Below are 144,179 nucleotides of genomic sequence, written 5' to 3'. Positions count from 1 at the left end.
TAAGATTTACTCTTTATTTTATCGAAAACTCGAAAATCACTGCCAAAACCTTGCCAATTTTATCAGGGGGTGAGTTTTCTCCTTCTATTTACCATTTTCCTTCTCTCCCACTATGACGTCTACCTTCCATACTGAACTGCCATTCAGTATCATCTCCGGCATCCTGTGGAAGCCCATCCAGTTTAACCGAACTGTCTACAATGCATGCCTACTGATTTTGTTTACTGTCATTTATCACTAGAGAGATTTTCCTGAAAGAATTTTTGAATTACGTGTGTGTGTGTGTGTGTGTGTGTGTGTGTGTTCATTTATTCCTTTTAACAACTTTAGACACAAAAGAGCTGTCGGTGTTTAGTGTTGAAATTGCCAAATAAAATAAGAAAAATTGAATGAAGACGATTACCTTGAAACGTTAAGGAGAGTCTCAGACTTACAGAAAATGCAGTTTGGCAAGGAAGGTGACTTAGGTCACCCTCTGCATGTCTAAATTCAGTTTTGAAACACAACCCAAAATTTCACTCAACGCAGCAACATCACTGGAAGAGATGGTTTAGAAGAACAAATTATTGCCTTTAGTAAGGGCTACAAATTATTTTTTAACACATTTGTTTCAAAGGATTCAGTCACAGTATAATCCATCTCTCTTCAGAGAAACACACAGTGGCCTTCTCAATGTACTTCTCTTTTTGCTGATTTTGTCATTTATGATCCATATGCTTGGAATAATCACCAAGTATTGCTAGGTGATTAAGTTCCACAGTCAGAAATAAGAATTGCTATTGAAAAATTTCTGATTATACTGGGGTTAAATTTATCCCCAATGTATTTATCCCCAATGTAAATATATCCCCAATGTACTATAGCATATAATATACCTTGCGGATAAATAGACACATAGGGATGGTCCTACAATTGCTCACTTTGTAAAACTCAAATTGTTCTGACAATGAAGCCAAATAATGCTACAGGAAGCATTAGTCACAAGCCTATATGGTCAATGGTTAAGGAAACAAAAGTAGGGGAGCCTGGGTGACTCAGTCGGTTAAGCAGCTGACTTTTGATTTTGGTTCAGGTCATGATCTCGCTGTTTGTGAGTTTGAGCCCCATGTTGGGCTCTGTGCTGACAGCATGGAGCCTGCTTGGGATTCTCTGTCTCCCTCTCTGCCCCTCCCCTCCTCATTCTCTCTCTCTCTCTCTCTCTCAAAATAAATAAATAAACATTAAAAAAAAAAGATATTAAGGTTTCACTTGTCAGTTATTCAACTCCTCATTTTGCTTCCACATTAGCTCTGAAGACCTCCAAGGATGCTGTGCAGTGAATGGAGTATGCCAGATCAGATGCTGTGCTCCTGTCCTATTTGTGTTGGAGACTGCCTTCTACTTTTCATCACCTTCAGTTCTTTATGTTAACCTAGAAGAATAACTGTCCATGTGGCATACCCTAGTTGGAATAGGCTTTGTTTGGTTTCTATGAAAAAAAAAATCCAAATTCTCGTCAGAACGTTTCTTCCCTTAATGTACTTCTTGAAGTCTACATCCTGTATATAGCTACACAGCAACATTGGCATTTATTATTGATCTAACCATCACCAGATTCTCCAATCTTGACCAGGTATGTTTAACAGGACTGTCTTGATCTTGGTTCTGCTCAGAGATCTCATTTCTTTTTTTCTCTGGTATCTACCAATTCTCTTTTTGTCTCAGGAATCCCTTGCTGAATCACTCAGAGCTGTTTGCTTCCTTGTATAAATGCCAACAAACGCTATTAGAAATTTCTAGTCTCTCCATCAGTAGTTGCTCAGCTTTCAATCTTGCAGATACAGAGATGAAAACAGTCACACTTTGATTCATATTGCTATTTCCTCCTGACCCACTGAACGCAGCCCGCAGGTTGAGTTGAGGCAGTTCCTTTCAGAATGCATACTCTCCAAGGTTGTCCAATTCAGGTACCAAGGGATGAATCCTTTCCCGATGACAGAAGCCAGAGGAAGGAGAAGAAAAAATCCTTAGCTTGTGATTTCAAAAAGTTTAAAAAAGTAAACATCTTACTCAGAAAACCTCATTTTGTGATGACTTCTTCAGCCACACCATCTAATTTCACACTCAACTTGTGTGGTCTGAAATCTTGCTCTCTGACACGGGGCCCACAATAATACGTGTCAACGGTAGCATTGAATACAGGCCTAGGCAGCTAATAATCCTTTATATTACTTAGAGCCAAATTACTTTCGCAAATTAATTTGCAAATTTTAGATTTTACATGTCATATTGGGACAAAAAAGTCCTTCAACTGAACACATAACAAAGGAAAAACTAAAGCTTTTCTTCTATATTTTAATAATAACTGAATATCCAAGCAACTTCTCTATTAGAGTTAGAATTGGCTTCTCCTTATTCATTCATTAAATAAATACAAGCTACAATGCATTTTATACGATGTCATGCTGGATTTTAGGGATACAAACTAGGAGAACAAGGTCTTTTTCTTCAGAGACCTAACTGGTGGGGAAGAAAGACTTAAAAAGCAACAGCTATTATTTATAAATATTATAATAGAGCTTTTTAATTCTTACCCAGGGATGTACAACAAAAACATATGGGAGTTTCTTTTAACTTTTTTTTTTAAGTTTAGCAAATCATTTAATTTTCATGTTATTTTTCTTAATTTACAGCCAAATTAGCATATAGTGCAACAATGATTTCAGGAGTAGATTCCTTAATTCCCCTTACCCATTTAGCCCATCCCCCCTCCCACAACCCCTCCGGTAACCCTCTGTTTGTTCTCCATATTTATGATTCTCTTTCGTTTTGTCCCCCTCCTTGTTTTTCTATTATTTTTGTTTCCCTTCCCTTATGTTTATCTGTTTTGTGTCTTAAAGTCCTCATAGGAGTGAAGTCATATGATTTTTGTCTTTCTCTGACTGACTAATTTCAAGTAGCAAAATACCCTCCAGTTCCATCCATGTAGATGCAAATGGCAAGATTTCATTCTTTTTGGTTGCCAAGTAATACTCCATTTTATATATATACCACATCTTCTTTATCCATTCATCCATCGATGGACATTTGGGCTCTTTCCATACTTTGGCTATTGTTGATAGTGTTGCTATAAACATGGGGGTGCATGTGTCCCTTCAAAACAGCACACTTTATCCCTTGGATAAATGCCTAGTAATGCAATATGCTAGGTCATACGGTAGTTCTATTTTTAGTTTTTTGAGGAACCTCCATACTGTTTTCCAGAGTGGCTGCACCAGCTTGCATTCCCACCAACAATGCAAAAGAGGTCCTCTTTCTCCTCATGCTTGCCAACATCTGTTGTTGCCTGAGTTGTTAATGTTAGCCATTCTGACAGGTGTAAGGTGGTATCTCATTGTGGTTTTGATTTGTATTTCCCTGATGATGAGTGATGTTGAGCATTTTTTCATGTGTCAGTTGGCCATCTGGAGGTCTTCTTTGGAGAAGTGTCAATTCATGTCTTTTGCCCATTTCTTCTCTAGATTATTTGGTTTTTGGGTGTTGAGTTTGATAAGTTCTTTATAGATTTTGGATACTAACCCTTTATCCGATATATCATTTTCAAGTATCTTCTCCCCTTCTGTCGGTTGCCTTTTAGTTTTGCTGATTGTTTCCTTCACTGTTCAGAAGCTTTTATTTTGATGAGGTCCCAGTAGTTCATTTTTGCTTTTGTTTCCCTTGCCTCTGGAGATGTGCTGAGTAAGAAGCTGCTGCGACCAAGATAAAAGAGGTTTTTGCCTGCTTTCTCCTTGAGGATTTTGATGGCTTCTTGTCTTACATTGAGGTCTTTCATCCATTTTGAGTTTATTTTTGTGTATGGTGGAAGAAAGTGGTCCAGGTTCATTCTTCTGCTTGTTGCTGTCCAGTTTTCCCAGCACCACTTGCTGAAGAGACTGTCCTTATTCCATTGCATATTCTTTCCTGCTTTGTCAAAGATCAGCTGGCCATATGTTTGTGGGTCCACTTCTGGGTTCTGTATTGTGTTCCATTGATCTGTCTGTTCTTGTGCCAGTACCATACTGTCTTGGTTATTACAGCTTTGTAGTATAGCTTGAAGTCTGGGATTGTGATGCCTCGTGCTTTGGTTTTCTTTTTCAAGATTGCTTTGGCTATTTGGGGTCTTTTCTGGTTCCATACAAATTTTAGGATTAGTTGTTTCTGGCTCTGTGAAGAATGCTGGTGTTATTTTGATAGGGATTGCATTGAATATGTAGATTGCTTTGGGTGGTATCAATATTTTAACAATATTTGTTCTTCCTATCCAGGAGCATGGAAACTTTTTCCATTTTTTTGTGTCTTCTTCAATTTCTTTTATCGGCTTTCTATAGTTTTCAGTGTATAGATTTTTCACCTCTTTGGTTAGATTTATTCCTGGCATTTTATGGTTTTTGGTGCAATTGTAAACAGGATCAATTCCTTGATTTCTCTTTTTGTTGCTTCATTGTTGGTGTATAGGAATGCAGCAGATTTCTGTGCATTGATTTTATATCCTGCAACTTTGCTGAATTCATGAATCAGTTCTAGCAGTTTTTGGTGAAATATTTTGAGTTTTCCATATAGAGTATCATGTCATCTGTGAAGAGTGAAAATTTGACCTCTTCCTGGCCGATTTGGATGCCTTTTATTTCTTTGTGTTTTCTGATTGCGGAGGCTAAGACTTCCAATACTATGTTTAATAACAGTGGTGAGAGTGATATCCATGTCTTGTTCTTGACCTTAGGGGGAAAGCTCTCAGTTTTTTCCCATTGAGGATGATATCGGCATTGGGTCATTCATATATGGCTTTTATGATCTCGAGGTATTATCTTTCTATCCCTACTTTCTTGAGGGCTTTTATCAAGAAAGGATGCTGTATTTTGTCAAATGCTTTCTCTGCATCTATTAAAAAGATCATATGGCTCTTGTCCTTTCTTTTATTGATGTGATGAATCATGTTAATTGTTTTGAGGATATTGAACCAGTCCTGCATCCCAGGTATAAGTCCCACTTGGTAGTGGTGAATAATTTTTTTAATGTATTGTTGGATTCGGTTGGCTAATATCTTATTGAGGAATTTTGCATCCATGATCATCAGGGAGATTGGTCTACAGTTCTCCTTTGTAGTGGGGTCTCTGTCTGGTTTTGGAATCAAGGTGATTCTGGCTTTATAGAAAGATTTTGGAAGTTTTCCTTCCATTTTTATTTTTTGGAACACCTTGAAGAGAATAGGTGTTCACTCTTCCTTAAATGTTTGGTAGAATTCCCCTGGAAAGCCATCTGGCCCTGGACTCTTGTTTTTTGGCAGATTTTTGATTACTAATTTGATTTCCTTACTGGTTATGGGTCTGTTCAAATTTTCTATTTCTTCCTGTTTCAGTTTTGGTTTCCAGATTGCCCATTTTATTGGCATATAATTGCTCATAAGATTCTCTTACTATTGTTTTTATCTCTGCTGTGTTGATTGTGATCTCTCCTCTTTCATTCTTGATTTTATTTATTTGGGTCCTTTCCTTTTTCTTTTTGATCCAACTGGCTAGTGGTTTATCAATTTTATTAATTCTTTCAAAGAACCAGCTTCTGGTTTTATTGATCTGTTCTACTATTTTTTGTTTTTGTTTTTGTTTTTGTTTTTTGGTTTCAATAACATTAATTTCTGCCCTAATCTTTATTATTTCCTATATTCTGCTGGTTTGGGGTTTTATTTGCCGTTCTTTTTCCAGCTCTTTAAGGCATAAGTTTAGGTTGTGTATCTGAGATCTTTCTTCCTTCTTTAGGAAGGCCTGAATTGGTCTGTACTTCCCTCTTATGATCGTCTTTGCTGCATCCCAGAGGTTTTAGGTTGTGGTGTTATCATTTTCATTGGCTTCCATATACTTTTTAATTTCCTCTTCAACTTCTTGGTTGGTGCATTCATTCTTTAGTAGGATGTTCTTTAGTCTCCAAGTATTTGTTACCTTTCCAAATTTTTTCTTGTGGTTGATTTTGAGTTTCATAGCATTGTGGTCTGAAAATATGCACGGTATGATCTCGATCTTTTTGTACTTGCTGAGGGCTGATTTGTGTCCCACTATGTGGTCTATTCTGGAGAATGTTCCATGTGCACTGGAGAAGAATGTATATTCTGCTGCTTTAGGATAAAATGTTCTGAATGTATCTGTGAAGTCCATCTGGTCCAGTGTGTCATTCAAAGCCATTGTTTCCTTGTTGATTTTTTGATTAGATGATTTGTCCATTGCTGTAAGTGGGGTGTTGAAGTCTCCTATTATTATGGTATTACTATCGATGAGTTTCTTGATGTTTGTGATTAATTGATTTATATATTTGGATGCTCTCACATTTGGCGCATAAATGTTTACAATTGTTAGGTCTTCTTGGTCTATAGACCCCTTGATTATGATATAATGCCCTTCTGCATCTCTTGATACAGTCTTTATTTTAAATCTAGATTGTCTGATATAAGTATGTCTACTCAGCTTTCCTTTGTTGACCATTAGCATGATAGATGGTTCTCCATCCCCTTACTTTCAATCTGAAGGTGTCTTTCAGTCTACAGTGGGTCTCTTGTAAACAGCATACAGATGGATCTTGTTTTCTTATCCATTCTGTTACCCTATGTCTTTTTATTGCAGGATTGGTCCCATTGACATTTAGAGTGAGTAGTGAAAGATATGAATTTATTGCCATTATGATGCTTGTACAGTTGGAGTTTCTGGTGGTGTTCTCTGGTCCTTTCTAATCTTTGTTGCTTTGTTGCATATATATATACATATATATACACACACACACATATATGTGTGTGTATATATATGTATATATATATATACACACACATATATATATATTTTTTTTCCATCTTTTCTCCCCTCAGAGAGTCCCCTTTAAAATTTCTTGCAGGGCTGGTTTAGTGGTCACAAACTCCTTTAATTTTTGTTTGTCTGGGAAACTTTTTATCTCTCCTTCTATTTTGAATGACAGCCTTGCTGGATAAAAAATTCTTGGCTGCATATTTTTCTGATTCAGGACACTGAATATATCCTGCCACTCCTTTCTTGCCTGCCAAGTTTTGATGGATAGGTCTGCTGCAAACCTGATCTGTCTTCCCTTGCAGGTTAGGGACTTTTTTTTTTCCTTGCTGCTTTCATGATTCTCCCCTTGCCTGAGTATTTTGTGAATTTGACTATGATATGCCTTGTTGATGGTCGGTTTTTGTTTAATCTAATGGGATTCCTCTGCTTCCTGGATTTTGATGTCTGTCTTTTGCCAGGTTAGGAAAGTTTTCCACTATGATTTTCTCACATAGTCCTTCCACCCTTATTTTTCTCTCTTCCTTTTCTGGGACTCCTATGATTCTGATATTGTTCCTTTTTAACGAGTTACTGATTTCTCTAATTCCTAAATCCTGCTTTTTACCTTAATCTCCCTCTGTTTTTCTGCTTCCATAAATTTGTCCTCTACATCACTGATTCTCTGTTCTGCCTCATCCATCCTTGCTGCCTCAGCATGCATTCGAGGTTGCAGCTCAGTTATAGCATCTTTTGTTTCATCCTGACTAGTTTTTACTTCTTTTATTTCTGCAGAAAGGGATTCTAATCTATTCTCGACTCCAGCTAGTATTCTTATTATCGTGATTCTAAATTCTGGCTCAGACATCTTGCTTGTATCTGTGTTGGTTAAGTCCCTGGCTGTCGTTTCTTCCTGCTGTTTCTTTTGGGGTGAATTCCTTCATTTCATCATTTTGAAGGGAGAAAAGGAATAATAATATAGAAAAAATTAAAATTTAAAAAATAAAATTAAAAAATATTAAAATTAAAAACTTAAAAACAAACACACACAAAATGGAATAAATGATGGTAGATCCTAGGTGTGTTTTGGTCTGGGTGTTGAAAGTGGCTTGATAGATTAGAGAAAAAAGTGGAAAAGAAAAAAAAAACAAACAAAAACCAAAAAAAAAGCAAAAACAAAAACAAAAAAAGGAAATCGTTTGAAAATTTGAAAAATGAATACACTGAAGTAGACTAAAATGAAATGATGGAAGTAAAATAGAATTTGAAAAAATTTACACAAAAGTAAAAAATATAGTAGAAAAAAATTAAAGAAAAATATTTTTAATAAAAATTGAAAATAAAAAATTAATTTTTACTCTTTCTGTTTTCAAAAAAAAGAAAGGAAACAAAAAAGAGAAAAAAGAAAAAGAAAGAAAGAAAATTGAATAGAATAGACTGGCTAACAGACTGAAATACAACTGAAATTACTTTGTTTTCCCCTAGAAGTCAAACTATGAAGCACTTTATAGTCCATAAACTAAGCAGGCAGTGAAACTTGTGTTCTTAAAGGGTGAGGTTGGCTCATTGGGTGGGACTTAGTGTAATGGCTCTGTTCTCCGCTAGATGGCGCTGCTAGCCTACTGGGGTGGATTGTTGTGGCTCTTGTAGGTGCACATGCACATGAGTGGGAGCGGTGAAAATGGCATCACCCAACTACCCAGTCTTTAGTATCGGAACTGTATTCTCCCTAATCAGCAATCACACACCCGTCCTTCCTCTTTGGCTTCCGTCTACTCCCTGCTTCCACACTGTCCGTGACCAAGCCCCAGGCAGCACCTCCCTCCCGAGTTTTGTCTCAGGTGCAGCTGCATTCCCTGGCCCCCCACTCTTGAGGGACTGTGGCTTTGACCCACTCTGCGCCTCTGTGGAAGGTCTCACAGAGCAATGGTCAGGTGCCAGCCACACCCAGGAATGCTTGTGGGACTGTGCTGCAGAGACTGCAGCCGGGTGCCAGCCTGGCCCAGAAAAAGTTTGCGAGACAGTGTAGCATCAGTTCCTCAGGGGTTATGGAAAATCACAACACACATTTGACACCAGGCTTCACCCCCAATGACCTTGTTCCAGCAACAGTGAATGTGGCCATACTCTGGGGTCTGCTGGGCCCAGGTGGCTTCACAGCCTCTACCAAATGTCTATCCAGCAGTGGAACCACTTCTCCCCGTGTGGCCTGAGAAACTCCCGGACCCTGCTGTGCTCCTGGGGATTCACTCTTCCCATCAGAGCACTGTCAGGTATCGAGCTGTGGAGTTTCAGACTCTGTGCTCCCCCTGTTTACAGTCTTTAATGGAATTTAAACCCTCTCCTTTCTCCTTTCTTCTTTCTCCTTTCTCCCTTTTTGCTCAGTCCCTGCAGCTGTTTCCAATTTTCCAATTTCTCTAGCTGCTTTTAGGGAGGGGTGCTCTTCCCCTATCACCCCCCTCCCCCATCTCCATCCTCTCTCTGCCCTCAAAAGCAGCTCCCTGCCCTCCACAGCTTCTCTCTCCCCAAGTTCACGTTTCCATGCTGCGTACCTGCTGAATTCCGTGGTTCAGGTTGTGCAGATTGTTGGGTTAATCCTCCAATCAGTTTTCTAAGTGTGAAGGATGGTTTAGTGTTGGTCTGGCTGTATTTCATGGACATGAGACACACAGAAAACTTCCATGCTGTTCCGCCATCTTGGCTCCTCCTAAAGTTTTGTTTGTTTTTTGAACATACATGTTTGACAGTGTCCTTCAGGTATACGAGTTTTAAAAAGTTTTAATTTAATTCTGATGTGCATGACTGTTAGAGTCATATACAGATGATACTAGCATTCAGCAGTGGGAATGATTAACTCAGGATGAGAGGCAACTTTTGTTTGGTCTAGGGCACTCTTAATCTGGATGTTGCACATTATGTGGGAATTCACTATGTAGGGAAAATGGAAAAAGACTTGAAGTCATAAAAACAGTAGATTAAAAGGTATATTGGAGTGTCTATGAGTAGAAGAAAGATTATCATGTTTAAGGATAGCAAGTCACAGAAATGACTTCTAGAAACTCATGGTAAGGAAAAGCCTAGACCTATGTTGACCAATCACAAAATAAAATGCCCTTAGAGGTCAACATAGCAACAAGAATTTGACTCAAAGCTAACAACTGTGTCTGTGTAAGAGAAAATTTTATTTTCTAGCAAGGAAGAAACCAGTGTATATGATTATGGGCAAGGATGACAGTGTACAAACTATTTCTACCCTTTAAAAAAATTTTGTTTCAAAACATTTGTTCTCTAGGGAATATCCTCTTGAATGCATGTCTTAGATGAAACTCTGCCTTCTCTTGATTAGCATTCTTTCTAGTTTTGAATAAATCAGAAATCAGGTAGAAATAGGTATGTTAAGTCTAGTCTATAAGGTAGCTATATTTATGTGCCACACATTTTACTAAACATTTTTAAAACATTGCTTTATTTAAACCTCACTACTGTATGGTTTATTAACCCTATTTTACTGATGAGAAAGTCAGAGACTTTGATTAGTTGAATAAGTTGTCTAAGATAACTTGGTATTCAAAACCCTCACAGTCTGGCTTCTAATGATTCTGCTATACAACCTTCTTTTATTATTTAGAAACACTTTTTTTTTTAATAAATACTCAACTTATAAGGAGGAGAAAACACTTAATTCCAGAGAACAAAGTAAAGTGTACTGTATGTAGGACAGAGAAAAAGCTGCCAAAGAATGTCTTCACCTACACGCATATATTTCTTTCAAGTGTTATCTTGAGAATGTAAAGGAGAATTGGTAACTTCCATGACTCATTATTCAACTTTTTTTTCCTGCAAATTAAACTTTAAGATGGAAAGTTATACAGACGAATACCAGGAAGAAATTCTGAAATGGAGCTTAAGAGGAGGGGTAAGATAGCTGTTAAGTGTTTACTCCTCCTTTTTCCCAGCTTGGGAAACTGGACTGATGTCCTCTTTCCTCCAATTTACCGAGTCAGACCATTTTCTTTCATGGATACATAAATCTTCCAGTTCTACATTGCCTCAAACATCAGCTATATTATTCTAATCTTTTTGGGATCTATGATTTATTGATCCCTTGTCAGTCTTCCCATTCACTGAGGGATTTGACACGATTTTTTTCTTTACCCCAAATCTCTGACATTATCAAGGTGGCTTTAATGGTTATTGAATCAAGCAGTATTCTAGTATTCTTTTCATTTTCTGTATTTTGGGATAATAATCTTCTACTATAATCTTGAAATCTGGACTCACATCTTTAAATTCCCAACCTCACCTCTGCAACTCTCCAATCTTCTCATTCCATTGCAAATGGAGTGGCTCCTTAAAGCCAGTAGGCATTGTTCTATTTTTAATTGCCTTGTTTGGCAACATCCCTATATTTGAAATGTTCTTTCCCAAAGCTTCAGTGATACCATACTATCCTGGCTTTTTATTCTTTAACTTTTCTGACTGCTCCTTTCTAATTCCTCTTCATGAGTTGATTTTCCTCTCATTCTTTCAATGTCAGTGTTCTTTAGATTTTCACCCACAATCTCTTTTTACTGTAAATACATTATATGAGTGATCTAATTTGTATTTATGATTTTAAGTCTACTCTCTATTTGGATAATGGTAGCTTAGTTTTGTCTCCCAGAAACTTTAGAGATACACATATCCAACATCCACCAGACTATATTTTGGCAAAGTATTTTCAGGCAAAGAGAATCTGTGCAGAGCCTAGAGTAGTAGTGAATTTAGGGGATCTTAGAATGTCTCATTTTGAGTTAAGTGGATAATGGCAAGTAAGACTGGAGAAAAATGACAGATATTGTTAAACGGACGTTTTTATAAAACATACTAAGAAGTGTGCATTTTAAGAGCAATATAGAGCAACTGAAATTTTCTAATCATGGAATTTTCTAATCACTGTGATTAGAAAGATTACTGTGAAAATAGGATAGAAAATTGATGATTTTAGAAAAGCCAATGGAAAGGGAACATTTGGGAGACTTTTACAGTAATCTTTGCGAGAAGTTTTGGGAGTCTGAAATGAAAGAGCATAAATGAAGAGAAATGGTCAATAAATGTTGACTAAAATAAATTAGCTTACAGTCAGTAAGTACTAGATCTTAAGTTGATGTGGAATGAATTCCTTTCACACTGAGATAAATTTAGTGAATACCTGAAAATCATATATGTGGGAATATGACCAGGAAAATATTTTAAGTATATATATATATATATATATATATATATATACACACACACACACATATATACATATATGTATATATATATATACATATACACTTATATACATATATATATATAGTTGAAATTTATCAAAAATAAAATGAAATATGTCAAACTGATTATTTTGGAGGCTTTACATTTGATTGTTACATAAAGAAATTTGAAAAGCAAGCAAGTAAAATAAAAAGAGCAAAACCAACAACAAAAACACGGATTAACTGTCTGTACTCTGCAAAAAGAAAAAAGAAAGATTGTTTCTACTGAATGAATCAATTGAAGTTAAATTTAAATCTGTTGGCTTAATTTTTAAAAATGAGTTTATATAGTATTTTTAATTATCTCAGTGTTAACTAGTTGTTCACTAGGAAACATTTTCATTTATTTAACAAGATATGGAAAATTAATCAGTCAACTTTGCTATATTTTAATTTTGTACACACAACTCATATGTGCTACTAGGCAAAGTGTTTCAGAGGGCTTTTTGACCATATACATTATCATATTTTATTTGCAGTTTTACATTTTATTTACATTAAATTTTTGTTGTTGTTGTTTGTTTAGGTTACTAGGCAGGAGAATATATTTTTTAATGTTTACTGGCTTTTGAGAGAGAAAGAGAGACAGAGAGAGAAAGGGGGACAGAGGATCTGGAGCAGGCTCTGTGCTGAACCGTGGGATCATGACCTGAACCAAAGTCAGATGCTTAACCGAATGAGCCACCCAGGGGCCCCAAAAAAGATTTTTTTTTAAAAAACATTTTGACATATAATGTTATTATCATTTTTTAGATTAAGATATTATTATGTTTACAATATCATAATAATAATTTACATTAAATAGCTGTAATATAAATTTTCTTATTCTTAAATATTCTATGATATGAACAGGGACAATACTTCTCAGATTACAATGGTGAAAATCAGACTGCTTGAGTGATTTATGGAACTGTCAGGATGCTTATTCTAGTGTTCTTTAGATCACAGGTACATATAGCATATTAGTTTCCTATGATTGCTGTAACAAATTACTACAACCAGAGTAGCTTAAACCTGAGCAGAATAAGCACAAATTTATTCTCTTATGGTCTGGAAGTCAGAAGTCCTAAATGGTTTCAGTGAGCTGAGGTCAAGGTGTCAGAGGAGTCAGGCTAACTCCAGGGGCTCTGGGAGAAAAGCCATTTACTTGCTTTTTCCAGCTTCTCCAGGGCTCTGTATTCCTTGGATTGTGGCCTCTTCTTCGATCTTCAAAGCCAGTGGCATAGGTTTCCTCTCTCTGACTCAGCTGACCTTGGCTTCCAACATATAGCCTTCTCTTCTGTCTGCAGTCAAATTGCCCTCTGTCCTCTTCTCACAAGAATACTTAAAATTACAAAATACAAGGGAAGAATACTTAATTCAGAAAGCCTCCCCATTAGGGGCACCTGGGTGGCTCAGTCGGTTAAGCATCCGACTTCAGCTCAGGTCATGATCTAGCAGTTTGTGGGTTCGAGCCCTGCCTCCGGCTCTGTGCTGACAGCTCAGAGCCTGGAGCCTGCTTCGGATTCTGTGTCTCCTTCTCTCTCTGTTCCTCCCCTACTCATGCTTTGTCTCTCTCTCTTTCTCAAAAATAAAGATTAAAAAAAAAAAAAAAAAGAAAGCCTCCCCATTTCAAGATCCTTAACTCAATCATCTGCAAAGTGTCATTAACCATATAAACTAACATTTACAGTTTCCAGGGATCAAGATCTGGTTATCTTGATGGGCCATTATTAAGCCTACAACATATAGTAATACCACCATATGGGTATTAATTTTTTCCCCTGGATATTTCACTACCAGCTTTCTCAGTGCTAGAGGCAGAGTAAGAGATGAGTTCTGTTTCAATTCCTATTGTTTTTGTTTGATTGCACTGTCTAGATCCCTTGCAGTCTATGTATTTTTGGAGTTGTGGCCCTGGAGAGAAGAAGCAGGCAATAAAGTTGCATTAGGAAAATGGTTCTCCAGCAGGAGTCTTTTCTGTGTTGTTATTCTGACTTCTCTATATCTTTCCCCTACCAATATGTACAACATGGTGGGTTCATTTCTCTCAGCTAAGCAGACGAGGTAGAAAAATGGCAACTATGGTAGCTGGATTATATGTCCCCTAATGGTGAACAAAGAGGATTCTCTTCTCTCTTTTCCTAAGAAGACATGTTCTCCTCTCTTTTATGGCTTTAACTAAGAGAATGGAGCTCTGTAAGGCACAGAGAATCAATATTTATGGTGGAGACGCCTGGAGGGAGGATGCTCTGATCATCCTATTATCCGTGCCAATGTTTGTGATCTTTGAAAAATCTAAGGCACTTTGCTCAGGAGGCATATTTTTAACCCTGGTGGCCTAAACCACAAATTCCAACTACTTAATTATATTCCGCCTAGAGTGTCCTTCCATGTGTTCCAGAACTCATGGTGGTTTTCATTTCCTATCCTAAGCTGCTCGGTTGTTGTGCTATTGTTATTATTTAACATTCCTGAGAGCAGACAGATGCACTGTTTGAAACAAAAATATATATTTCCTATTGAATGAGCTAATAATCTAAAATCTGGTTGCCACATTCCGTCTCCAAAGTTGAATAAAAGAAATGCATTAAAGGAAACATAATAAAAGGAAACAGTGAAAGAAAATACAAGACAAGGCATCAGTCCTGGTTAAAACCCAAACCAGCTGATGTGGAGAATAGACCACTTTGTGACTTTGGGTCTGGCTAATGTTCTCATCTGAGCAAAAACAATAAGACACTTGTGCTAGTGTTGTAAATGGACAGGGTTATTATTTTTCTAATAAAATGACTTAAATTTGCTTGAAGGGAGGATCACAGGACGATTGGAAATTTTCTCACAGTGACAGCATTCCATTTAAAATAACTATTGTACATTATAGACTCAGCAGAGAAGCAGTATAACAGTGATTGATTATTACACGCTTCTAGCCCTTCTCTTCTATTTCAGTGGAAGGGCTCCTTTTAAGACAAATCCCTTTAATTGTGCTTTGATACCCTACCTTTGCCTTGGGCAATTTAACCTACCAATTGGCTCTCTCTCTCTGGTCTGACTTTGCTTCCTCCTATCTACCCGCCTTTTACTCTTGGTATATAAACATGCAAATGCCTTTCATGCAGAATGGTAGTAATATCTTTAAAAGAGTGGACTATTCTTTTCTCTTTTGCATTTCCCGAGTAGAACTTTCCCCCGATTTTGCTGGAGTCATCTGTTTGCCTTGGGGAGAATTGGAATTGTGAAAGCTGGGCTGCATTGAGTCAGAGGCAGTTGTGTGCAGCTTTTGAAATCCGGAATAAAATATTTGACTTGACTGCAAGACCAAAGATTTGAAAGCCAGGTTTGGTTGGAAGAAAAAAAAAATTTTTTTTAAGCCCTCTAGCTTCCACTAATGTATCGAGTATTTGGCTGGTCACTGTGGATCATAGCTTCCATTTACAAAGGTAAAGAAATCAGAATATATCATGAAGAGAGTCTGCCATAAAGACAAGTGGGGAAGCCTTCCCATCCATACTGCTAAGTCAGAGGTGGGTGAAATGTATGATGAAACCCATATATCCTGATTGTTCTTTTTAGGCTATGGTTTCAAGTGTGACACATGTTACTAAGTCCGAAGAAAAGCCAAAAATGGAGCAAAATGGATATCACAAAGTTCCTGTTTAGAACCTTGGGAGGAAGCACTCATGCAGATTCCTTCCAAATCAAACACCATCCCAGGATCCTTCCATCGGAAATCAATAAGGAGCTGGGCAGGAGTCTTGCACATTGGTCCAAATCCATGAAGAATATGTTTTGTTCCAGCCCAAATACCATCTTGGAAAGGGATAAGGGAATGTGAAGAATAGTTCTGATATCAAACTGTACTTTTAATTGGTTCTTTAGCCACAAGATTGTTTCATATAAAAAGAAACTATTTAAAACCACATAAAGGTGAAGTGCATTTTTCTAGCAAGTTTAAGTAAATTTTTGCCTCCAGGAACCAGAGGGGTGAAGTAGTAGATATTTATCAGAAATCTTTAAGTGCCAAATATTTGGGAAACACCCTTCTTGTGTTTGGACTTTGCTTGAGTATGCCTTTCCCATGGAGAAGCCAGGATTTATTCCCTCACTTGTCCTTGTTACTGATGTGCAAAATCTTACAAGATGTGCTCGGATAAGACATTGATTCAAAAGTGAGCAAAATACCACAACCAGAAACAACAAAAGTATCTGGCTTCTGACATCAGGCCCTGCTTTTATTAGCATGAGCTGAGTCTCCAACAAAGTCAGTGCTAATTGCATTATCATCATCAATGCTTAGTAAAAATGGCAGTGTTTTCACTGGAGTAACCTCCTTTTGTAGCTGGCTATTATTCTTGGGTGCATGGTTTACATGCTTTACCTCAGAGACTCTAGGAGCTACCTAGCATAGCATCATTTATTAAATTCATTTTCTGCTCAAACTCGTCTCTGATCACGAGGAACCATAACCAATAAGAGTTAAATTTATTCAGTGTTTACTATGAGCTATACACTAATTTAAGCACTTTGCATGTTTTATTTACCTCATGTAATTCCTCTCAGTAATATTATTATTAATAAAATGGATACTATTTTCTACATTTTATAGATAAGACAACTTGGGGAAGGGAGATGCCCAAGGTTGGTTAACGAGTAAGTGGTATATCTAGGATTCAAACTCAGAATATTTAGTCTCATAGCCCATATTTTTACCACTATGCTTTAGACTCTCTCTCTCTATGTATATTATATATATTACATTTGTATAATGTATATTATATATTTTTATTTTAACTTATATATATTTTATATTATAAATATTTATATGTATCTGTCTCTTTCTCTTTCCCTCCCCCCACACCCTTTTTTCTGGCATATTTATATACAGCATGAATAAATCACTAACTATGCACATATCTTGAGAAACCTGCCACCTATGTCATTTCTGCTTCTGAACACTGCTCTATTTGCTATCTTTGTCATTACCAGGTGTGTTGACACAAGGATTACTCTTGCTTTTCCTCCCTCATCTCCTATTTTCTGCTCTTCAATCCACTGAAATACAGTTCGCCCTCCTATTGCTTCCTGAAACTGCTCTTGTCAAGGGCACCAAGGCAGTTATCAATCATCTCTATTTTTATCTTTCTCCTTACTCTAGGTCTCCGTAGCATTTGGTACGCGATTGCTTACTTCTTTTTCAATTCTCTGACCACTCAATTTCTGTGATACTTTTGTGGCCTGGTTTTTATTCTAGAGCTTAGGCCAATGTTTCTCAGTGCACTTCATGGGCTCTATCTGCTCTGACACACTTTATTATTTTTTTTTAATTTTTTTTTAACGTTTATTTATTTTTGAGACAGAGAGAGACAGAGCATGAACGGGGGAGGGGCAGAGAGAGAGGGAGACACAGAATCGGAAACAGGCTCCAGGCTCTGAGCCATCAGCCCAGAGCCTGACGCGGGGCTCGAACTCACGGACTGCGAGATCATGACCTGAGCCGAAGTCGGACGCCTAACCGACTGAGCCACCCAGGCGCCCCTGACACACTTTAAATATAATTTTAAATTTTCAATCTTATTTCATTTTTTTCTGGATGAACTTATATTCTACGTATAGAAACACTGATGAATCTCTAATGTACATGTTAGCAAATATATTTATCCTAAGATCTGTAATTACATATTATATTGTCTGCTGGAAATCTCCTCTAGCATGTTCCAAAGACATCTTAAGTTCAAACTTACTATTCCCCAACTAAACTCATCTTCTTTATCCTCCCCACATTTCTCCTCCCTCTCCATTCTCTTTATCAGATGAGAGAACCACCATCAAGTCTATCAAAAAGCCCACAAGTCATCTACTCCTTTTTAATCCTCAGACCGGGATCTCTAATTAGCCCTGGTGTACTGGGTTCACTGTCTTCTTAATAGCTCACATCCCTCCCATCCTTATCCTCTCTCCCAGCCCTGTTTTTATCTTTTTGTCTTACTGCATGGCCCCTTAAATCCATCTGATGGGATTTCCTTTTTGTACTTTCCACCTCCAGCAGAATAAGCTTTAAAAAGCAGAAAGGTAATTTTTTTAACTTCTCATTTAACATCTTTCAGTTGCTCCCCATTACTCAGGATACAGTCTGAGCTTCTAAGCCAGTACTTATTTGATCTGGCCTGTGCTTATCCAGAACTTTATTATCACACAACTCTCTGTCTACATACCACATTCCATCTAACTGATTTATTTGCAGTTCCCCCAATACACATGCTCTCTCATGCACCTGTTTGCATTTGCTATTAAATTCATCTGACACAGTTGGCTTACTCCCACTCATCCATCAAAACTCTGTTCAGCTTTTACACCTCACATGTCTTCCTCTGTGCTCCTCTTAATGATAACAGTGTTAACCCTGTGATGTTTGACTCATTAGACTGAACTTTCAGGAAGCATTCACTATGCCTTTTGTCTCAGAATATTGAGGCCTTCCTTAAAGACTGGATTCTTGTAGAACTAAATATTATTTTGTTAATAAATAGGAACAAAATTATACATATTTATTTTAAAGTTGAGTAAGCTAAGGCTCAAAGAGTTTAAATGATTTGTCCAATGTCATTTACTGCTAGTAATTGACAAAGGTGTAACTCATTGTTGTTTAACTTACATTCTTAAAACATAACAAAAAGCTTGTAGTACAGAAGAGACTCAATATGTATTTGTTGAATGAATGAGTAAACATGAAAGGAAAAGGAAAAATTCTTATTTTCTATAGCAAAGATATTCAAAAGAAGTGAATTTCAAAACAGTGCAGAGGAGGGAAACTAAAATATATCACTCTTGTATTAAAAATGTTCTATGTGGTAATCTTTGAAACAAATATTTTCAGTGTGGTTTCTTGATTCTATAGGGACCCAAATTATATCTGTAACTTGTATTCTCTAACTATGCAATGCATGTAGTTGGTTACATTGAATATTATCAAATTAAAATTGGGGATAGTAATAAATTTCATGTGAAAGAGCAAGTAAACATCGCTAGGATTTTTTTAGTAATATTTTGAATGCCTAAAATAGTTTCTAATAGGAGTGTCCTTCTAAATTAGTAAAACAATGCAAATTAATGCACATGGGAGACAGAATTTAAAGACTGCACAGAGGATCTCCAGCCTCCTGTGTTAAACCCTATATAATCCTCTCCCCTTAAGTGTGGGTGGGATCTGTTTGCTTACAGTCAATAGGATATGGAAAAAGTGATGGATGTCACTCTCTTGATTGCACTATGTTTACGTTGCATAAGACTTACTTTTAACACACTAGAGTGGATTTCCTTTGCTATTGGCTTTGAAGAAAAAGAATACCACATTGTGAGAGGGTCACGTGACAGGGATCATGGTGACTTCTGGGAGCTGAGAGCAACCCCAGTTGATAACCACCAAGAAACCATGGAACTCAGTTCTACAACCACAGGGATTTGAATATGAGCTGGGATAGGCCCCGATCTTCAAAAAGGAACATAGCCCAGCCACCACACGCTGACTTTTTTAATCTTTGTGAGAGGTCCCAGTTAAGGTATGTCTGAACTCCTGACCCAAGATAACTATGAGATAATAAATGTGCTGTTTTAGGTGGCTAAGTTTGTGGTAATTTGTTACATATCAGTTTAAAACTAATCGACTCCAGGTTACTCAACATATTTTGTATAACAAAATTTGCTACATCACCTTCAAAATTTCAAGAACAAATAAATGTGTTAATGAAAAGCAAAGTTTCAAAGCATTGAGGGAAAAGAAAAAGTAATGATGCCTTAATTAAATAGTTCAGGTTTCAAAACATGGCAGACAAGCTGTTATGAGAAAAGTACATGATAAATCAATTGGGAATGAACAGTAATGTCACACACCCATTTTATGGAAATAGAAGAGAAAGGGAAACCCAATCATGTGCTTCTCTTGGGTTTAAATCAATATTTATCTACCACTTTCTGTTCCAAAGTATTCTGTGGCTATTATTATTTTGCAAACTATGGCAGTTCAATCTGTTGTATTTAGGAAAGCAAAACTATGTCACAAATACATAAAAATTATACAAAATAAGTAGTAGTTTTCAGTGAAAATGATGCAAATTGCAAGAAGTTCTAAGGTTATTTCTCAGTAAATATTAGCAATCTACTTCTCTGAAATAATTGTGCCTCATAAGCTGGACTTTCCCAAACTCATTCCCTTCCTTCACAGGGTATAAAAACATGTGATTTGGTCACTATCAAAAATAACTCTCTAAGTATTTTCATCTTACATTTTAAGAATATAGAAGATAAAGTTTACAGAAAATAAATTTTAAACAACCAAACATTTAGTAATTTTAATTCCTGGTCTCCAAAACTAATGTGGAGCAAAATTACAAATGACCTATACATATTTTAGACAGTTATATTTATTTAAAAATACAGTAAGTGAAGGAAACTTAATTTGGAAATTTGATAGCTAGCATCTGCCAGGTTTTTTACGACCTGGACGGGAGACCCAGACATTGTTAATAGGCTTTCGACTTTGAGTGTTCTATTTATTTAAAAAAAAAAAAAAAAAAGTGAAGAATTTAAATGCTTAAAATTTGCTATTTTAAAATACGTGATACTCAGACACTGACTTTTATGGTCTCCTAGCCACCTCATTTTTAATTTAAAATATTAAAATTAAGAATCTAAGAAATAATTAAATGATACTCTAAGCATTTCCTTCCAACCATGTGAAAAATATAATAGTTTTATGTTATTGCAACTTGTCCTATTTTAAGTCTTAGCATAGGCTCTCTTACTTTCAAATTTTCAAATTTTCTGAGTTTTAATGGCATTATCACTGTGTATTTGCGATAGGATGGCTAGCCTTAGGTAGCTCGTAGAAATTGTTATTGGTTTCTTGCTTCATAACGTCCTGGGTACAATATGTACCAACAATTTTTTTTTTCTCTATGTTCCTTCCTGCAGCTGATCTGATATTAAAGTGCTGGCTCTAATAAGTTTCCACTTCAGTCTAAAATAGATAATTTAAGAAATCCAGAAAGTAGAGGCTGCCAAAGCTCACTGTTGCCTAAAATCAGATTGCTATTTTACTCCGTCCATTGTGAGAAAGCCCAGACTTCCAGAGCCTACCCCACCTCTTCCTCAGAGTAAATGGCTCTGTCTGTGATCCAGTAACTTTACTGAGGAAGTGCTCTGTGTTAAAGGCTATCATCCAATTTCACTTCTTGTTTTATTGTTTGTTTCTTTGTTTAAATGTTATTTCTTTTACATCTGGATGGTGCAGCTTTCATGTGGTATTAAAACTATGTGTCCAAAAATGTGTCCCAGATGAACATCCTGTTTGCCTTTTGATTTAAATTTCTGTTTAGTAAACCTTTGTGGTTTGGATATAGTGAGGAGTATTTTCAGCAGAACTCCCTAACCACTTCCTCAAAAATAATAACTCCCTATCCGTCTCTCCCTTTCTCACCTCTCCTTTGCTAAATTAAAATTGTCCATCAGACACAGTCTTAGAGACATTTAAGAACGCTACCTCCTTTCTCACAACGATGCAATCTGTGTCTTTAGCGTGTTGTTCTGGAAGCTCTTTCCACAAAAAGGCTGGTCTGCATGCCATGCCATTAACAAATATGAAAATGCTTCCATCAGGCCCTGGTAGAAAAATAACCAATTTTTGAATTATGAGATACTTGCTTTGGAGAAACATAAATAACTCCTTTTTCAAAAATAGTTTAGCAACTGTATTTTTTTGGTCAAAACCAGAAAAAAAAATACGGTTAAAATATTTTTAAGGTCTTCCCTTCAAATTGGCCATAGAAATCCAATCACTGATGAATAGACTTACTTGACATATTACATAAAATTATTTTTTAAAATAACTATTGTTTAAGCCAATTTTTTTGAAGCAAAGAAATTTGGTTGTTCTTGGCATTTCTTAATTTGCTTACTTGGGGGTATGTTCTCCCCAAATCCACACATATAATTTCCATTGCCTTTAAAAGGGGTTATGAACACACATCTGAAGGAGAATTGACCACTTGGTTTTTGATGTTCTAAAGCCAACTAAAGCATGAACCTCTTGCTTCCTTTCTGATCCCAGCCCTTTTCAATGAGAACAATGCTTATGCAAGATTTCCTAGGGGGATTTTGCGGCTTGAGGTTTTAATAATCTAGGCTAAAATTCAAATAGGAACCACAGCTGCTTGGATAAGACTCTTAGACCTCTTTATTTGAACTGCAGTGAACTTACCAGAATTTTAAAATATTCTGAGCAATATTTGATATGTCAGAGTGACATGTGGTATCTTTATTTTAGGTATAAGAATATCTATATACCTGCAAATTGTATGAACATAAAATGACATGTATTTTCCTTCAACATTTGCAAGTATACTTAAAAACAGATTTGACTTCTTTAAAAAGTAATGCACGTTGTTGTTCTGATTCAATAAGGGAAATTTATTGAAAGTACTTTATATCTTCTCTTCGTTGGAATTCTCACTTAGTCCTGTATTGCTCTTCAGACCTCAGCATCTGTATGATTATTAGTTTGAACTCTCTATCAGGTTAATCACTATCTCCATTTCATTAAGATCTATATCTGGAGATTTATCTCATTCTTTTGTTTGGAACATATTCCTTTGTTTCTTCATTTGCCTTGACTCACTGTGTCGGTTGCTGCACATTAGACAAAACAGCCACCTCTCCCAGTTTTGACAGTGGTCTCCTATAGGAGATGTATCTTATCAATCAGGCTGGCCTGAGCTCCTAGTTGTCTAAGTCTCATGATTGCCCAAGCCTCCTTCTTTGTTCTTAGTGACTTGAGGGAGCGCCAATAGCCAGCAGTATCCTATTGCAGTCAGCACCTAGTTGCAGGCTGGTTAGAAGCTGGACCCTGAGTTAGCAGCTGGGAAAGTATGTAGTTAAACCCCTTCCAAGAGGACACTGGGAGATGGGTGTTTTTACCTGCTTACTCCATGCTGGCTCTGGGTATTTAGCTATTGCAAAGGCTGCTCTTGTGCTCATTAAGAACTATTTTTGTGTGTGTGAACTAAGGAAAAAAAAAACATGAAATAAACCAAAAAACAGACTTTTAACTATGGAGAACAACCTGATGATTACCAGAGGGGAGCGGGGTGGAAATGCGTGAAATAGATGAAGGTAATTAAGAGTATACTTATCACAATAAGTACTGAATAATGTATAGAATTGTTGCATCACTATATTGTACACCTGAAACTACTATAACACAGTTTGTTAATTATACTGGATTTAATTTTTAATTAATTTTTTTTATTTTTCAAAAGAACTATAGTACTTGGGAATGTTTCCTATAGTACTTGGGAATGTTTCCTATAGTACTTGGGAATGTAAGTGCCTTTGTCTATTAAAGCACCATAATCTGGGGACTTGTTCCTCATGTGGCTACTGCAAAAGCTGGGGGCCAGATTTATATACCAGCTCCTTCCAGGGAGGTACTGGCAACTTGCAGTGGGCTGAAAGGGGAAGCCCGGAATGTTGTGCTCGGCTTCGCTCGTCTGAGGCAAATGCAGCCAACCCCTAGTGCTTGCTAAATGAGCAGTTCAGCCTTTAGGCAGCTGCTTTCAAAGTATACATATAGACCTCTTTTAGAGAAAAACTGGGAGATAGGCAACTTTGCCTGCTTCCACTGCACTCAGCCCTGGGGAATGGCTGTGGCAAGCGCTCTTATCATATTAGGAATCACTTCTTCCTCTTCCTTTTCTTCCTCTACTTCCTCTTTTGCTTCTCCTTCTTCTTCCTCCTCCCTCTCCCTCTCCTTCTCCTCCTCCTCCTCTTCTCTTTCCTCTTCTTTTTCTTCTTCTTCTTCTTCTTCTTCTTCTTTTCTTCTTCTTCCCCTTCCCCTTCCCCATCTCCTTCTTCTCTACCTCCTACTCCTCCTTTTTCTTTTTCTTTTTCTTTTTCTTTAATTGAAGTATAGTTGGCATACAATATCCTATTCATTTCAGGTGTACAACACAGTGATCCAATATTTTTGCACATTATAAAATAATTTTCATGATAAGTATAGCTATCACCTGTCACCATACAAAGTTGTTATAATATTACTGTCTCTATTCCTTATGCCATATATTACATCCCCATGACTTACAGGTAAAGGGTATTAAGAGGTACAAACTTCCAGTTAGAAAAAAGAATCACTTCTTTGTTTACTATAGTTTTGTAGCTTAGTGGTCACAAGCCCCATTGGCTTTCACAGCTAAGTGTTTGGGGAGCCTTTCCCTTCAGTAGAAGTCTTAAAAGTTGGGGCACTGGATGTAGAGGTCTAAACTCATTGACCCTCAGGGCAGACCTCTCTCTGGGTCTTGGCTGGTAATGGGGTTTATGGTGAGAGTGTATCTATCTTAAACCTGTTCCAATGTGGATATCGTTTCATCAATCTAGTGTATAGGTGTCACTCAGATGGTTTCAGAACCTCTCTCAGTGAGAATCACTCTGTGTGTAGCTGTACTTTCAGCGCATCTGTGGGAGGAGGGGAACTCAGGAACCTTTATGTCATCATCTTTGTTTCATCCACCGTTCAACTTCTTTCCTCTGTTTGTGCTCTTCCAGGATGGGAAGTAAGTTTCAGTCTCCTGAAACTACTTTAAAAATTAGATGTTGGGGACCAGTGAAGCAGAATCTGTTTATTTTCTGAAATAATAAGCTATGTCTTCACTATATAACCCTTTGCTGATACTTCAAAAAAATAATTTTTATATATTTCTAAAATAGGATTGTGTTTAAAATGCAAACTCTATTGAAGGGTCTGTTCATAAAGTTCCTGAAGCCTGAAATATGTTAAATAGCAAGGCTTTAGGTATATTAAAATGAGGCCTCAATATTCATATAAAAGGCAGAAATTCAGAGTCTGTCACAAGGTTATATTGTTATTTAAATGTTCATTTAACATTTCTGTTAAATGATCACATATTCAAGGATATGCAAGGACAGAATATAATGGAACAGAACATCTGTAAATGATCCAGCACTAAATTTAGGCATAGTACCTATTCCAGGGAAAGGAAACTTTTCAACCTAAAAGATGTTAGATAGCTTCGAGACTTGCCCGGGAAGGATACCTGCCTGGAAGACCTCCACTCTTGTTAGGTATCAGGCCGTGGGCCCTCGTGTGCAATCACACTTGGTGGCTCTCATCTAATCACATTGTTTCCAAAGTTGTCTATAGAATCCTGTGAATTTGCAGAGTTGAATAATAGACTTCCAGAGGGAGAAGGGTGCTTCCTGTTGAGGGCTAGTGGACTCTGAACACTCATCGAATTCTACCAGATCTATTCCACATTTTATCTGCTTTCTATTACTATTCTAATTAATATTTAGTTTAAACCAATCTGTGAAAGGAAGGGGGAAAAAAAGAAAACAATTAATCTTTTCCATTGTGTAGGATATTGTGTAGGGGTCTCAGTATATGACACTTCTCCTGTGACCTCTAACTCTTTTGAATGAACAGATAAAGGATTGCCTATGCCGTATATGCCAAGGTAAAATCCATGATGCTGACATGACAACATATTCTAATATTTCAGACTTGGGTATTCATGCTAAGCTGATGGCAAGTAGACGCTAAAGGAAAATTTGGTTGATAGCAGCTACAAATGATAAATGGCTTCTCAAAAATAAATTCACCGAGACATTAGGAGATTTATGATCCTGGTGACTACAGATAAAATCAAAGCATAACTTTTGTGCATTTGGTCATATATAGAGACGCTGTCCGCTTCCTTCTCTCTGCTATTTGGTTTACTAGGCTTACTCACCATTTAAAGCCTTGGTAGAACACTTAGAATTCAGTATGACACTTTTTATAAAAGGATGTGAAATCAGTCGTTTCATAATCTGGGCATAATTTCTGAAGATGTGCGGAAGTCTCTGTTGCCCCTGAAATGTACTTCTTAGAATGATATAAATTGATGATATCATTCTCACCTTTCTCCAGTTTGTGAATCTAGAGACAAATGAAGAATAGCACCTTCCAGAAACTGATCATCTCTGAGGGATAGTTTTGAGAACTGGAAAAAATCTCAGCGAGAACATTCCATTCCAACTCCTCTATTAAGGGACTTGACCAAACTTTAATAAGGCTAAGGCCCAGCTCCTAAGGCCCAGCTCCTAAGAAGACTCGGCCTCCTTGAGTTCCTATCTAGCTCCTGAGAAAGGTATGAAGAACAGTCTATGAGGAAACTGGAGCTTAGCTTTGAGGGGACCTTGTTCTTAGCATCTTGCTAGCAGAACTGGGGAGTAGTTCAGCAAGTAGCAGTGGGGGCGATGGGGCCATATATGATAATGGATACATGAAGTATGAGTAATATTTCTTTGATGGATAAGGACTGCCAATGGGATTTTACTGGACTGGTACTGAACGTATCTAATTTTATAGTTACTATAATGGTTTAGGAAAGGAGGATGGGATACAGCCACAAATTTTGTAGCAAAAGCTAAACTTTTCAGAGAAGCAAACTTTTGTGGCTAAATATCAGAATAACTTAATAAGACTCTATAAGTAGGTAAAATAATACGATAACCAGATACTTAAAGTAAAAGATTACATTTCATATACATATATATTATTCAAATTATATTGTTATATTGTATATTCCATCTTAATATATATATTACAAATATATAAGATATATTTTTAAGTAATTCACATGTGTGTATATATATATATATGTGAGTGTGTGTGTGTGTGTGTGTGTGTGTGTGTGGTAATTGTAATTGAATTTGCAAAGTGGAAAGAATTAGTCTTATTTTGCCAAATCTATGATGTGAAAAGGGACATTATTAAGTACAAATAAACATCTTGAGCCCAAGTAGGGAAAAGAGTTCACATCCAGGACTCCAAAACTTAGAGGGATGCTCAAGACAGAGGGTGGAGATGACCAGCACTGTAATTTGGGAAAGTCCAAGATTAAGTCATTAATGATCTTTGTTGCATTTTCCTCAATTTTCTTGCAGCTTTCAATATTTCCTCTTTCCTGAAACTCTCCTTTTTCTTGTTTACTATGGATGGTGTTTGTGTGGTTGTCTTTTCCTTTCTAATCCTTAGCCCTCATTGTTTTGTGGACTCTCCCTTTTTCCCACTCCTCAAAGTGGTTGTTCCCTTTTTTAGCTCTCTTCTTCCACTACAGGCTTTCTTTTGAGAATTTTGTATATTTGTTACTTTCAATTCATTAAATTCATCCAAAGCTCTTGCACTGTCCCCTGCAAGTAGTGTTATTAATTGGATGGTAGCTGTATTCTCCTGCTGACATTTCTTCTACTAGTATCACAACCACAACAGCTGCTGCCCCTATCCACTACCACCCTGTCTCGGTACCTGTGGAAGTGAGCAGGTATAACACCTACTTCACAGGATTGGCGTGAAAATTAGATGAGTTAATGCATAAGAAGTGGCATACCAGTTTGCTTAGAATAGAGCAGGTTTCCAAAAAATTGATTCCCTCTTTACATTTGTTTCTTTCTTTAACCTATAACATTAAGATAATTCTTAGGTTTTTCCCCCATTCTAAATTTTTCTCTTTCCCTTCCTTCCTTTCTTTCTTTCTTCATTCCTTTCTCTCTTTTCCTCCCTCCCTCTTTCCTTCTTTCTTTCTTTCTTTCTTTCTTTCTTTCTTCCTTTCTGAAGAAACCATTAAGGTCTAAATTACTGTTGGAATTATCTATTTTTTAAAAACTAAGACTTTCTCACAGGTAGTCATTTGACGAAATTATTTCTATATGTTAAAAATATTCCACAAGAGAAAGGGAAATAGAAAGCAAAAATAAGAATGCATTAGCTTTCCACTTACATCAGTATCTTCTCTTAACTCCTCTTTTTCTTTTGGGAGTCCTACCATCTTCTGTGCTGGCAAGGATTGATATCTCAGATTCATAGTTTTTAAATGACATTAATTTTTCTTGTTCTAAAACAACATATATTTTAAGATTTTCAATGTCAAATTCTTGTGGCTACCAACCTATTTGGCTGAGGCATGGACACTGAGTGGGTGAACATTGCCTTCAACACCACACAACTGAGGATTCCGATACCTATGAGCATCAGGTGACCCTAGCGGGCCTGTTTGGCCTCAAGGGTGTGGCCATCACATTTGTGTCAGATGAAAATGGTGCCAAGATATTCGCTGATGTGCAAGATCGCTTTGAGGTGCACAGACATAGTGGAGGACTCACCCATTCATTTTGGAATGTAACACTGTTCAGGAGAGGATGGAAAGCATAGGGTAAAGGCATACTACTGCCACCTACCCCTGGCAGTCCTCAACCCCCACCCCACGGCTTCCCCCTTTTGCATCACCATCACTCCTAAACCCCCATTTCCTGATTTGTCAGAATTTTTTAAACAACATTAAAATGAAATGTGCATGCAAAAAACCACACCAATATGCATTTCATTATAGAACCTAAAATTTATAAAATATGGCTAATGGAAAAGTCTATAAAAAATCTCCTAAAAGTTCACTAGCTTGAGATATTTTCATGTAAATCCTATAGATTCATGTAGTGTATCTATATATTGAATATATTGTTTTAGAAATGTCTTTATTTCACTTAAAACACATAGAAATATTGCCTGTATCATTTTTTTTTTTTTACCTATGTCATGGAGTTGGCTTGTAAAATGGTTTGTGTAATTAATTATAATTCTATTTTAACTTCTCCTATATTACAATGAACTATCATAGCAAAGTTTATCAGTGTCTTTCTGACCTTTATAAACCTTTATCCACCATATCTTAGTTTTTTAATTCTTTTTGCAATATTTCTCACACCTATGTTTTCTTTCCTATTCCCACTACTATCTTCTAATTCATCCCTTTTACTTATTATGTCAGGCTACTAAAATACAGTAGTGAAACTGAGTTCATTTATTGATAACTTACTCTAGGCTGCATATTATAAAAAGAAAAATGTAAAGAAAAAAGAAAATGAAAAGAATATTTTTTTATGTGCTGGTAAAAAAGACAAAAATGGCACTTTTAATGAAGTGTGATGCATGCACTATGAAGGTCTTTCACAAAGCAATTATTATGGGAAGATGAATAGGAATTCTAATCAGAAAAATCATTTTATAAATTATATATGTTATAAGACATATATAAAATTATAAGAATTGTGATTTGCTATTAGTTGGCTTATTTTGAGCCACCATAATTAGATAGTAAATATTATTAAAATTTTTCACTGTTAAAGATCTTAGTAAATTAAATTTGAATACTTATTGTTAATATTAATGAAGCACATCTACAGTCATAAAAGGAAGTGCTCCAGAGGCACCTGTGTGGCTCAGGCACTTGAGCCTCTGATTCTTGATTTTGGCTCAGGTCATTATCCTAGGGCTGTGGGTTTGAGCCCCAACATCAGGCTCTGCACTGACAGTGCGGAGCCTGCTTGGGATTTTCTCTCTCCCTCTCTCTCTCTCTATCCCTACCACACACGTGTGTGTGCGCTCTCTCTCTCTTTCAAAAATAAACTTTAAAAAAAGACACATTATCTAATGTGCTTCTCAACACAACCCTACGAAGTATTTTAATTACTTTTTTTGTAAATAAGAAAACGAAGGCCCAGAAAGATAAGTAATCTGTAGAAGATCTCATAGTTTTTAATTTTTGAACCCAGGATTACAGCTCATGCTTCTCAAAAATCCATATAAAAACCATATTCTTTCTACTATACTGTATTTTAGGGGCCAACCCTTATCTGCCCCCAAATTTGGTATAAAGGGACTTTAGTGAGGATGGGAAAGGACATATTATCTCTTCATATTCATTTCCAAATCAATGATAAACCCGATGTCCCAGATGTTAAAGTTGGGGCAAACATCTTTTAGGAAAATATATATCTTTAAAGAGGATATTTAACTAGTACCATTACTAGAAAATTAATTTTTTAAAGAGTCTATTAAGTTTTAGAATAAATTCTCATTGCTTTAGATGTTATTTTATTTTATGCGGGATTTCAGGTCTGCCTGAAGGTCTGAATGGCAAGAGTGAGGGAGTATGGAAAATAATGTGGTTGATTCTCAGAAACCCCTTTCTACCTTCCCTCTAGTGGGTCTGTGATTCCCATTCCTTGCTCTTCCAATGATATTGTGAATATCCAGTTTCCTCTAGTAAGTCCTTTGTTTTTTGAAATGCCTATAATATTTTCTCTTTCATGCAACTCGGTTTGACTAATAAGTAAAGGAAGGCATCATACTTTATCAGTAAAAAGTAAGTAAAGATGAAACCAAATCACTAACTCTAACCTTTGGTAAATAGTGAGACTGACCTGTGATAAATATGCCGTCATAACTTTTAATCTGTTTTCCCTAAAATTTCTCAGCCTAGGTAGACTTGCTCATTTGATTTATAGGTTCTAGGTATTAGATATCCAAGAGCAAAGAATATTCTTGAAATACAGAATAAATGGGTACTATCCTCAAATACTGATGTTTTTGAGAAAATGAGGAGGGAAAATGGAAGGAGTAGAAGATCCTTTATACACACAGGCCATAACTTTCTCAATCCAAAATTTCCAATTTGTAGTATTTGTGAATAAATTTCATTGATGACAAACATAAATTAGAAGAGAACTAACCAAAACAGTTTATGACCTCTGCTTCTCAATTTCCTGAAGATGCTGGCTTATATTTTGTGACAGTCAACAAAACTATCAGAAACTTAATACGATGTTTTTTGTTTGTATAAAATTCAAGTCTCATTTTACTTGGAATATTTGGGGTATAATTTTAACCATTGCATATCAAGAGAACCATGATAATGATATAAATTTCTATAAGGGTAAATAGATTGATGGATGAAGTTTTATGCAAACAGGTTAAAACACTAAAACTTCTGGAAAAAATTAAGAGTGAACCAGATACAATTGAACACCACAAATTAACATGGTGCCTGCACTCAATAAATGTAGCTGCTATTATTTTTTAAAAAGTAATAAGGAGCTAATATTAAATTTTCCTCATGAATGAATCACTGGAGAATAACGTGAAGGTTTAACTGTGAAAAAAAATAAACATTACATAACTTAGTAAGTTAATAATCTCAATCAATACATATTTATCTATAGATCTATATACATAGACATATATATGTATATGTTGCCAGTGTTTCTCCAGATGAACCTTATATTTTTATACAAGTTTGTGAACAAAAAAATAATCTCTACTAAAAGTAAATGTGCATGCGATTTTTAGAAGAATAGATATTGATATGTCCCACATAATTGAAGCAATTTTCAACATTCCGATTTAAAAAAAATTTTTTTAAGTTTATTTATTTGGGAGAGGCAGAGATCGTGTGAGTAGGGGAGGGGCAGAGAGAGTAGGAGAGAGAGAATCCCAAGCAGGCTCCACACTGTCAGCACAGAGCTTGACGCGGGGCTTGAACTCACCAAATCGTGAGTTCGTGACCTGAACTGAAACTGAGAGTCAGAGGCTTAAGTGACCGAGCCACCCAGGTGCCCCTAAAGTTCCAACTTTTTAAGTGCTTTTGGAGTAGAACACATCCTGAGGATACCCTGTTAGTCCAGTTTCTTACTGCATCTCTACTAATGGCATTCACACATGGCAACAACTCACCTTCTTAAAAGTAGCTGGCTTTAAGATCGAAAAAATGACCTTGAGTGGTCAAAATACAACCTGGTGAATGATTCAATTATTATCCAATTTTCAATCTTTCAAAGTCAAGTGCTAGGAAATAGTTGAAGAACCAAGGAGGATGGCTGAGATTTTACAGTTTGCTCAACTTCAAATTTTCTATTGAGTGGAAAATAGAGACACATACTTTTATTGCTTTAAAAAAAAAGGCTAAAAAGTGACACTTAATGACATTCTTTAGTAAGATTTGTAAGTACACAGAATGCGTTGGAAAATAAACTTTAATTGCTTTCATTGCAATGTCCTTTTTGCAATTCAGTGTTAATTCAAACTTTTAAAATCCAGATGGGCAGCACATGACAAGTACGGGTAACCTCAGCCTATGAAACAAAGAATTTGTTTCCACTCTATTTAATGTGTTACTTCCTCCAAGTAACAATAGAAAGCTAATAGTTTCTTTAAAAGAAATAAAATACAGAAAAAAATGATTATGTTCATCAGTATTATAGAACCATCGTATTAAATGGCATTCCGAAACTGGATAGATTTAAATGTTCTAACGGAAATTATTGTCAAGTATTAATTAATCTTTCGGATTCCAGAAAAACATGAATAGATATATCTCACAGAAAATTCTTAAGTTTATTTAACTTTATTTTTGTCACTCTGCTTCCAAGATTTAACAAGAGCTGGTGAATATATCACTGATGTGGAAGAGGTGAATTCAGATGCCAGCAGGAATACAGAAGATAATGGATTCAGAGAATCTATGAGTTTAAAAAAATAATTTTAAAAAATACAAATAAAAAGAAGATATATAACCAAATCCATTTGATATTATGGTTTTGCTTTAGTGCCATAATGTAGTCACCTCTCTGCACTTCTTTATTTTTTCTTGCATACATGGTATTTTATTATGGACAAAAATCTAATTTACAAATCTTTATACATTTTAAGGCAAATATTCAAGCATCATAAATATAAAAATTTAAATATGCAAAATTCATATTTACAGCAAGAAAATAAAGTCAAAAATTTATTTTTAGTCAATGTGGTTATTGCTATACTATCTTTGTAATTCCTTATCCAGAGTTCAAAAATGTAGGCAAGCCCTAAAGATGCAGCAGAAATATTTTTGGCACACTGGTATCCATAATCTAGTTTGTGCAGAAATGTTTCTGCAAGATTCATAGAGTATTCTTTGGAAGAAAGAGGCAAGGGCTGGTTATTTGGTCACCCTTAGGAAATAAGCTTTTTAGGAGTCCAGAAATAGCCACAATACAAGCAGAGCATAATGAGACACAGCTCTGGCTGGGAAAAATGTGCCTTTCATCAGAAATGGATCTCAAATTCCTGGGGAATATCCAACTTCCATCTTCTAAGAGTATGTCATTTCCAGCAATCACACTTTTGATTTCCAAGAGTTCTTTGTTGAACTCTTGAGTGTTTTCTATTCAACTCACCTGTCATAGACAAAATAGCTTTCCTTGTGTAGCTTTAGATAGCTATGATGATATTAATCATAAATTTTTACGTATTTTTCCTACTTTAATTTTCTCTTTTTCTCTCTTGTCCATTTGGTTATTTTTGTCTCTCTTTTATATTACAGGCTTTTCTCAAATGGTATTTTGTTAGTCATTGATATTAAACAGGGAATTTTAGAAATAGATGGAAGTATCTAGGTGGGCTTCTAAATGGGGATCTTTTTTTAAAAATAGAATGATCAGACAGTAAACCGACTTTTTCTTAGGAGATTTTCAAATGTCAATATCTAGACATCATTTTTCTGAAACCGTGATATTTCTCCAGAGAAGGATCAACTCTTCTTCTTCATAAGGTGGTTTTCTTTAACTGTTCACATCTGAGAGAAGGGTTGAGGAAGATGGCTGGAGCTCCTGGTGTTAATTTAAAATTTACTTTCTCATAATTTCCCATTTGTCATGGTACAAGACCACCATTTTTCTCTATGTCTTTTACTTCTAAGTTTGGAAATTCCTGTTGCAATTTTTCCACATAACAGACCTATGATCTCCTGAGGTCATGGCCAGAGGGAGGTGAAGTGTGTGTGTGTGTGTGTGTGTGTGTGTGTGTGCATGTGCCTCAAGGAAAATGGGTGCTAAGAGAGGATGGCCATGTAGCTCCATACATTGGGAAAGGTGATGGATGTGTGCAGGGAAGGGTGGCAGATTTTTCAAAGCAGTCTCCATTTTCAAGTTTTCCCCTTATTTTGTGTTCATTGACAATTTATTAAGTCTAAGCCATAATTCCTTAGGTTAAAATAATCTCCTTTCTTTGTGATATTCCTCTCTGCAAGCACTTAGTTTGTAACTTCTCCTTTAAGATAAATGCCCTTGCACATGCTTTCCATCTTTCAAAAAGTACTTAAGTAGTTGATATTGCTGGCCTATGTTTGACTCTACTGCTGCTTTCTCCTCTCTCTCTCTCTCACTCCTTTTCCATTCTCTCTTCCTCATTCTTTCCTCTTCCTGTCACCCCTTTCTTTTCATTCTCCTTCTCTGTCTCTGCAAAGTTCATAGGATTTGAGAAGGGAATAGTGACAAAAGCACATGGCTACTTTGATATTTAACCAGACAGGCAGACTGAGGATCCCAAAACCCTCCCTGTTCTGTGCAAAAGAATTGGCTTCAGACTAGGAAGCCTTGAAGCTGGAGGTTAAAGGCCTGAATGATTACAGCTGAGCAGCATGAGTGCAGTAGGGGCTGACATTTCCACTCAATTGCTTGATTAAATACTGCCCTTTTATTAAAAAAATCATAATTTTTTTGTTTGTTTGAGTCATGCCGTTGATGTAACTGTGGGTTTTCCATTTCTTTGGCAGTACATTTTCTGGTCTCTATGAATTAGTTGATTTCAGCTTCTATTTTAAATCTATTGGTATTTATCATGTTAAAGAAACATAGAGGTGGACATATCCTTCCTGCAAATCCTTTCCAGACTTTTCTCTGGTTTACATCGTAGACTTAGTCTGCTGTGTCCTGTTTCAAGTACAAATACCTCTACGTTTCTTCTATAGGCTTTTTAAGACTTCATTTTGCAGTGCCAACTAATCAACATCATTTTCTGTCAGTCCCTAGACCTCTTGGTCTGGCCAGGTGAATCTTCTGTATGCCCACCAAAATCAAAGTTCTTCTATCCTACACCATGGAATTCTGACCCATCTCCTCCAGACCTTAAGTTCCAAGATTCAACTGGTGCCCCTACCTGGCATCACACTCCTGACTACCTTTGCCTTACCTGAAATGTTTGCTTTACTATTGTCCATCTTCTAAAAGGCTGTCTTATCCTCAACCTTCAACTCAAATTCCTACTTTCTTGCACAACTCAAGCATTTCCTGTTTTTTGGTTTGTTTAATTCATTGTTTCCTCCAAGATCACTTTGTCTCCCAGAAACAGATTTTAAACTCAGGACAGGGGTCATATTTAATTTCACTTCAAGCTTTACAGTACAAATCTTCTTTCTGAGCCCCTATCAGTTGATTGGCCAATCTCAAAAGGTTGTCCTTTTTAGTCTATTATTTTTCAGTTAGTGATTTTACAGGCCAGTTTTATTTCCTGATGATCCATTGGGAAGATCCATCTGAGAACTGGGAAATTTAAGTCTTCTTTAGTCAGATCAACTGGATGGGGGAGGATAGCTTATGGTGTATTGCAGTGGTACATATCGGAGTATAAAAACCAAGTGGACTTACTATTGCTTATTTCCATTTTTTAAGTTTGTTTATAGGAGGATAAATCATCTACCCCATTTGTGAATCCTCATTTACATAACATTTCTCAATTTCTCCTTTCATTTCTTTCCCCAGTGTTCCCAAGTTTTAAAAATTATTTTTGGTATCTCTGTAGAACTTTTATTTTTTATTTTTGTTTTGTGTTGTTTTATATTTCCATCTGCTGAATTTCATAAAAGATCATAAAGTAATTTTCTTAAAGTTTGTTCTTAATTTAGCCCATGTTTAGTTAGACTAAGTGCCAAGCTGTGTTTGGCAAACTTGAGAAGGTAACTGCTAATTAAGCAAAGTTTATTTAATGATAAAAAGAAAGCAAGAGCACTCCTTTAAACTAGGTGTGAGAAACTGATTTGAGCATGTTGAGTACTGCCAAAGTGTTGCAGAATCTCAGTTAATGATTTAATTAGCAGCAAACTGTCATCAGCCTAAGTAAATGTCTTAACACCTGTTTCTTCTAGTCAGTCCCTAGTGACTTAGACCTATAACTTCTAAGTCATTAATGTTTTGCTGTTATTAGAGTATGTTAACATAAGACTTCATTTGGTTGGTTTTAGAGTATCTATAAAAGTAAACTCTTTTCCCCTCTTCACTTCTCATTACCTAAACATCACATTTTTATACGAGTTTCCTTGCCACTGGTGGGAAACTATACTGCTTCACTTATAAAGATAAATATTACTATAATGTATTTTAATATTTTGGCCACCCAATACCACAATTTAATTTGCAGATGTGCCTCTCTTCACTGAAAGTCATCTTAGTGGAACATGAAATTCACGTGCCTTCCCTCATATTCAAAAGCTGCCTTCAGATCACTGGAAATTCCTTCTACATCACCCAACACTGGCAAGACCAGACTTTGAGGTTTGCTCATAATGGAAGCAAGGTTGAAAGAGTGAGTTGGACTTCATACGCTCCCCAGGAAGATTGTCAAGTAAGCCTTGCTACCAAGACTAGTTCAACTAGGAAAGTTCAGACGCTGTTCATCTTCAGCCTTCTCTCTAATCTTGTGAACACACTCACGTCCTTCAAATGGAATCATTCTTTGTAAAGTCAACCTAGAGTCATTTTGGTGTTGCTTGCAAACCAAATAACTGCTGTAGATGCCTGATTGGCTCAGTCGGTGGAGCATCTGACTCTTAATGTCAGCTAAGTTCATGATCCCAGGGTCAGTGGGATCAAGCCCCATGTAGAACCCTGCATTGGGCTCTGTGCTGAGTGTGGAGCTGGCTTGGGACTCTCTCTCTCTCTCTCCCTCTGCCCTTCTCCTCTGCTCATGTGCTCTTTCTCTCTCTCTCTTTCTCTCAAAAAAACTAAAATATAAATCAAAATAACTGCTCTAATACATTCACCATTATTGTTATTGTCTCTTTTGTGCCTAATATATAGCTCCAGAAAAAAAAAAAAGCTACATAATGGCTTTTATTATTAATTAGTTTTTTTGTGTTATTATTTAACATTAATTAAGTACTAAAAAAAACCCACCAAAAAATTCTCTAATATTATGCCATGTATCCTGGTATCTGGAAAGCCTGACTCAGATAAATGCTAACTGCTCAGAATGATGGAATATCTAGGAGCAAAAAAAAAAAAAAAGGATGAGTGATCATGAAAATAGTCTCCCACACACTGAGCATGACAAAGTTATGAAACAGTGAAAAAGAGAAAGAATATGCAGTACTTTACTTTTGAATTAAGTGCATACTGCTTTGATAGGAATAAATTCTGATTATCGATTCTATATTTGGAGTAGTGAATAGAAATGTAAACAAAAATGCCATTTAACTAACCCACTTTAAAAATGTACAGAAGAAAAAACTAAAATTTTGTTTATGTCTTCAGAAAAAAAATGGTATATGGGGCACCTGGGTGGACATCTGCTCAGGGATGATCTCACAGTCTGTGAGTTCAAGCCCCATGTCAGGCTCTGTGCTGACAGCATGGAGCCTGGAACCTGCTTCAGATTCTGTGTCTCCCTTTCTCTCTCTGGACCCTCCTGCCCCACCCCCCCACTTGCACTCTGTCTCTCTTTCAAAAAATAAATATTAAAAAAAATTTTTAAATGGTGTATACTTGATGGAGTTATAAAATGTCTTTGATGAATAAAATATAGTCTGAGACAAGTCATATGATGCAAAGGGGTCTTAGAGGTCATTTAGTAGATGGTCCCCACATCACTAATCATGTTTAACAGTACAGTACTTTAAGTCTAATAGAGTTGATGGCCAGGTAAAAAAACCAGTGTCACTACCAATCCCAGTGGTTTGGATTATCTGTTTCTTCTAAGCCTAACCCTAAGTCTTGACCGCTCCCTACCTCCTCAGTGACCAAAAAAAATGTCATCACTTATTACCCAGATAATGTCTACTTCCACAACTCTTCAACTCTACTCCCACAAAACACTAAAGATTTTGAGAAGTTTAACATAGCTCCTCTTCTGGAGGAAGTGGGAGAATCCTCATCTAATTTGATCTCATGTCACAGGTGAAATTCAGGATTTAAAGGAAATGACATTAGTATCTATACAATATTAAAATGACATTAAAAATAATCTATACATTATGCCTTAGAAACCAGGTTATTTGTGTACAGCATAATTTCATTGAAATTGAACTATATGAGATGTCTAAGTCCTAGAACTAATTTAGAAATGTTAATACATTTTTGAGACAATTATAGTGGCTTAAATGGAGAAGTTCAGTTGAATTTATCTCATAATTAAACTTTTCTACTCAATGACTTCTTTCCACTCCTACCCTCGTCTCTGGGAGAAACATAATACATACTACAAGTTTGATTAAATTGCTATTCATTGTGTTAAGTGAACTTGGGGTGTTTTAGTTTCAAATTTTGGTTTGTTTTCATCAGCATTTTGGAAAGGAAATTTCCCTCAGAAAAGTATGTAACCCATGTACTCATAAAATTGTTTCTATACTTGGTACTTCATTGTTTTCCCTGTTTTATAGCCAAACCAAGTGAAAAAATTCCTAATACATTTCACTTAGTTTTCAATGAAAACAGGATATTATTAATTTCTTTAGATTTTATTTCTTGGAAATATATTTTCCATGTGCAGTCTGTCATTAGGAAAAATAAAACACCATCTAAATGTATTAGGACTGAAAAGTAAAGGATGACAGATTGATCTTCAACATAAAGTAAATTAGTCAAGTTATTGCAGAAGCTCTCTGTTTCAATCATTACTATTCACAGGACTATTGCAAACATGTTGCTTCTTTTAAAACAACACACAAGAGATATAAAAGGCACATCAGCTAAGGTGAAATAAAAAGTGAGAAATTCAGCTCACATTGTGTTAGATTTTCATACTGATCTTTGTGGTTATGGCAATTATAGATTTATGAGTAGGCATTCCATTGGGAAAATGTATTTGTAAAGTTAAATATCCTGCTATTTCAACAAGAAATTATGCATCATAGAGCTACTTCCTTGCCAAAGATGTTACAAACACACATAGCCACACACACACAAAATGCACTAATTTAGAACATCTAAATACAGGGTGTCGGGTATAACTCAGATGAGCTGGAAGATAGCAGTTAACACAGAATGGAAACCCTCAAACCCAAATGAGTGTTTTTAGAAGGAAGCAAAATCAAAAGAGTGAAGTGAACATCAGAGGAAAAAAAAAACCCAAAAAACAAAACAAAAAAAAAACTATCAGCTAGTGAGAAAATCTTTCCTACACAGTCAATTCTCATTTTTTCCTCTGTCTTTTATTTGCTGTCTAATAAGTCCAAGAGACAAAAGTTGTAGGCCATTATTTGATTCAATAAAGGGTCAAATTCAGAACAAAATTTTAGATAATTATAATATCTTAATTTACTTCAAAGTTCTTCATGAAATGGATTCTAGAGGCTGCTCTCGTGTAATAAACACACCCATATGGATATTAGTTGTTGCTTTCAAATGACCTGGGTTTTGGATGATTCTTAGTTATATATTTGGGGACCTGCGTGGCTCAGTCAGTCAAGTGTCTGACTCTTGATTTTGGCTCAGATCATGATCCCAGGGTCATGGGATCGAGCACTGTGTTGGGTTCTGCGTTGAGCACGGAGTCTGCTTAAAATTCCTTATCTCTCTCCCTCTGCCCCTTTCCCCTGCTTACATGCTCTCTAAAATCAAATTAAATAAATAAATAAATAAATAAATAAATAAATAAAATTATTTTAAAAAACTAATAGTTTTCCCTTTCCAACTGTTTGAAAGGATGCTTTACATTTTCAGTCAAGATAGATATTTTTCTTATGATATTTGGGTGAAAACTAAGAAATACTTTGGATAGTTCAAATGTAATGCATAGCATAACATATAGAGATGTTGAATCACTATGTTGTACACTTAAAAACTCAGGTAACATTGTGTATTAACTATATTCACATTTTTAAAAAAATTAATGCAATGCAAAGATTGAGAGCAAAGAAAAAGTTTGAATCTTGTTACCAGGTAGAGAGTTGACTTCGGAAATAAGGAAGTAGAACACAGAGATAGACTTCTGCGTCTGTGGTTGGATTTTTTTTTTTTTTTAATTTATTCGTTGCTTTAAAAAAAAATGAAGGAAAAAAAACGTAGCTGAATAACTTCTGGTTGGCTGGATGCCGGTATTATTTTTATTGGCAAGAGCCTCTGAGTGGCTGAAAGGTGGCCATTAACACTCTGACAGAAAGTGCTGACAGGGTGATTATAAGATTAACACCCTATGTTATATTAAGAGTGTCAAAACCTCACTCTTACCTGTCAGTGGAAAATAACAGCATGAGCAGAAACATTACAGAAACAGAACTATTTCTAATGTTAAAGTACCATGCTTTGGTGTCTCTATACTTTTTTAAATGCCCATGTTAGCTACTGAATTTAGCTGATGGTTGAAAGCATTCTTTTTTACTCAACAAGTTGATTTCAGGAGCAAAAGATTTATAAGAACCGTACATTATAGTCATCCTCCTTTGGAATGAAAAGTCTCACATATGATTTAGTCAGAACAAATTAATTATGAATATGATTTGTTTTATAAAACCAAATTGTTTTTTTAAGCAATTCTTTAATTATGAAGAAACATTTAACTAAGAAGGTATTTTATAAAGTGCCTCTATAATGCTTGGTAGTCCAAAGCTGATAAATCCCCAATATTCTAGCCCAGCAATCACATAACGAGGATGTTTTTCTTCAACAAGATACTTATTTGTTTGTTTGTTCATTCTTAATCAGAAGGGATCAGGGAATTCCTCCTCTGCATCACTGCAAGACTCCGCTAAATATACGTAAATGTAAAATATCGGCATCAATTAAACCATAAAATCTGCTACTATTATCTTGTCGAGGAATGGCCGTTCAACATATCAAATTGATTATTCTCCAGACAAGGTTCTGCTTGGGAAAAATGTAAAAGTTAAGAATTGTAGAACAAGGGGCAGTTTGCGGAGATGCTTAACTTGGAGGGGCTGTATCAGAGAAGTAACAGGTTGAGGAGAGAAAATCACCTTTCCGAGATGTCTGGGGAACCTAATCAGCTCAGTCTCATTTGGGGTTCTGTTAGATCTAGACACCATCCAGTAGTCATGGGTTGAGCCTCAGTTTCCACCTACCTTGTCTCAGAAGATCCATCCATAGAATCAAGTTACATCCAGGACAGAGCCCAGGACTCCTGAAGCCTCAGGGAGGTAAGAGCAATCGATCCTTGGGGTTGAGATAGGAGGGCAGTGAGAGCGGTGGGGGATGGGGGTGGGATGGGGAGGCGGAGGCGGGAAGACAGGAACTAGGCTATGGGCCTAGTTTGACTTAAAACCTTAAAATATTTAGATATATGACATATCAACCTCCATATATAGTCTCGACCTGTGATTGTGTCCCACAAAGTTAGACATGTGCCTGGCAGGAGACTATTGCTATCCAAATATTTCTTTTCTTCTTTTTTTTAATGTTTATTTACTTTTGAGAGAGAGAGAGAGAGAGAGACAGCACACGAGCAGGGGAGAAGCAGCGAGAGAGGGAGATATAGAATCTGGAGCAGGTTCCAGGCTCTGAGCTGTCAGCACAGAGCCTGACGTGGGGCTTGAACTCACTGCCAGATCATGACCTGAGCCGAAGTCGCATGCTTAACCAACTGAGCCACCCAGGCACCCCCAAATATTTCTATTTTTATCACCCATGTAAATAATTCTCAAGAAGCTTTATAGTATAAATTCAATCTATTAGTCACGTATTTAGTAGGTAAGATATTTATTCCTGATATTTTTTCCCATAAATGCTAGTAACTTCTATTTCTATTATTGGGTTAGCTAAAACTATTACTAGGCCCAAGAAAGCTCCTGAATTTGTCACTGGCTTGGTAATCAAGGAAAGTCTAAGCCGTTTTGTATAAACATCATAGAACTCCACTGGAAGCAACGGAGTTATTCGCATGATTTATTCTAAAACTCATCACGGAATCATTCAGTGTGGATGGATGGTTTCCCAAAGAAACAATAAAAAAGTGGTTTTGAAGACAATTATGGAAGAAGCCCTAAACTCAGAATCAGGACACTGAATTCTAGTGGCAGCAACGCCTTCAACTGTACTTGTGAAAAACTTATACTCTCTGAGCTTCAGTTTTCACAGCTGTAAATTGAGAAAAGTAGAATATTCTAGTGCAGTACTGATGGCTCCGAGCAACCTCTCAGGACCTGTATATATATTGTGTATGAAATATATAGTATAGTGTATGAATATAGATTAAATATATATAATACACACACATATACATGTATATATATATAGTGTAAGATATGTCTTTAATAGTAATTCTGCTGTGAAAACAGCAACAGTTTTAAAACTAGACTAGGTAATACCGAAAGTTCGTTCCAGCTAAAACTAAACCAAACCAAAAATCTCTATGGTTTTATTTATAAGAAAAACCAAAAGAAAGCTTTAGGTAATCAATCAAACCTAGGTGAAACTTGTCTTCTCTGACATTAAAATAAAAAGAATGGAAAAAATCTAATGTTTTGCTATTTACTTATTTTCCCACTTGGTAGAATCCCAATCTGGTGGAGACACTTGTTTTTTAGCCCTTGCAGTTCAGAAGGGCTGACTTTCCTCCATGCATACTCTCCTTGGATTTATAAGTATTCCCACTTGAAGAGACAATTTTGGTGAGGATGAGCAAACAGCAGATTTTGGTCATTGAGGAACGAAAGGCCAAAAATGAGCGAGTGACTTTAATAGAAATAAGGATGAGAAGCTGCTGGGAGATTTTTAAAAAGAAGTACAACATGGGCTGAAATGATAAGGAATGAAGATAATATGAGCAGGGAAGTATTAGGTAGAGTGGAGAGGAGAAATGCAGCAGGCAGGGATTGTAGGAAGGAAAGGTAACAGTAGTCCAGCTGTGAATTGACCAGGGCCCCCATTTGGCTCAGGGGAGAGGGGGGAGGGAGGACCTGCATAGAACTTGCCAAAGAAGACAAGTCAAGTAAGTGTCAGAATGGGAAAGGAGCCAGTATCCCTAGGCATCCCATCTACAATCTCCGTTCACTCAAACACAATTTCTCTTTTGGGAAAGTAACCTTTGTCCTCTATCCTAAGTACTTTCTAATCATCCACATCCTACTATAAGGTTACATTTTAATGGAAGTCAACTTGGAGACTTCTCCAGTGACATGAAACTGTTTTCTTTCACTCTGTGGTTTAACAGTTTCTCCACAGTAACAGGGCAGTCTTTTTATTACCAGAAACATGGACCTTATTTGTGGTCTTTAGCCATGGCAAAACTCCCGTTAAAGCCAATGGGAGTTGTGGCTGAGTAAACCTTAGTGAATAATATTCATTTTTTACAAGGTTTGGAATATGAAGCAATGAGAATTGGTATTTGCTTATTATGTGTTGCCTTTGGTTCCCATGAAAGCATTACCACAAATAGGATGTAGGAGTATGTCTTTCTTAAGGTACACAATACAAATCTTGAAATCTTGAACAGAAACCATACATTCTTCTGGAAGGAAATACATGTAAGTTTAATTAGTTCTTGATTATTGATTTATAAATTCTCTTTGTCCAGTTCAATTTAACAGTTGAAAGTATTTTTATAGTCTATTGCTTCTAGAAAAGGAATCGTTTTTCATTCTCTTACTATGCCTAACAAGTCTCTGAGTTCTATTTCACCAAAAAATAAGTGAGGCGTGCTTGGGTGGCTCAGTCAGTTAAGCATCTGACTCTTGATTTTGGCTTAGGTCATGACCTCATGGTTCATGGGATTGAGCCTTGTGTTGGGCTCTGTACTGGTAGTGCAGTGCCTGTTGGGATTCTCTCTTCTCTCTCTCTGTCCCTCCCCCAGCTCATGTGTGCGCTCTCTCTCTCTCTCCTCTCTCTCAAAATAAATAAATAAACATTTAAAAATACTAAGTGAGGAGATCATAGTTTCAGGAAAAAAAAGCGGTATCATTTAGGAAATGTTTCAGAAAAGTATATTTCCTAAATAATTTTCTAAGAGTTTATGTAAAATAATCAATAGTGCTCTTTGTATTGGAAATTTTCTTATTGCAAATATTTATATTTTCTTATTTCTGTGATCTGATGTGGAAAAGAACACAAAATTGGCACAAGCCCAGTGACACTCACTGTATCGATATTTGATGACTCTATAGTGACCTCCACAGCAGCATCCCGTCAGGCGAAGCATTTTCATGCTACCCCTTCACTTCATCCCCCAATTTTGTTATTGTGTGATAAGCACTGGAGGGAAATCACTATTGTAATCCATTAATTGAACACAACCAGGAATACTACTTTAAATTTTTTTCTATTTTGGATTTTGTTGGAAAATATGACGTCAGTTTGACTGGACTGACTGAATCATTCACTCCCTGATGGAGCTTCTTTGGCTGTCTTAAAACACACCGTACTAGTGACCACTTCTTTCTCTTGCAGATGCTATCTTTTCCTTTTCTAGGACCCCGCTCTTGGCTAGTTAATTTCCTACATGTCTGACTGCTCTTTCCCAATGCCTTTAATTATCACCTCTTTCACAGCCTTCTATAAAAAAACAAAACAAAACAAAACAAAAAACAAAACAACTCATGTTTCCCTCCTCAGTTGTGGTTGTTTTCTAGTCAAACTTTGCCTCATCCACATCTTCCAAGTATCACCTCAACTACAGGTCCCTGAGCTGGCCCCATTTTTGGCGAATAAAGTTTTATTGGAATACAGCCACACTCACTCATTGTTATGGCTGCTTGCTCACTGTAATGGCAGATCTGAGCAGTCATAACAGAGTGTGTGGCCCACCAAACCTAAAACATTTAGCATGTGGTCCTTTAACAAACCGTTTGCCCACACCTCATGTGGCTGGCTCTCCATAAAGTTACAGCAGGAGGTTGAAAATTCAACACACTCAAAACAAAATTTATTTAATGCGATTGTTACCTACTTATTTTGTTTCATTGAATAAAAGTGCCTGTATCTATCTTTCTCCACCTTCCTTCTTATGGTTTCCGTGGTCACAATGGTCCACTGATCTCTCTCAAGGCTGAGGTTTTATCACCTGTTTTACTCATAGATCTTATCCATCTCTTACCTGAATATTTGAGTATGTAATCTCACTTTTAGCATCTGTTACTCTAAATATATCATACACTATTGCTGGTCATCTTAAATGCCATCTGTTCATGCATTTATTGTTTAAATTCCTTCGGTATCTCCCATTACATCATGATAAAGTCCAAATCTTTAGTATGTCACTCAATTCTGTTTACTGTACATTCTCATCTCCTACTGCTACCAGTGCTATTTTCAAGATACTATTTTGCAAGCACTTGATATCCTTTCTGTCTCATGCATGTCTTTGTTTATTATTGTCTCTCTGCTTGAAATGCTTTCCTAATTTTTCTTCTCTGATTCTACTCATTTTTTTTTTCAGGCTCAACTCAAATATCAAATTCTCAGTAAAGACTTTCTCAGCAGGCAAAATTAAATGTTACTTCATTCTGCTCTTATTTGGCTTAGGATGTATTCAACCTCCTTCTATCTTTAGCAAACTCTCAAGATAAGCATGATAATTTTTCCTGTTGAATCTACATATGATCTTAGAGTCCTTTTCAGGGCAGGTACTATGAGACATTTAAAGGTGTTCTGAGATATAAGATCTATGTCATAGCATGTGGCAAACTGTATCTTTTATAAGCAGGGACAGTAACTTCTTCATATACTTATTTCAAGAATTCAGAACAGGAATAGGACTTTAAAATAATTTAATCTGCTGAGCTGATGTGAAATGATTTAAACTGAGATGGAAATGCTATTGTAGTGTTCCAAATTAGCTGTTGAGGAACCAATATAATTTCAGCTATGACTTAAGATTACTTAGGGACAAATACCTAATTTCTTTTTTTTTTTTAATGTGCAAATACTTCACCTTGTAATTTTAATGTTTATTTATTTTTGAGAGAGAGAGAGAGACAGAATATGAACATGGGAGGGGTAGAGACAGAGGGAGACACAGAATTTGAAGCAGGCTCTAGGCTCTGAGCTGTCAGTACAGAGCCTGCTGCGGGACTTGAACTCAAGAACTGTACAATCATGACCTGAGCCTAAGTCAGGTGCTTAACCAACTGAGTCACCCAGGTGCCCCACAAATACCTAATTTCTGATTTGAATAGTTAATGTATGTCTGTCCACTGACAAGAAGAACTTTTTGTCAGCATAATAACAAAATGAAGAGTGATAATAATTATCATTTATGGAATATTTTCTAGTTATCAGTACCTTTATATTTTCTCTCATTTAATTCTAAACAATCTTCTCTTTCTCCACCTTCTTCTCCTTCTTCTTCTGTTGTTGTTATTATTATTATTATTATTATTATTATCACCATCCTTCTTATCATCTTTTTGTCCATATCCCACATTATAGATAAAAGAAACCAAATGTAGAGAATTTAATTCATTTCCATTACGTTAAATGAGGATTAAGTGGCAAAGTTAGTTCTGCCTAACTCTGAAGATTTTGTTTTAAACAAAGAGAAGAGATTGGTCCTTTACTTTGATCTAGTCCTACTATTTTTATGAGGGAATAAATGAGTGAATCATTCTTTCAAATAATACACAGAGTACGATTACAAGGTGGAAACCTTCCAGAAGTATTTTAGAGGTGGGTAGATTTAGAATGTCTTCTAGTCACTGTTGGATGGGCATTTCAGCTGAGTCTTTGTCCGTCTTCTGACACAAGATGATGTGCTAAGTGGCATCAGGCGCCCAAATGACTATCTTTAATGGGTTTTATTGGAAACATCCACCGAAACTTGAGAATTAGGACAATGGTGACACATTTCAAAAAGATACTTTCTTTGCCTTCTCTTTCAACTTGCTTCATGCAGAAACCATTTCTTCATGTTGTCAATTATATTCATTGTCTTAAGTCCCTGTTTGAGGCTATACCATCTAGCTCTAAGACATTGTCCTCTTTTTATTCCCTGCTGTTTATCTGCTTTACGTCCTATACATATAAATGCATTATGTGTGATACATTAGTATACATTATAGCTTATTCTTTTTGAAGACTAACTCCTATTTTCCTTTCAACTCAAACCTTTTCCATCATCCGAGGAAATTTCAATATTCTAAGGAGCAACATATCCAACTGTTGCTTTATTTACATGCTTAGCCACGAACTCTCAAAACCAAAGCCAGGAAATTGCTATCACCTGAAATTATTTCTCTCACAAACACAAAACCCACAAAGCAGAAGTATATGATCAGAAAACAAGCCTCTGTTGTTGTCTCACATTTTTGCTTCATAGATAGAAATAGAGTTTCTCTTTAAGGGGCATGTTTGCTTACAGCCTTGAGGGATAGATGGCATCTCCTAGAGCAAAGGATGGTTATGTTTATGTAATATCCCATGTAATAAATACAATATCTTCTACAGAGCAAAAGGCAGGCATGGTCACTGACCATTATACAACATTTGGCTTCCCTAAACTCAAGTTTCCTTTCCTGGAATCAATCCTTTGCATGTTTAAGGCATCTGGCCCTTCGTGTTTCCCTGTGGAAATTGGGGCCTGGAGAACTGGTACAAAACTGATTCTATTCTGGCTAATTATTATTATTTCTGTGAGTAATCAGCCATCATTCGCCTATGAATTAAGGGTCTGTGTGTTCTACCTGCATCCATAAAATGTGGCAAGCCAATTGATTACCTTGCATGTAGGGTAAAACCTCAAGCCTTCACAGTTCTTGACATCCATGCACTACATACAATCTCTTGAATATTCTTCCATTTTGCCTGTTTGCTTACCTGCCTCCTTATACTTTTCTTGGCTATTCAAATCGCCTCAACTGCAAAAGCCCTTTCTTTATTAATTTCTGGTCAATACTCTGAACAAACATTGCCAGTATATCCTTTCATTAACTTCACCTGGAAAAATCCTAATTTTGGTGATTCCAACAATCTACTTTCTCTCTTCCTAAATGCAGCCTGCTGAGCACCTCTGGGGGAACACATAACAGACAAAAGTTTAGTATCAGTGTAATTTAATGATCATCAATGTCATCTAGTTTCTCACTGTTTTTCTAGTCATGTCTCTCTTAATTTTGGAGAGTACCTTTTAAACTTATCCCATTCTCTTCAACTTTAGCACTATGTGTCAAATTATTTTGATTAATTTTCTTAGCAAATTATCTTGCTTCCCACTTCAGAAGGAAAAGAATAACCATAGTGGTATCCACCTAGCCTTCCCATCACCAAACGTATAAATCTACACTCTTTTTACATAAAATATCATTTATGAATATTTCTGCTTGGTAAGAACATATAAGTCACATGTTTGATTTAAAATATACTAAAATTAATAAATGAATCCTAAACATATCTAACACAATGGCTTATTAATGCTGTATATTAAGCTTTGTCTCCTTAAGCAAGATAAACCTGTTGATCCAATAATGGCGTTCCTCTGTTTCCTTGAGTGGGAAATGAGTCAATAACCGAGGTTTTGCTTCTGATCTAACACTCTTGGGTGAGATGGAGCTTGTGGAAAGCATAACCTGCCTGAGCTGGCAGGAGAAAGGCAGGACAGGAACTTTACAAAAGTACCACACTAGTCCATCCATATCCATGCTTTCACTTTTCATGGTTTCAGTTACCTGCGGTTAACACGATCTGGAGGCAGAAGATCTTCCTTCTGACATAAATTAGAAGGTCAGTAATAGCCTAACGCTATATCACAATGCCTACATTATTCACCTCACTTTGTCTCATCAAATAGGCATTTTATCATCTCACATCATCACAAGAAATGTGAGACAGTACAATAAAATATTTAGAGAGACTACATTCACATAACTTTTATTACCATATATTGCTCTAAGTGTTCTTTTTTATTATTAGTTATTGTTGTTAATCTCTTACAGTGTTAATTTATACATTAAATTTAATCATAGGTATGGATGTATAGAAGAAAACCCTGTAGTGTATATAAAGTTCGATACTATGTACAGTTTCAGGCACCCACTGGGGGTCTTGGAACATATCCTTCATGGATAAAAGGAACTATTGTACAATGGCATGAGACTATTGTAGTTAGCACTTTCTTCTTGTTTGAACAATACCCTCCGATCCAACCTGACCCTTGTGAATTTCTCTGAACAGAAGCGTGGCCGAAAAAAAAAAAAAAAAAAAAAAAACTAATAACAAAAAAACAAAAACAGAGTGGTGAAGTAAAGGTTCAAGCTAATTACTAACATAGCATCTCACTTTAGGCAAAATAACCAGAGAAAGGATTCCTGAACTATTAAAACATCCTGCACTGGAACTAGGGTGGGAAAATAGGAGGCACGGAGAGTGGTACCACCTCATTTTTGTCTCAAAAATTAGTTGGTTCCTCCTTTGTTGAAAAATATGTTTCAATGTTAAGAGTGCTCTTGATTATATCAATACATGTGAGTGGACTAGAGAGTGGTTAAAAAAAGCTGTTTTTAATCCTTCTAGAAGCAATTTTGCCAAAACTCTCCTATCTAAGGCTGATCTTGTTTTGTGTGCTTTGGATCACATCCTGTTGTGACATTAAGCAATCTTGCACATGGCAGTATCCTTTCTGAATCTCCACACTTCCCTCTGAAAACTTAGCATCACAATGTAAATATACTTAAGATGATTGCACACTATTAGATCCAGCAGCCTCCTTCTGGTCTGTCTTACTTAATCTCATTGCATTTTTAACATAGTGGACCACTCATCTTTTTCAAGTAACTTTTCCCTGGCTTTTATAAATTACATTTTCATATTTTTTCTCCTAACTTCTTTCTCCTTACTTCTTGTCTTTTCTCTGTTTTTTCCTCCTCAAATAATAATTAAATACTGGAGCTCCTCAGGACTAGTTTCTAAGTAGTTTTCTTCTTCCTTAATAGACTGTGTCTAATTAGGTGATTTCATCTACTTTGAGAACTCCAAAATGAGAATGTATGCCAACAACTCCAAAATATCTATTTCTAGCATGGGACTTCTCTTCCAGGTTTTAGGACCTCATAGCCTAGAGCCTACTGATTTTATCTATAAGCATCACAAATACAAATGTACCAATGAATCTCATAATCCTCCCCTTAATCTCTGCAACCCACTCAAACACTTGTACATTAAGTTTGTATCTGAAATGTTTCATCAGAAATTAAATATTTGCAAAGGATGTAGTTTTTAGAATGTTATAAAGAGTGACATGTAAAAACATAACTCTTAATTTGTTTGCAGCCAGAAGGGAGTGACACATATCAGCTTACCCTTGAGCAAATAACTATAAATTTGGACAAAATATATGAAGCAACTGTTTTTAAGCACTGGACCCCAAATAACACAGGGCTATGATCCTTGAAAGAAAAGAAACATATGAAGTGACCTCCAAGTTCACTCTGGCTTTCTGCCTGGGGCACTTTCCAAGTCACAGCAGAGGTAATTGGAGCATAGACAGTGATGGTCCCTTTGGGCAAAGAAAAGAGTGAATGGCATTTGTGCTTACTGAAGTGGTTGGAGTTATCATTTGACTTATTATTATAAATATAGTAACATATAAGCATATGAAACAACACTAATATATTATAAGATTTGGTATATATTAAACATAAGCAAAATTTTATTAGAAATGTATTTCTAAATGAAATGAAAATTTTTTTCAATGATTTATAAGTAGAATCATTCCTCTGCCTACTTTTAAGTTTTATGAGCAGTAAGTTAAAAAAATAAAAATCTAATTTAAACAATAAAAATCTGGAATTCGAAGACTTTTTAAAAATTTCAATGCCATTCATTTTAACCTACATTCTAGACATTACATAGTGATCCATCACAAAAATATTTATTAATGATCTCAGCTGATGAGTGGTATGTGGAAGACAAGTGATTTTTTTATATTAATCTTATATCCATCCACTTTCTAAACTTTATTATGTCTAATAATTTATCCATAGTTTATTTGGATTTTCTATGTAAAGTGTTATATCATCAGCCAATTATGACAATTTTATTTTCTCCTTTTCAATCCTTAAATATTAATGCTCTTGTCTTCTCCATTTTGAGTTCAAATACAATATTGAACAAAATTGATAATAGGAGTACCTTGTTTGTTCTAACTTTAAATGGAGTGCTTCTTAAATTTCCCTATTTGGAATCATATTTGCTGTAAGTTTTTCATAACTTATTTTTATTAAGTTGAAGAAGTTGCCTCTTATTCCTAATTTATAAAAAAAATTATTTTAAATTTTAAGTGTACTTTTACGTATCAAATGCCTTTTGTATTTGTTGTTATGATTTAAACTATTAATGTTAATATGGAGCAATGTTTACATACCTGAGACAAACTGAACTTACCCATAATGTATTTTTTTACTATGCTGCTACATAAATAGAAAAAAAACTTACTAGATTAGCGAATATTTTCTTTAGGAGTTCTGCATCTATAATCACTAGAAAAATAGATCTGTGAAGTTCCTTTATTGTATTATCTCCTGATTGTTTTAAAGATTATACTGACCTCTTAGAATAAGGTGAGTAGTGTTCCTTCTTTCACCATTAATGAAAGAGTTTACATATATGTTAGAACATCAGACCATCACTCAATGCCTCTAACAAAAAAGCTTACTTTACGCCTTATTGAAGTAACAGAGAAATATGTGACTACTACAGTGGTCAGGTATCACATTAAAAAAAACAAATGGCTGATTACATATGGCCTTTGGAGGAAGATCTGCTTTGGGTTATGATGGATATAGGGACAGGACAGGGGTGATATCAACATTACAGAAGCATGTTTTGTGTTGGTTGCAGATGTGAGAGTGGGATAATAATGGTCTTAAAAGCATAGTTTGGAGTGCACTGAAAATTAGCTGACTTTCACAAGGTGAGGCTGTCATTGGTTAGCTTTCAAAGGTATGGTCACAGAAATTGTCATTGATTAATTAAGCAGGTTTAAAAACCACTTCTTGTATCAATTCTCTGACACCAACTGGGTGGCCTACAATTCAATTCAATTCTAACACTAACTACTCAGAGGTGGCACAGATCACGCAGGTGAAAGGGTTCAATCCCATAAGACTGCTTCCACTTCAGACACCAGTTCAAAGCCCTAGTTCCTTAAGCTACCTGCACTCCTGTCTGACTTGCTACAAATATGGGAGATTCCACGACCCTCCTACCTTCAGATTTGATAATTTGCTAGAAAAACTCACAGAACTCAGGAAAGCTCTATACTTAAGATTGCAGTTTTGTTATAAAGGATACAGTTCAGGAGTTTCCAAATGGAAGTGAATCATAAGACAAGGTTGGGTAGGGGAAGGAAGATGAAGAATTTTCATGCTCTCTGTTCCTGGAATACAGACACCACTCTCCCCAAATATCAATGTGTTCACCAACCTAGAAGCCCCATGAACGTCTTTATTCAAGAGTTTTTATTGAGGCCTCATTACATGGGTATGGATTAAATTATTGGCCATGTCATTACATTCAATCTCCAGTTCCTCTTCTCTCCTCGGAGGTTGGGAGGTGGGACTGAAAGTTCCAACCCTCTTATTATATGTTTGGCCAGACCCCCTGTTGAACCTTTCTATGTGCCCAACATGAGTCACCTTGCTGGGATAAACTCATTGTCAAGATGGGCTTGCTAAGAGTTAGAAAAGATACTTCCATCACTCAGGAAATTCCAAAGGTTTTTGAAGCTCTGTACCAGCTCTGTACAGGGCAAAACCCAAATATACATATTTTATTCCACACATGGCTATAGAACAATCATCCATTTCTTAGTAGAGTGGGAGCTTATAAAATTCTCAGAGTCCCTCCCCCGCTTTTTTTTCATCAACCAAAGCTGCCTATGAGACTATCGAAGACTCCAGCTTTCTACCACTTTTGTTGATTTCTCTTGAAAAATGCTCTCTTGTTTGGAGAAGTCTGATTTTCCATTGAGTTTCAGTCAGCATGATTTTGTTCTGTTTTTGGCTTTGAGTCATTTGCTGTATCATCTATTGGGACAAAGGTTATGTAGAATCATTTAATATGCTGGACGATAGTTATCAGATAACATTAGACGACTATGAGGAAACAGGTATGTATAATTAAAATAATATTAAGAGGGATAGGGAGGCTCTCTGGAATATTTCCCAGGCCTGGTCATGGAAATAAAGTTACAGATGAGACATTAATCGGTCATATCCTTTGCTATCCTAGAAAAGACGTCTTTTTAGTGCTTGTTTACTAAAAAGGCCAATGTGTCCTGAATATGATGGGTTGCTTCATGGAAGAGTTTGTCAAGTGCCAATTTGGAACTATCTAGTGTTATCTTAATCTCATGCATTTTACAACTTGGTTGTTTCCACAGTCTTTTCAGAATTTGGGGCCAAATCCTGAATATCTCCATGGATTTTTTTTTTTTTTTTTCCTCTATGAGGAGACCTTGCTTGAAGACTTCAGTCACTCTGGCCTATTAAGATTAATGATCTGCTAGCATGTTTTTCCTAGCTCCCCTATGAAGCACTCTCTTATATGTTCAACACAAGACAATCCAGGGCAAAATAAAAACACATGAGACTAGACTTTGTACAAAGAGTCAAACAAAAGGGAAGAAAAGGACAATCAGATTAACTGAAAAAAAAAATTATCGGATGTTACAACAGAAAAATCTAATGACTTTGTACAAAGGCTTATATCTAATTTTCTTTACTATATGATGTACCTCCAAACCAAAAAGCCTGTCATATACTGTGACTTGGACCTTTGCCTGACATAAAAATCCATTGCTTATAAATGCTACTTTAAAAAAAAAAATGTTAGGAACAACAATGCTACAAAAAAAGGGAATGTTCATTTTTCATCAGGCTCACCTGGCAGCAAATTTGAAGGACAAATGGTATTTGCTCACAGTGTATCTGGTCAATATGCTTATTGGTTTGAGGGTCCCACAGAATGTTGCAAACTGAAGGGCTGTGGGAGTCACACATTGTCTAGTTGAGAAGAGTAAACTGCTGCCTACATAAGGTTCTGGCAAAGAGTTTGTTTTGTATTGTGTTGGGCGTAGGGGCAGAAGTGGATTGTTGTTCTTAGAGCATGGTTTGTATTGGTTACAGAGACAGGAATGTGTTGCTATCAATCGTAGAAGTGTGCTTTCTATTAGTTACCTAAGTGTGCATTTTGTTGTTGCTGATCATTCAGGTAGAAGCAGATTAATGTGAGTTTTGGACGCATGACTTGTAGTGAGTTTGTTGCCAACTGACTGATATTCAAAGTGTAAGGCAGTCACTTACTGGTTAGCTTTCTGACAGATTGACTGGAGCTGTCATTGATCAACTAAATCCGGTTAAAGCCACTTTTGATGTTTACTTGTTATCATGGCTATACAACAGGCACTTTTATTCTAGGAGTATGGTCTTATAATTTTTACAAATTAGTGATTATCCAGGTTTTGAAAGTTTAATAAAATAGCCAATGAGATTAGTTATGCCTGAAGTTTTACTGGGGAGATATTTTTGTTTAACTACTACTTTTATTCTTTAGTAGTTCCAAGGTGATTCAAATTTTTAATTTCTTCTTGAATTTGATTTGATAAGACATAGTTTGCAAAGTATTTGTACACTTTAAATAAATTTTCAAAATTGATATCCCTTATTTGTTGAGGAATTGGTCTATGTATGGTGAAACTGCTTTCTCTGTGGGATGAAGGAAGGTCTGGGGCTTCCTACTCTGCCGTCTTGCTCACATGACCCCTACCCAATTGTAGTTTTTATCCTTTGTTGTATCTTTGCTTTAGATTTTATAATTTATGCTGTTTTCACTTTCTTTGTCTTTATACTATACTTATGCATATTTTGTTACTCATTTTCTAAGTTCATAAGTGAGATACTTAGCTCATTCATTTACAGCCTTTCTTATTTTTGAATATATACATTTGAAAGAATAATGTTCCCTTAAATCATGGCTTATGCAGCCCTTTACATTTTGGGATGTGGTGTTTTATTATCATATACTTCCAGCTCTTTTAAATTTTCCATTTTTATTTCTTTCTAACTTCTGAGTTATTTGGCAATTTAAAAAAATTTCCAAGTACAAGTTAATTTTATTTATATTTTTTTATTATTAACTTCTAAATTTATTGCTTTGTGGTCAGAGCATATGTTCTCTATCATATCTGGAAAATAGAATAGAAAAAAGTAGAAAAGAGGTTTCAGTTCCAATTTCTACCAAAATGCTGAGCCAGCAGGGACTCCAGGATCCACTTCCCTTCCCCCTTATGCATTTCCAGATAGATTATCCAATAACCCCAGGGGAATATGATCTCACAGGCACACACAAAGAAGGAGAGAAGGATAAAAAGATTTGCAGATCACAACCATTTCAAAACTACAAGTATATTGGGATTCATATTCCAGTGGAAGCAGAGAAAATAGAATAAATGACCAAATAAAGTAGCTTAGCATAATAACTAGAAGAGATAAGGAAAGTTATTTAAAATATGCAACATGGATAAGAAATCATAAGGAGAACCAAGAAGAAATGTGTGTGAAAGGTGTAATACATTAAATTAAGAATGTAATAATTGGTATAAATAAATAATGCATAAAGTACAGAAGTGGTAGTTTAGTTTTAGGAACATTCCAGAAGGAGTCAGAAAAGGATAAATAAATAGAAACTAAAAGAAGCGTTAAGTGATATGTAGGAGAAAAACATCAACGAAGCATTCTAAATAATATTTTTGGAAAGAAAGACAAAAATTGAGAAGAGAAAATACTTGAAGAAATAATGAAGAAACATTTCTTAGAATTAATACAAGAATAAAATCCAGGGTGCCTGGGTGGCTCAGTTGGTTGAGCGTCCGACTCTCAGTTTCAGCTTAGGTTGTGATCTCACATTTTTGTGAGTTTGAGCCTCACGTGAGGCTCTAAACTGGAAGCATGGAGCCTGCTTGGGTTTCTTTCTCCCTCTCTCTCTGGCCCTCCCCTGCTTGTACTGTCTCTGTCTCTCTCAAAATAAGTAAATAAACTTAACAAAATTTAAAAAAAAAATAAAAGAATAAAAACCTTAGATTGGAAGTGTCTATAATAAGCCAAAGAGGAAAGATAAGGAAGAAAACCCATTTCTGGAAATTTAAGAATATCAAAGTAAAAAAGAAAATTCTAAAAGCTTAGAAGAGAATATAGCACTTACGAAGGAGTTAGAATATAGTTCACACTAACTCCAGGAACTCCACAGAGCTAGCAGAAGCCCTCCAGGTGAGTCTTCAAAATATTTAGAACTTCATTAAGAGTAGAAGTAAGAAGGGATAATAACTTTTCAGGGAGCTCGGAAAAGAGAGGTTTGTATCTGTATCTGTAACTAAACAACTTAGATAAAGTTAAACCCTTGAAATTGTTTTCATTTTAATAAATATATTTCAACTACTGATAGGATTTGCTTGTGATTTGGCCCTAACCTTTCCAATTTGCCAGAGATTCTCACAACACCCTACCTTAGACCTCAGACTTTGTCAGGCCGACTTACACTCCTGTTATTAGCTGCCTAACCCCTCTAGGCCTTTCCATTTAAACCCCTACAATGATTACGATCACGGATGCTGAAGTCAGGTGCCTCGATTCTAACCCATGTTCTGTCACTCACTGATTTTGTAATTTAAGACAAATAACTCAACTCCCCTTATGTTTTGGTCTTCATATCCATAAAATGAGACAACTACAGTACCTGCCCCCTGGTGTTGTTAGAAGGTGATGTTGAGTGTATGTGAAGCACATTGAACAGTGTCTGGCATAGAGTAAGCCACAGATATTGGCTACTATTACTATTATTATTGATATCAGACAATCCAAGGAAGACTAAATTGCAGTGTTCTACTACTGAAAGAAGACACCCGCAAGAACCAAAGAGTCAAAGCATTCTGCCTGAGGTCAGAGACACATCAGATCTTGAATGGCATTCGAAACAGGCAGAAGTGATATCCTGATGAAATCTCCTCAGAAGTTGTGCCACACTCCCTCACGCGGTGCTGCGCTTGCCCCATAGCACAGCTTTCTGAGGTTCCATCAGAGACTGATGTGTGATTCTTGTTCCGCTTGGCTCCCTCTCCTCTCATCTTGTCCCAGAGTAAAGAGCTTCCGCAGACTACTGCTTCGAGTTCTTTCTCTGATGTGCTCTCCCATGAGTTTTATTCATCTCAGCCTCCCTGTACTGCTGAAAACCAAGCACAGCAGACATCTGAGCAACCTCTTTGAACATAATAAATTCACTTCCAAGTGAGTGGTAAAAGATTTAGCATGGTAAAAACAATATGGCACAAATTGAAATGTCTGTTTGAAATGTTTGAAACTTTGGCTTCTTACCATCTTCTCTTGTTTTTCATTATAGGACTATCAAGAGAGGGCCTGAGGGAAAAACAAATTCTGCTGAATTGCTGAATCCTTAAGTCTGGATTGTTACTTCAAAAAATTTCCTATTGATAAATAGATAAGCAAGGTAGTGAATATGGGAGGTGTTCTTAAGGATATCCAGAAATGGATTAAATGTGTGTGTGTGAGAGAGAAAAGAATCATGACTACTAGATATTTTTTTTAATGTTTATTTATTTATTTTGAGAGAGAGAGAGAGAGAGAGAAAAAGAGAGATGTGGGGGAGGGGCAGAGAGAGAGAGGGAGAGAGAGAATCCCAAGCAGGCTCTGCACTGTCACACTGTCAGCACAAAGCATGACGCCGGGTTCGAACTCAGGAACTATGAGATCATGACCTGAGTGGAAATCAAGAGTCTGATGCTTAACTGACTGAGTCACCCAAGCACCCTGACTACTACATTTTTAATTTAGCAACCAGAAGAAATGAATGATAGTGTTACTTAATAAGATGGTATAAACTTGTGAGGGGAACTAGCCAGGCCCGTATAATGATTATTCTAAACTAGTAGACAAATGCTTGAGTTTTTAATTTACTGAATAATAATAAAATTAAAAAGTACTCATTCTGTGTACTAGTATCAATGAAATTCATATCAAGAAATATTGCTGTTTACTACAGCATTATTTACAATAACCAAGATATGGAAGCAACCCAAGTGTCCCAAGATGAATGGATAAAGAGGATGTGTGTGAATTTAAGAAACAAATCACATGAACAAAGAAAAAAAGAAAGAAATGAAAAAAAAAAAAAACAGCCTCTTAAATACAGAAAATAAACTAGTGGTTACCAGAGGGGAGGTGGGTGGGGGATGGGTGAAATATGGGAAGGGGATTAAGAGTGCATTTATCTTGATGAGCACTGAGTCATGTATAGAATTGTTGAATCATTATATTGTACACCTGAAACTAATAAAACACTGTATACTAATTGTACTTCAATTAAAAAAATTAAAAGCACAAAAAATATTGGAAATCGAACTGGACCTGCATCTGTAGTTGTCTACACTTGGGGCACCTGGGTGGCTCAGTCGGTTAAGCATCCGACTTCAGCTCAGGTCATGATCTCACGGTTCATGAGTTCGAGCCCCGCATTGGGCTCTGGGCTGACAGCTCAGAGCCTGGAGCCTGCTTCGGATTCTGTGTCTCCCTCTCTCTGCCCCTCCCCCCATAACTGCAAATTAATTTATGTAAAACATCTCACTTGTCAAGTTAAATTAATGATGTCCATTTATATAATGATGGTTTTATAGTTATATAGCACTAGAGTTCTTTTCACTTTTAGTTTTATAAAAGTGAAGTATATAAAAAGAAATATCTATTTTAATTTGCAATTTGTAAGTAATTTTTTTTAGAGTTAACATTTTTAGTATCCTATTAAACAAATAGTAGCCTACAAGTTGACTTATAAGGTCACTAAGATGTTATCCTATGTTTCATCTAAAAGAGCACTATGCAATAGAACTTTCTGTGATGATTAAAATGTCCTATTTCTGCACTGACCAATATAGTAGTTACTACCCACATATACTTATGCCGAACTCTTGAACTGTTACTTGTGTGACTAAGGAATTGATTTTGCAAATTGCTTTTCAAAAATTGATGGCTAGTAGTTATTATGGGACAGCAACACTCTAAAAACTAAGTAAGTTTTCCTTTTCACATTTACATCTTTTGTCCACCTGGCATTGACTTTTTTGTGTGTGACATGAAGTAAATGTCAAGATCCTTTTTCTGTTTGTAAATATTCAATTGGTGAAGCACATATTTTATAAGATCTTATGTTTCCCTACCCACTTGCTACAGAGTTGTTGTTATAAAGCAGAGGATTTTCATACGTGGGCTTTTATAGATCCTCTATTTTGTTTCTGCTAACACTCAGCTCTTTTTATAGTCGGTAAGGAGATAAATCTCCTGGTAGTTCTTACTGTAAATAGCCAGTTTTCACCAGCGCATGTTCCATTTTGTCATATTTTTGATGGGCTCAAACACTTTATTACATTATGTTTTCAATGTTTTCTTGATCCGTAAGGATAGAAATAATAAAAAGCCTGAAATACAAGCAATATCATTAATAAAATGACATCATTGATGTCATTAAGAAAGAATATCATTAACAAAAAAGACATATTTTGCTCAGGATTATAGAATTGTTTTGGTATGGGGAAAAGAGATATCAGACTTGGGAGAGAAATTCCCTAGTAAAAAGAAGAGATTGGAAGTTTTTGGAAGCTATGGTAATCCAAGAAATCTTCATCGATTTGACCTGGGTAATGTAGGTACCAGTGATTATGAAATGGGAACATTTATTTCTTTAAATATTCAATTAAATTCTTCAAAAATATTTAGCTATGATAGCACCTGTTACAACAAGTCCTTTTTTAAATTTTAAAATGAAACCTCTGTGTAAGGGAGAGTTTGAAACAATAATCTCTATTAAGCTGAACTGCACAGAGAAGGCAAGTAAAATCCTAAGTTATTGGCAAAAGTACAAATTACTGATGTTCTGGACCATGGCAAAATTTTTGCCATTTTTGTTGTTTTGTTGTTGGCTATATTCTTTTGGAGAGAAGTGTGAGGAATTAGATTTTTTCTTTATTTTTTTTTAATATTTATTTATTTTGAGAGAGAGAGGGAGTGGGTGATGGGCAGAGAAAGAGGGTGACAGAGAATCCCAAGCAGTCTCCACACTGTCAGCACAGAACCTGTTGCAGGGCTCAAACCTACAAACCGTGAGATCTGAGCTGAAATCAAGACTCAGATGCTTAACCGACTGAGCCCCTCAGGCGCCCCATATTGTTTCTTTAAATAAAAGTCACTTTGGAAAAGAGAGCTCTCTCTTATTTTCAGCAGACTGATTTCCTTTTGGGGACAGACATTATGCGTACGTGAGAAAGTTTTATCAACAAGATCCTATACTTGATGAATAGTGACTAGAAATGCCAACAATGCACATTCCAGGAATGAAGCTGATAGGTAATTATTGATATATTCATCAATATTTTCCTTTTGTAATTAACATCATTACTGTTTTGACGGGTGCTATTTGAGTAAACCTACTAAAAAGATGACTGTATTTTCTTTATAAATTAATTTCTGCTTTAACATGTTTATTCATATCCAAAGTGGAGGTTTTGTAATGTTTCTTAGCAAATAAGCCATGCACAGCAGTGAGTCTTCCATCCAGTTGTTTAGGTTCTCATTTTTGGAAGGTATCAAGTAATTAAAAAACATAAATATAACCTTTTAAAATTATTTTTTACCTAATGAGTTCTCATCATGTTTCTGGCTTCATTGCAAAAGAGGTAAAGTGCTTACACCATAGACTAAAAATAACCCACGCTGTATTCATTTCCATAAAATGCCATGAGGGATGTGTATGCCTTTTTTCTTGGGTGTTTAAAGACACCGTAGTGGGAAAATACAGGACAAGGAGGCAGTAGACCTGGGTTTATCTCTGTGGAGCCAGTATAAATTTGACACCAAAACACTTGAGTAAACAAATGCCACCTTCGTTTACTTCTCTAAATCAAATTAATGGTGCCAAAAGGCTTTCTACCCATCCGGCTATTAGGTGGTCTGATCTTAGTCATTAACAGGGCCCACACAGAGCCAAAACCCAGGGACAGACCGGGTCCCTGTGTCCTCAGGGCCACTGTGCAACTTGCCCAGTTAATTCCTTCCAAACAACTGTACTCCCTGTATCTTGGGTACCAGGATAACAGCAGCATTTTTTTTTTCCTTAAAAAAAAAAAAAAAAATAACCTGTGGTATACTTGATAAGGTCTAGAAAACTAACTTCTGTTGGTTTGTTTTTCTTTTGTAAACATAGGTGTAAGGACATGTCAGAATACGACCCTTCCTTTTCAATTGCACTGAGGTCCCATATATCACCTATCAGTGTGTGAGATAAATCTGCATATGAAAATTTTCATAAGAAATATCCAGGAAACTGATTCTCTTTACCTACTAGAAAATATCAGAAAGTCCAGAGTGTGAGTGAGACAGACAGAGACTCTGAACTAGATCCATCTCTTGTCCAGGAAATCTTGAGAACAATTGAAAGGCTGACAAACTGTGTGGAAAGACCTATGTGCAGGGGAAGGCTATATTCCCAGAGTTTAATCCAGTTTCACTGGGCAAGCAATTCACAAGTATCTTCTCTATTCAGAAGTGAGCCATGCAAGGTGGAGGGGTAATTTGGGGTCCTGTTCAATAGGGCTGGAAGAGGGAAGAAATCTCAGCAGAAAGAGACTGACTGGTTACTTCTAGATACCCAGGGATAACAAAGGAGTCCCAGTAGGCCAGTTAGGGGGGAAATAGACAAGTCTGTCAGGATGAGTAGGATCCTTCTAGATTCAGAAAAGAGTCCGTGGAAGCTCCACCAGAGAGAATCCATTGTAATACCTTCCAGGCTTAGAGAGTAGAAAGTCCCTCGGTGTGGAGTAAGAAGTGTCCTACTACCCTTAACCTCCTTCTCCTCTTCCCGACAACTTCAGATCCTGATATAAGTGGAACAGTACAGTGGTGTGACAGAGCAGGTGAGGAAGGAGAAATTAGAAGCAGAAGGCTCATTCTTCTTTGTTGGCTTCTGGCAGAAGGCTGGCTTCAGCTGCAAAAGAGATTAAATGCTAGGTTAAATGTGGAGTGGCACTATTTACTAAACTGAGGCTGTACTTGCCACTTGTGGCCATGAGGCATCTTATTAAGTAGAAATGACCGGAAAAGCTTTGCAACTAACTCAAGTTTTCATTCTGGGATAAAGGAGCATTATTATCCACTGAATAAAATGTAAGGATCAAAGTGAGACAAAAGTATAATGCAGTTAAGCACATTGAGTATTCCAGTCATACAAATGATAACTTTCCGCCTATTTTGCATGGTTATTTTCATTTAAATAAGTTATTTGTGAAGGCTTTTTAAAAAATATCAAGCTCACTGTAAATTTGCTACCATTTGGAATGATTATTTGGGCTCATTGAAGATATTACTTTGTTGAATACCTATAACATGCAAGGGATTGACCAGTTTGTTTGTGTAGCTCACAGATTGTATGAGAGAAGGAAAAGGAAAATAAGACTGCAGTAGCCAGCTGAACAAGAATGGAGAGGAACTTTAAGTAGGATATCCAACGTAGGGAATAAAATAGGTGCTGAAATCAGAGCATGGTTAGAACTGTGTTTTAGGAAGATTATTCTGACAATTTGTAGAAATAATTGGAGCAAAGGAGATCCCAGAAATTTATATTCTTTTCAAGCTTACATTTTTTTTACATTTATTTTGAGAGTGCACGCACACACACACACACACACACACACACACAAGAGCAAGTGGAGGAGGGGCAGAGAGAGAGGGAGAGAGAGAATCCCAAACAGGCTCTGTGTTGCTGGTGCAGAGCCGGACTCGGAGCTCAGTCTCACAAACCGTGAAATCATGACCTGAGCCGAAATCGAGTCAAATGCTTACCCAACAAGCCACCTAGGCACCCCTCAAGTTCACATTTAAATTAAATTTTTCTTTGAAACTTTTTCTGATTTTACCCCCATGGAGTGATTATTGATTTTTTTTTCCTTCATCGTTTTAGATTAGTGGTTTAATACATGTATATCTTTGCATTGTATTGCAAGTGGGTGTTTTCCAGTTTTCAACGGCAAGTTTTATAGAACTCGCTTTCTGTGAGTTTTGCCTTCAAAGAGGTTTGAAATAATATACACTAGATCCATCTGTTGAAGAATCCCCATACATAGTAAATGTTCTCAATGTTCTCAGAAGTGCAGTTAAGAAAACCATTGAACTCGTTTTGATTCAAAATTATCCAAATTTATTTTTTTTTGTATAGATTCATCTATTTTTTCCTCAGATTAGGAGATTTATGAAGACCGAGGCAACATTTTATTTAATCTATATACAAGTTAAATATGAGAAGATAAAACTGTAACTTAGTTCACAATTACATTCCAGAATGAATAGATAATATTAAAGGATAAGATGGCATTGTTCATCAGAGAATTCTGGAAGGTTGGGATAAGCAAAGGTGAATGTCAAGCTGAGTTTGGAACAAGATTTTGGAAAGAGTTGAATTGCTCTAATAGAGTGATGGGTAATAGTGCTTCCTAGTGACAACTCATAAAGGGTGGTTTGAAGGAGGGGTGAATAATAGGCGGAGAAGTGAGAACTTGTGTGGGCAGAAGTAAAAACGGAAATGTTTAAGAGAAGAGATATGTAATACATTCTTTAAACATAATTATAGCCACTGTGATGTCAACCCCTCTACCTTTCTAAATACCAAAACACATATAAAGTTCTGTGTGACTGTGGGGATTGTTGTGTGAGCAAAAAGGGAAAAAGACAAGTCTATTGCCTTTGCAGCTACAAATTTGTTGATATACTAATGATATATGATGTGTTATTATAGTATAATGGGCTTATGCTACATATCCCAAGAAGATGTGAGTCAAAGGTTCGCATGGGAAGTCAGCCCTATAAATTTGCATGCTAGGGCTTAGAGAGAGGGTTAGCTGTTCTGCAGAATTCAGAGTAGGACCTTAAGCTACCATTATCCAACATATTATATTGAGGGGCAGATTGACTTCAGCTGACATATACTGACAGCAAAACCTAATATTTTGCTGGCATGATTATATATAATTTATACAATATATACAAATAAATGTAAATGAGGATTTAAAATATTAAAAGTTGGGGGGAGGGAAATCACATAACTAATAACTTCTGTTTTCACAGTAAATGAATGCACTCTCATTGGAAAAAAAATTAATTACCTAAAGTTTCTCTAATATCAACATTTCTAACTGGGTACTTGTGGAAAAACCTTTTTATTTCTTATTTCTTTATACAGTTTGAGCCATATGAAATTGCCTTCTTTGTCAATTAAAAGCAGATGAATATGGCTCAAACTACCATATTAATTTTGAGATTTTTATACTATTTACTCTACTATACTTATCTAAGGGAAATTGAGTTTTTCATCACTCAAATGTCTTTAAAAAACCTTTCTGTTATAGCTCATAAAAGATGTTTTGAAAGTAATGACTGAAATTCTGTAGTACAGAATTATTTCACCAGTCTCTCAATAATGACCTTTTAGGTCATGCTACTTTTATTGCTGTAGCTTTTTGTACATAATTCTTAGAACAAATGAGTGTTTCTAGGTAAATCCTAGAAGTAAATTGCTGGGTCTAAAAGAATGAGCATATTTTTACTAGATACTGCCAAATGTCAGTATTTGCTTACAATCCCAGAAAAACACGGTTTCTCGAAATCTTAACGCTTGATATTTTCACATTAATTTTTTTGTCATTTTTGAAACCAAAGAACTCTTTAATCATTATAATTTATGTTGCCCTTCTTACTAGTGAGAATAGGCATCTATACCGGCTATTTGAAATGAGTCTCCTGTAAATTGTTCAGGCTTTTCATATACATCAGAAATCTAATACTTTTAAATATGAGCATTTCCTAAATATCCAAAACACTTATGTGTAAGAAGGAAATGACTCTTATATGTAACGCCTTTACTTTTATAGATGATTTGAACTGCTGAATTTTTGGCAATGGCTATTTCTAACCTTCCCTTCCCCCTTCTTCAAATCAGATCAGTTATAATTTATTAACTCAATAAGCAGTTGAGGTCTTAAATGTGTTTCCTAAAAATGAATGATTTCTCTTTTAAATCAGATATTTTCATCCTCATTCAGAATTTAATCATTGAATTTCACATCTACCCAGCATTCATTTTAAAATACGCCTTTTATGAATTTTGATAACTTCCTTAGAAATACGTTAATGTGGGAATGTAACACAAACCGTCTGTTTTGAAACCTCTGACTTCTACAGGCAGGTTTTCTTCTTCCTGAACTGGATGGGTGTGCTAACTAGTACCTCTTGGCTTCCCCAAAACTCTATCCTAAACGCATCCTTTTCTTGTGCAAAAATGGGTGTTTCACAGATTTTAATACCTGGGCTGAGGTTTCAAAACTAGACCAAGAAAATGGAGTAAGAGTGACCTTTAGTGGCCACTCAGAGTAATCACAAAGGGATGAAATTCCTGTCTCAAGAGGATAGATGGACAATCTGTTTGCAGGACTATTTAAAGCAGCAACATAGTAAGTTAGAAGCGGCTAACCATGACACTTCTTACATTATTACATTTTAACAGATCAAAACCCCATGAGTCACTGTTCAGACAGCTGAAAAGGTGCATTTTTATTGTAAATGGAAATCCAGTCACACCTATTAGTGTCAGTCAGGAACTTCAATGCCTAAATCCCCCATACAAATAAATTGGAAAAGTACCATTTAATTGAGGCAAAAATCCTTTGCTTTCCATACATTGGTAAAAGCCATCTGGTAATCTTTTGAACCTCAGAACTAAGCAGCAGGAGGAAGAGTTACTCATTAGCCCCACCTTTGATCTTTGAAAACAGAGCCCTCTCCCACTTAGAATTAAAGTTACTACTTGATGACAATTAAATGCTCAAAATATACATGTTGTTGTTGTTGCTGCTGTTGTTATTGTTGAGGGACATAGTGTCTACTTCTATAATTCCACCATTAAATAGAATGTCTCTGTAATTAAGACGTTTTACTCATTTTCTACTTAGGTATGCTTTCTTAATAACTTGGTGTTTTTTTTTTTTTCCAATAGAAGACTTCTTCTTCTTTTTTTTTTTTTTGTCATAGATACATTTAAAAATTTTGGAATACTTCTATTAAGATAATGTTGTAGTCTTTTTTTTTCAAATGAGGACTTTCAGCATTATAAATAATATGCATAGGGGCACCTGGGTGGCTCAGTCTGTTAAGCATGTGACTCTTGATTTTGGCTCAGGTCGTGATCTCACAGTCATGAGATCGAGCCCATGTTAGGCTCTGCACTGAGTGTGGAGCTTGCTTGGGGTTCTCTCTCTCTCTCTCTCTCTCTGTCCCTCCCTGTGTGCACGCAGCAACATGCACACACTCTCAAAATAAAGAAATAAACATTTAAAAAATTTTAGAAAAATTTTAGAAAAAATTTTTATATATCCATATAAATGCTTTGCAAAACACTGATTTATTAAATGAATTGTAATACTGCTCATGTTACTAAAATTAATTTTTTCAAAAAAATTTTTTCTGATAAAACGTCATTTATGATGATAGATTTTTTTTAATAAGAAAGGGAAACCAAAAATGGTTAGTACTTTAAGACAGAATCAAGGTTTCTGAATCAGTGTCTTAGATTGGCCCATTCTAAAAATGCATGACATTTATAAAACACAAAAGATGGGTAAAGCAATGAAGTTCAGTAGAAAGGCCATCATATCAAGCATTGGGAGGCCCAATTTTTTCTTTAATCTTAGTTGGCATACCGGTTTGATTCCAAGTATTTGCCAAATGAGAATACTGAATAATTAAATATATAGTACGAGAGTGTCAGACTGCTTATATTGGTAGCTCAGGGTTCCCAGATGGAATGTTCCAAAAGACACATCTGTCATCAAAAAATTCTAGATTTGTAGTGAAGAGCAATGTGTTAAAAATATCTTTGGTTATTTTTAACCTACTACAAAGAGAAAACATTTATCTTTGACAAATTTTAGCTTTCCACAAAGCTGGAATGCCAAGAGCCTACTTCTACCTTTCTGTCAGAATTTACGAACTGGATAATGAACCAATTGACTATTTCCATTACTGCCAGAAACATTAAGGTAGTGTGATGATAGAATGCAGTAAGATAAACCCATAGATAGTTGAAAAGTATAATTGATCTTCAGGTATCTTTCTCATTATCTTTCCCCTGGATTCCAGATCTTCCAGGACCAAGCATCATTATATTACCCCCCGCCTTTTATGAGCTTCAAAAACCAAAGGCCAAATAGCAACCATGACTTTTGCTGCCATTTTTATGGCCGTCATTAAATTCTTGCAGCCAGTTAATTGAGCAATAGCATTGGAAATGTAACAATAGTAATACATGTTCCTTTATTGCCATAAGAGGAATTTTTGGGATTTGAGGAACCAGAGAAATAATAACAATACTTTTTTTTTCGTCACCAATTGTGGAATGACTTATGATACAAATGTAAGCGTGGTACCGAGAAGATAAAAATTTTAGTTTTACTACTAATAAACCTAAGTTTAAAATATGGCTAAGTTAAGCAAACAAATCAGGTTTCTCTCCTACATCCTTCTGAGTTGAGCTAATCTCTGGAACTCCAGGTCTTCTTGCTAAACTTGTTGCCTGCCAGAACCAACAGCAGCATGACCAAAGGACAGATATCAAAACTGGAGAAGGGCTGAGCCATGCAGTCCCCTTCTCATTCATCAAGTGGGAAAATCACTCTGAGGAAAAATGAATGAGGTCCTAAAAATAAGTCACAAGTGTCAGTTTGGGGAATGGGTTTTCCTTCTAAGTTATTACTGGCAACTAAAATCTAAAACAACACAGTTTACAAGTATCCAGTTTTAAGTTTCTCTCTTCATAGCGCACATTTGTTTTAAAAAGTAATCATTGTTGTATTCACTGTTAACTTGGAATCTTTATTCAAAAGACTTCACAACTGAGGTCATAAAATTGGGAGCGCATATCTTTTTTAAAAGTGTGTAATTCATTTTTAGATACTCATATCTCATAAAACAGAGTGTAAGAGAAGAAATTATAAACAGGTAAATGTGGTCTTCATACACTGGTAAAAGAAACAATATTGGAAGAAGATATAATGGTTCATCATGATGACATATACCATAATACGGCTTCAAAATACATAAAGCTACAAGTAAGAGAGATGGAAAAGAATTTGGAACACATTCCAAAACGTAAATGGCATACAGACCATGTTATTTGCCCATAATATAATAAAATTGGAACATAATAACAAAAAGGTAGCTAACAAAAATTAACATTTATGAAAATAAAAATCGTATATCCTTTAGATCAAAAGGGAAAAAAATTTGGAAAATTGTGAAATATTTAGAACTGAAAGGTAAAATGTGTATGACAGCTAAATGGTATTCAGAAGAAAATTTTTATTTTTCAAGAAATAAAATATTTTTCAAGAAATAAGAATTAACTCAAAGAAATATAGAAAAAGGAGATAATAAAGAGTATTATGAACAAGAACTTGTTAACAAATTTGGATTCTTAATTAAAGGGAATACATAATGGGGGGAAATATAAAATTCCCAAAAGGTACAAAAGAGAATAAAAAACCTAGGTTGAAACTGAAATGGTAATTACAGTCTTATCCTCCCACCACTTCTCAAATTCAGATTGTTTTACATGTAATATTTCTCAACTTTTTAAGGAATAGGTATTTTCTGTATTACATATGTGTATCTAGACGATAGAGAACAGCAAAGCTTAGCTTATTATCTAGGATTAGCATGATTTCGATTCTACAGCTAAGCAAGCAAGAACAGAAAAAGAGATAAGGACAGGTACTGAATCATTTATCTTAGAAATGTGAAGGAGAATATCCTAAACAAGATATTAACTAAGCAAAGCTGTCAATATATCACAAAATAAACCCTAACGAAGTGTCATTTTTCATTCAAGTGAAAAGATGGTGAATAGCAAAAACCCTTTCAGTGCAAATATCTTAATAAACTGAGAGAGAAAATTCATATAAGTATCTCGAAAGGTGGAAAAATAACTTGAAAAACTAATAAAGTTTAACACATGTTTATAAAATATAATTGAAAAATCTAGGGAAAAAGGAAATCTTTCTTACTTTTGAAGAGTTCTCATATCCTAAAGCATTGGTAACTATTATTCTTGGTGGGAAAACTTACGATGTATTTCTTTTGACATTAGGGCTATGTATAAAACAAAGATATCCTCTACCATTGGAGTGCTGAATGATTAATCTCATTGGAGTGCTTAACATTGGAGTGTTTACCATACGCAGAGGTTTCGGTCAATATTCAAGCAACAACAAAAGAAATGAAAATAAAATCAGAGGTGTAAGTCTTGGAAGAAAAATAATTGTATCATGTTCATACATATGATCACCTATAATAAAGAAAAGGCAAAAAGAATCATTAGAAATAACTTAAAATAAGAGAATTCAATAAGTTTCTAGGCCCAAGATAGACATAGGAAAAAACAAACAATAGCACTTACCTATTCCAGAAATAGGCAACTTAGAGATATAAAGTATTCTGGAATTTACTAATAAAGAACATAAAAACTTTCTATGAACAATTTTTTTTTTAGTTTTAATATAATAATGGGCAATTGGTTTAAGAGACAATTTACAGATGAAGATTACAAAAGGTTAAAAAACTTGTGAAATATATCTTCAAACTCATTAGTAACAATACACATATATATGTATGTATTTATATAAATTAAAATATATGAACACAAAATAGTAATATATATTTTATGAGCACTTAAAAAACATGCTACATTAATAGGGTTGGAATTGCTGTTTATGATAGATAATAAGGCATAGAGTTAAAAAGGTAAATAAATAATGTAAAATAGGGGACATCTTTCGACCAATGACAATTGTATCACAGAAGAGTGTGATTAACTCAAAGCTATGCAATGGAGGTCTAAGAGGGAAAAAAAAAAAACTTTAGATAAGCAGTGAACCTTGATATGGTTAAAGAACTACAATACTCTGAAAACAATGAATGGAGACCACCTATCTACCTCTGTAGGATATGGATCCCCCGTTTTCCCTCAGGTGTGACATGTAACTATCTGGCAGTCTGATAGAGTGAGGGCACCTGCATCAACCACATATTAAATATTACAACACTTTAGTACTTTATTATAATTCTGGCACTCCAGTAGATCATCTTATTCACCCCTCACTTTGAAGACTACAGTTCTGAATAAATATCAGATAATATGAAGAAGTAATTTCCAAGATTTTGTTAAATGATTTTATATGTGGCTGTCTTAGGTGAATGTGTGTAAAACAATCATCTGCTGAATAATTTCATATTATAATTTTTAAAAGAAATATTTAAAAAGTAATTCATTTTTTTTTTTTGCAAATATTATCTTAAAATATACAGTTATTGAGAAGTGTTTCAGAGATTCATAATGTGAAGGGGTATGTGAGAGACAGAGCCTGGATCAGTGAATCCAAGTTGTGATGGCCAGAACATTCTGATGCTTTGTTTTGAAAGACAGACTTTCAGCTTGGACCATGCTATGAGGATAATTAAATTAGCACATTTATTTGGGAGGTTTTTGTATTATGGTGCTTTCCTTTTTGCTTAATGTCTTTTCTTTTTACTTTCAGAATTGTATAATAAGTTCAGGTTATCAACAAGATTAAAAAAAGATTCAGAAAGGCATACAGGCACATGTATGAATGTGAACACACACACACGTATGAGATAATGTCTTGAAATATTTACCTTCGCATTTTTTTTATTTCTGCATCTTGCCAATCACAACAAACACACTGCTTTGAATAGAATTAGGACTGTCATAGTAGAAATGGAAAACAAAAACAGTTAAAACACATTTTTTCTCTCAAAGCAGGCTCTTGAATCTCCAAAAGGTTGAACCTGAGCAGGGCGGGGCATGTGAAGAGGTTTTGCTTTAGCAAAAGATTTAAAAATGTATAGTGGGAGAGACAATCAATATTTGCATGAGACTTCGCCGAGCTGTATCTAAACTGCTCCAAATGGCATCCATATTTAGAGAACCAAGACAATTATAAGCCAACCCCGCTGAAATCCAGATGGGTGGGTGGTAGTGGTATAGGGACATGATTTTCTTAGTCCCTGTACTTGCATGGGACTTCACGGTTGTAAAAATCTGCCCTAGTGATATACTTAATTCATACTGATATGTGGACGAATATGTGTGTGTGTGTGTGGGTCTGTGTGGTGCACAAGTAGCCCAACCTCCTTAAGGGGAGACCCCTTGATGGAACATTGTTCGGAGGAGACTTCAAGTAGATGCAGAGACTACATGGACTGCTCTCTCTTTCCCATCCTGATATGTCCTCCTGGGCTCCAGACTGATAATTAGGATCAACTCTCAGCATTAACCAACAGGGGAAGTACTGACCTGTCAAGTGAGAAGAGAGACCATACACCACGGACCTGAGTGTCATATATGCTTAGAAGGTCATCCTGAGGGTACTGAATTGAAGAAAGAAGAGTATAAAGCTAGAAAAGTAAAGTTTGGCCAATATATGGGCAGTTTCATAATTCAGAATTAACACTCTGGCAAAGGCCACAAAGGACAACAACTCATGTTGCCATAAGCGCCCAATACATACTAGGAGGCTTTGGGAAGCTTGGGAAAAGTAATGACCCATGTTCAACAGAGGAGAGATGCCAGAATTATTGTGCTAAACTATGGAAGAAAGGACCCAAAGGCTCAAAGGAGTGGGCATGCTAGAAAGTACCTACTATAACACACCAGAATATCCACTAGCTGATTATGTTCCTTAGATGCCATGAAGATTACTGTGTTTATCAAGTTAATAGTTGAATGGGTTAGTGAGGAGGGCATTAGTTCAGAATCGGTTCTCCAGAATGGACAGTGGGAGACACTGTTAACAAAACTGTGCTCTGAATAGTAATAGGGGATGAGATCAAAGTACAGAAGAATCCATGCAGCAGCAGTTTTCAGAAGAAACAGGGTGGAATTAAGTCACTATCTCACAGTTCCTGGGATCCAGCCCTATGGTGCGCTTTGCACTGAATGTGGAGCCTGCTTGAGATTCTCTCTCTCTCCCTCTGCCCCTCTCCCCTGCCATTGTACTCTCTCTTTCTCTGTCTCTGTCTCTCTCTCCCTCTCAAATTAAAAAAAAAAAATGGGTAGCCAGAGGACCGAGGTCATCGATCCCAGGGGAAAAATCACAGTCATTAGCCCAGTTTCCAGACTTTAGGTAGTTCTCAGACACATAAACTGTCAACTATGAGAAAAGCCAGATATCCTTGAGGAAGGACGCTGTAGCATCATACTATGTCCATATAATAGTGATTATGACAGCCTTTTATGAAAGAATCTCTGGTCATTTACTCAAGTAAATGCATAATAAAGCAAGGAGAGCCTAAATCTTTTGAGAACTAGTGGATTTCTCGGTTTGAGCTGCTGATGATACTCGGCACTCCAATGTACTGTAGTGACATCTCTGTTAGAGGAGGGATATATGAGGGCCAGGTAATAAATGAAATTGTTATGCAGGTGCATCTCACCCTGGAACTGTTGGGTTCACAAACCCATCTGCTGTACCTTCTCTGCTTTCTGAATGCATAATTGGAATGAATGTGCAAGGCCGATAGCAGAACCCTTACATTGCTCCCTTGACCTATATGGGAAGAGCTATTGTAATGGAAGACGCCAAGTAGAAGCCCCCTGAAGCAGTTCCTCTTCTCTCACCAAGATAATAAATTAAAATCAGTAGCTCATTCCAGGAGAGGATGCCCAAACCAGTACCTCCTTCAAAAATTTAAAGGACTCAAAAGTTCCAGATCTTAAAGCATTTTGATTGGAGTGATTACTCAAGCAAAATACATTTGTCAAATCTCATTGACTCGAAGTGTGTACATTTTATTGTATGTCAAATTTACATTAGTAAAGGTGATTTTATATAAAACAAAAACTTGGGTGCCTGGGTGACTCAGTTAAGCATCCCACCTCAGCTCAGGTCATGATCTTGTGGTTCACGAGTTCGAGCCCTGCCTCGGGCTCTGTACTGACAGCTCAGAGCCTGGAGCCTGCTTCGGATTCTGTGTCTCTCTCTCGCTCTCTGCCCCTGCCCAACTCACGCTCTGTCTCTCTCTGTTTCTGAGAAATGAATAAATATTAAAAAAATAAAACAAAAGCTAACTCTATCCACTTGGTCAGCCTCTGTGAAATAAATCTCCCCTTCCAACACCCACTTTACATTGAACTGTTCTGTTCTGTTGCAATATTTTGTGTTTGTTCAATGTGCTTCAATAACTGTCACATTTTACAGAATTAAGCTATCTGTGGAAGCTGGCAGTATAAAGGAGGAGCTATGAAGGCATTCCCCGGGTTTAAAAAAAATCAAATGATCCAAAAATCTACCTCTCAGATCAGATTTTTAGTTTTTAGTAATACTGGCCTCAATAAATGTCTTCCAGTAGCCACATATACAAGGAAAAATCACAAATTCAGAGTTTAAGAATGCAAAAATCAACTGTGGACTTGGTTCTGGTTGCAAATATTTGTGGAGACTTATCTGTTCTGGTGTAATTACTGAGATTGTCATTGTTGTTCAGTAATCATTTTACAACCTTATAGAGATTTGAGTGGTTTGCTTCCAACTTTAGTGCACATTAACTGTTAATTTTAGTGCAGTGTTTTGTTCAATGAAAATTTGTTTTTTTTTTAGGGATGTACATAGAGTTTGTAGCAGAAAGATCTGCTCTAAGATCTTTCAACACTTTTTTTCTCTCCTCTTTCAGCACTAATCAATAGATCTTTAGTAGTGCTTAGTTTCAGTTTTGGTTGAGCAATTTATTAGTAGGTAAGTATTTTATAAAGTCATAGACATGCACTAATAAATATTTTAGTTGAATAAGCAAACTGAGAAAATCCGAGTCTCTATCAGTATCTGATCATCAGATGTCCTTCTGTAATAGCCAAAGAAAGATACTTATCCTGTGCTGATCACATGAGACTTTACATTTCTTTGCTCAGGGTCAGTATGGACTATAGCCATTTTATAATGCAGTGAAATTACACATGTGTTTTTCTGCACTTAGTTTTTTTTTTTTTTTAATTAGGTTACTGCCTTCAGAGTGATAGTATAATCTTTGAAAATTTTAAAGAGCAGAAAACTATATTAAAATATATGTTATTAAATATGCATTAAATGTGTATTAAAATATACAATGAATAAAGAACATGGTATATTTGCATCCTTATTTTACTTATCAGTGGTGTCTTTCAAGCAAGCAGGACTAAAATTAGAGAGCCACAATTAGGTTTTGTGTATAATCTTTTCACTATGGACTCTCTTATTTTATTTCGTAGGCCTAATTTTTTCCTAGTTGTAGACTGCCTTGTGTACTGAGAATGAAAGGCAGCCTTGTGCTAGTAAGTTTTGTTCTCATGTCCTTTCACAATATGATGGATTTACACTGAATAGAAATGGAGCCAGGTGCTTCCCCCCACGCCCCACCATGCTTTCTTCCTCATAGTATAACCTGTTTTAACACAAGTCACAATTTGGTCCTACTGTGCGTCACAGTATTCCTTGATGTCAGCTCTTCACCACCAATAAAATGGTAGATCTTCTTTATATCAGTAATTTCATTCTTTTTCTTCCATGAATTTTTGAACTTTTGTCTAAAGAGCTGAGACATCCAACTTGCCACTGTTACACTGGTAGCATCTGGTCAAAAAAGTTCTCCCAAAAGAAGAATACTTTTTAAAATATTTTTTGAAAGTTTATTTATTTATTTTGAGAGAGACAGAGACAGCGTGAGCGGGGGTGGGGCAGATAGAGAGGGAGAGAGAGAGAATCCCAAGCAGGTCCCATGCTGTCAGTGCAGAGCCTGACATGGGGCATGAACCCACAAAACTGTGAGATCATTACCTGAGCCGAAAGCAAGAGTCAGACACAACCAAATGAGCCACTGAGCCACCCAGGCGCCCCATTAAAAGAAGAATATTGATGAAACCCAGCCTTTACCTCAAGATACAGCTCTAATCTAGGACTTTTTTTTTCACAGACACACCCAACTTTACCACTTCTTTTCTTTCTTTAAATTTTTTTTTAACATTTTTTATTTATTTTTGAGAGACAGAGACGGGGCGTGCGTGGGAGAGGAACAGAAAGAGAGACAGAGACCCAGAATCTAAAGTAAGCTCCAGTCTCTGAGCTGTCAGCACAGAGTCTGACAAGGAGCTCGAACCCACGAACTGTGAGATCATGACCTGAGCCAATGTCGATGCTCAACCAGCTGAGCAACCCAGGCACCGCCCACCCCCCAACTTTACCATTTCTTATTTGATACTTACATGCATTTTCTGGACACACTTTTGATGAAATATCCATTTGATTATTTGAGAAAAGTAAAGACTTAAAGTGACTCTGGTAGCTCCATCATTCCATCATCATTTTTGCTCATCAGAGCTAATGCCCATTTTGAATTCAATAAATGCTGGTTTTGCAAAGACGTTTAATAAAGAGAACAAGTTTCAACTTTATTTCCTCCTTTAATGTAACCAGAGGTTATGTTTGTTTAGAGAACTAACATCCTATCCAGATTATGCACTCTCACCAGTGCCAGGCCAAAACACACAGGCCCCAAACCACTCATTCCCGAACTCCCTCATTTTCTGACCTATGGCTGTTATTGTAGGAACAGGATCTATTAAGAAATTGCCTCTGGTGCAGTCAGAGAATATCATGGCACCTTGTGCAATAATTTGCAAACAGTGGCTTGAGAGAAGTGGTATGCAAAAAAATACATCCCAGAACTTGACCTTTCTACATTGTCACAGCGAATGTTTGGCTGGGCTTGCTTCCAAAAAAATACAAAAAGTATATCTGAGACCTAGGTGAGGTTGGAAAAACATGCTCAGCAGCTAAAGATGGCATCATGGGAGGCCGTGAGGGGCTTTACCTTTGGTCTCAGGCATCAAGAACACTTGAGGTTGGGGCGCCTGGGTCGCTCAGTCGGTTGAGCGTCCGACTTTGGCTCAGGTTATAGTCGCACAGTTCGTGGGTTTGAGCCCCGTGTTGGGCTCTGTGTTGACAGCTCAGAGCCTGGAGCCTGGTTAGGATTCTATGTCTCCTTCTCTCTCTGCCCCTCCCCCACTTGTGCTCTGTCTCTTTCTCTCTCTCAAATATAAATAAGCGTTAAAAATTTTTAAAGAAAAAAAAGAACACTTGAGGTTAAGGCCTACTTCATATTTAGCATGTGACCTTATGCAAAATATTATACTCTTTAAAACTCAGTGTCTCCATCCATACAATGAGAAAAACAATAGTAATTGTCTCATTACGTCCTCAGTAAGTGGTTGTTTTCTTGCTGAATAATGTTTTAATAATGAAAGTGTTTATATAGTGTACATATACGAACTAGCAAAGTGCTTGACACATGCTTAATTTTTTTTATTGTTTTTGTTGTTATTGATTTTCGTGAAGTTTTACTTGGTCTCAGGGCAAAACGACCAAGAAGTGGAGATCTTATTTCAGCGACAGTCAGTTCTTCACAGTAGAAGTAGCCATTGTTACTTAAACTAAAAATCAGGATGTAAGAAAATATCTTCTTAGATCATTCAGAAGATTCTCTCAAAGTTCAAATGGCTGGGGAAACTCACCCTAGTTTTGATCTTCCTCCTGGAACAGTCAACTAGAAGATGAGGATTGGTTCACATGAGTTTATTTTAACTTGAGGTCCTCTGAAGGACATTTAAGAAAACGAGACATAAACTTCCATAGGGTGTCCATGTTAGCCTGCTCAGCAAAGATTTTAATATGACCAAGCACTTGCATGGTAGATGTCCTGATGGTCCCTGAAGGACTATATATATGTGGGACTTATGGTTGCTAATAAAATATTCAACATATTCAACTATATTTAATATTTCCATAAAATATGTGACATTGTTTTCAAAAAGGGCATCCAAAAGTCTAAGCAAAAGTCTTAGATATTATAGGTCATAAAAATAGATTAACTTTGCAAATTTTGAAGACATAGCCCTTTGAGATTATTGCATATGTGTATATATATATGTATATATATGTGTATATATACATATATATACATATATATATACGTATATATATATATATCAGAGTCTTTAAATGACAAGACATTGTAATAAAATGAAAATAAGAATAAAAATGAAAGCAATAATAATTATAATGGACTGAATTTTTATTATAAGACATTTGATTAACCCAATTCAAATACTCAAATTCATCTTTAAATTTTTTTTTTTTTTAATTTTTTTTTCTAACATTTATTTATTTTGAGACAGAGAGAGACAGAGCATGAAGGGGGGAGGGGCAGAGAGAGAAGGAGACACAGAACCGGAAGCAGGCTCCAGGATCCGAGCCATCAGCCCAGAGCCTGACGCGGGGCTCGAACTCAGGGACCGCGAGATCGTGACCTGGTTGAAGTCGGACGCTTAACCGACTGAGCCACCCAGGCGCCCCTAAATTTTTTTTAATAAGACATGCAAAATAAAGCATTTTTATTACAGATAGCCTAATGAGATAGAGGATGAGTTTCTTATCTTCTTTGACAAAATACCTTCTTGATTTGTTTCTGTTACAGTTCAAAGATATATTTATGTAAAGTTTTTTCCTGACTTAGTTCTATGGATTTCATCAACATTATTTGCTCAGGGTGGAAGAGGCAAAAGCTGAGGCAGTGTCACTTGGTAAACTCACTTTCCGAGTTCATTGGCAAGTCAAATAGGAATTCAGCCCGAGGACATTGACTCCTGTTCTTCTGTGTAACCACTAGATCATTCTTTTCTCTTTAAAACATTTAAAAAATATATACTCATGCCCACAACACTTGACTACCTTAATATTGTTTTATTGCTTCATTTCTCTTCCCACACTCTCCTCTCTCTTAACAATCATTCATGATGTTTGGAAAATGATTCAAAGAGAACACTTCAAAGTTTTGTTTTGTGGCTCAGCAGAACAATGTCTCCCTGTCTTTTCTTCCTTGGCTATCTTTGACATAAGTGCCAGACAATGTAGAGATTCACATACACATAATTACCTTTACGATAATCTTTAAGACCTCATTTATTCTTCCTTTCCATAAAAACATTTAAATTTACCTAAACATGACAGAAGTATTTTTTTTCTGTCTTTAGCCTTCATCTTTAATGAAAAGGAAAGAAACATTAAAGACTTTAAATATTGTGATAGTAAGAAACAGATGACATTTCATTTTCATAAAAACTTGACTTCAGCCAAGCTTTTTAGAAATAAGACAGAGGAGTACCTCAGTATTACTACTTATGAGATATTTTGAAGGCAATCCACACACACACACTAAATGTATGCACAGGTAGTTTTCAGACTTTTACTTTTGAACTGTATCTTGCATGAAACAAAGTTGATAGATACCAAATAGAAGTTAAGTATACATGACATATAAATAGGCTATTACAACAGCAGAAGAAAGAATATGCTAGAATCATTTGAGAGTGCTATGGGATTTGAGTATTCAGAATGGATTTATGGATGTCAAAACTTGTCAAGATTAGAGGTAAAATATCTTGGGTCTGGTAAAAATTTTTTTACTTAATGACAACATAGATGAATTGGATGTGGGGGATAGAAGAAGAGATACAAGGACTCACTAAATTCAAGCGAAGAGTAACAGCTACCAGATCTTTTATGCCAGAAATAACCTGGTGGGTTTTTTTTTTTTGAGGGGAGGTTGACTTTTTAGTAAAGTTGTGCTCTTATGTTTATATGGAATCCATGTGGATATACTCAAAACACAGAATTCCTAAAATGATCTGCTTCGGTTTTCCTTCCATTCTGTGTAAAAATTTCCATTCTTCACATAATTCATAGAGCATTATCTTCTCTTCTGTACTGATTTTCTGCAGAAGAGTACATTTAGAAATTGCATCATCATCATCTGATGATTCCTGCACTGATTCAAAGGTTTCAGTCAAATTAGCATATTTAAATCATGAAAAAAATAAGAGGAGCAAATGCAATGGGAATATGAGTTATAGAATGCACTTTGAGAGAGGAAAACATTCAGATTAGGTAAATTTGCTTTCTTTTTTATACGTAAGGCATATATATTGGGAAAGCAAAGGGTTTGTAAGTATAAAAATATAATTTCTTATACATTATTTAAAAATGACATAGGGTCAACCAAACTTGATTTGGAGACATGGTCTCATTTGAGAAGTTTACTTCAGTGTCATTTATTTATTTCTTCAACAAATATCATTTGAGTCCTTTCTATGCTTTTGGTAATGTTCTGGATCTTTGGAGTCAAAGAAGAATTAATTCTCTCTCATAAAGATTATATTCCAGTGGAAGAGACAGATAATAAACAAATGCATAAAATATAAACAAATCTAATCTAATCTAATCTAATATAATGTAATATAATATAAATGATGATAATATAATATAATATTCTGTAATGATGAATGAATGCTAATAAAACAGTGAGAAGGCTCTGAGTAGAGAGTGAGGCTGGAAGAAGATATATACTTTTTATTTTTTTTATTTTTTTTTATTTTTTTTTTTTTTTTAATATATGAAATTTACTGTCAAATTGGTTTCCATACAACACCCAGTGCTCATCCCAAAAGGTGCCCTCCTCAATACCCATCACCCACCCTGCCCTCCCTCCCACCCCCCATCAACCCTCAGTTTGTTCTCAGTTTTTAACAGTCTCTAATGCTTTGGCTCTCTCCCACTCTAACCTCTTTTTTTTTTTTTTCCTTCCCCTCCCCCATGGGTTTCTGTTATGTTTCTCAGGATCCACATAAGAGTGAAACCATATGGTATCTGTCTTTCTCTGTATGGCTTATTTCACTTAGCATCACACTCTCCAGTTCCATCCATGTTGCTACAAAAGGCCATATTTCATTTTTTCTCATTGCCACGTAGTATTCCATTGTGTATATAAACCACAATTTCTTTATCCATTCATCAGTTGATGGACATTTAGGCTCTTTCCATAATTTGGCTATTGTTGAGAGTGCCGCTATAAACATTGGGGTACAGGTGCCCCTATGCATCAGTACTCCTGTATCCCTTGGATAAATTCCTAGCAGTGCTATTGCTGGGTCATAGGGTAGGTCTATTTTTAATTTTCTGAGGAACCTCCATACTGTTTTCCAGAGCGGCTGCACCAATTTGCATTCCCACCAACAGTGCAAGAGGGTTCCTGTTTCTCCACATCCTCTCCAGCATCTATAGTCTCCTTGAGAAAGTCGGGATAGAAGGAACATACTTAAAGATCATAAAGGCCATTTATGAAAAGCCCACAGCTAACATCATCCTCAATGGGGAAAAACTGAGAGCTTTTTCCCTGAGATCAGGAACACGACAGGGATGCCCACTGTCACCGCTGCTGTTTAATATAGTGCTGGAAGTTCTAGCATCAGCAATCAGACAACAAAAGGAAATCAAAGGCATCAAAATTGGCAAAGATGAAGTCAAGCTTTCGCTTTTTGCAGATGACATGATATTATACATGGAAAATCCGATAGACTCCACCAAAAGTCTGCTAGAACTGATACATGAATTCAGCAAAGTTGCAGGATACAAAATCAACGTGCAGAAATCAGTTGCATTCTTATACACTAACAATGAAGCAACAGAAAGACAAATGAAGAAACTGATCCCATTCACAATTGCACCAAGAAGCATAAAATACCTAGGAATAAATCTAACCAAAGATGTAAAAGATCTGTATGCTGAAAACTATAGAAAGCTTATGCAGGTAATTGAAGAAGATATAAAGAAATGGAAAGACATTCCCTGCTCATGGATTGGAAGAATAAATATTGTCAAAATGTCAATACTACCCAAAGCTATCTACACATTCAATGCAATCCCAATCAAAATTGCACCAGCATTCTTCTCGAAACTAGAACAAGCAATCCTAAAATTCATATGGAACCACAAAAGGCCCCGAATAGCCAAAGTAATTTTGAAGAAGAAGACCAAAGCAGGAGGCATCACAATCCCAGACTTTAGCCTCTACTACAAAGCTGTCATCATCAAGACAGCATGGTATTGGCATAAAAACAGACACATAGACCAATGGACTAGAATAGAAACCCCAGAACTAGACCCACAAACGTATGGCCAACTCATCTTTGACAAAGCAGGAAAGAACATCCAATGGAAAAAAGACAGTCTCTTTAACAAATGGTGCTGGGAGAACTGGACAGCAACATGCAGAAGGTTGAAACTAGACCACTTTCTCACACCATTCACAAAAATAAACTCAAAATGGATAAAGGACCTGAATGTGAGACAGGAAACCATCAAAACCTTAGAGGAGAAAGCAGGAAAAGACCTCTCTGACCTCAGCCGTAGCAATCTCTTACTCGGCACATCCCCAAAGGCAAGGGAATTAAAAGCAAAAGTGAATTACTGGGACCTTATGAAGATAAAAAGCTTCTGCACAGCAAAGGAAACAACCAACAAAACTAAAAGGCAACCAACGGAATGGGAAAAGATATTTGCAAATGACACATCGGACAAAGGGCTAGTATCCAAAATCTATAAAGAGCTCATCAAACTCCACACCAGAAAAACAAATAACCCAGTGAAGAAATGGGCAGAAAACATGAATAGACACTTCTCTAAAGAAGACATCCGGATGGCCAACAGGCACATGAAAAGATGTTCAACGTCGCTCCTTATCAGGGAAATACAAATCAAAACCACACTCAGATACCACCTCACGCCAGTCAGAGTGGCCAAAATGAAGAAATCAGATATATACTTTTTAAAGTTTATTTTATTTAGTTTGAGACAGAGAGAGAGAGAGAGAGTTAGAGAGTGTGAAAGTGCTTGAAGGGCAGAGAAAGAGGAAGAGAATCCCAAGCAGGCTCTGTGCTGTCAAAACAGAGCCTGATGCAGGGCTCTACCTGACAAACTGTGAGATCATGACCTGAGCCAAAATCAAGAGCTGGACACTCAACCAACTGAGCCACCCAGGCACCCTGGAGGAGGATGGTTTTGATAGGATAGTCAGGCAAAGCCCATCTGGGAAAAGAATATTTCAGGAGAAGTGCACATGAAATGAGGAAGGGAGCCATGAGCCTGTTGAATGGAAGAGTAATCTAAATACAGGAAAGAGAATTTCAAAAGCACTAAATTGGAAACAAACTGGCACATCTGAGAAACAAGGAGCTCAGTGTGGTTCGTGCTGAGTGAGGAAAAGAAGGAGTGGAAGAAAACAAGATTGAGGAGTGGCCCTGTTGAAAGGCCAAGGGGGAATCTTAGAAGACATGGAAAGCTTACTTTTTTATTTGGAGTAGGATAGAAAGCCTTAATATGTGTTGAGAAAATTGTGTAACAAGACCTAATATATAATTTTAAATTATTACTTCATCTACCACATGGAAGATTTATTGAAGGATGGACAGTAGGAGAAAGGAGGCCTGTGAGAGGCTATTTTAATAGTCTAGTGAGAAATGAGGAATGGCTTGGATTAGAGTATGTAGATATGGAGATATCTATGGAGATAATTCACTGATAACTCCCACAATTTTAGTTGGTTGTGTACACTAAGATAGGGAAGTCTAGGGACAGGAGTTTGAGGGGAGTTCAAGATTTTGAATTAAAACAGGTTTTATACTGGTACATGTATTATGATTAAAACATGCTTAGTCCTGGTAATACAGGTGTATTACAGAGAATATAGATTTAGTAGACAAGAATATATGGAAACTATCCTTTGTGAAGGATTCATCTAAATTATTAGGGAAAAGATACATTACTTAATTGGTTTCAGAAGAGCTTACTAGTTAAAGTGTTATCTCTAACACATCCATTATGACACAAGAAATTACAGATCAAACATACAGATACAATAAAACCATAAAAGTACTTGAGAAAACATAGGTGATTTTTTTTTAACCTGTGGTAGAGTGTCAGCAAAAATGGCTGCTAATTATTCTTACCATCCCTGTATTTTGCATACCCCCTTGCCATCCAGAGGTGGAATATCCTTCCTCTCCCTTTAATTCTGGACTGGTCTTGTGGCTTTCTTTGATCAATATGATGGGGGTGAGTGAAGCTATGCTAGTTCTGACTTAGTCCTCAAGAGTCTGGGAGCTTAAGCTTTCTATCCTCTCGATGTTCTGGGAATCACATAAGAAGTCGGGTCACTTTGCAAGGGAGAATGGCTCTGCCAATCTTTAGATATTCTGACCACCCCAAATGAAGCAGCAGAAATAAGAACGAGGATTGTATGTTCCTGCCCTCAGTGAGCTCCTAGTGGAATTTAACCAAGTAATTCCATGGAGGCAATGCAGGGAGGTCATTATGGATGCTACACGCAAAGTGGGTTTATAAAATCTCAAAATCTCAATCTTAGAGAATTCAAATCTTTTATATTTAGCTGCAAGAAAAATCTGACCTTTCCTATGGAAGGAGATGTTACCTTTATCATCGGGACTGTAATTGAATCTTCCCTCTGCCTGGTAAAAATTCACAATTTCTAATTCCAAAGCTATTTACTATGCAAACACCCTTGAAAAGACAGTCTGTGACCAAAGCAGCCAATGCATCTGTTCACAAACTACCTAGCAACACAAGACAACTATGGAGAATTGCTTCTCATCAAATTCAGGATCTGGAACTAAATAATTCCACCTATGCTACCTCTGCTATCTTGTATCTTGTGTAAATTAATGAATCCCTTTGCCTCTCAGTTTTCTCATATATAAAATGATTTTAATAATAGTACTATTAAGGATTGAATTGGGGTGCTGGCTGGCTCACTTGCTAGAGAATGTGACTATTGATTTCAGGGTTGTGAATTCAAGCCCCACTCTGAATGTAGAGATTACTTCAAAATAAAATATTAAAAAAAAAAAGAGTTGGTTAAAACATTAGATCAATGCCAGAGTCAAACTAAGTGGTAAAAAGTATTGGCTACTATTATAATTGTGATATATTTATAAAACTGACTCCTCTTTATCCATTATAAGTCAATGAAACAATGAAACACTTCTGTGGAATGATAGCCAAGATATGTTTTAAGATATATATATATATATATATATATATATATATATATATATATATACAGAACCACATACATAAATACTTGTTGGATATTCCAGGCTATCCTTAAAATATCCAAGTACTGGTAATTGGGATTGTTTCCAATGAGAAGAGCCATGACTAGGCAAGAGGGTGGAAGGAAAACATACTTTTCTCTTTATACTGTTTGGTAACTTTAGAACACTGTATTATGTGACTGTATTAACTATTTCCAAAGAATTAAGAAATAATTTAACTGAGTTGAATATGTGCTTGTTTATGAAGAAAACTCATAATGAGTCTCTCTCTCTCTCTCTCTCTCTATATATATATATATTAACACAGATATATGTTATTAAAACACTAAGTTATCGTTTTAACTTTTTTTAATGTTTATTTTTGAAGAAAGAGAGAGAGAGAAAGCATGGGTGGGAAGGGGCAGAGAGAGAGGGAGACACAGAACCCCAGGTAGTCTCCAGGCTCTGAGCTGTCAGCACAGAACCCGACGCAGGGCTTGAACTCACGAACAGTGAGATCATGATCTGAGCAGAAGTTGGACACTTAACCAACTGAGTTACCCAGGTATCCCAACGCTAAGTTATTTTAATAATGTAGCATTTTTAATTGGCTATATAATGGTTAAATAAAGATCTTTAACATCAGGGAAATGCAAATCAAAACTACAATGAGCTATCACCTGTTAGAATAGCTCTTTTCAAAAAGATAAGAGATAAAAATTTTGGTGAGAATGTGTACAAAAGGGAACCCTTATGCATTGTTGGTGCAATTACATTTGGTGGAGGCACTGTGGAAAACAGTGTGGAGATTCCTCAAAAAATTACAAATAGAACTGCCATATGATCCAGCAATCCCACTTGGTTATGTATCCAGAGGAAATTAAATCACTATCTAAAAGAGATAGATGTTTATTGCAGCATTATTTATATTAAAGACATGGAACCAACCTTGTGTCCATCAACAGGTGAATGGATAAAGAAAATATAGTCTGTATATAAAGTGGAATATTATTCAAGCGCAAAGAAGAAGGAAATCCTGTCATTTGTGACAACATGGATGAACGTTGAGGGCGTTATGCTAAGTGAAATGAGTCAGACAGAGAAAGACAAATACCATACGATGTTACTTACATATGGAATCTAAAAGAACTGAACTCATAGAAATGGAGTGCAGATTGGTGGTTTTCAGAGCTGGGGGTGGCAGGGGGAGATGTTGGTCAAAGGTCAAAAACTTTCAGTTAAGAGGAATAAATTCTAGGGATGTAATAAACAGCATGGTGGCTATAGTTAACAATAATGTATTGTACACCTGAAAGTTGCTAAGAGAATAAATCTTAAATGTTCTCACAACAACAGAAAGCAATTACGTGAGGTGATGGATATGTTAACTAACCTTATCATGGTGGTCATTTTTCAATATATATGTGCATCAAATCATCACATTGCACATCTTAAACTTACACAATGTTATGTGTCAATTATATCTCAATAAAGCTAAAAATAAAAGATGATCTTCAATATCAATACCAGTGAAAAGTAGAATCATGATTGTGTTTGGTAATTTCAAGTTGGATGAATGTGGTTGAATTGATTCAGTAATTTTGTCTTCTTGTGGATTTAACTCATTAAGCTTCCTTTGAAATTTCAGTTTTGCACTACTCCAGACTGCAAAATCTATATGCCAAAAGAAAAAAGAAAAAAGAAAAGAGAAAAAAAAAAAAAAAAAAGAACCAGAACCTTTTTTTAAAGCTCTATTGAATTTTTCTGTGCACTTCTGAAGGTCTGTGGTTTTTATCATCAAACCACAAAAAAAGCAGGATTAAGACATGTGGGCCTTACAGTGATGGTGAAAACTTCACATTAATTATGGATGAAAGTTTCAGCAGAGCCAAACAAGTTCAGATTAAGTTTGGCAAATTTATTGTTATTTTCCAGAAAACTAGCCAAGTATTACAGGGGGGAATACCCATCTTCTCTTCCTCCACCACCACATGTTCCCTTTTGTATCAATTGTGACATTGAGATTTTGGCAATTTTGCTCTGGATTTATGAGAATTGGAAAGAAGTCTAACAAGCAGCAAACTCTCGGGCTTTCTTTGTGGACATCCATCCCAAAGAAGTTCACATTTGGAAATCTGCTATTGCTGATATCTGCCTCTTGTACTAAATCTCACCCTTAAAATGTCCCAGATCTTCTTGTGATATGGCTAGCTCTCAGAAAAATATTGCTGTTGCCAGACAGCTGAGAACCCTTAATACTGATATAATACTTTCTTAAAAATCATTGCTTATTCTCAAATATTGTAAAAATACATTTTGTTATATGTAGGTTTTCAATATCAAGTATCCACTCTAGGTCAGTCTTTCTCTACCGACTTACATGGTGGTCATGGATATTGGCATTTGAAAACTTGGGTTCAGATCTGAATTTTACCCTCCCTTACCTGCTGTGCAAGCTTGAAAAATGACTTCACCTCTGAACATCCCTTTCTCTAGAAGAAATAGGGCTTTTAATCCAGTATAATGCATTTCCCATGCCCATAAGGGACCTGGAAGAAAAAAGTTGGCACATTCAATGGGGTTGATGGAAGAGAGTTTAATGAAGGGACTATAGACTTGTGGGTGGGGTTAATGGGAAACCAGCAAGGGGGTGAAAAAGCACCAGCTGGAAACTATTACTATCTTTACACTTGAAGGGGTGAGGAGAGGGAGAGGTTACCAGAAGCCCCAAGAACTGCAGCTATAGGTCAAGGCTACCCAGTAGGAGCTGGAGATGTAAAGTGTCTAGGGGAAAAAGAAAAAAAAAAAAAACTAGCATAGGAACATCTAATATTTACTTTAAAAATAAATAAAATAGTTATAGATGGAAAGAGTGAGTTTTGTGAACATATCAACAGTTGGAAACTGGTAATAATACTCACAGCTTTTTTCATTACTAAGAAGAAATAACAAAAGACACATTCCCTGGGATTTATTAAAATATAAATTTCAAATTTACAAAAAGTGTGATATGACAAACCAATGGAAAAGAATTGATAATTCTGAAACAAAGCTAAATGCATAAAAGGAGTTCCAATATGAGAAAAAACTATCAGGGGGAAGATGGTTTCTCAGTAAATATTGATTGGAAATTGGTCAATAGCTTTGAAAAAAATTGGATGCTTGTCCAACTTTTTTTTTTTTTTTTTGGAGGGGTTTCTTATAAACACTGATGAGATTGTGTTAAAAATCTCTGAGTAAGATGAGAAATCAGTTAGTTTCTTCTTGAAAGTCTGCCTTCAAGATGTATATTTATTCAACTTTAATAGTCAAGATGTGTATCAACCAATTTTGTTGTCCTTCCAGTGTATCCGAGGTAAGAGGTTTCCCCTTTATAGCTGATTGGAAAGAAGAGGATGTGGAACACAGCCATACACAACCCATGAAAGGTATAAGTGAGAGAGAGAATTAATCATTTGTTGTTGTAACTTGTTATTGCTGTGTATTTTAGTGCAAACTATCTGATCTAGTTTATAAATTTTAACAAATATTTTTAGAAAACCTAAAGCTGCTCAACATCTTTACCATCCTACAAATAATACAAAAATTTAGAATGATCAATATGCCACTTTTTACTTTTACTTTAGTTTTTTTAATCCTCAAAGGAAAAATGATTATTTTACACCATTAGTATTTTTTAAATCCATAATAATTTTTTATTGAAGTAGAAATATAATTAACATGCCATGTTATATTAGTTTCAAGGGTACAATATAATGATTCAATAGTTCCAGACATTGCAGTTTCCATCAAGATAAGTGTACTCTTAATCCCCTTTATCTATTTCACCCGTCCCCCCAACTACCTTCCCTCTGGCAACCACCACTTTGTTCTCTGTATTTAAGAGTCTGTTTTTTGTTGTTGTTGTTTGTTTCTTTGTCTCTTTTTTGTTTGTTTGTTTGCTTTGTTTCTCAAATTCCATATAGCTGAAATCATTTGCTATTCATCTTTCTCAGTCTGTCTTACTTTACTTAGGTAATCCATCTATATTGTTACATGAAAAGATCTCATTCTTTTTTTATGGCTGTATATACTACATCTTCTTCATTAATGTTTGTTTAAATTTACTCACATATGTAACCTTTTATCTACTCACCATTGCTTTTTTCTCATCTTAGTCTTCCGGGATTGTTCTCCTACTACCTCAAGTGCATTATTTAAATTCTAGAGTCTAGAGGTTCCTTTAGAGAAGTGTGTGCTGATAAACTTGCACAGCTTTAATTTCTTTGAATATGTCTTTATATAACTTTCATGTTAATAAATAGTTCCACTGTCCACATCATTTCAGTTTCACAGTCGTTCTATATTGTACATTGAAAATGTACCACAGGGAGTTTTATTGTTTTTTGCTGAAGAATCAGCAGTTAGTCCAATAGATGTTCTTTCACAGTTGATCTCTTTTTTGTCCTGGCTGCTTTTAAGTTCCAGTCTTTGTTTTTCTTCTATTATTTAATTATGATATGCTTGGGTGCATCTTATTTATTATGTTGGAAGTCATTGTGCTTCCTGACTTTGAGGTTGTAATTCTTTCATAATTTTTGGAAAATTATCAACCATTAGGTCTGACTACTTTGTTTCCTTAATCTCTGTAGCATCTCCTTCTGGTAGTCCAATAATCATTTATTAGAACTTTTCATTCTTCCTTCCATGTGTCTTCATAGATATTTTTTTTAATAACTCTCATTACAGAGGGAAAACAATGGTAATTTTTCCTACTTATGTCCTGCTTCTAATTATACTGAGTGAGTCATAGATGATAAACCTGTTAGATGACAGCCATCTAGTTTAGGGACTAGAAAATCCTTTTTACATTCAGAATTAACTTATAAAATTCCTTCTCTTAAACTATTTATAAAAAAATATTTTTATTCAATTAACCTATTCAAGAGACAGTAAGCTCACTGCAAAAATTTTCAGAAACTACAAGGAAAACTATCAATAAAATTAAAAGGCAAACTACTGAATGAGAGAAAATACTTGCAAATATTTACAAATCATATATCTGACTATTATATATTTACATATGTACACACACATATATGAAAATTCATACAACTCAATAGCAAAAAAAAATATGTGAGTTAGAAATGTGCAGAGAATCTAAATGGACATTTTCCCAAAGAAGACAAACAGGTGGCTAATAGGTACATGAAAAGATGCTCAACATCACTAATCATCAGGGATTGCAAATCAAAACCACAAGAGATATCACTTCACACCTGTTAGAATAGCTATTTTCAAAAAAAGGTGTGTGATAACAAGTGTTGGTGAGGATGTGCAGAAAAGTGAACACTTGTGCACTGTTGGTGGGAATGTAAATTGGTGTGGCCACTGTGGAAAACAGTATTGGGATTCCTCAAAAAATTAAAAATTGAACTACCATATGACTCAGCAATTAGCAAGTTCTGGAAATTTACCCAAAGGAAATGAAAGCAGGTGGCATGTTATTCAGGCATAAAAAAAAGAATGAAATATTATCATTTGTGACAGCATAGATGAATCTTGAGGTGTTATGTTAAATTAAACAAATCAGACAGAGAAGGACAAATACCATATAATTTCACTTCTACGTGAAATCTAAAAAGCAAAACCAACCTCACAGATATAGAGAATAGACTGGTGATCAGCAGGGGCTGGGAGTAAGGGTTGAGTTAAATAAATGAAGAGTCAAAAGGTGTAAGTTTTCAGTTATAAAATAAATAAATCATGGAGATATAGTGTAGAGCATGGTGACTATAGTTAATAATGCTGTATTGCATATTTGAAAAATTTTTAATGTTTATTTTTGAGAGAGAGAGACAGAGACAGAGACAGAGACAGAGACAGAGACAGAGCATGAGTGGAGAAGAGGCAGAAAGAAAGGGAGACACAGAATCCGAAGCAGGCTCTAGGCTCTGAGGTGTCAGCACAGAGCCCATCATGGGGCTCGAACTCATGAACCTGGAGATCATGACTTGAGCCCAAGTTGGCCACTTAACAGACTGAGCCACCCAGGTGCCCCTATATTGCATATTTGCAAGTTGATAAGAGAATAGATCTTAGAAGTTCTCATCACAAGAAAAAAAAAGATCTGTGACTCTGTATGATGACAGATGTTGACTAGAATCATTGTGGTGATCATTTACAAGATATACAAATATGAAACATGTACAGCTGAAACTAACATAATGTTGTATGTCAATTATACTTCAAAGATAATTCATAGGAATTATATTTGCCTTCAAATGTTTTAATGAACCTCAGGATTTGACATGATTTATTTACTATCTTGAACTACGTCTTTCACAATTGCTGTTCGTATTTGGATTCATGTAAATTTTTTTTTTTATTCTAGATAATTTAACTTATTAGAAAGGAGTTGGGGCACCTGGGTGGCTCAGTCGTTTAAGTGTCTGACTTCGGCTCAGGTCATGATCTCGTGGTTTATGGGTTCAAGCCTGTGTCAGGCTCCGTGCCGACAGCTCAGAGACTGGAGCCTGCTTCAGATACTGTGTTTCCCTCTCTCTCTCCTTCTCCCTGACTCATGCTCTGTCTCTGTCTCTCTCAAAAATACATGAATATAAAAAAAATTATAAAAAAACAAATGAGTTAATTATTAAAACCCCTACTGTAAATATATTTAAGGTTTGATTTCTTAATTTTAGTATTATCAATATTTGATCAGAAAACACACAGCACAGGATGGGGAGAGTACTGAGACTGGCATGTAGTTCTTTCCAAAGGTATATTGTCTTTTAAAAGCCCTGGAATAATATTTTTAATGTATCAGGTTATTCCTTTTAATAGAATAAATGAAATTTCCAAGTCATTTTTACTAACATATGCAAAATCCAGAAGTAGACTAAAATTCAAACCTCAAAAGATAATTATGGGATAAGTATCTGGAGAACTTTCTGACCATAAATTCAGTAATGCATAATTTCAGGACTGTATATTATACAGGTGTTGGAGAATTAGGGAAGTAATGATACAGAGATTTAAAGAATTTAAAGATAACTGATATTTAAGTGTGTTAGTTCGGAGGAGAATGAATCAATAATTTTGAGAAGAGTCATAGTAACACATAAAATTCAAAAGACTAACATATTTATTTCAAAATAATATTTTGAGAAGCTGAGAGTAAATAAATTTTCAAATGTATGAATTACTTGCTCTTTGAAGTTAAAGGCTTGACAAGGTTTATACGGGATTTGACCAATTAAAAATCATAGAAAACCAGTATTTGAGATGAGAGACATAAAAATGTGACCTACTTTAGTCAGAGGACATTGTATAGTTGAAGATAAGTTGCAAATATTTATAAAATAATTTAGGAAAAGAAAAACAGTAAAGAAACTATGTAAAACTAAAATAGTGTAGTACTTAATATAAGCTTTAAAATAAGATTTCCTGGATTCCAATTTCTGGTTCCACCACAGCTAGTACTGTTTGACTTTGACTTTGAGAAACTTATGCTCTCTTTGTTTCATTTTCCTACAAATTGGAGATAATGGGATCTACCTTATAAGATTTTTTTTTAAAAAACAAATAGATTATTCCAAAATGCTTAGTACAGTGACTAGCACATAAAGTGCTGAATGCATGTGAGATATTATTGGCATATAACATTGCTATTATAATAATGGTTAGGAAACACTTCCATGACATTACCTTATTATCCTGCCCTTCCCTAAAGCTGATTATATACATATACATATGTATATGTATATGCATATATATATATGCAAATAAGCATCATGTGTGTGTCTGTGTGTGTTAATTTTCACTAACTTGTGATTCAATGAAGTCAATAAGCAAATTTGTATTTTGAGGTCCAGTTATAAATCAATACTAAGAAGTCAATATAGCCGAATGGTTAAGAAGACAGATGCCTTTTGAAAGTAGACTGCAATTGGGGCGCCTAGGTGGCTCAGCAGCATGGAGCCTGCTTGGGATTCTCTCTCTCCCTCTGTCTCAACTCCTCCCCTGCTTATGCTCTCTCTCTCTCTCTCTCAAAGTAAATAAATAAACATAAAAAAATTAAACTGCCATTTACTAGCTGTATGACCCATGGAAAGTTACTTTATCTCTACTGGTTTTAGCTTTGTCATCTATAAAATGGTAATAATAATAGTATTTTCTTCCTGGGTTTCTTCTGAGTATTAAGTGAGTTAATACGTGTAAAATACTTAGAATAGTGTTGACACAGTAATCATTTAGTTATATTGCTATGTATTATTTAATGATTGTTTATTTTAATTACATTCATGCCCTCTTTAATATTTTATTGTACAAACAAAATGATAATGTAGTCACATCTACTCATGGGTATATTTAAAATGTCAGAAAACTCAACTCTGCTTTATGTATTAGGACTTATGTATAATTAGGACTCAGTTAAGCTCAATTGATTAGCTTTTGAAATAGATGAAGAAACCACATGGGTAGATTTTCTATGTTCTTACCCACTGCAAATGCCTCCCAGTTATATAACATTTAGTCATTTCTCTTTTTCCTTTCCTTCTTCTGCCTTCTTCTAAATCCAAGTGAAATATATATACTGTTCTTTTTAAAACAATGGTCATTCAACCCTAAATAAATTATGTACTTAGTATAGTTTTGAAACGTTACCCATTAAATCTTTTTCAACTACATTCCCACATCAATTTTTAACTTTGAGATTTGGAAGACATATATATATAAATAAAAGAGAGCAAAATTGAATTATTTCTTTAAAAATGTTTCCTTAAAGTATGCCAAAGTTATAAATGGCAACTTGTCAGATTATGTTTTGCTTCACAAAATATAAAAAAATTTCAGCTATGAGTTTCAAGACTGCCTGTGGGTAATGAACATACCATTAAAATATGATTTGTCCATAGCAAACTGTTAATTAGTAACAAGGTTTTAAAACTTTATATGCAATGACTAAAATTAGCTATATTCTTAGATAGAAGACTCATAGCAAAATAATAGAATTCAATAAACAAAGTAAGGAATAGTTTTGTGTATGCATTGCTACAACTGAAGTACCTATCTGTATAATCAACTGACCAAAAATCAAAGAAAATTTTAATGTGATATTTAGAGTTAAAAATATTTTATAATGTCTTCAGGTGAAAAATGCTTTTTCCAAAAAAAAGCCTCTTTGCTCATAGAGTAAATATAATAGTAAACTTAACTGTTTAAAACATGTTTTTACACATACTATTTCTTCTGATGGAGAACAATCCTGTTATGCTTATTTTCATTGACAGGTGACAGATGAGGGATATGAGCTTAAGATTAAGCATTTCAATGTATAATTTCTGACTTTAAGTCTGGGGTCTTTTTTGTTGTTGTTGTTTATTTATTTATTTTGAGAGAGAGCAATAGAGCACAAGCGGGGGTGGGGGGGGCGCTGAGAGAGGAGGAGAGAGAATCCCAAGTAGGCTCTACTCTGTCAGCCCAGAGCCCGATATGAGGCTTGATCCCATGACCTGTGAGATCATGACCTGAGTTGAAACCAAGAGTCAGATGCTTAACCAACTGAGCCACCCAGATGCCTCTAAGTCTTGGGTCTTTTGATTTCACTCCTCTGAATATTGAGAAGAGGTCAATGCTTTGAAATGTGGAAATTATAAACCATTCTTTCAAATCAACTTAAGCACATCCTTTTTTATTTTTATCTGTAGTGCATGAATAAACTTTTAGAATTTTGTTATGCTACAGTATATAGCAATGACAAATATTTGGTGGGTACTTTAAGAGATGATGACTGTAAAGTTACTACATTTCCTCAAGTATTCATAGTCACAGCAATCTTTGCCATGGTAAAAAGGGAAGAAGGGAAGATCGACTTGAAGACAACCTCTCTGACCAAAGCAATAGTGAGGCTCAAAAGGCAAATGCCCCCAAATTTCACAAGCAAGCAAAAGCGACAAAACCATTTAAGTAAGTCCTGTCTTCAGTTCACAAGTGGTTGGTTACATGGGAACTTGGTTGGGCCCATTACTGAGCATTTAGTGAACTGCTGCATTGAAAGGATACAGCCTCAGTTTTGCCATCAAGATTTGTTTTTTTCTGATTTTGATCAGTTTTCCCAGAGGCAGTAGCTCAGGTTCCTTTTTAGAAGGCTCTATTTTTTTTTATGTTTATTTATTTTTGAGAGAGACAGAGAGACAGAGAGACAGAGTACAAGTGGGGGAGGGGCAGAGAGAGAGAGGGAGACACAGATTCTTTTTTTTTTTTTTTTTTTTCAACGTTTTTTATTTATTTTTGGGACAGAGAGAGACAGAACATGAACGGGGGAGGGGCAGAGAGAGAGGGAGACACAGAATCGGAAACAGGCTCCAGGCTCCGAGCCATCAGCCCAGAGCCTGACGCGGGGCTCGAACTCACGGACCGCGAGATCGTGACCTGGCTGAAGTCGGACGCTTAACCGACTGCGCCACCCAGGCGCCCGAGGGAGACACAGATTCTGAAACAAGCTCTAGGCTCTGAGCTATCAGCACAGAGCCTGATGTGGGCTCCAACTCAGGAACAGGGAACTCAGGAACACGGAGGTCATGACCTAGGCCGAAATCAGATGCTCAACCAACTGAGCCACCCAGGCACCCCAGAAGGCTCTGACTATTTGATTTCTACACTCTCTAGGCTAAAAGCCATTTCAAGCTCAAATACGCTGGCTCAAGTCTCAGTAGAAATGTTATTTACCAAAGAGAGTAAGATTCCCTGATTGTTTTATCCATCCTCTATCAAATAATGCATGTGATCAGATGATGACCTACTGGTGGTAAGAGCTGGGTTGATCTTAATGATTCATAAAGTAAATCACAAATATAGAGACAAAGGGACACTGTCAGCTTTACTCTAGTGACAGTTGGTAATGCCAGAAAGAGGGCAATACTTAAAAATTATTTACATTTGTTTCAGGGAAGAATATGGGGGAATGACAAATCTGTATTATTACATCATTGGAAAAAAATGCAAATAAAGATTGAATGACAGTGAAATCACCTCTTTTCTTGTGCTTTTTGCCAAATTGCCACCAGAAGATTGTTTTCATATTAAAAAGAAAAAACTAAAGTATGGGGAGTTAAAGATCTTGCTGCTCTGGTACAAATGACAAGAGAGAATACATAATTGGGTAAAACTTAAACGGCTGTATACAAAATGCCTTGTAACTATTAACGAAATAATGTTACTTCTGAGTGCATTCAAGAGATGTGCGATTGTGTTTTGTCAGTCCCTATGAATACTTGCCCTCATTCAGTAAAATGAAGTTATATAAATAAATTTCACTCATTGCTGGCTGTGGAAAAAGAAAGCAAAATAAATAAATAAATAAACACATACATACATACATACATAGTTTTAAGGTATTCTTCCCCAAATACACATCTTGCTGAATGATTTGAGAGATAATAATGTTTAAGGAAACAGTCTCATTTTTGCCTTTGGGAAATGTCAGGGGTATAGAAATTTTTCCAAGAAAGAATGGAGAGGGTCTATTTGCCTCAGGCCAATAGAGCGTATTTGATTTGAGGTAAAAGAAACCAACAACAAAAACAGACTTTAGATAGCTTTCCTGGAGTGTTGACTACCCTTACTAATCATCAACACCTCACTGCACACCATTGCTGGGAGAGGAGAAAACATCCCTCTCTTTCATTTTTTTTTTTTTTTCCTTTAAAAGGCCAAACATGCTGTCTTTGGATAGATTTCAATCCTGCTTTAATTCATTAAAAAGTGAAACAAAATCACCATTTACATCCCTGACAGCTGGCAGGTGTTGTGTGTTCTTGCTACTCCTGCCAAGTTGCAAAGGTTTCATTCAACTCAGTCACGGGTCCTTGGAGAGCCGCGAATGTGGAGCCCATCAAAACACCCTGGTAACAATGGGGCTGGGACCTGCAGGCATGGGGGTATTGTGCCAATGCACCGGTGTGTAGGAAGTCATAACTTCTCAAAACTTCAAAAAGAAGCCTGCAACAAAAGCTTTGAGAGGGTTCAGATCATGGGGTGTTTCAGTGCCACTTGGGGTAGAAATGTATCAAAATGTTGTCCATTATCTTTAATATTCTTTCTAGATATCTGCAGTAAGAAATGTATTTTTAAGAGAACATAAATAGTAAAAAAAAAATTGGGGATTTAACTACCTTCCATTAAAAAAATATAGAACAGGGGAACTTGTCATGGGTGAATGCAAATACAACTAAATTTGGGAACATAGCAGCATTCTTGGAAATTAAAACACATATTTTCTTTGATTAAAAAAATACAAATTTCCTATGAAGATGGGGTGTGTTATGAGTAGGGTGGTGATAAAATAATGAATTATGAGCTTCTTTATGTGATTTACTTGTAGGAACAAAAAAAATACTGAATTAAAACATGGCCATAAGAAATGGCTAGTTGTAAATTAATTAATTATGGTAAAGTTTAGATTTCTCTAATTGTAATTTTCTGTCGGCTTGGTTGATTATAATTACCACTAGCCTGGCAGTGAGAGATAATGCAGGAATAAAGTAACTAAGTGTTAATTGCATTTCTTGACCAAGATTAATTTATAAAGATACCACAAGATACCATAGGAGTCCATGTAGACTAGTGTTTTCAAATCTACTTTTGAAGTCTGAGTCCCTGAATTCCTACCATTTTTGCCATAGATGTGTGACTTTGGGCAAGTTACTTAATCTTTCTAATCTTCTATACCTTTACTTATAAGGAATAAAATAACAGTATCTACTTTAGAGAATAAAGAAAAAGTAAGAGATTAAGATGAAATGTTTAATCAAGTTACATTATAATCACATTATATAAGCATTCAAAATGTTAATTCTAGTTATTACTATAATTTAAGGTATATATTTAATTTGATAGTTTCCAGAAGTACCAGCATAAATAATGTATTCAAGCACTATACTAATGAAGTAGGACTGTCATCCTTGGACATGAAAGTCAAATGATTTGCAGACTGGACATGGATGTGACTGCTCAGTTTGTTCTTAGCGCTTTAAAGTAGAATCAGAATTTTAATATAGATCCCTAATTTTGATTTATAATCAAGACTTTCTGACCAGGTGAAGTTGGGGGGGGAGGGGAATAAACCTAGAATAAAATGGAGAGAGCATATATTTTGCTTATATTGTGATTCATGCATTTATATTTTAACACTGTAAATAAATGTTTTATTTAATCAATTAACATGAACGTGTGTGTGTGTGTGTGTGTGTGTGTGTGTGTCTGTGTGTAAGTATTCAACCTTTGAGGACATCATCACATTACCACGGGCACCTGGAAAAGATCCAGAGCCACTTTCATAACTGAGTCTCAATACAGCCCAGGAGTATGGACAAATAAAACTGGATTTATTAAATTAAACAACAGCTTTAGGCATAAGAAACTATTTATCAATCTTCAATGTATTATAAAAAAATAGCTGTTTTGTCAATCATAGATTGTTTCTGTAACTTGGCTGGGTCAGTTTCATGTTGTTTCAGTTAGTTATATTTATATGCCTGTTATTTTCTGATCTCTACTCCTTATCTCTGGTAGGAAGAATGACTCAGAGCTGCAACTACAGACCAGAAAGAGGATTACTTTTGGCTCTAAAACAAAAAACCCAGAGGCACTGACTTTTCCGGCAAAATGTAATCATTATGGCATGTGTTCAGCCTTAGGTTGTTTCAGTTATTAAGCCAAAAAATTCTTAAAACAAGGACTTGCTTTTAGAAAACCATCTTGTTGCTTTTTGCCTGTGCAAGATTTTTTTTTTTTTTTGCAGATTAAAAAAAAATCTAATCCCTAGGCTAATGCCTGACACTGAAATTAATTTGCAGAATAACATGAAGTAACTTCCGATCATTATTATTTTCTTTCTTTCAGTGTGGGAAGCTGAGAGACATGTTTGTTCCAACCAGACCTTATAGTGAGAAGTGTACTTGGTAATGAGCTTTGGAATACATTTTTAGATAGCAGGCAAGACCAAGAACTTTTTATCTAGAGGTCTATAGGGCTTCTACTATATAAGTACTGAAGTTTCTGGACTAGTATAGAATTACAAACTTCAACATATGTGGAAGATATTGGAAAGACAGAGTTACAAATATGTCATAGCAATTCTTTTTTGGTGAACTGTTAAATTTCTCTAATAAATTTAGCTACAATTTTAAAGTCCATTAATTTGAGGACAAGCATGCTTAAGCAAAAGAGAAGAGTTATGATGAAAACTTTTGTTCCAAAAGAAAAATATTTTCTTTCTTTAATGTTTATTTATTTATTTTGAGAGAGAGAGAGAGAGAGCGCTAACAGGGGAGGAGCAGAGACTGATAGAGAATCCCAGGCAGGCTCCGCGATGTCAGCACTCAGCTGGATGCAGGGCTTGAACTCACGAACCGTGAGATCATAACCTGAGCCAAAACCAAGGGTGGAATGCTTAACCAACTGAACCACCCAGGTGCCCCAAGAAAATTATTTTCGACATCTCAAAGGCACAATATTTAAAGGTGAAATTTTACTGCATGAAATACTCCTTCTTTGTAATGACACCATTTTTTATAAGTTATTACAGTATAATTTCTAAAATGTAAAATAAGACTCTTATACAAACATAAAATGAGCACATATCAACAACTGTATTCAATTCATTAATTAACAGTAGAACCAGTCAGATGCTAAGACTAGTTCAAAGGGCTTCTTAGAAGCTGAGTATCTAAAAAAATTTAATAAGGACAGTTTGAATAAGATTGCAAGGTTAGATGCAATGCTAGTGAATCTCCTAAAAGGCAAAGAAACATAATCTTTGGGGTTATCTCTTATTTGGACACAAATTATTTGCATATCTACCAGACAAAATCTACAGGTGAACATGTAACTTCCGCAAGTCTGAGACTTTAATCAGTTATAAACAGGAAGTTGGAGAAAAGCGTATATTCTCAAAAGTACTTAAGTCATTTTTGGATGGATCTGTGCTACTCTCATCTGTCATTGACAAGACATACCACGTCCTTTTTTTTTAATCTTTTAGATAATTTTCAACTTTTAATTTTTCTTAACAAAATAAAAAACATGACTTTCCATGGCTAAGAATATTGTACTTCTCTACTCTCACTCAGGTTGTTTACTGAATCCTGTTGATACTTTTTTCACAGTATCTCCAACATTATATTCCTAAAGCATATTCCATGAGACATGTGGGATCCATGGGCAAACACATTTAGAGATATTGACATATTCTTTTTCCCATTACCAATGGAGTTACAACTGGATGTTGGACAAAATTAGAATTAGTATGGAATAGTGGAAAGTCACCTGTTCCATGTACAGTCTTAGAAATAGCTATGATACAAGTAAAGAACAAGAAGAGCCACCATGTTGGAATGGAATTTCACTTATAGACAGCTGAGAGAGTAAAGTTCCCTTCTTTTGCAAAAGGTGTTATGTATGTATGTATGTAATGTCTTTTTTTAAAGTTTATTTATTTATTTTGAGAGACAGATAATGAACACATAAGCAGGGGAGTGGCAGAGACAGAAGAGGAGAGAAAGGATCCCAAGCAGGCTCTGCATTGCCAGTGCAGAGCCCAACATGGGGCTCAAACCCATGAGCAGTGATATCATGACCCACGCTGAAGTCAAGAGCGGGGCGCTTAATGGTCTGAGCCACCCAGGCACCCCTTTAATGTCTTTCTTTCTTTGACATTAGAGAGCAATAAAGGGATAGATTCGAGCATACTTGGAAGTAGGAGATACTTTTTAACTCCAGTCTCTTACAAGGTGGAACTGAAATCAGGAGAAAGCCTGAGGATAAAGAAAACAACTGTAAAGATATCTCAGCTTATGTTAATTTATGGATCAAAATACGAATCTAGGTCTTCCAAATTTACCCAAAAGTCTTTTCATGTAACATTAGGGAAGAAATTCTGGTGACCAAAAACCAAACAACTAGGACAACCTCAGCATTTCCTTGAATATGTGGGAGTAATTCTTTGATGTATCTGGACCAGAATAAGCTATTAATCAACTTCAGAGTAGCTTTGTTATTAAATACAAATGATAATGAGCACCTGGTATGTGTGAGGATTTCTATCCACTCATTCATTATAACTATTTTTCTGTATCTCAGCTTAGATTCATAAACCTGTCATATGTAGCTGTTTGATTTTTCTTAGGAAAAAAGTTCTCATAAAAACTTGGATTCATTTTCCCACAGATTGCATGTAAGTGTTGATGATTTTGCAATTGTTTGAGTTGGCTATTAATAAAGCTTTTGAAAATCAGTTGTGTCTCAAGAGTTCCATCCTTGGGAAAATAAACCAATAAAAGCTGAAATTGCATGAAGAAAGTATAACATTGAAACACTGAGAAAATTTATTTCTAAGTTCTGAAATGTATTTCAAATGGGAGAAGTGCTAGAACACTCACTTTTAGTAATACTTTATGTGATATATGCTTAATCACCAAGGTAATATGTTCCTGTCCTTTTAGATGATTTGGTCTTGGCAAAATCACAAATCTACCATGTCTTTAGAATCTTGTGAGATAGATCCTGTATCAGTTTTCTAGGGCTGTCCTCACAAAATACCACTGACTGAGTGACATAAACAATAGTAATTTATTTTCTCACAATTTTGGGGGCTAGAAATCTGAGCTCAAGATGCCAGCAACGTTAGTTTCTTCTGAGGCCTCGCTCTTTGGCTTGTAGCTTTGGCCTTCTCCCTGTGTCTTCATATGGTCTTCTTTCTGTACATGTCTGTGTCCTAATTGTCTTTTATTATAAGGGTACCAGTCAGATCAAATTAGGACCCACTCTAATGACCTCATTATACCTAGTTACCTTTGTTTTTTTCTTGTTTATTTACTTATTTTGAGAGAGGGAGAGAGTGCAAGCGGGGGAGGAACAGAGATGGAGGGAGACAGAAAGAATCACAAGCAGGCCCCCAAGCTGTCAGTGCAGAGCCTGATGCGGGGCTCAAACTCACAATTGATGAGATCAACACCTGAGCTGAAATCTAGAGTCTGATGCTAGACCTACTGACACACCCAGTTGTCCCTAACTTAGTTAGCTTTTTTTTTTTTAAATATGAAATTAATTGTCAAATTGGTTTCAATGCAACACCCAGTGCTTATCCCAAAAGGTGCCCTCCTCAATACCCATCACCCACCGTCCCCTGCCTCCCACCCCCCATCAACCCTCAGTTTGTTCTCAGTTTTTAAGAGTCTCTTATGTTTTGGCTCCCTCCCTCTCTAAACTTTTTTTTTCCTTCCCCTCCCCCATGGTCTTCTGTTAAGTTTCTCAGGATCCACATAAGAGTGAAAACATATGGTATCTGTCTTTCTATGACTTATTTCACTTAGCATAACACTCTCCAGTTCCATCCACGTTGCTACAAAAGACCATATTTCATTCTTTCTCATTGTCATGTAGTATTCCATTGTGTATATAAACCACAATTTCTTTATCCATTCATCAGTTGATGGACATTTAGGCTCTTTCCATAATTTGGCTATTGTTGAAAGTGCTGCTATAAACATTGGGGTACAAGTGCCCCTATTGTACCCCAATATTTAGTTACCTTTTTAAAGACGTGATCTGGGGGCGCCTGGCTGGCTCAGTCGGTTGAGCATCCAACTTCGGCTCAGGTCATGATCTCACGGTGTGTGGGTTCGAGCCTCATGTCAGGCTCTGTGCTGACAGCTCAGAGCCTGGAGCCTGCTTCGGATTCTGTGTCTCCCTCTCTCTCTGCCCCTCCCCTGCTCATGCTCTCTCTCTCTCTCTCTCTCTCTCTCTCTGTCAAAAATAAATAAACATTAAAAAAAATTTTAAAGACATGTGATCTAATAGAAAAAATATATATGTTGGTCCCTTCCCTGTCCCCACCCTTGTAATTTCCTGGGTGATAGGAGTGTGTTTTGTTCTAATGAGGTGATTCTGGGTGGGCTTCTGGATGGTTCTGGTCATCTCTGGTCCCCAGAGAGAGCAGGCCATAATTGGAAAGTTGGGATTTTCAGCCCGCCTCTCAATTGTCTTGAGAAGGAAGAAGGGCTGGAAATGGAGTTTATGATCAATTATGCTTACATGATGAAGACTCCATAAAAATCCCAAAAGTGCAGGGTTCAGAGAGCTTTTAGGTGGGTGAAAACACCATCTCCAGGTAGATAGAGTCAGCACTGAGTTAAGTTGTAGAACGCTCAGCAAGTGTCTGAGAATTGCTTGATGGGGGAATCCTCACACACCTGGAGTCAGAAGTGTTGTGAGTGAGAGGTAGTGGTGTGAGATCAGAGGAGACACGCAGGAAGAAGGACTGGGTTTTCCCTATTCAGAAACAAAATACTGTTTTGTCTTTGTTTTTTTTTTTTCTACTTAAGACACTGTCTTCAAATGTAGTCACAATCTGAAATCTTGGGAATCAGGACTTCAACATATGGTAAGCTATATAATTCAGCCTATAGCTGACCTCAACCCTGCCCGGTAACAAATTTCATTCTTAAATAGTTGCGACTGAACCAGATTTGGCAAGAAAGAACCCAATTCATATTTTCCAGGCACCTAAGTGTTTAAATATGTCTTGCATATGTGTTCCTCATCACCTGTTCTCTTTCCCTGGTATGCATTAGTTTTAGATGTCCCTTTTTTGATTTCCAAAAATTCTCTACCCAGTTCCGACATTAACTCTAATGAAGAAGTTAAAAAAATCATCCTTGTTAATGCCTCTCTGTTTAGAATTTAACCACTGAATTTGCACAAGATTATTTTGAATATTTTTTTTATCTAAATATACTGAAACACATAGAAATCAGTGAGTATTAACAAAAATGTCAATTTTTCTGTTTACTTTTGATTTTCCTGGTGAAAGAAGACACAGGATAATGAATTTTCAGGAACAGAGGCCTCAGTCTGATAAATACAGGATACAGAATTTGACCCTTTAAGAAGGTGTATGAAACCCTAAGTGGAGCAAACAAAAAGTCAGAAGCCAAAAGTTCTAAGTATCTCATAATCTAAAGTTAGTTGTTGATAAACTGATGACATTCTTTTCCCTCCCCTATTACTGGCCAGTTCTAAAGTAGGAAGGGAGCCCGGCTGGTTATTTTACTTCCCTTTCCTGCCCTTTACCTTAGAGCATGGGTGTATGTGTGCAGAGCACAACTTAGTTACATGGTACTTGGCTCCCTGTACCTTGTGCGAAATTTGTTTCCTGTTGTCTAGGGTCAGGGAGAAGGAGTTCAAGAAAAGGGCATGTGATTCATGTCTATTCTGTGGCTGTGCTGAAATTCTGGATTCCTCTTGGGGAGGATGTGTGAGTTCAGAGAACCCAGTAAGAAATTCCGTCTTCCAGACACACACACACACACACACACACACACACACACACACAGAGCACAATTCCCAGACAAGGGAAATCAGCCTTCAGCTTAGATGCCTTTCAGCTCCTATAAGCACATGATCCTGCTGGTAGATTCATCTGTTCTTTCTTCTTAATTTCTTTTGCCCTCGCAAAGAATACCCTAGCATCCTTCTTAGAGTTCAGGTAAGATGGCTAAAATCCATCCACCTTCTACAGTATTTGCCTATCCCACTGAAAATGCATGCATTTTTGCCATGGCAAATGGTGGGGGTGCATAGCATTCTGCTTCTGCCTGCTTTCTCCACCATGAAATCAGTCTAATTTATAAGATTTTAAGAAAATTTTGGAGTAACCCCTCAGTTTCGCTTAGTGATCTCTTTACAGGCTGAATCATTCTTCCAATGCTTCCTACAGGTGATGGTCATATAAACAAAGAAAAGGGGAGTGGAGTTTGATCTGCTGACTTGTGGCCAGGGAGGAGGGAAGTTTCGTGTGGCTTTCTTTATCTTGTGGGGTACTTAGAAAATTTTGTCTCCAGTTCATGGCTGTAGTTTCTAACTCAGGTACTCCATACTTTATTATCTTAGCACAAGAGTCATTCACCTAGAAAGCAACAATAGTGAAAATGATCAAGCTGCAAGACACTGAATTCTGACCAACTGCCTTGGGATTTCCTTGGGAATCTAATTTTTTTAAAAAATAGGAAAGAAAGTTGAAGAGTGATCATTCAAAACATATTTTCTCAATTCTTGGAAGTTCTAAACATAAGCTTATTTGTATGGCAGATCTACATAGATTTTTATGACACACAGTACGCTAGGCTTATATCCTTGTTCTTAAATATAATTCGTGTACTATAATTATTTTCTATTTATATCATAGTATTTTTAAATTAAAAAAGGCAAAATGGGTATATAATTGTTTAATAAACTGAAAAATGTTTAAAAAATATGGAGTAGTATTTTGGCAGGGTGGTCCTACTTATTTTGAAACTCGTTTGGGTATAAAACTGACTCTGCAAGGGAGAAGAGAGACTTTGGGAGGAATAAAAAAAAAATCACCCAACGCCACTCTTTTTTCTCTTAGAACTGTTCACTGAAACAATAATGACCATCACTTAGACCCTAAATGGGAGGGGAGCAGACTCCTTTGTTGTGGCCTCAAGCCACCTGATGTAAATGGGACGAGCTACTAGCTTCTGAGCTGGAACTGAGATCTGATCTGCAGGTCGATTTCCTGCAGGAGGCAGTGGTTCAGAATAATAAATCTATATTTGGATAGTACTCAGTTGCCTTTTCACTCACATACAGTGTGATCTCGGTCAAGTTGCTTACATGTAAGTGAGAATAATGATATTACTACGTTGGGTAGATGAAAAAACTTGTAGTATGTTGGCCAACAATATTGTCCACACTATTACACATTATTAGCTCTTGCTGTGCGTTAGCATTACCTGAAGTGCTTTACATGCATCATGTATGTAGTTCTAAGTGCTTTAAAAATGTAATGTGAATTATGTGTACTGTATACTTTTTTAGCTATAAATAGTTGTTAGGTGCAAGACAGGCTAGCAAAAGCAACATTTTTCTAGTTCTCCAGAAAACTTCTGTGCTTCCAACCATGCAGTTGGGAAGCCTGGCAGTATTGGGGCAGTAAGCAGAGAGCGGGAAGGGCTGTAGACCACAGAATCAGGGTTTTCCCTCTGGCCACATAATTACTGGTATCTAGAGGCACAGTCTTTTGTGTGGGTTCCTCGGATGCATGCTGCATTACTATTTCAACTGATCCCTTTTCAATATTATTCTACTGGACATGAAGTGTGCTCATTTCACTCTCAATATCTAATTTCAAGATTGAAGAACCACAATCTCTTGGATAGAATGGAAGATATACTTGCTGTCTCTGAACAGATTATGTAAGAATGTCTCTTGATGAACTTCTTTAAACCTCATATTTTTAACATGCTAGACCTTGAAAAGATATTAGGCATAACTGAGACTTGTATTTTTCAGAGTGTTCTGCGGAATCTAAATATATATGTTCTGAGCAAAAAAAGGTTCTGTGGTCAGAATAATTTGTAATATATTGGTATACATAAATCAAACATGTTTCTTTACCCAAAAAACTTTTTAGGATCTGTACTACTCTAATGTACTTTCTAAATCTGCAAGAAGGGAACAGTCCTGGGTTTCCTTCGTACCGTGGTCTTGCTTACGTGTGTATTAGCATAATTGTACTGGTACATTGGGTGGATGAAGAAACGTGCAGTATGTTGGTGCACAATATTATCCACAGTATATATCCATGTCATAGAGAACGTAATGTGTGCCTACTTGCTGAAGAACAGTTTTTCGTAAAGACTCGCTTAGGAATAATATTCCCTGGAACATACTCTGGGAAGTGATTATCTAAGCCCACCATCCTCATTTTTCAGATGAGACAACTGAGGCCTGGAAAGATGACCCTGAAAGCAACTGGAGTCTTAATTTGAGCCTGCCTGAAAATTGCTCCCCTCCCCTCACCACATCAAAGCAAACCTCGAAGTGTCCCATTTGAAACATAACTGGCAGTTCCAATTTGAGTAGGTGGGCCAGTTCATGAGACGTCCTTTCAGAGTAAACCACCCTCTCTCATGCCCTCAGTTTTTCCTTATTTTTTCACTGTGGTGAGAAAATCACATTTCAATGTTTTTGTCTGATGTTGTATTTCTAAACTTAATATAGATGTTATCTGCTCTGTAGATAGAAGCCTTTTATTCCTAAATTCGTCCATCTGGCACCCAGCCGCAAAATTCATTTTAAAAGCCATCTATGAATCTAAGAAATAGAATCTCTTTTGAATGTCATTTGGTTTAGTTTAGCCAAATCAAAGATTAATGGCTGGGGGTGGGAGGTGGGGTAGAGCATTTCTAATAATTAGATCTCAACCAAGGGGTGCAGTTCTGCTCAAAGGGAGTATTTGGTCTGAATTAGCAGTGTCTGTTACAAATAGCTTGCCACAGCTCCCTATCACTTTTGAAGTCTGATAGTCTAGTTTGCTTCTTTCTCTGAGTATAACTCCTTTTGGGCACTTGTCTCCCTTTGTGTATGTTTCTTCCTCACACTCTTGACTTTGAGGGAATATGACTAACAGGGAGACCAAGAAACAAATTTTACATACTACTTATTTATCCCCTAACACTCTTTCTCAAAATACCATCCAAGTTATTCTGGTATTGAAATGATATCAAGGATTCATCATCTATGGAGGGTTCTCTCGAAAGGACAAAGATCCTTAAACCCCGGAGACTTCCTGGAAGTTTGCATGTTAGGCCACATGTAGAAGCACCATATCCTCTTGCAGAAGCTCTTGTGACTTTTTGGGGGTTTTTTTTTGTATCACTTTATTCATCACAATATAGTGACAGAAATGTGTCATCTGTGACTTGGACAGTATTTCTAAATGGTGTTAAATCAGCTTTACGCTTCCAAGAAAAAGCTTCCCATAATGCTCTCTGATTACCATCAACTCTGCTGATTTAATAGTTCTAGCATTCTTTCCTCACTCACCTTTGCATTCCATTTTATTTTTAATTTCTTTTTTGGTTTCCTCTTCCTTTTTCATTATCTTGACAATCATTTGGAGACTTCGTGAGCCCATACAATCTGAATTTAAGGACTAGAGACCACATGTACAGTTCTGTTTGTTCAGCGCACATAAGCTCCTTTATTTAATTGCATGAACCACATAAGACATGTTACTTGACACTAACTTGTTCTTAGTGCAATATAAATTAATTTAAATAAGCTAGAAAGTCTTAAAAAATCATGGAAGAGTTATAATTGGACATGTATACTTGTTGTATAGAGATACATGGCAAAATTTTTATTGTGTAGCTTCTTGATTTAGGTCAGTGGTTCCCAAAGAAGGGTGAATTTACCCCAAGAGGATATTTGACAATTTCTAGAGACATTTTGGGTTGTCTAAGTGGGAGATGCTACTGGCATCTAGAAGCCAGGGATGCTGCTAAATATCCTGCAGTGAACAGGAATAGTGTCCTACAACAAAAAATTATCCATCCGCAAATGTCAATAATGCCTCTGCTGAGAAACTCTGAGTTACATAATGAAAGCACATTGCAAGTTTTCTAGCTATAGGGAACACTCGTTATCATATTACCTTTGTAAAATATATTCCACAGCTGAATGGAAAGCCGTGGGAGACTAGTTTGATACAAATAAAGTAATCTTTCTTTTACTTTTTATTCATATTTTCATATGCAATCTTTGTTTTTTTGACATTTCCTACTTTCTTCAGAATGAAATGGTTTGGCCTTTTGTCTATGACTCATTTGTTCTTAGACACCATTTTTTTTAAATTTAAAAACCATCTCCAACTTTCCAATCTCAAGCCAATTGTATTGGCAGGTCTTTCCAATGCCTTTAGATAATCCATGGTACAGACAGCATATTTTCTTTTAAAGCCTTAAATCCTGGGTTATAAAGTATAAATGAATGTTTTCCTCGTGGTGGAAAAAATGTCTTATTTAAAAATTGTTTAATAGTCTGCCACTGTCAGAGGAGAACATTTAGACACTCAGCCAAGATATTGGTGTTGATGCTAATTCCCTTCTGCTTTTTATAGCTCATGCATGACTCTCACACACTCAATATTTTAGTTGTGTGCTACAGACTTTCAAGTGAAGCAATTCTTGGAAACAACATGATATCATGAGTCTGTTACAGCTATTAAGTTATGGCAGCTAGAGTGGAAATGAATACAACAAAAACAATTTATATAGGAATATGTTTCTCAGTGGATCAGTTTCAATACTGCTCCCTGTGGTTGAAGCAAGTTTATCCTAAAGGGCAGTCTTGCAGTCATAGTCCACACAGACATAAATAACGCAGTGATGACAGAAACTTTATTTCCTTCAGTCTTAGGTTTGATATAAGTGCATATCTGAAACTTACTTGACAATAAATAATACTATAAGAGAAGTTGGGAAGGTTAATGTTATGTGCCATTATCTCCCAGAAGGTCATTCTCATTTCTTGTTCTTTTCTTCTGGTGATTTCTATCCTTGAGGAACCTCCTGTCATTCTGAAATACATGTTTGAACATAAACTTTAAAGTTTGGTTCTCTAATGACTATACAGCCATGTTGTCCTGCTCTTCAGATGACTTTGCACGGCTCTCACACCCCATCTGGAGTGCTCAAAACTTTAGGAATCTGCAGAGAGCTAATGAAGGTATTGATGTCTCATACAGACAACTGTTTTTTCTACTTCCTGTCCAAGTAGTTGCCCAAGTATCTACTAAATCCTCATTTTTCTTTCCACTGTGCAAACTTCAGTGTTTATGAGGCATAAACAACCTCTTACATGTAGAAGACAAAAGGTTCTGTACACTTGAACTTTTTTTTTGTTTTTTTGTTTTTTTTTACTTGGGTGGAATTCAGTTGACTCTGTCACAGAAATATAATTTTACAACACATATCTGCATTGATTATAGTGTGTTTTGGAGTGTCAGCAGGGTAAAAAGGGACTGGGGAGTGATGATAATAAGGAACTTGTAACTTTTCAACAAGAGCTGATGGAGGCAGTATCCAGAAACAGAAAGGCAGCGTGTGTTTACTTTGTGATATTTTTTTACATGAAGGAAAAAAGAAAAATATGACAGAAAAAAATAACTAGAAAGCTCTAACCTTACTTTCAAAAGTGCATTTTGAAGTCACATTCCATCTGCTTAATAAAGTATCATGCTAACAATGAAACTTCTTTATCAGATGAGATTAGGTTTCCTAATTGGTTGATTCATAGGAAAATTCAGCCCACTGTAGTAATCACTAAAAAAAAAAAAGACTTAGTTGTCTTAAAAGTTTAATTTTTGCCATAGGCATAAAATGTATTATAATTTATCAATTTTTTGATGAGAAGAGTTCTTTTTTCCTGAGCAAAGTCCTCTTCTGTGTCATTCTTCTTGAATCATCATCATCAACATCATCATTTCCACAACTTGAAAGTAATTGTTAGATCTTGTCCTTCAGCAAAACTAAAATACATCCAAGATCCAACCCTTCCTCAACCTTTAATATTTACCATTTTATTCCCCAAAGCATGAGCCTCCTAACTAGCTTTGCCCCTTCTTTTCTACCCAGCAGCCAATATGATTCTTTAAAAGAAGTCAGATCTGGCCACTCTGTTCAAACTTTCTGATGGCTTTCCCTCACACAGAAAAATACTGAATTCCTCATCACATTCTGCCAAGTTAGGTCTGATCTGGACCTCTGTCTGGCTCTCTGACTTTACCTGCTCAGGCTTTCACCTTTCCCCCTGCTCCCTAGTCACATGGCCTCCCTGGGTTCCCAAACTGGCCCTTTGTGTTTGCTACCCCTTCCCTGTGGGAGGCTCTGCTGTCACAGAGCCACATGGCTGTCCCCTCTTCCTTTAGGTGTTTGCTCACGTGCCCTCTTAACAGGTCATCACTGAGCACCCCTTGTAAACAGCACTTCCTCACAGTCACTCTGTTGCTGCACATTGATTCATACACAATCCTTGAATATATATTTAGGGGTTCGTGGTCAATCTTTGCCACTCAAGCTTTATGAGGACAAGAATTTGTACTGTTTTGTTTGTTGTTGATTCCCGACTTATTCCCTGACAGAATCACAATGGTCATAAATGTTTGCTGAATGAACAAAACTGTGAACGAATGAACAAATTCATCAACAAATATTACAAACGTTAGTTTTGTTAACTATATCAGGAACATGAAAACAGTAGAAAAGCAATCTGAAAGAGCATTCTTTCCAGATTTTGATTATCCCCACCTCAATTTTTTATAGTTATCTTGGTTGTATGTATTGTGTCAGCTTTTTATTTATAGTTCTCATTAACGCTTTGGGGCACAGAAATCATTTGACTCTTGGTAAGCATGTGTCTTACCAAATGCAAGTTGTAACATAGAGGCATAACACAGAGGCCAAGAGCAAGCATTCAGTGAATGCTGAATAGTGAAATACATACTACATTTCCTCATATATGATTCTGTGTGCACCCATAGGGAAAGGACTAGGATCATTTATATTAACATTTAAAGTTTATTTTTTAAGTAATCTTTATATCCAACACGGGGCTCAAACTCACAACCCTAAGATCAAAAGTCATATGCTCTTCTTCCTGAGCCAGCCAGGCACCCCCATACTAACATTTAAATGTTCATTTTATTAAGTGATCATATTATAGGAGATTTTTTGGTTTGTTTTTCCTTTGTGCTTTCAACATTTTTTCCCATTCTGAATACAGTTGGAAAAAATAAAAATAACATTTTTTTGTGCAGTCTATGAATTTTCAAAAAGACATTTACCTGCCCTAACAGAGATACTTTTGTTAACGTGACTATTTCATCAATTTTTGTTCCATTTTCTTTTGAAAACAATGAATACTGGCAAAACATAAGAAGTTAGAGGAAGGTGGTTATATTATACTCATGTTTGGCTTTTAAATTTTCATTTAAAAATTAGAATCATGTTTGAGAACCTATTGATTTTTCACTATACATTATTTTGAATTAGCTACTTTTATATGACAGCTTACTCACCTATATTCATTACGTTTTTATTTATTATTAACATCCAAAAATTAGTGGGTCTAGATACGAAACTTACCAGGTGTCTTCATGTGTGTATGTTGAATAGGAACCATGAAGGAAAAAATACAATCTTTATTATTCACAAATATGAGGGACACAAGTAGGGAAAAATATAAGGGAGTAAAAAGCAAGTAAAGAAAACACAGCTGTGTGTGTGTCTATGAAAATGAAAGTTGACCCTGAATAAACTTGAAAGCTTGATTTCTGAGGACTCTGAGAAAGAATCTAGCATGAATGAGGGGCACTGGCAGGTGACAGTGATTGGGTGTAACTATGGCAGTGAGCGGGGCTTCAGGCTGGCAGTGTAGCTATTGCTGGAATTCCCCCTGAATAAGCCCCCCTGGTGGCACATTGATATTGGCACGACAATGTTTCTGTGTCAGTTCCATAGGGCACAGTGAAAATGTAAGTCTTCTCTCAGATGTTGTTGGGTGCAAGCACCACACGGAGAGTCTCCTGCCAGAACAGTGTCTGTCATCCGGTGCTAATGGATGAAACTGAGGTTCACTAAAGACTGTGAGGACAGGGCCTGACATTGGGACTCAGTGAAAACAGTCAAGCTCGCTAAACTGGTTAGTGAATGTCCTATGAACCAGGATAGACAGATTTGCAATTGGAAACAGTACCACAAGTACCACACTGCTCACCTTAGGAACAAACTGTTTTCAATTAATCAATCTCTTCTTACACAGAACATGTAACTTCTCTTTTACAAAGATTCAATACAGTGGTACTACTAACACTACTATTAACATTTTTAGGTACTTAGTAGGACCAGGTATATTATATTATACATAATTTAGCAACCTAGTGAGTTAATTACCATTATTATTCCCATTTTTCAGACAAAGAAACTGAAGCTCAGAGCTTTGGAGTAACTAGTGCCAAGACCCAAAGCAAGTAAATAGTGGAGCAGAAATTTAAACCTAGGGAGCCTTGATCCAGAGCTCATGCCCTTAAGGTATATGGCCCTGCAGTGCCATATTATTGGAAAGATTGGGGTCTGGAATCAAGCTGCTGGGGCTCAAATGTTAGCTAAAGTTTTCATCCTGTAACCTAGACAATTTACTTAACCCCCTGGAACTTTGTTTCCTTGAACATAAAATCAGCTTAAAAATAAACATAAAATCAGATTAAAATAATACTAAAAATATCATAAGTTGTATAATGATTAAATAAAATAACAAATTTAAAGTGCTTGGGAGAGTCCTTGACATAAAATTAGCATTCACTAAACATTAGCTTTCTCTCTGTCTCTCTGTCTCTCTCTGTCTCTCTGTCTCTGTCTCTGTCTCTCTCTCACACACACACACACACACACACACACACTGTTTGTCTTTTAGCTTTTAAGTATGACCATGAGTAGGTGTCTCCATTAGGGCACTTTTATAATCCCTTGTAACCTTGAGATGATAGGACAGTACGTTTCCTATGTTTTTAGATATCATTGCCTTTTCTTCTTAATGGCATCTATTTCATTTTCTTTTCTTTTTCATATTTCAGTTCTCTTGAGATAGTGTTTATCCAAAGCTGTGGAATTTACTCCTCTTTTTGTTTTTTGTTTTGTTTATATTTTGAAATCTATTTTTACCACTATTCTTGACATTTTTACTTTTTATCATAAAATGTTTTCATGTAACTAGGCTTATATTCTCAAATAAATTTTAAACTCCTCTAGTTGGGACCGTTTCACTGAGAAATATTCTGGTTCCGGACTCACAGTTGCCACTCACAAGATATTCATTAAAATTGGCGATTTGATGAAAAATGACTGTTGTTTCTTTTCTAGAACAGAGTCTCACATTTTACAGCTCTTAGAGATAAAGTGAAAGTATATACTTATAGAAAACACCATAATCACAGCTAAATAATTTTTAGTTATTCATAAAAGGAATATTGTAATTTTTGTTTTTCTTTAAGTTTGAAAAAAGAAATTAAAAAATTTTGAAAAAAGAAATTTAAAAACGTTGAAGATGGTTAAATCATTGGCTTTTGTTTGAATGGTTCCATTGAAAATCATGTTGAAAAGGCAATTACTCCATATCCATGAAAATAATTTCCTATGAGTTACCTTGCTAAATGTTAGTATAAAATACATAGAGAGTCCTGTGACATCTAACGTGTTAACTAAGAAATAATTGTAAATTGATGACTTCTGCCTTTTTGAGTTAATTAGATGGCAAATCACTTTCTAATCAGTGATTCTGAGCCTATAATAGCTACATGATTAAATTAAAACTTCAATTGGTACACCAATTTTAATTTAAAAATTTTTTAAAAATATTTATTTAGTTTTGAGAGAGATGCAGAACATGAGCAGGGAAGGGCAGAGAGAGAGGGAGACACAGAATCCGAAGCAGGCTCCAGGCTCTGAGCTGTCAGCACAGAGTTTGAAGCAGGGCTCGAACTCACAAATAGGAGATCATGACCTGAGCTGAAGCCTGACACTTAACTGACAGAGCCACCCAGGCACCCGCACACCAATTTTAATTTAAATTAACATGTCTGTTGGGAGCCACCTGTGATAATCTTTTTTTGACATCCTTTATGACTGCCTTCCTCCATGTGGATGTTAGTCTATTACAAATTGAAGTATTTGTCTCTTTGTCTTTCAAGTGTTTCACTTAGTCAGTGACATGAAAAATACCCTTGCAGCTTGAAATAGAATTTTCAGTACCACATGATTTAGTAGTAAAAAGTTATGCAGAAAAAAAAAAAAGAATGACTTTTGGGTTCATCAACTTTTGACTCAGGATTTTAAAAATTATGTTTGCTATCTCTAGACAATTGAACGAAAATGCAATATAATAGAGGCATTTTTCATTACATGAAAAATATAATGTTCCTGAATAACTTATTAGCTTCATGTTATATCTTGTATCTATCCTGTTAATTATTTTCTTCTAATGAGTCTCCTCCATAATTATAATTATAGTACTGTGAGTTTTGCTTAAAGGGCAATAAAACATCATTTCTTCTTTCTTCTTTCCACCATTTGTCTTTTAAGAACTATTCTAAATCATTCTCTTTTTCAGCTTCTCATTTTCACTTTTGGACTGTTGCTCCATATTAAAGGTTTAAATTTTCCTTTAATTTACTTAATTTCAGATAATAAATCTTAACCTTTTAATAAAATCATAGCCATTTTTTAAAGTTTATTTATTTATTTTAGGAGAGAGAGAGAGAGACAGAGAGAGAGTGTGAGCAGGGGAGGGGCAAAGAGAGAGAGAGAGAGAGAGAGAGAGAATCCCAAGCAGGCTCTGTGTTGTAAGCATGGAGCCTGATGCGGGGCTCGATCTCAAGAACTGTGAGATCATGACCTGAGCCAAAATCAAGAGTCCGTTTCTTAACTGACTGAGCCAACCAGGCACCTCAACAGCCATTTATTTTTAAAAGCAAGAAATCAAAGCATATTTAGAAGTGTAAAAGTAAAGCTTTATTTGAAAATGTGTTCAATAATCTAACTCCCCTTTAATATACAAAAAGAAAACTAATACATTAGATAGAAGTATATTATAATTTATTTTTAAAATCAGCATCTGAGCTTTAATGAAGTATAAAAAGTTTAACTGTGTATGAAAACTTGTGAAGCCATTTTCTTTTTTCTGAGTTTATAAATGGCTTAGGGAAGTCAGTCTATTAGATAGTGTGGTCATAAGTTCTAAGGTTTAATTGACCCACTGCATGCTATCTCTTCTGCTAAAATGCAATGAAGAAGTCTTGGGATTTAATGATGGAAGAAATGATGTATATGAAATGTAAATACTGAAATAAAACCATCAGCAAAATAAAAAGGCAGCCTTCTAAATAGGGGAAATATTTGCAAAACATATATCTGATAAGAGGTTAATATCCAAAATATTTAAAGAACTCATACAACTCAACAATAAAAAAAAATCCAATTTAAAAATGTGCAGAGGATCTGAATAGACATTTTTGCGAAGAGGAGATACAGATGGCCAACGGGTACATGAAAAGATGCTCAACAACACTAATCATTAGGGAAATGAAAATCAAAACCAAAATGAGATACTACCTCACATCTGTTAGAATGGCTAGAATAAAAAAGACAAGAAATAACAAGGTTTGGAGAGGATGTAGAAAAAAAGTAACCCTTGTGTACCATCAGTGGGAATGTAAATTGGTATAGCCACTATGAAAAATGGTATAGAGGTTCCTCAAAAAATTAAAAATAGAACTACTATTCAATCTTACAATTCCATTTCTGGGTATTTATTCTAAGAAAAAGAAGATACTAACTTGAAAAGATGTATATACCCCCATGTTCATTACAACATTATTTACAATAGCCAAGACATGGAAACAGGTGTCTATCAATGGATGGATGGATAAAAAAATGTGATCTACCTACCTACCTACCTACCTATCTCCATATATTGGAAAATCAGGTATCTATTAAAAAAGAATGAAATCTTGGCACTTGCAACAACATAGATAGACCTTGAAGGCATTATGCTAAGTAAAATAAGTCAAAGAAATACCGTATAATCTTACTTATATGTAGAGCCTTAAAAAATAACAAACAAACAAACAAACAAACAAACAAACAACAACCACCCCATGGACACACAGGGGTGTGTGTGGGGGAATGGGCAAAATGGCTAAAGAGAACCAAAGGTGCAAGTTTCTATAAAATAAGTAAGTCATGGTGATGTAATGTACAACATGGCAACTATAGTTAATACTACTGTGTTGCATATAGGAGAGTTGCTAAGAGAGCAAATTTTAAAAGTTCTCATCACAAGGAAAACATCTGTAACTATATACAGTGATGGATGTTAACTAGATTTATTATGGTGATCATTTTGCAATGTATACAAATATCAAATTATTATATTACACACCTAAAACTATTTTAATGTTGTGTGTCAATTATAGCTCAATCAAAAAAGACTACAAAATATTCTGAGAAATTTCAAGAACAAGTCACACTTTAATGTTACAAAATTACCTTTATCTTTCATACTGAAAAGCAACATTGCCTTCCTGTTTGGGTGCATCCAGGTCTTTGCTTACTTGCTAAAAATGCTTTCCCTCTTTTCCTCCTGCCCCCAGTTCTCCCCCTTTTGCTGCCAATTTTCTTTGCAGTTTGGTAGGGAACCGATACTTGAAGAAGAAACAATAATGTCTTTTGACTTTCTTTCAGGAAGGCATTTCTCACTCCATGCTCAACAAGAACACTAGCTAGACAGGGCAATCTAAACACAGACTGCCTCTTTATATGAGACTTCTTCATTTCTTTTTTTCAGACCAAGCTCTATTCAAAAGGCACTTTGAAATGATGAGCATAGCAGTTGGCCAAAAGAAGTATAGTTCTTATGTCATGAATATCCACTCAACCACTTCACTCTACCATAGTGTCACTGAAAAAAGGAAAATGGCTATTTTTGTACCTCCTATGGAGAATGAATCCTGGGAAAATAGCAGCATCTGACTAGCCACTCTTCAGTGCTTAGACAGTGCTCAATCATGCTGTTTTTAGAGTTCAGACAAGCTTCCAAAACGCAACAATGCACACCTTGAACAATCTTTTTGAGAATGGCAGGACCTCAGGAAGGCAGAGAAGCAGGGATCTCAAAGAAGAGTCTCCCTGTGGAAAAGAATGGCATGATTTATCTTCACTTACACACCTTTTTCCTTTTATGTGAAAGCTGCTGAAGGGGAATGTGGTCTTATTTCCAGACATTTATCCATGCTAACTCTCTTATTCAACATCTTATTCCCATATCCATATCCAATCAATCTTCTCTTTCAATGATTCGGTCAGCTTGCTCTACATCCTTTCCCAACATTGTTATAGGTCAAGCATCAGTACCCTTTTTGAACTTTATAATTCCCAATCATCTGGATGGTTTCCTAGCAATAGCTAGGATTTGTTTGATCCCTCTCCCTCAGCTCTTATCTCTGACTGCTAAATTGTCTGTTCTTTCACTAGGACCCTATGCAATGAGGATCACACTTGCTTGGTCTGTTTATTTTCCCCCCAATAACATCAATAATAATTTAGGCTGAAAAGAAGCAAAATGGCTTGCCACTTTTAGATTCAGCCCCTTTGATTCTGTACATGAACAGACCTACAACATTATTTTGAGAAATCTTGCTGTCGAGAGATTTAGTTTGACTGCTATTTATCATGTTCCTCTTTTTTCTATTGTTTACCTATGCCATGGACATTTGGAGATGGAAATGGGAATGATCTGACATAGTTTCACTTGAACTTAGGAAGTGAAAATCACTCAAAATCCTACTGTGTTGCAGAGTAACAGCAAACTGTCTGAAGGAGTATCAGAGAAGGGTAGGGATTCCTGGACACTGAAGAAGGCATTTAAACTTAAGAGGAAGAAAAATCATGTTCTGTACCCTCCTACTCTGTGAGAAGCCCTCCGAAGCCTGCAGGTGGCTTAGGGATACAATAGGTTGTTCAGAAACTTTCCTACTGTTGTCGTTACTCCATGAGCATGGGCCAGGGCAGGGATTTCCATTTTCAATCCAGCCTCACAAAGACAGAATAAACATGTCATGTTAACAGCACAAATAGTTGTTTCGTTGGTTGAAGGATTTGTGGATTACCTTGAGTTTATCAACCTGAGTTTCTATATAATAGAAACATAAAAGCTAATTTGATATTGTTTTTGTTTAATTTTCATATTCAAATAAAGCTCAAATTGAAATAATATTTGATAGAGAGTATAAGTAAGGTAAATTACACTTTTACTTGTAAGGTAAATTCACTTATTATATGGAAGGCCCTGGTGTGTGTGTGTGTGTGTGTGTGTGTGTGTGTGTGTGTTTTCAGGATATAAAAAAGAAAGGCAATATAATGTATTGGTTGCTCTAAGAGGCAGACTTTATGTTTGTGTGAAAGCAAACTGAAGGAAATTATGAAATTCCTTTCCCAGGAGATCTTTAACAGTATCATGGGTTGCATCTGCTGGGATCTGACAAATTCTGCCTGCAGGCAGGGTAATGGATTTTGAAGACATTTCATGGAATTTTATACCCCCAAGAGAATGTGAAATTGAGTTCAGAAGTTGAGAGGCACAGGATTCAAAAAGTCTATTCCCTTCAAGTAATTTAGTTTTCTGACCTTGGATTTCAGTTTCTTCATCTGTAAAGTTATTAGTGTTAGAATAGATCAGTGATTCTTAACATTTTTTGTTGTATAATACAATCGTGTGGCAGGGAGGGGGGTCATGGATTTTCTGAAGCCTGTTCATTAACTCTCTGGGATCCATGGGCCTTTTGTTAAATACTAGAATTAATGATTTCTAGGGTAGCATACAGTTTGATTCCTATGTTTTGAGAGTATTAAACAAATGGAGGCATCTGTAACCTAGGAAAGAGACTATCTCATGTGGAAGACAGAGTGTGCAACACAACAGGAAAGACATAGGGATGCTTCCATGTGGTGGGTGTATCACCAGCTTGAAGGCACTTTGCTCATAGGAAAACCCTGAGAACAGACACATGGAGTCAGAAAGAGTTAAGCAATACATGTAGATGCAAGTCATGGAGAAACTTTATTTCAGGTAGAGGCAAGGAAGAATAGGGAAGTGAACAGTCAAAAATTCAGAAATACTGTAAGAAATGTCAGGCACTTTTACTTTCTTTTTTTTTTTTACTTAAGGGAAACTGTATTTAGTTTTCTCTTTAACACAATCTGGTCTAAAAACGAGTTGAAGTTAAGAGAGAAGAGCACAAATCTTCTAACAAAGTCAGACATAGACTGGAAGGCAGAAGGGGCACTGGTCAGGAACTTCCAGGTCCGATCTTGTCCATCTTGGAAACGAGGTCATCGCAGATTCTGGTCAGTTCATTGTTTCTTTAAGTCTTCTGCTCAGTGGCCTTCTCCAGCAAGGAGATGTGCACCTACCTGCTTCTTCCTTAGGCTCGTCTGGAAGGCCACTTAACCCTTACTCCGTATGTGGTTGATCTTCCCATCTATCGGCTTGCATTTCTTTTCTGCATGGGCCTTCGGTGCTTGCTATCTTTGGCCTTCCTTTCCAACTGTTACTATGCAATCAACGTGCTTCTTCAGCGATCCTTCATTGGTTAGGAAGCATTCATTAGTAGCCTTTGATCAACTTTTTTAGTGGCTCAGCTTTGAGAGGTCAGAGAAAATGGAAAAATCTTCCATGGAGTTCAGGTCTGTTGCAAATTGGTCTTTTTCTTTCCGAACCTTCTGGATCTCGGCTTTGGCAGGTTGCTTCTGTCTCTGGGCCTCCTTCCTCGCCCCGTACACGATCCCCTCAAACCCATCCACGATCTTTCCCATCTGCAGGCGCTTTATGCAGAGCGCATCGTGCTCTTCAGCACCAGGCTCTCCTTTTGTGTCACTTCCGAGCTGGGTCCTGGTTCCTGGGGTGTACGGCAGCACGTCCACGATGGGCGGCAAGGGCAGCGGCACAGAAATCCACCGGTGGTCTCAGAAAACCAGCTTCCTCCCCACCAGCCTCAGGCGGACTTCCCAGGAAGGTGCAGCCCGAAACTCGGGCACTGCTCGTCTCAGGGGAGCACACGCGAGTCTCTGAGGGCTGCCCTTTGGGAGCAGGTGAACTTGAGGGAAGCGGGCTGTTTCTGCAGGGCCGACTTTCCAAATAGGAAATCCTAAACCGCTCCACCCCGGCGGTGTACCTAGAACCTCAGCTTGTCCCGGAAGTACTCAAGCCCTCGGATCCCAGGCGGCCGCCGGCAGGCTGAGCGGAAGCGGCGCGGAGGCAGGAGACCAGGCGGTGGGCCCCCTGATCCGCCTGCGGGTGGGAGCCCAAGTGCGCGAAGAAGCCGCGGTTCCCTCCTCGCCCATCGCCCCTTCGGCCCCTGCGGGGGCTGTACCCCAGGCGTGCCATCCGCCGAGGCTGAAAGCACCTGCCTGCTCGGAGGTGAGTTGTTTGTGGCTGCCAAGTACCTAGGAGCTGAGCGAAGGCCGGGCCGGCAGGCTATGGGGGCCTTACGGGAACCGGCCTCCCTGCCCCCTGCCATAGCCGAGGCTGGAAGACCCTGGGGAGGGGGAATGGGACCCTCGCCCGCCTTCTGGGGTGGGTTGGGGCTTTCCTTCTCATCTGAGGTCTCCTTGACGGAGGTTTGAGGCTGGGTCTCTTCCCCAGTTTCCTTGTGCTGGCGGCTTCGTCCCAGTCAAATCCTAGCCTGATGGGCCACTCCTCACAGAGTTGACCATTGAAGAGGTCACTGGCCTCTTTCTTCTGGGGACTTAGGGACAAGGCCTGTCCAGCCTTCTGAGGGCTGGTCGGGTGGTGGATTTAGGTCGAGAAGTGTCCTCTTGGCAGGCTGGGGCTTTGCTGGACAGGTCAACAAGGGGCACTTCTCTGTGTTTTCTTAAAGCAAGAAGCCATATTAAAGAAGAAAGAGAACACGTTTTTGAAGTTCCTTAAAGATTGGCAGAGCGGTGTAATTTAATTGCCTAGCAGTGAAGTACACTATTAATTTCAGCCTTGCAAAGACGTGATGTTGGGAAATACTTTTGGAAAAGATAATTCTGAATATACATGAAATGAATGAGGACAACATACTATGTAAAAATCTTCTTGGGGCACCTGGGTGGCTCAGTTGGTTAAGCCTCCTCTTGATTTCAGCTCAGGGTGTGTGCTCTCTCTCTCTCTCAAATAAATAAACATTTAAAAAAATCTCCTTTAATCATCAGGGGGAAAGTGAAATAATGCCATACTGAACAGTGATTATGCCTACAGGACTAGCAAAAGCTGATCTAAAAATATTATTGAAAATAATGGAAGAAATGTAGTGATGCATTAGAGAAAGTGAAAAGGTAAAAACCAACATAAACCTGATATGCCTGTAATTCAAAATTATGGGAGGAGCCTTGAAGATGATGAGGATATTAGATTCAGGTGACCCACGTGTGACTTGGGAATCTGGCCTCAGCTTTTGAAGTGGTGACCTCTGGAGTATTGAGGTGTTAATTGGGCATTCCACTAGTGCACTCTTGAAGCAAATGGCATAGAAGTGAGAAGCCTGAGATGATTCAACACAGAGTCAAGAAACTTTTATCTGCCAGAAACTGATACTATGGCTCTGACATAATTATTTAGAATTTATTTTAGTGTTTAAATATTTGCCCTGTAAAACAGATACTGTTTTTCTAGAAATGAAGATTGGTTCTTCAGTCAGTTATTACCTTCTTCTAAAGTCTTAGAAAAATAGGTAGACATACTCATAATGGGAATCCCTTCAATTTATACTATTTTGCAAAATAAAAATAAATAAGCTTTTTTTCTTCTAGTGAAAGCGTTAAGGTACATAAAATATTATTAGGAGAAACTTTACCAATCCTTAAAGCAAGAGAGTTTGTTTTCCATATTGATTTTTTTTTCACATCAATTATAAACTGGGGCAAATCCCGCCCTATGATATTAATATCTAGTCTCTGATATAAATTGGATATAACTTTGAGAGCAAGGACATTCTTCAGGCACTAGTAATTCTGCTTAAGCATGTGTTGAAAATATCCACATGTATATATATTATATATATATATAATATATATATATACACACACACATAGTATATATAATAAAATAATAATATGTTTCTCAAAAACTTAATTCTCAATGTCTTGACAGCAGTCTTCAGAGCCTTCTTGAAGGGAAAGTTTGGATAAATTACATGTGATAAATACACTCCCATGGGTATAGTTCCCTAAGTGTGTAGATTCTTTCTTCATACCATTCCAAGGAATTTTTGACATCTCTGGTTTTTTTGTAGTGCAGATCACTTCTGAGTCCAGGTTTCCATTAAAACCACCAGGCAAACAAGTTAGAACCACTTCCCTTTGCTTGAGCGTGTGTACTGAATTCAGACACTCTGGTAAATGTACATGTGTATTGATAAACTTAGCTCAGTCTAAAATTATCTTTTTCCCTCTTTTGTATAGTTTCTTGATAATGTATTTCCATATGCATCTTTCAGATTTTTCTGTTTATAAAAATTATGTATATAATACATACTAATACAATGTAATAATATAATAAGGTAATGATATATAAAAGCATATACATACATAATTACAAAATCTGACAGTTTTAGAGGTGTAAGCCCATATACCCTCCTTTCTGAGTTGACTTTGTAATTGGCCCTCAGGGCATTCTGGATACTGTTAAAGGCCTAGATGAACTTGGGTGTTTCATATTGGCCAGAGATGCTTGGGCGTGTTAATGTATTAAATTTGGTACCAGATTTCAGCGGGGAGACCAGAATCCCCAAGTGTCAGAGGCTAAGTAATAGGGCAGAGACCTTAGTTACTGAGGTAAGGAGGGAAAGCTTATCTTAATAGGCACATGACTGGATGATAAGCCAAAGGTGTGATCTTATGAGATATTTGGCAATGGTCACTTGATCACCGCATCCCTAAGTCCATGTCAATGAGTACCCTTTAAAATTCAAACTGATATGTGTAAACACAAATCTAGGTCTCTATTCCTTATTTCATGTCTTTCCTCAAATGTCACCCACTGTCTGAGACCGTCCCTGCTATCCTATTTCGTATGTACATACCCCTACCCAGAACTTTATATTCTCTAGACTACATGTTATATTAGTCTCTGTCTCCCTTAATATAATAGTTGCTCCTGGAAACAGGCAGTTGAATATCCCCGAGAATGGACTTAAAGCAGAACCAGCATTAGTGAGGCATTCTTCAAGGGCACACAGTAGGGGGACACTAAAAAACTCAGTAATCAAGATAGAAAATATTTTAATGCAGTAATCAGAAAAACATCCTTAATGTCAAACAATCCATGATGAATAAAATCAATATTTTAAATTAAGACAGCATTCATAACAATACTCTGCTGAGCCATATATTGGAAACTGAGGCAAGAGGAAAAATCAGTAACACTGATCTAGTAGTCTGGGATTTTCACAGTAAAGGGTGAATTGGCTGTACCTTATTCTCATATCACTAAGAAGCACAATGTTTTCATTACATCTTTAGATTTTGGAGGGGACATATACCTCATTTGGGTGAATATCTCTGATCCATTTACTGGATTGCTATCAAAGCTACCAACTTTCAGTCAAGCTCAGAGAAAGAGAAGTTTTCCTACCTGGTTCTGGCTGTTGATGCTCCTTATGTCTTGAGGAATTGTTACTAATGGGTTTGTGGCAAATTAAGATCTCCCGGGAGTTTGCCTCAAACCCTGATAAAAGAATAGCAATAGAGGCTCTGAAATTTTGCTCATTTTTTGTCAAATAATTATTCTCTCACTCTCTCTGAATTTTGGCAATGTTCATCTCCTACTTTAGTAACAGAAACTCTGTATACAGTCTCTTCCAGCCTTATGCACAATTAGGATGTGTGCACATGAATTAGGATCTGTCAGTCAGATACTCTGGCCCCAAACTTTAATTTAGGATCTAATGACTGAAAGAAGTAGGTGCCATGAAAAACTCATTTTGCTATGGGAAGAGGAAAATCTTTAGTTTCCAGGGCCAATAGTAGCTGAAGTTCTAAAGGCAATGCAAGGGTTTGTTCGGTGATAGCAATGATGGCTTCGCTAGATGGTTCTGTATTATGATGTCAATTCCAATTACATACATAGCCTCCAGACCTAGTTCTCTGGCCTTCCTAGAAATTGTGTGAGTTTGTTAGTCACAAAAAGCCTTGACTTATATACCTATGTCTGGATCCTCCCACCCCATGAGGAATAAATGTCAGTTTTAACCTTCTGTAAAGTCGTTTGGCCTATAAGACTGTAATATATTTATTCCCTTAAATACTGCCTGGAAACTTACTCATGCATTTCTTAACCTCTTTCTTACTATGCATGGTGAGTGACTTGCACATGTAGTATGAGTGACATAAGTATGTTGGTTGAATTAACAATATGGTTCTGACTCATGCCATTAAATGAATCATCTGTTTTAATATATCTCAGATCCTTAACTTATCACCCATTCAATACAAACAAAAAAAGAGTAGTGAGTATTTGAGCAAAATTAGAATGGTAGTTAGAGCACTGAGTAGTAACCTGAGACAGGTGAGCATGTATAAAACAAAAGAAACTTACTTCCTTGCAGGAGCAGACCATATTTTCAATTGTGGTCTAGAATCCAGTGGACCTTTTGAAGCAATAACCAAGCCCTCCAGAGTTGGACTTCTCTGAGAAATTGACAGTTGTTCCACAGTTCCCTGTGGTTCACTAGGTATGAAGAAGCTTTGCAAGCACCTGGGATGAAATTGAGGTCATGAGTCCCTATTTAGCCACAGATGCCCTTTTCTTCTACCTACCTCTAGCAGATCCCTGTGGGCTTCCTCAGTGACCGAATCTGCCTGGCCTGGCATTCCAAGGATGGTGTGATTAAAAGGGATAGATGCCAAGAAGAATAAAGGATACCGCATGGGTGTTGAAGACAAAGGCAACTTCCTCAGTCTCATTTGAGTGAATCCGTGTGCCTTCTGCCTCAGCAGTATATGTGTTTTGTAATGAGCGAGAAAGTTGTTTGGGGAATATCCTAAAGATCTTAGTCAAGACAGTATATTGATTTCTGTTTGCTCCTTTATGTTTAGCTATGGGTTTTAGTAGCAACAAAACTTCAGAGGTTGTAGAAACTGATTAGTTAAGTTGCTGCTCCAGTATGCCAAGGAAAATAAAAGCACACAGATCGTCAGTAGAGATGTTCATGGAGCTTATCATGTGTCTCTCCTTCAGCATTCTGTTTCTTTCCAGGGGATGAAACACTTGGTGCCATGTAACTAGGACCAGAGGAGAGTGTCTTTCTTTCCCCTCTGGGCAAGAAGAAACTAAAGTTCTGTTAATGCCGCAAACACTTCAGTAGGCTCTGAACTTTAGATAAGTAGGATCTATCCCCTAATGGGAAGGGCTTTTAGCCAGCAGTTTTAAGAGCAGAGTTATACACTGTGAGGATGATAACATAAGTGGTACATTCACAGGTGTGACAAGCATGATAAAAGCATCTTTTCTGAAATTTGCCCCCAAAAATAATAGGCCTGAGGGTGGCTCTGGCCTGCTTCTGACAGAAAAAACTTTTCCTTTGCACATGCAAGTGGCCAGCTTTAATCAGCAGTGGTTTCTTTTGGTGATGTTTCTGCGATTGCTAACCCAAGCCACCTCTATCTCATCATTGACATCAGGTCAACAGTGTACAGGATAATCATTGGAATTCAAAACTGGCATCCGAGCTGGGAGATCTCCTTATGTATCCCCTTTTCTTTGCCAAAGCAATCAAATTAGTTCTGTTAACAGCTTGCCAAATCAGCCAGCCTAGTAAACTCTTCCCTCTTAGAAAGGAAATATAGACATTCATTTTGGTTCATATTGTTTTTCTCCCTTAGTGTGATCTTGGGAACCTTGCCAAGGGGTCTGATGGCTGTCGTCTGATGATGCCATGAGAAGTCTTTAATAAGCTGACATTTCCTGTTGCTAAGCTGCCATGTCTGAAAGCCAAACCAAATAGTGTTTGGACTCTCTGGATCCCAGACTCTGTTTTTGTCTCTTTCTCTTCCTTCTCCTGACTCAGTTCTCAGCTCTGCCCACCTTGTCTCTCCAGCCTGTGTAGATGTGCAGTACAAAGGTCAGATGGCAGGCAGTCCCTCCCAGCCAGACTGAACCTACTGAAAAACCCTTGAGAGCAGAGCTGCCTAGGCTGGGGCGCTGGCTTTGTTAGGAGGCAAGGAGGGAATGTTGGCTGAAAGTGTTTCCAGTGAGAGGGAGAAACCGTTTTCTGAGAAGGCAAATGGGAGCTTGTCAGTTGGGTTAGAGGAGGAGGCAATAAGCTTTTCTGTTTCAAAGCTCTTGTGACTGTTTGTTGAAACAGATGAGTAAAGAATAAAAATGCTGAAGCTAAGGAAGTAAAAATTGGGAGTAGGAAATTAGAAAGGAGCATTGCCAGCTCAACTGGTCTAAACTCTTATTTGCAGTGTCTCTTACTGTATTGCACAGTGACAGATTATATCCTGAGACCTAAAAATGAAAGTCCTATAGAAGAATTTCAGTTTGATTTTGTTTCTTAAGAGTATGGGTTAATTCACACTGGCAAGGCAGATTGATGATTGCTTACTTTTAGGGCGGCCAATGGGACATGTAGAGTTGGGCAGGCATGACCTGCACAGTTGTCTGTGGCATTCTAGTACTTGGGCACTTGAGGGTCAAGCTGGGTGGTATCTTATGTGATGTTGACATCCGGGAAAATGCTTTGCTCTGTGTGTGGTTGAGGGGTAGAATGAGGTGAAATACAGGGAGAATCTAGGGTCTGATTTCCTTCCAAGATTTGATGATAACACTTACAATGTAAACTCTTAGCCAAGGTATCATAACCCTAAACTGCAAGCAACTATTTATCATTTCCCTCAACACTTTTTACTAAAGTACCCCTAAAAAGCGGATATTTAGATTCTTCCAATTCCCTTGTTTTGTTTCCACTTTTATAGTGCTTTCTCAAGTGTCAGGAGGTACATTTATTTTTATTGCAGTGAGTAATTAGCATTTCTTTGAGGATAACTATTTTTCCAGAACTAATTGAATCTGATTCCTCCATCTGTGTGGCTTCATTGAGAAATCAGATTTTGCTCAATGCAGCAGCATCAACTGAGTTACTGAATAACTCAAATACTAATAAAGCTGGATAGTTTTCTCTAAATTTATAGTCTCGTCTGCAGTGATTCTTTTTTTTTTTTTTTTTTTTTTTGGTAAGCATTTGTTTTGTTGCAGTAGCAAACCAAAATCCAAAATGCCTACAGGATCCAAGCAAGTAAGTTAGTGAAATAAGTTACACAAAAAAGACAATGAACATTCAACATTGGGGTTTGTAAACAGGAGGGACTAGATTTGATGATAGTTTAATTTAAGCTATATTGACTTTGAAGTGTCTGCGGGATGTGTATGAAACACAGATCTGGGTGACTGTTTTTTCTTCTTTCTGTTCCTCTTCATTTTCTATTTTTTAAATAATTAAATGTTCTCCTAAAATTCAGTTTTAAAATAAGGCAGCCAATCTAATAAATAAAACAAGTCACAGTCATTACAAACAAACATAGGAAAGAGGGCTTCAGTTAAAAGCAGTAAGCTACCACTAGGCACTTATCGGAGTAGCTAAGATGAAAATTGCAAAGATGAAAAAAGAGAACACGGAGCAATATGTATGTTTGTACACTGTTGGTGGGAATGTAGATTGGTAAAAACCACTTTACCAATCCATTGCATGGCAGTGTTCTCTAAGCTGAATGTATATATGCATGCCTTAGGACCTAGCAGTTCTACTCTAGATACACACACAAGAGAAATTCACAAAAATATGTGTTAAAGACAGCTAAAATGTCCACCAACAATAGAATGGGTAAATAAATTGTGGAATATTATACAGCAATGAGAGTAAGAAAATTACTGTTATATTTCATGTATCAATGAACCTCAAAAACATAACAGTAAGTGAAAGAAATTCAGATGCAAAAAGAGTCTATCCTGTATGATTTTACTTATGTACATTTCAAAACCAGATAAAACGATTCTGTTGTGTTAGATCAGTAATTACTCTTCAAACATGGGTTGGGTAGTGATTAGAAGGGGGCTCAAGGGGACTTTCTAAGATACTGATAGCATTCTGTTTGTATCTCACTGCTTGTTAATGGGAATGTTTACCTTGTGAAAGTTCATTGAGCTTCATACTTTTAATTATTATTCTATCTTTATTTCCTTCAGTGAAAAGCTGTAGGAAGTATCATTTAAAAGACAAATAAATGAATACAGGCATACATTTTAATAAAACAGAGAACTTCTTCAAGGAACCTAGTAAAAAACAGTGTCTTGCTTTTAGACTATATTTTCTTAGTATTTAATTCGATTTATGTTATGCAGTTTTGTCCTCACTGATTTATTTTCTTACATGTATGTTACACCACAGGCCTTTCAAGAGCCTGGATGTGATCTTTTGTCTTTTTCACCATGCATTTTAGAATGGGAGAAGCACCTATTGAATAGCTGACAAATTACTTAAAGCATCTGCTCTCTCTATACCATATTACCTAGAAAGGGGGAATTTTATAACCCATTAACATTTTGGTACCCATCTAATATAATTATGAAATCTGCATTCACAAGGATCTTGTCACTGAGATGTTTTCACTGATATAAAAAGGTGAATTATTGTAAAAATAAAGAAATGTTTTAGCTTGCGTTACTTTTATCACAATATTGTATTAATATTACTGAACAAATTGGTGATATTACTGAACAAATTAGAATATATATCATGTCATTTTTGTCACTATTTTTTCCCTATGTATTAAAATAAGAAATGACATGTCAATAAATAATCAGTGTGGTATGTATCAAGAAATGAAGAATGTGGATCATTAAAGTCATTGTGTATAGAACACACTTAAGAAGTAACTACTCTGAACTGGAGCTGATCAATTTGAAATTAATACATGTGCAATTCTAAGTATAAAAATGGAAAAAAAATAAAGAAAAACGACTTGCATCTAAGTTGGAGTGGAAGAAATCCTATGCAATTGTACCCTTCTTAGGGAAAGAGTGAATTTCTGGGAGTTGTCAATGAAAACCTTACTATGAAAAGATATTTTTCTTATTAAATAAGAATATATTTATCCCTGTTCCTAACAATAAACTTTAAAAATATATGAGGAGAACTTAGCCTGAAAATTACTGTATAAAGCATAAAAAGTCAGATATAAGTACTGAGAATTTTGAAGACTTTAGCAACAGATAGGGAACAAATCCTACTTGTTGCGTAAATCATGTTTTATTTGTAGAACTTTGTGAAACGTTCATAACAAAATCTGAGACTCACCTGGTTCCAGTTTCAAATAAACCTGAAACTCAGGGAGGTTCAACAAAAGTTTTGCCAAGGTTCATGAACTTTCATCAAATGTGTGTGTGTGTGTGTGTGTGTGTGTGTGTTTTGGAAGTTGGACCAGTTGATAATTTTCACCACGTTTAGACTAGATTTCCTTAAAAAATGAAAACTTTCAGATTAACGTCAAAGGAAACTAAAATTAAAATGCAAACAATCTTATTCTTACTTTGTATCAACATGATGCAAGGTTTTTCTCAATTTTTTTAAGTTGCTTAGTTAATTTTGGCAGGGCAAAAAATTCCTTAGTTTGCTCTTCTATTTTTTCTGCATACAAAACTCACAAGAGTTAATATTACCTGTGATCCCACTTTCTATGAAAAACCACTAGAAGTGAACATAAGTACATTTGTCCAGTAATAATGATACTAATATTTATTACTCAGTTACTGTTTTAAATGCCTTACAAGTATTATATACTTTAATTCCTATTGCAGTTCCCTAAAGAGACAGAGAAAAGACAGAGAAAAGATTTAGAGAGAGGTTAAATAATTTATCCAATGTCATGCCACTAATGAGTTGCAGAACAAAAAATTTAACCCAGAGGAAATAATTACAGAAATGGAACTCTTAACTGCTATACTATCATGATGATTACTGTTAGCTACCTACCCCAAATCTATTTTCCTCCTTTTTTTTTTTTAAAGATGTCAGCAGCAATGATGGCTGAGCATAAAAACAGAAAGACCCTGAGCCTTTGATTACTTTGTTGATCCCTACTACTAGTTCTTCCTACTTATAGACTTCTTATTAATTGAGAAAAATAAATGCCTTTACTTATTTGAGTTTTGTATTTATTTCTACAGGGGATAATGCTACTGCTTTTCACACTGACCTATCATAATTATAGGTGTAAAGAAGATAATCATTCAATATCCAACACAAAAGGATCTAAAGGAACTGCTTGCTGAATCAGGCAGAGTTGTACTCTTCATGCACAGTCTTTCTGAGAAAGCAGAGAGCTTATTTTACGTAGGGGCTTGGAAAGCTTGGTGTTCAAGGATTGATGGACTTTCAGAAGCAAGAGTAGAATTTAGGGACTGGTTTATTATTACTATTACTATTATTATTATTATTATTATTATTATTAGTTACAAAACTGATTATTTGAACAAGACTATCGCTTACTACTTGACTTGTATAAATATATGCACTTCAGTGAGGCTGCTGCTAATTCTGACTTCAGAAACAGCTGCTTGTCACTGATTGGCTGGCTTTTAGAGGCTTGGTAACAGAACGAGTGTTTTATTTATTTCATGGAGTATTTGAGAACTTGGTTCTGGTGGTCACTTGTTGCTATGGAAAAGGGCAATCAGCCCTTTCCTAAGAGGATGTGATTGTTCCGCAGTGAGATTGGTACGAATAGGAGGAATCCCACTTAGAAATTACAGTCATCCAGAGGTTAGTAGACTAGATTTTGAGTATCTTTATTCTTATATTTCGAACTCATGATAAAGGTTAAGGGGCATCCGTATTGTTTGGTTTGGTTTTTAGAATGGAACATGCTTATTCTCATTTTATCCTGATATAAACGATCTTGTTATGTAAATAGAAAACTGAAGTGCAGGGACCCTGGGGAGAAAAGATGTTCAAAAATTTTTGTAAAAAATTGAGTTTCAACCAACTGAATTACTTTTATTTCAAAAAAAAATCTCAGATATTTCTTAACCCCCTAATCTATTTTTTCAAATCTTCAAAAGAATGAAATTTTTGTTAATTACTTTAAGGCTAGAATAAATAGGAAATGTGATATGTAATCTAAATGGAATTTGGAGATATTTAAGATGATTCAAAAGACAAAATAAGTAACTCATCAAAATTTAGCTCTGATATTCAGTTGTTTATAAAGTAGGCATGCATACGTATTTTCACTTAAATCTGTCAACATATGTGCAATAAATATGTAATCTGCCTTTTTAGAATAACTAAATTTCGTGTACAAAATTAGCCTAGAAGAAATAATTTTCCACAATAGACTGTAGTATAACATTTCAGTTTATGGCATATTTTGTCCCTGGAGGTTACTTTGATATGTATATTTGCTTTCAGAAAAAAGAATTTTGAATTGAGTAAAAGAATTTTGTTTGAATTTTCAATAAAAGCAAACACTTTATATAACGTACTCATTTTCTCAGAGTACTAAAGGAAGTAAAAACTTGGGTAAAAAACTTAAGAGGTATATATTCTCTAATAAAATAATACTTCTACATTTACAATCTTTTGAAATATTAAATTGATTCTGAGTTAAACATTAGTAGTCTCATACAACACATTACTTTGAGTCTTCACTACGATATCCCACACTATTTCTGAAGTTAAGTTGACTTAATGAGTAGCTCAGGCAATATGAAGCCATCTACCTATTTTGGTCCTTTGAAAGGGATATGTATTTCTAGGTCAGATGTTCCATTTTCAACTAACTTTTCTTCTATTTCAGATTGTAGAGAAAGATAATTGTTCATTATTCTCATGACCTGCGAGAATGACTAAAATACAACATGGAGAAAATCATAGTACTAGTCCATCACTGGACTCTTCCTGAATAAATCTTTGAATAAGTCTGAATAAATCCTGAATAAATCTTTGAATTGATGGAAATTTGTATGAAGAGAAACTTGAGCTATTAACACACATAATTTGTTAATTGAAGGCACAAATTATTTCTTGAAATGCTCTCGTATTTATGATAAAGAGGCCCTAGGCTTGAGTACTATCTGCATGATACATGAAATTTGTCATAATTTCAGAAATATTTAATAAGTACTTAATAATTTTGTTCAAATTCAGTTTTCTAATTAAGGTGCAAGCAAACACCTGAGATAACACATACATGAGTATCTGTATACACGTTTTCTACATGAAAAAAAATTACAAGTTAGAAAAAAAAGATATACTGTTTTGATTCAGACTCACTCCCCTCTTTTGGGCAGTGTTCATCAACAGGAGGTTTATAAAGACATATGTGCCATTTTAAAATCCTATCCTGTTGTCATTGACCTTTCAATTCCACATTACTGATGGGAATATTCAAGAATACTATATGCAAAGTTGAATGACCTTAAATTTTATTTTTCAGAAAAATTAATGGATATTTAAAGATGATTCAAAATCAAGCTAAGGACAAGTGTTCACAATCTTAGAACAGCAGACTCTTGTGACTGCCTTCAGATTTGAGTTTTGAAGCTTGAACATTATGTTAATAGTTGTGTTGCTGGAACTTTTTCTATGGCCATGAAAATTTAGGATAGAAAGCATATTAAATGGTTAATAAGCCATCCCTCAGTGGAGCAACTACAGAAATTCACAGCTGCCTGGACATGAGTTCAATAAGGTTTATAATAAGAAAATTATAGTTATTTACTCAGGAAATGAAACTAGCCAAGTGGCAGGATAGATCTCTAAAACAGATGCATCATTTTAGTCTGCTATTTATTGCATGCATATTCCCATTTATCATGGTTTCCTAGCTGCTTTGTAGTTCAACCCTGACACTGTAAATCAACAGAAAAGATGAGACATAATGATAAATCAAAGTGAAGAACAATTACTTAAATAAGTGGAAAACACGCCTGGTATTGTGGTTACAATAACAAGAAAGTAGTATAGCTTCTGATTGTGACGAGAGTATAACCAATAGCATTTTCAAAATTATAATACTATTTTGTTATTTGGCATAACTACATAGAAGGATAATTAATGTATGGAAACTATCAATTGCATTGTGCCTATTAGTGAGAAGCCTTTTTAAATGAAACTCCTTAATCTTTGAAGTTATTTCTCATTCATTCACTTAAATAATTCCTGGTTTTGGTAGAGAATTAATTTTTTTTTACTGGTCAGTCCTATCACAGTATCTTGGGTTTCATTTGGAATCCTACACTTGGGTAGAACACTCATCAAAACGAAAAACATTCTGTTCTTGATACTGATCCAATTGCTTAGCTTCAACCCTAGAGGATTTGTATTAAATATGACACTGTTGTGCACCATGAAATTTCTCTTGGTTTAAACGACACTTGAAGCATATTCTGTTTGTAATATACCAAAGGTAAACGGTGGTCAGTCACATGTTCTTGAAGACTGCAGGTCTGTCAGTTTTCAATTTGATCATAGTTCGTATCTGTACTTGCTTTGTTTTTACACAAAAGAAGTGTTCTGAGAATACTGCTGGCTTCGTAAAGCTACAGGATGTACTATGTGGCTTATATCTCAAATATGTTGCATCATTAATATTCATCAAAACTAGGAAAAAGTAGTTTTAAATCCTATTATAAAATGTGTTCCCTTTAGGTCCTGAATTTTATAACACTTGGTTTGAGACCAAGCCACACTGTTGTTTTGACCTGTCGTGAGTATCCAGCACATGTTGTCCTTCCAGGATTTTCCATGTTATTTGACAGCCTTTTTTTATACTTTGTTTGAAAAATATAAGCTTTGCAATAATACATGTGAAATGAAATCAGTGCAAATACCATCTATATAAACTTTACAAATTCAGTTTATGCAAAAGGCTGAAATGTCAACAAGGTGTTGGTCAGAAGGTTACAACACTTTCCTGCTATAATAATAATAATTATTATTTTATCTCTCTTAGCAACAGATTATGGCTTGTATAAGCTAAGTAATTCTTTAGGAGGCTGACATTGAGATTATTTAATGCATAATAGGGCTTGTTCTTGTTAAACTATAAGGAATTAATCCCACTAGATTTCACAAATAGCACCTGTTCAAGCTTGCTAGAGTTGTCTGTCTACATGAATGCATGAAGCAAACATTGGCAGAACCAAAAGACTGAATTATCAAAAACTTGAATGTTTGCTCTAAAATAAACCTGCTTTCTTTTTGCCTCTGAGTATTTGTTTAGAAATTAACCCTGAATTATCCAATTTCAAATAGCTAAGTAATTACAACATGATTTTAAAACTGTGAGACATACAATAAGTAGTACTAAGTGCTGTAATAAGAATTTCCTAAAATATCTGTTAAGAGTGACTCAGAGTCTTCTAGAGTAACCATGATACAGTAACAAGTGCGTCAGGTATAGATGCACTTGTAATAAATCTTAGTCAAATTGTTATAAGGAATTTTACAGGTTTAGTAAGAAGCTTTTTTCAGTCCATGTGGTAGATTGAGCTTTCTTTGATGCAAAGTCTCTCAGGTCTCTTCTTATAAGGGCACTAATCCCATCGTGATGGCTCCGGCCTTATAACGTCATCTAATTCTAATTACTTCCCCATGCGCCATTTCTAAATACCATCGCAATGGGCATTAGATTTTCTACATAAGACCTTGGGGGTGTGGAGACGCAAACATTCAGTTCATAATAATGCGTGTGTGTATATATTTGATGGGAATATAAGGATTAGCTATAACAATTTATCAAGGAGAATAGGCTTTCAAAAATGCTAATCTTCAGGGTGTTTAATAAGAGTCTTGATGTTAGAGCATTTTTCTTATTTTTTTCATATTTCTTATTATATAAGTGGCATTATTTTTCTTTGAAGTAAATATTGTTCCTTTTTCCCCTAAATCTTTGCACAAATACTTATAGTGGTATTTGTTAGTAGTATTTTCAGGGCAAATGATCTAGTTCCTGTAATACTAGGATCAAAGATTTCTCTCTAAAAAGTATTATTTTTCTGTAGTTTATTCCTTGTTTCCTTTCTAGACTCAGAAAAAAATTCATGTGTTGTTATTCAAGAATGGCTAATATCTTCATTTTCATTTTATTTAATTATTCTTATGAAAGAGGTTAGAAAAGGTGTTGAACCTTTGCTAGACACTCTGTAAAGTCTGCACTGTCTTTGGCATGAAGTGTAATTAGCATGTGACAAGATATTGGGACTGGGCACTTCTAAAAAAAATTTTTTTTTTAATGTTTATTCATTTTTGAGAGACAGAGACAGAGTACAAGCGGGGGAGGGTCAGAGAGAGAGGGAGACACAGAATCTGAAGCAGGCTCTGAGCTGTCAGCATAGAGCCTGATGCAGGGTTTGAACCCACAGACCACGAGAGCATGACCTGAGCTGAAGTCGGCCGCTTAACCGACTGAGCCACCCAGGCATCCCCGGGACTGAGCACTTAAAATAGGTTGAACTGCTTTCTGGTGATTTAGTGAACCATATGGTAAATAGTTTCATGTTATGTGAGAGGGAAAGTTTGCAATGATTTTAGTGTTAAACATAAAGATGATTTGTTAATGTGTGGTATAAAAAAAATCCGGTGTCTAAATATATTATGGCAACTAAAAATTTGAAGAAAAAAAACTATTATGACAAGTCTGTTAATAAATGAAATTTCTTAAAAGTATGGAAATATAAAGTTATTATCATAGAAACAGCTTCTTTGGCTTATTCTATATAAACATTGATGATTAGTTATTAGGTTCAGTTTTTTTGTATCTATAATTTATCTAATTCCATATATTTAAGCTTTGGCATATATTTTAGGATATTATCAACTTGGGCATGAGAGAAATTGTGGGTTCCTGAAAAAGAAAACAAAATAAAATGTACAAGAACTAGCCTCACCATGAAAGCACATCCTTGGAATATATTCCTCATAAGTAAGTAGTATCAATCAGGAAACACTGTGGGATATGCTATCTCCATCCCACTTATGCTATCCAAGAGCACTATAATATATCTAGGAGAAGAATAATTTAGGTAAGATGTTACTAATTTAAAAGAAAAAGTAATGGATATATAATTCATACATCATAAAATTCAGTGTGTTAAAGTATATGTTTCAGAGATTTTTAGTATATTCACAAACTTGTACAAACATTGCTATTACCTATTTCCAGAACATTTCCTCTCCCATAAATGGAACTCCATACATACTAGCAGTCATTCCTCATACCTCCTTCTTCAAAACCCCTGGTACCCACTAATCTACTTTGTGTGTCTATGGATTTGCTTACTCTGGACATTTCCTATGAATAGAATAATACAAAATGTGTCCTTTTTTGTCTGATTTCTTTCATTTAGCATGTTTTCAGAGTTCACTTATGCTTTACCATGTATCAGTACTTCATTCCTTTTTATGGCTGAATAGTATTTATTGTGCAGATATACCACATTTTGCTTATCCATTTCATTAGTTGATGGCCATTTGGATTGTTTCCATTTGAGGAAACATGAATAATGCTGCTGTGAACATTTATGTACAAGTTTTTGTCTGGCCCTATGCTTTCAATTGGCTCAGATATATGCCTAGAATTGGAATTACTGGGTCATAAAGTAACATGTTAAGCTTTCTGAGGAGACTCAAACTGTTTTCAAGAGACTACACTAATATGATGACATCACTGATGAGGCAGATTAAAGAATTCCAGAATGTTATACCTCCACAAAAGCACCTAATAAGCTAGCATAAATGTTCATAATCAACTTTTTTAAAACTCTGGAAACTTCTCAAAAAATTATCATAACCAGGGGAAACTTAATGAAGAAAGAAGTTGCTACATTGCAGTAAGAGAGTGCTCTGGTGTTTTAAGTTCCTGCTCATTGCCCCCACTCCTAGATCAGTAGTGCTGTGAAGATGGCAGCCTGAAATGCTGGTGCAGGTTTCTAGGGCCCAAGGGAGCAATATGGACCTTATTCTCAAATAATCGTGGCTGTGGGTTTCAACCTGTTTGGCAGGTCCTTTGAAGGACCAATGCAAGGGCTTGCCATTGTTTCGCCTGATTTGGAATATTCCCAGGGATAGGGTAGCCTCCTGGGTGGTGTTTGCAGAAAGTACTCAAAATCAAAAGTACTGGCCACAGCAGCCTGGGGCAGGGGTTTATAGTCAAGACAAACAATGGACAGATCAAAAAGGCTAGAAAGCCAGAGGTTGGGAAAGAAGATAGGTGGAGGAATAAGAGTTTTTAAAAGTTCCTGTATGTATCAGATTATCAAAGAGGCCCCATACATGCCCAGAGCTCGACACATGCTCAGAAAAGGCCGAAGAGAACCATAAGCTGTTATCTTTGGCTCATCTTCAAGCTTCACACAAGCACAAGTGAAGGTCAAGGCAGAGTTGTAAATAGTCTGGTTAATTGAAGGAGTGCCCCCAAACAGAGACAATGTGTAAAAACAGAGGAAGTCTTTTCCCTTTTTCTTCTCTGTCTCTCTTTTTTAAAATTTATTTTCATTTTTTTTTTTTTTAATTTTTGCTCCAAGGGTTTAAGGGAATTCTGTTAAAACACTAGCTGACCACAAAGCTGGCAGAACACCGATTTCAGTGGTCACACATAACAAAGAATATAGACTTTACAAAACAGTTTAGAAAAGTCACTAAATAATAAATAACCCATGACAAACAGCAACAACCCTGGGGAGTGAGAATAATCTGATTTCCAGAGCTGTTACATTATAATATTCAGAATGTCCAGTTTTCAACAACAACAACAAAAAAAATTGGAAGACATGCAAAGAAAAAAAAAATGTGGCCTATTCCCAGGGGGCGGGGGGGGCGGGGAGACATTAGTAGAAAGTGTCCCTGGAATATCCTGGGCATTGGACTTACTAGATAAAAATTTTAAGTCACTATTTTAAATATGCTCAAAGAGCTAAATGAAGCAGCAGACACAGAATGAAAGGAAACCAGGAGAATAATGTCTTACAAAATACAAAATGTTAATAAAGAGGTAGAAAATTTTTTTAAAACAAAGCCAAATAAACATTTGGGGCCTAAATGTATAATAACTAAAATGAAAGGTTCACTAGAGGATTTCAGCAGATTTGAGCAGAAAAAAGAAAGAATCAGTGAAATTGAAGGTAGATCAATTTAAGTTATCCAGTCTGAGAAGCCAAAAGAGGGGAGAGTGAAGAAAAATGAGCAGAATCTAAGAGATCTAAGGGACACCATCAAATGGACCAACATGGGCATATGAGAGTCCCAGTGTTGGAGGCGAGAAAGGAGCAGAGAGAATGTTTGAAAAAATAATGGTCAAAACATTTCCTGATTTGATGAAACATGTACATCTACACATACAAGAAGCTCAAAGAACTCCAAGCGGGATAAATTTAAAGAGATCCACACAAAGACATGTTATATAGTCAAATTCTCAAAACCCAAAATGACCGCATCATTTTACCTTCCCACCAGTGATTTATGAGTGTTCTCATTTTTGTACATTTTCGTTGAGAGTTGTTAATTGTCCCTGTCTTCTATTCTAGCACAATACTGAATGTAGAGTGATATCTCATTTTTAAAATGGCATTCCTCAATTGACATTGAGCATTTTTTCATGTGCTTATTAAGATAGCTTCTCAACCTGCTAGTTGAAACGACCTATCAGCCTTTGATCAAGCTGATGTGAGATGATTCAAGTCACATTTGATAGGACAGATTCATTTAGACCAAGTACAGTCAAGGATAATTCTCACTTCTATCCTGCTGGCAAAAGTGGACCTAAGAAATTCTGTTTTTATGTGAGTACCAAACAAACAAATCTGTGAAGAGAACCTATGAAGAAATTCTATAGAAGAAAGGAAACATCATCCAAAGATCCAAGGGAAAGCATATTTCTGGGGGGGAAAAAGATTTACTACAAAATCAGTGTAACATTTTGGAAGCATTTTCTTTTCTTTTTTTTTTTTTTTTTTAAATGTTTATTTTTGAAAGAGCGAGTGAGACAGAGTGGGAGTGGGGGAGGGCCAGAGAGAGGGAGACACAGAATTGGAAGCAGGCTCCAGGCTCTGAGCTGTCAGCACAGAGCCCGACATGGGGCTCGAACTCATGGACAGTGAGATCATGACCTGAGCTGAAGTCAGACGCCCAACCGACTGAGCCACCCAGGCGCCCCTTGGAAGCATTTTCAATATGATATGAGAGGGCCTGGACTCTATAAAGTAAGAATCAAAGACTATAATTTGAGAACCAGTTGAAAATGTGGAGAAAATGAAGATGATCTCTATTTGAATAATAAAAAGGCTGAAGTGGCGCGATGGGAAATTGGCAAGGTGGAGAACAAACCTGAGAAACTCTCCTTGAATTAACTGAAAAGTGACAAAGATATGAAATGATAAGATAGTTTGTGGAGATTAAAAAAAAAAAGGCAGGAACCAACAGAAAAAATATAGGTATAACTAAAGAAGAAACTTAACCTTTTAGAAGACACAGTTCAGATAATACTAACAGATCTCTAAGTCACAACACCCCCAGTTCTTGAGAATTTTAGTTTCTGGGTTATCATCATTCTCTTTGATACTACTTCTCTCGTGATTCTTGATTCTTTGTCAGTAATTCCTCAACTACTTTACCTCTAAACAATGGTGTGATTCAGACACTCAAGCTTTGAACTTATTTGCACTGATTTCAATCCACTAGTATGCCCTAAGAATTATCTTCATGTTGCCCATCCCTAAACTCCCAAGCTCAGTGGTAACTCAAATTTTGGAAACTGACATACTTACTTAGTTTCACTCAAAATCCACCTCTCCTGCAGTCTTCCTCTTATACCCTGAGTTGCTCAGACAATGTAGTAATATAATCAAATTTGGATTTAAAAAAAACACACTATTAACATCATGGATTAAAGGAGAATGAGAGCATATTTGAGGATATCATTAACAAAGCTAAGGAAGATATGTGAAACCAATGAGAAATAATATATTATTCAAAAGAAAATGTTTGGAAACATTTTTTTTAAAAGATTATGTTAGATCCTTACATCACTATACAACAAAACACATCTCAAATATATTTAACAATAAAATGGAAAAATAGAATTAAAAACACTTTTGTTAAAAGTCTGCTGCATTTGGGGCACCTAAGTGGCTCAGTCAGTGAAGCATCTGACTCTTGATTTTGGCTGAGGTCATGATCTCAAGTTTGTGAATTCGAGTGCTGCATTGGACTCTGTGCTGACAGTGGAACCTGCTTGGGATTCTCTCTGTTTCCCTCTCTCTCTGCCCCTCCACTGCTTGCACAGTATCTCTCTCTTTCAAAATAAATAAATAAACATTGAAAAAAAGTACAGCATCCAAGAAATGTTTTTTATATTCATTTAAAATTATATTTTCTAAGAATATTTAACAACATAGAAATAGCATGATAACTAAAAATGAAAGATGCAAAATTGTATATTGCACATGTATCAATCCAATATTTTCATTTTTTTCTTAAAAATGCATCAAAATATATAAATTAAAATTTTGCCTCCAGGTGGGGTGCTTTGGTTTAAACACTTTTTTTTCCCACTATTCTTTGCCAGATTTTCTATTTTGAATTTGTATTAATTTTAAGATAGAAAGTTTGCATTATTTCTTATAAGGGAAACAATTTTTAGAGAAGGCTTTTTTAAAAGGCAGATTAAATAGAAATATAATGAGCGGTATTGACAGAATATTCCATAATAATGATCAAATTCCCAGCATTCCTCTAGTTAGGCCAATGTGATAAGCAGGCTGTTTTGTTTTAACTGGCACCAAAGGAACTGAGGGATGCACAGGGAAGATTTATAATCAGTGAATTAAGGTTATTGGAAGTCCCTGAATAGGATGCCTATTAATTTTAGAATTAACTTTTGTAGAAGATAATGAATTTCCTCAATGATTCTATGAATGAGAGGTATGAACAAATGAATATAGTAAGGAAAACAAAATTTTTTCCTGCCTGTAGGAGGGCTAAAAAAACCAAAAGCAGCAATTTAAATTCATGTTCCATTTGGAACAAAAGTCAGTAGTCATTATATTTTGGATTCATGGAAATTAAAGATAGGTTATTTTTGAGAATAAGGTGATAAGGAACATTCTGAAGATTAGGAGACTGAACATAGCTCTCTATGGGTCAGGATGGAGAGAAATTCAATGGGTTTACTTCAGGTAATTAATTTCTGAAACAGTATTTCGTCTTTACAGTACAAACTTCAAGGTACACTATCTCCTATATGTCGAAGACATTATGAAGAAAGTAGACAGATATAATTTAGCAACCAATTATGACTAGCAGAAAATAGCAGATCAATTTTATTTTCTTCATCCTGAAGAAAAAAGAAAATAGTCTGTGATCATTATTTATTCAAATACAACTTTTGATTCTGTCCACCATAAAATTTCATTGGTAAACCACTAACACAGAGCTCTTTAAGGTAGGGGTTATGCATTATTACTCTCGAATCCATATTGTTTGATACAGATTTTATAACATACCCTGGATTTCTACTTAACAATGTGGAAATAGCTTATTTTCCTAAAAATAGAAATAAATCTACTGTGTTATAATCTATTGAAATTTACTCATTCTGTGCATTCCAATTTACCTAGTTCTGTCGTAAGTGAGCGGTTGAACATCAAATAGGTTATCTGCCCCAATAGCAATAAACTTTATTAAGTGCACCTAGGAGAATTCCCCTGTCCATCCATATGTGTTCTGATTACATCTCTCTCTCTCACTGCCCAGGCCCAACCCCTTCCAAAGAAACAGAACCAGATTGTTTAGGGAAAACATACCCTCATGGTACTGCCAGGGCCTAAGGAAATCACACTTTCTGAATCTATGACATAGTCTCCTTTCTTTCCTTCCCTCCCCCTGCCTCCCTATAGCAAGAGTATAAATAATTTAGTACATTACGTACTGATTTTAAGTTAATGTCTGTTTATAGATATCATCATCATGGTGATAGGTGTCTTGGAAATTAAGAGACTGTTGCCAGATGCACTCTTTACCCCTCCTCCTTTCCCCGCCCCCACAGATCATTTGTAGTGCCAACAATGTATCTTAGCACTTGTCTCTAAGCATAATACATGTGCTGACAATTACCATGAATGCTCCTTGCACATTGACTGATCAGTTGGATGAATTAAAAAAACTTCCTGATCCCAGGAATTCCAATTTTCAAAGTAAGATTTCAAACGGGATCTCCAGAAATATAAGTTACTTGAAACTGCTGAATATGTTTTATTCCATGAAATACGCCATGGCCACAATTAGTTAAATGTGCTTTCATTGGGAATATTTTTTTATTGTGAACTTCAGATCAGGATAACTTTAGATCAGGACTTTTGATCAGGAAAGACTATTCAATATTATCCATCCACGTAGAATAGAATGCCCTAAAATTATTTAAAAGTAACTGCAGTAATACCATCAACAACAAAAAACCTGTGATTTTTTTTTTTTAAAGCTAGCCCCATTTCTAAGGAACATGAAGAACTTTAGGCGACAACATAAAATCAACCCTTTAAAAAATGAAAGTAAACAAATGGGAAAAAAAGGAGAAGAAAAATTCTCAAACTTCCACAATTTGAGAAATTATTGACTTAGTCTTCCTTAAGTGCTGTCTTGACCTAAAGTACATCCTGTGACTCATATTCCAATTACTGTTATGGTCTTTCTGATCCAAATTGCTGGGAGGAAGGGAAGTACTGCATAGACAAAGTGGTTAAATAACCTAGTGTACAGAACCTTATAAAAGCTGCACCCTAAGAAAGATGCAGTGTTTCTCATTTCTTTGTTCCTGTTTCACTTTTATGATCCCTTCTTGGAAGAAAGGTACATTCTGTCTCTATTTAAAAAATATCTAAGTAACAATAACATTACCAGTGTTGAAAATGTGTTATAGTTGTTTTTCCATACACTCACCATGAGTCTGGCTTATTTTTAATTGTCCTGGGTCCTTATTCAATATACTGTACATTAACATTTCTTTGCAAGCAAGTGGGAATAACCCTCTTGAATGTCCATTCCAGTATGAGAAGTCTGTCATCAAGCATGCTGAGTAAATAAAGGCTGGTTCATCTGCTGTAACAGTAGGAAATTTCCTATCACCCTGGCCTTAACAAGGGTGAAATCTCTGAATGTATTCAGTGTGCACAGACCTGGAAATACTCTCCTCTTGAGAATGAGCTGGAGATAGGAGAGTGTATGTTGGGGGTTGGGGACAGTGTAATAGAATTTAGAAAGTTTAGAAAGAACAGGAGAGTTGGATGGAGGGGAGGGGACTCCCTTATTTGTGGGAGATTCAACAAACATTTAGTGGATTCAGCAGTCATTTTCTTAGGCCCTTCCATTAGGTCTACCATTAGGAAGAAAGCAATTTGAGGACTATCAGGTGGAAGTTGGAGCTGCCTATAGATAGCAAAACCACATCAACTTGAAAATGTCGTCTGTGAAATAAGATGGAGAATTCTATGAGATAAAAGTCCAAAGAGATTTTTTCCAGCCATTTTCAATTTTAGATAGCCCTATTCTAATCACTTCATTGATGGGTTACAGTTGTCACAACATGGGTTTTACCCCATTTTTCTTATACAACTTGTAAGTGTGTTTTGCTTTAAAAAATTCTGTCAGAAAATTATCACAGGAAATGACAAAGTAATGGCAACAAGAAAGCTTTTTATTTTAATAAGAGTTCAATATAGTTCTTTAAATAGGTATAGCATTTAAATATTCAAATTTTGAAAGTTCATTTTATATGCAGCTGTTTAGCAAGGTAATTTTTGCATGGCTTAATGTACACCTTAGTCCTTTAAACTGTATCTCTTCCATAAGAGTAGCTTGAATTTAGCATTTTAAAGGAACATTTTCAAAATAATATGTTCCATCTCTTTTTCAAAGCAACTATTCTATTACTGAGAAACACTGTTCTCTTTTAAACATCATCTTGAATATTTTTTCCTCACATCTACTAGGTTATTTCTAACTGATTTCATCAAGTCACCCAGTAGCTGTCTGGAGTAGATTATTTTTATCAAGCAGCAATATGTGGGTTACCACTACTAAAATGATTTTGGGATTAGAGAGAAATATTTAGCCAGCAGTAAAGAGTTACAATGTTTTTATTTTTTGTTTTTGGTGGTGGTTTACTTTAAATTGGGAGTTTGTAAAAATTGAAGAATCAGGAAAGTGTGTGTGTGTGTGTGTGTGTGTGTATCCATCTATATCTAATCTATATCTATTTATATCTATATCTAATCTATATATATCTATATATCTGTATCATCTATATCTATATCATCTGTATATCTATATCTATATCTATATCTATATCTATATCTATATCTATATCATTTTACCATTTTTGTGTTAAGACAACTTTCTTAAACTGGAGGCCAATTCTATACCTGCTGTTCTGTTTTCACCCAAGGAGTCACAATCCAAGGAAAGAAAAGCAGATCAAGGATTAGTTGCTGTTGCGCTCATGGATTTTTATAGGCTTATCCTAGACATAAGGAGATACGTAATTTCCATTTTGTCTGAATCAAAACCAGTTTGGTCATAACCTTTGTTGACTGTGTAGCAATAATGAGGACTTGATTACCTTATTTATTT

At 36.1% G+C, this 144,179-nt stretch overlaps 2 long non-coding RNA genes across 3 annotated transcripts; one reads left to right on the top strand and one right to left on the bottom strand.

Moving 5' to 3' along the window:
- Positions 1-61,481: 61,481 nt before the first annotated feature.
- LOC122237961 lies at positions 61,482-123,565 on the bottom strand. 2 transcript variants are annotated; one of them, XR_006216790.1, is made up of 3 exons: positions 123,134-123,565; positions 86,500-86,604; positions 61,482-61,951 (listed from the first exon to the last, which is right to left on the bottom strand). It is a non-coding gene; the product is annotated as an uncharacterized LOC122237961 (long non-coding RNA). The 2 variants fall into 2 exon arrangements; XR_006216791.1 differs by lacking the exons at positions 61,482-61,951; positions 86,500-86,604 and adding exons at positions 108,392-108,485; positions 109,095-109,230.
- Positions 119,755-131,498, top strand: LOC122237959. Its single transcript, XR_006216788.1, has 3 exons — positions 119,755-119,935; positions 124,107-124,496; positions 131,356-131,498. It is a non-coding gene; the product is annotated as an uncharacterized LOC122237959 (long non-coding RNA).
- The last annotated feature ends 12,681 nt before the right edge of the window (positions 131,499-144,179 follow it).

The sequence above is a fragment of the Panthera tigris genome, chromosome B1, assembly GCF_018350195.1.
Source record: "Panthera tigris isolate Pti1 chromosome B1, P.tigris_Pti1_mat1.1, whole genome shotgun sequence".
NCBI classification, from domain to species: Eukaryota; Metazoa; Chordata; class Mammalia; order Carnivora; family Felidae; genus Panthera; species Panthera tigris.
The sequence above is the reverse complement of the archived record's forward strand: the minus strand, read 5'-3'. Positions and strand labels throughout refer to the sequence as shown.